This window comes from Ictalurus furcatus, chromosome 28 (assembly GCF_023375685.1).
Source record: "Ictalurus furcatus strain D&B chromosome 28, Billie_1.0, whole genome shotgun sequence".
NCBI classification, from domain to species: domain Eukaryota; kingdom Metazoa; phylum Chordata; class Actinopteri; order Siluriformes; family Ictaluridae; genus Ictalurus; species Ictalurus furcatus.
In genome coordinates this window covers 3,570,162-3,704,304 of record NC_071282.1, presented here as the reverse complement: position 1 = coordinate 3,704,304, position 134,143 = coordinate 3,570,162, and the positions used below count along the sequence as shown (strand labels likewise).

Genomic DNA, 134,143 nt, shown 5'->3' with positions numbered 1-134,143 from the left:
TCTGTATTGATTATTGTATACATGTGATATGTACATTTTAAACGATGTGTACCACGTGGCCATGGACATTTTGCATTTCAAAGGGACCACTTTTGCATTGTTCATTTAAGTTTATGGTATGTGATATATTTTGTAATACTAATGTAAATGTTGGATGAATAAAATACATCATGAATTCCATACACATCAATTTCAATGGATTGTGTTATTTATGATTTAGCATGATATGTAAGCCATGGTTTGTGTGTGTGATAGTCAAATGGCTGTTGTTTATTTGAAATAAACCCAGCCTGCATCATACATTATATGGCCAAAAGTATGTGGACACCTGACCATCACACTCATATGTGTTCTTCCCCAATCTGTTGCCACAAAGCACATAATATTATAGAATGTCTTTGCATGCTGTAACGTTACAATTTCCCTTTAATGGAACCAAGAGGACTTGTTCCAGCATGACAATGCCCCTGTGCACAACACAAGCACTATGAAGACATGATTTGCCAAGTTTGGAGTGGAAGAGTGTCCTGCACAGAGCTCTGATCTCAACCACACTAAACAGCTTTGGGATGAACTGGAACGCCAGGCCTCCTCAGTCAACATCAGTGCCTGACCTCACCAGTGCACAAATCCCCACAGCCACGCCCCAAAATCTAGTGGAAAGCCTTCCAAGAAGAGTGGAAGTTATTATAACAGCAATAGGAATAAATCTGGAATGAGATGTTTAAAAAAAACATATGGCTGTGATGTTCCAGTGCCTACAAAATTTTGGTCATATAGCGAGCGTATTTACAGTACAATTTAGTCAAACTCAGTGTTTTCATGTGTTTGGAAGCTTTACCGCAGTGCAAAGTAGGACAATTTCTGTTAGGTTACTTGCAATGATTTCTTGATAACACTTTGCAACATATGTAATTTTTTTTTGTTGCCATATATAAGTCATAACATTCAGCGGGGTGTTCTGCTACAGGAAAATAATCAATGACGGGGTTACAATGTGGAATTATGGTTACCACCCCAAAGGTAATTATTCTCCAAAAACAGCACATCTGAGAGTGTTTTATTCCTCTTATAGCAGCAATTTGCCAACAATGACATTTTACACATACATTTTATCCATTTATAGTTACATTTAATGTTGTGGAATGTCGGAGAAACCAGTTAGATCCTGTTGTCATTTACATGATATACAAGCTATAATCATTCCCATCTACTAAATACAAAAAAAAAAAAACACAGCTTGCCAAGACTTTTCTGAGGCAAATTAAAAATTACAGCTTTACCTCTGCATATATATATATATATATATATTTTTAATCTGTGTATGTGTAGTGTCTAACTTACATTCCCTGTATAAGTGGTTACTATAGAAACACTTAACATATTAGAACAATCTCATTAATATACATCTGTGATTTGAATTACAGCCAGATCAACTGTCAGAGCTGCTGTTATAGAAAATCAATCAACACTTTCTGACTGCAGAATTCAGCAGTACTGTGGTATCATATATATATATTTTTTAATTATATGTTGCCTGAATACATGTGACGCTCCTAAAAATAGCTAACAATTTAAAGCTGTCATGGAACATAACATGGAATTAGAAAGTTGTGTGAATTGTATAGAGGTTGTTGTGTGAATTGAAAAAGGGTGGAACAAAGAACAGAAGTCTTGAATGCAGATGAGCTCGGGGAACACTTATTATAACCGCGGCTGAGAGAAATTACAGAGACTGCTAATAATTATAGTGCGCTGTACCCAAGTGCATATGGCCTTTCTTTCTGATGGATCAAGATGTTTAAATTACAGAGTGGGCCTTGAAATAAAAATGTCCTCTGACAATTCCCACCCATTGTTAACTTTTTTTTAATTTTTTTTTTTTTATAGATCTGTGATATTGACAGCAAGTTTTCCTCATGTATGATGCATCTGGTGAGAATAACCTTGGGGACTGGGTTTTATCAAAAGACTGTCTTCCATGTATGATTTATTTATTTCCCTGCATCTGTTCTAGATCAACCCTCGTGATATTGTCCGAAGCATCCTGTAGGAGCTCTGCTCAAAAATAAGCACAAAGCCAGAAAAGTTGTTTACGCAGACCTTCATATACAGTGCATGAGGTCAGTACACGACTGGCATTTTCTCCTGTAGTTCCTCAGCAACGCCTCCCACTCAGCCGCAATTAAACTCCCGTATGAAATGCCGATCTTACGCTGAGTCATAGCTGTCAGCGCGATAGACGAGTGGATGTTCATTTCCTGTCCAATCACTGAGATTATCACAGTCTACACTCCCATAAAGTGGAACGGTGAGGGTCTACACTCCCTCTGTAGTGTCTCTACATAGGTATGGCCACTCAAATATCACATTATCACTATCACTATTGATACCACAGCTTTGCAGATGTTGATTCATTTTCTATACTAGCATGTCATTTCTATAATAACAACTTAAACAACAGATTTGAAACCCATTAGATGTTATTTAACAAACAACTACGTAGGCTATTTATGGAAGGAGTCTCAGTCATAGTCAGTGAGTTTGCCAAAACTTTGTAGTTTCTTGGTAATATGACAAAATGTTGTATGTTTTGGTCTTAATAACTTCAAGAGAGCGAGAAGATGCGCTACTGCGGGAATCACTGTATATAGCTGCTAAAACATTTGCCCAACATTTCATGGACATTTCACAACAGCAGTGTAACCATAAAAAGATCAAATGTATGATATTCAAACATGAATTATTTTAAAAGAAATATTGTAATACAGGTAGTTGGTGAATTGCGGTATTATAAGAGGAATAAAACACTTTGGGAGATGCTGTTATTGTAACATAATCAACTTCACACTGTAATATTTTATACCTTACATTTACATTTACATTTATGGCATTTGGTAGACACTCTTATCCCGAGCAACTTACATTTATCTAATTGATACACCTGAGGAGTTGAGGGTTAAGAGCCATGTCCATGAGTCCAACAGTGACCAAGTATTAAACTTTTTTGAATATTGCTCTAAAATGGATTTGTTATTATGGTTGCTATTCAGTAATTTATCAATACAATGAGGAAAAACATCATTTTCACCTGTTATGTTTGTTCTGTAAATAGTATTCTACCCTCTTTTAAAAATCTAGCACATTTCAAGCACTAGTGCAGCTTTTTTGCATGTATTCCATGACATTAATAGTATAACTACTTAGATTTTCTGTACCAGTATATTATCCACACTCTTTATGCACCATTGACTAGGACATTGACTCGATGTTTGTGAACCTCAAGCTTAACAAAGTGCTTCATTCTGTATTCTGCAGTGATGCTCCTCAGAGACAGAATGATCTAATCCTAAAGTCACCCTGCAAAAATCTGTTCAAACACCCTACGAGTTAGTAATGTTTTTTGTTTTGTTTTGTTTTGTTTTGTTTTGGGTTTTTTTTTTGTAGTTTCTAAATGGAATGTCAAAAGCAGATCACAATCTTTTAATGCATCATTGCCCTCTATGGAGTTCCAATCTGTATATGTCTGTTCATTCTGCTTTGACAAAAAAAAAAAAAAAAAAAAAAAAAAAAAAAAAAAAAAAGCTTAATTTTTTTCCTCTGGAGATAGAGCCTGGGCTGCAGGGGAAAGTAATGGTACAACAGAAAGGAAAGGTCATTACTGGTCGTAATAGTTCACAGTCTAAGCCATATATCAAAGCCAAACACCTGGAAACCTTGAGTCTAACATGATTTAGAAAAATGCTGTATTTGAACGTGTTATCTGCATAGATCTTTAAAAAGAGACTCGCCTTTGATAGAGGATACATCACGTCCTTAGTATTATCTCCATTTATAGCTCAACAGGGCTTACACTCACTTTAAGGCTGCTTCAAATTTGAATTAAATTTACATGAACGTCTGAGAAAAGTATAATAGTGACCAAACACAGGTATAACCTTATTATTTTTAACTCAAGTACAACTTTATAAGGTTTTACTCTGGTTTTATTTCATCTCTCAATTATCAATAAATGGTATAACCCAGTGGAAAACACACACATCTTAAACCTATTAAGACGAAAATGCATGTAGTGACATGTAGTGTTCAAAATATCAGGTTTTTCCTAAACAAGATGTTTTACTTTAAAATGCATTTTAAAAAAATATATATATAGTCATGTTGAAATTCACATGAAAACATATTATACTACAGCACTGTTGAATTCTCAAATTTGATTGGTCATAAGATGCCGATTAAGTTTCTATAACAGCAGTTTATTTCTATACTAAAAGCTAATGGAATCAAAGTCTAATTATAAAAGGATTAATGCCGTGTTGTTATTTAACAATGAAAATTGTATGCTGATATGCAGTTTTCTGTAAGGAGACATTTATTTCAAATTTATGGAAAGAGTCTTCATTGTCGATAAGTTTTATGATGTGGGAAAATGTTGCATATTCAGTCCAGATTATGATTAGCTGTCACATTTTACTTTGAGTAAAATTACTTTGAGCAGAATTACTTTGGAGATTTATATATATATATATATATATATATATATATATATATATATATATATATATATATATATATATATATATATATATATATATATATATTACATCAGAAACAAAATAATACCACTGGGGAATATAGTATCCCCCAAAGGTGGAGGTTTTGATTTTCAATCAAAAGGTCATGATATGACATTCTGATCTGGAATATAAATAGGTGCCTAGTGTGAATTCTTACCCATTTACAACTGTCAGTATTAAAGGTTTCATTTTTATATATTTACCAAATATAGGAGATTTTAAGGATTGCATGAATCCTGCATTATTAAGTAGTTGTTAAATATGCTACCCAAGGCATACTAAAGACATCAAAAGCAAGAATGACTGCTTATCATGCATGTCTTTATGAATGCAAAACACCTCAAATTCAGACTTAACAAGGTGGTGAAGGAAAAAACACAGTCTTGTTCCAGATATGGTTCCTTATCTTTATTGTTACCACCCACCTCTGGAAGGAGGGGCTACCATGTGCTGTTATTTTTCTATTATCTGTGTTTAATATCAGTACGTGCCTCACACAGGCATTTTAAATGCAGCTGTGAAGTGGAAGGAAAAGGCAGAGTGTTTGGGAAAGAGAAAGAACCTGATCTCCAATCTCTCCATCGGCCTTGGATCTCATTTATCCTCATCCTGTCCTCCAATCTGACAAAGTTACCAACCATGTGGCTTAACATAGATTGGTTGTAATTAAATTCCCATCTCCAAGAGAGATGCCCAATGCACCAGATTCAGTCAACCAACTCCCATCCCAAGCTTTGTAAATGAAGTTGAATACTCTTTCTATCATCAGCAGGGGATGGACCAACTACTGGGCATGTGCCTAGGAGCCCAGGCCACCCTCAACGAGTACAGATGTGAAGGGAATTAGGCCTTACCTAACATGAAACACTGCACATAAAATCTGGGTTTAGGTGTGAATTTGTAACCACTGAGCAGTCAGTTCTAACATTAAGGTGAAGCTTGTTAAAGAAGTGGACTTTTATGATTTGGTGGATTTGGAGATCGTGAGGTTAAAAGCAAGAACGAAGCCAGTTGCCTAAAGTAAAGCTTTATGCTTAGCACAAGGACTACTCAAGTACACTGCAGGGTTATACATTGGTTCATGTGTAGAGGGGTGAAGAGAGGGGCCAGGCATTTACAGCCGTACACAAACTACCAGAATTGTCTACTGTTTTTTGTATGGCCATATAAACGTTCGACAGCTAACTGACCTTGAGCAACAACAAAAAACAGAGAATATGTCAGAAGGACACAGTCATGTTTCATATAATGGTTTTGTGATTTGAAATAATGCTATTTTCTTATTAAATGACAGTTCTGAAAAACCTGTGATCCAAACTGCCCTGTTAAATGTCATGAATTCAGAGTTCAGTTTTTTCTCCTATTGCCCCGCCCCCTCCCCACCCCACCCCCCATTCATAATGTCAGCTCCTACTTTCACTAAACCCTAATCAGGGCTTGAGAAGCACTTAAATGTAATAAAAGCGCCCCTCTTTAGCCTCAATTAGCGTCTGTGCTCTTTGAAAAGCTCGATAACATATAGCATTATAATTGGATATTGAGTGAATAAAGTATTATAATGGGCAATTGGTATTGAGCAATATGTTTTACCCAGCAGACACAAAAAAAAACATCAGTTTTATTCCGTAGCATTGTGAAGGAGGACAGCAATTCTGATTAAAAGAGTGATGACCTTTTGCCATGTAATTTGGTGTTCCTTTTCTCCTCTTTCCTCGACCCACTGATTAAATAAAGCCTTGACTCTGTATGGGGGGGGGGGGGGGGGTCAAAATTTGACACAACATAGATGAAGTGAACGGACTTGACAAAGTGATCTTGAGTAACAACTGCGAGAAGACACTGGGGTTTTCTTAGAAGCGTAGTCAAAGTTTCAAGGCTGGGGACAGGAAGCAGGTGAACAAAGTTATTATATGCATGTCCATAATTAGAGTTCAGATGACAGGCCATGACAAAGGCTAGAGTTAGAAGACAGTAATCAAAAGACTAGGAACTAAAACGCTAAATTCCAAAACTGACCATAAAATTGTACATATATTAAGCAAGATGTAGCTAATTACAAAAGGCAATGCGCAGTTAGCAAAAACAGGAAGTAAATACCATATAAGGAAACGTAGAAGGAAAGCTGTGAGATGAATTGGCAGGAAACCAAAAGGCTAATAAGCAGTGTGGTACATGGCAGGTGCTCCATCTGTAGTGGATCATTATGATTATGTGGTGAATGACATCAGAGTCATGTAATTTCCTTTGTTTAGACCCAAAGATGTCCTTGCCTAACTTGTAACTGCTCAAGTACAGTGAAATGTGAAAACAGAATATTGCAGACACGTAGGGAGGATGATGTGAAGTAAGGTAAAAATGAATCTAAAGATTTCTAATCTAAAGAATAGAGTTGCGCAGTTTAGTCGATTCTTGGGGTCTCACAATTAGCATCACAATTATTATCAGCTATTAGATGCCACCTCGACAATAAGCTGATTGGAAGCATTGCACAATATAAGTCTTTCCTGAAAGCAATCCAGGAAATTTGGATCCTGAATTTTTTCCAAGAGTGACTGGAACTACAGTTGAATTTATGGGCTGTGGTCCGGTGAGCTGAAAAGACTTTGGCTTTGCACATCATTGGCATGTTTGGTGAAAAAGAAAACTTCAACACCACTTTAAAATATAGGCATCAGGAATACCCCAGGAGCTTTTGGATAAATATGGTTGCCTCTTCCAAGAGGGTAATACCTGACCATAAATAGATTCTGACATCACCGCTTGACCTCACTAATGCTTTTGTGGCTGAATGGGCAAATGCCCACAGCCACACTCCAGAATCTAGTAGAAAGCCTTCCCAGAAGAGTGTAGGTTATTATAACAAAGGAAAGGCTACATCTGGAACGGGATGTTCAAATATAAGTGGTATGGTCAAAAGTCCACAAACGTTTGGCCATATAGTATACCTGGTGTGGAGTATGCAGGTGTTGAGTCTCATATAGAGTGCACGCTACAAGGGTTAACTGTATAAATCTTCTCGCTGACTTCACAGCTCTCACTTCTGACAATGCCTGCATGCTAAAAATGTACTCACAGAAAACGAATAAAGAGCTCGGCTGCCCTTCTGATGAGGCGAGGCGAACAGTGGTGGAAAGATTTCCCTCTTGTCTCTCAGTTCCTGTTTGATTTATTACCCGTGGTTTCCCTGGTTCTTCCCCCTCTCCCGTCCGCCTCTTTCCCCCCTCTCTCCTCCCCCTCCCTCCCAATCTCCCCCCCACTCCCCCATCTCTCCTCCCCCTCACTCCCCCATCTCTCCTCCCCCTCACTCCCCCTCTCTCCTCCCCCTCACTCCCTCCTCTCTCCTCCCTCTCCCTCCCTCATCTCTCCTCCCCCTCACATCTTTACTATATTATCCTATGGCTTAACCATGTTTGTTTGGACCCTATCTGGACATAGGCTTGGAGCTCTACTTTGCCATGAATCTGGAAGGCCTTGACAGAAAGCAGGAAAGGTGGCAAGGATGCTGCAATTAGTCATTGGTCAATCTCTATACCTGCATCCCTTTCTCTAGAACATTCTCTAGAGAAAAAAACAAAATTGACCACAAATTCCCCAAAGCCCAAGTGTATGTTGGTGGATGAGGCAGCTATCTTTTTTCCATCCTAGCACCAGTAAAAAGACATCATGCAGCTGCTGCTTAGTAATAAGCAGATAATTTTTTAAATAATGGATTTAATTTTTACTAATAAGGACCAGTGAGAAAACATTACTTAGCAAGGGGCAATATCTAGAATAGTCACGTTTAGCTAGTTACTATTATAAGATTACAGTAAATCAACTTACTTAATCAATAGACTTATTAAGCCTATCTGAAGCTATTATTTTTTACTAATTTCGAGGGAATAAGGGCCAAAGGGGGATTTTTAATGACCACAGAGAGTCAGGACCTCAGTTTAACATCTCATCTGAAAGACTGTGCTGTTTTTAAAATATAGTTTTCCCCTCACAATACTGGGGCATTAAGGACCACATGGTGAACACCCCCTGCTGGCCTTCCAAATACCACTTCCAGCAGCAACATTAGTGTTCCCCAGGAAGTCTCCCATCCAGGTATTGGCTTTGCTAAACCCTTTTTAGCTTCAGTGGGAAACCAGGCAAGATCTGCAGGGTGATATGGCTCTGGATACAGGCAAAGTTAGTGTACTTGTCTGGTAGTCCTTACTATAGCAAGGCTGCACAAACAAAGTCATTTTGAAGCACTTTTCAGATACTCATAGAAATATCATAGAAAGAGACTTGCAACTTGCTGGACTGTTACAGAAGTTTGATTCGGATGACACTACCACCATTTTGGACACCAAATATTGCTGCTCCTCTTAATTATAAGGTTTCAACCTTATAATTAAATGCCCTGTACCAGCACATTTGTCTTCACATGTTTCTGTACTTCTATAAATCCATATATGTAATATATTGCTAACATTATTACTATGGAAGCAATGGTGATTCCCCTAAGTTTCTATAATTCTCCATAGACCAATTATGAGTAGAATATTCTGCAGCCTAGACGTATTGCTTAATTATAGATTATGTCGGGATTGCTCAATTGTTCATGTCTATAAAAGCCTGTGAAAACAGTACAAGCCTTATTGTCTCAATTTATCATTTTGTCTAGTGCAATAACCATCATAGCATCCACTTTCCCTTGTTCTGTTGGTATACTTTTAAATTCTGAAGCAGACTGCTACAAATTCAATTATACCCATAAGACTGGAACAACTAAAGTTAAGACTTTTACAGCGAATGATGTAGAGCTCATCAAAAGAAGTAACAGCACTGAAACCTGGAATGAAATTATCCCCAAGATGGCACGTGCTAATCTGAGCTAATGTCTCTCTAGTACCGACGTAATATGTTAACATTACATCTACATTTGTGCATAAACATGGCCTTTTGGATATACACAATCTTGAATTTTTAAAATGATACCAAATGAAATTTGGGGTGTTTGCACCCACCCCATCAATTTTAGTGGCATGTACTTATGCCTACATCTCTAAATGTAAAAATAAAATTTAAAAAAAATTGTTGTTTTGTTTATAGTTTATAAAATAGTATTTGCAAATAGTAAAACTGAGTAGAAGCATGATTTGTAACTACTATAAATAAATACTATACAAATCCAGATTTTTTTTTTTTTGTCTGTATCTACAGTACAGTACTGTCCTTTCTGTGAGCTTGAGAATGACTTTTTAATGCAAATATATTTTCAGGCATTTTGAAGACACTATATTTCAGGGAATAAGAGGGATACAGCTGTCATATCACAGCAAACCAGTGACTACATTTCCCATCCTGCACTGCGGCCTACAAACATGGCCGCCATGGACTGCAATTCCCAGAACACTCGCATTCATTCTAATCACGCACACCTGCATTAAATTCACAGCACTCACAACCACAGAATAAAGAGACTGTTTGAACACAACGACTTTGCGAAGTATTGAGTGTTATCACCGTACCAAGTGTTTATATCCTGTTCCTTGTTTTGTTTCATGTTCGTTGATCTTGCGCCTAGTTTATGCCTGTTTGCAGATCACCTGACTCATTGCCTGTTTTTTGACCACGCTGTTGTCTCATGATTTGGATTTGTCTGCCTGCCGCCCTTTATTAAATGGTCTTATCTACACTTGCATCTGTCCTCACCTCCATCATGTTAGTATCGTGATAACAGCTCTGACATTATCTGGTATCTCTGAGAAGTACCTCAGCTCTGACCAAAAATGTTTACAGGAACACAGCTTTGTTGGATCATTGAAATAAATGCTAGCAAGAACATGAAGAAAGCTTCATTTTTATTTATTTATTTTTTTTTTTTTTTATAAGAAATCCGACACCCTGATATAAAACCATCAAATATCAATAGCCTGGAATGTTTAAAGTAATTTGAAGACATTGAAGCGACCATCTTTTTTGGAATTTGCGATGACCCACTAGACAAATGTGACTATATTCATGATATTTTCACTTGCTAAGATGAGATTTTTTTGCAGTGCTTTATTTATTTTTTAAAAATTTCTTCTAACCAACCAAAAAGACTACTTGATTTCTAGTGCCTCAAAAGACTGAGGCTTGTGAATTCACCCAGATAAAGTCAGCATGGAGTGAATGTAACCATCTTTCACATCCTGCATCTTTCCTCTTCAGTGAATGGCCTTTTACTGTACCTTGTCTTTATTTGTGTATTATCTGACAGCTGGGCGCACGGTGGCTTAGTGGTTCGCCTCACACTTCCAGGGTCGGGAGTTTGATTCCCTCCGTGGCCCTGTGTGGCCCCCGTGCTGCGGGGGTTTGCTCCAGTTCCCCAGTCCAAAGACTTGCATGGTAGGCTGATTGGCGAGTCTAAAGTGTCTGTAGTGTATGAATGGGTGTGTGATTGTGCCCTGCAATGGATTGGCAACCTGTCCACCTTGTGCCCTATGCTCCCTGGGACAGGCTCCAGGTTCCCTGTAACCCTAAAAAAGGATTAAGTGGTATAGAAGATGGATGTCTGGCTGCTGTTTTAGCTGAAAAAAAAACAACAGAAAAGCATACTTTAATGTATCTCTTCTATCAGCTCCAAAATGGTCAATTCTACAATTTCTAGAACAGTGATGCCGAGATATAAAATGCAAAAAAAAAAAAAAATTCCAAGAAAGCCAATGGTCAGATTACAACAGTGAGGAACGATCAGGAAGACACAAAGCATGAAAAACAACCCACTTTTATTTCGACTGGATAGAAGCAACAACATAGGCGTTAAAGCTAGTAGAGCATCAATCTTGCTCCTGAGCTGAATCAGCAGCAAGGAGCGCTAATGAAATTTAAAGCTGGTTGAACCAAATTTAAATGGGAGCTAAGAGATCCTTACGCTTTATGCTATCTGTCTAGATTAAACTTTGCCCTGCGTGTCAAGCATGACTTGTCTATATAGCCACTTATTGAGAACTCTGAGCACTTTCAATTTGGAAGTTTGATTGACGACATTTTGGGTCTGTTGCTCATAGGATTGAAACAGAATGTTGCTAAGGACATCTGAAATAGTTACACAGTTAACAACGTGCTAGATCGGTAAACTGTCCCTGTGAGAGTCTCAAAGCAGAAGAACATGCAAGAATGTCCACATGCATCTTTTTCACTGTGATGCGTTATACCACCTCCGATTCACACCGCAATATTGGACTATACAGTTATCATAGTATGACATTTTTATACCACTGTACTCGTCGTTGCATAGAAGTATTCTGACAGTCCGTCACAACGAATGCTGATACATCAAGAAAACCTGCTTGAGTAGCTATTCATTTCAAACCACACTGTAAAACCGGATAAGGTCATTTAACTCAAAAAAATTTGAGGAAACTAATTACCTCAAAATTTTTAAGTTGATAAATCAATTTCTTTAAGCTAAATACACTTAAATATAACAAAAACTCATTTTAAATTACAAAGTTTGAGTTACGTTTTTGTTATATTTAAGAGTATTTGGCTTAAAGAAATTGATTTATCAACTTAAAAATGTTGAGGTAATTAGTTTCCTCAAACTGTTTGAGTTAGATGAACTTATCCGGTTTTACAGTGTACAAAATCTGGGTGAACGGATGAATCTGTCTGTATTTCCGAACAATCAAAAGTCCTTGCAATAATTGTGACCCGTTAATGACCCAACAAAAGCAGATGCTTATACAGTAATTGTTCAGTTTGCAGCATCACATTATTACTGAGGAACATAATATACAATGGAAAGCCATCTGTTTTACTAAAAAAAAAGGTTTCCCCAGTCATTATGTCCGCTAGTGTCATGCCAATTATTGAAATGATTTTTAATTGCCGTTACCTTTCCTTGCATAACATGAATTTTATTCCGTAGTTGTTCCCGAGCATTTCTAACAGACAGGAATAATGTTGTTATTATTTTTAGTGAATATAAAATTATTAGTGCAATACAAAAGCAAGTAGTAAATCCTCATACATTCTTTTCTTCAGTTTCATGTCTGGGGGAACTTTATTCAGAGCCCTATTCCGAGAGGATTCTGAACTATAGGTTGGTGTGTGTCTTGTGACGGAGAGGTTTGGGGATGAGGCAGAAGGATAATGGCTGATGTGGAACACCTGAACCTTGTTTCCCAGTAAATTTGTCACAGCTCTGTATATATTGTACAGTTTCACAATGTAAAATGTGGCATAGGGCATAGCTGTACTTAGCACTAGTTCTACAGGCCCTTGTATATTGTATAACTAGTCTGTTCTCTTGAAGCATTTTTGAGCCCGGCGCTGATTTATTGATACGTAATACAGATGTTTCACGTCTTTGCATAGCTTTTAGCTTGCTGAATTTATTCAGCTGGTCATATATCTTTTTTTGCAGTGCACTACTACCAGCTTTGCATCACTGCAATGTTTGCAAATTAATCAGGTTCATCTAATTCAGGTTTTTTGAGCTCAGGCACCAGAATCAATTATTTAGATATATGCCAAAAGCCTCAGTACTGAAAACATATCATAGACTGACATCAACCAGTCTTCACATCCCTCCAATGTACTTGTTTTGAGTGTTCCTGTAAAGCTTTGGCCTTTTGACTGTGTCATCTTGAATGTTCCCTCAATTATATATTAAGGATCATTCTGCAGACTAACACCTGAGCTCGGATGACAGTCTGAGTAATAAATGATTCAGGTGGCGAAGAGAGTGCAAATAAGAAATTTCAGCCTGACAGCTGTCTCACGCTTCTGAAGCTATGCAGCTGCATCTATGCAGGATGATGCTTGATAGATAATCTAATATCTTCTTATACCACAGCTGACGCATTTTCTATAACAGCAGCTCTGTCAGCAGTCACAACTGTAATTCAAATCACAGGTTAATGTTAATGCACTTGTTCTAACCTGTTTTCATTCCTATAATAAGAACTAATTCACAGATAATTGTATGGTGGACACTTCACATCAAAACCTAATAATAAATGGATTGAAAGCTTAATGTTTTAAGAAAATGTTACAATCGAAACGTATAATCATTAGCACGGGGTCTCAAGCGTCAGTGCATTCATACAGTAAGTTGTTTTTTTGACACAGGAAAGTATTTTAACTTCAAGAGAGAAGAGAAAAAGTGATATGAGGGAATGACGGTTTATAACTGCTATAACGTAAGTTTGCTTTGTGGGAGTTCTACGACATTTAACATTTAAAACATTTTTCTAAATACAATGGATCATTCTTTAATAAACAAAATTGTAATAGTTATAATTAAACACCATGGGTTGTGCTGGTATCAGAAACGAATGAATTTCTGGGTGGTAACTTTCCTATAACAGCACACCACATCATGTTTTATACCTTACTTTATTACATCCATCCATCTTCTATACCGCTTTATCCTTTTCAGGGTCACGGGGAAACCTGGAGCCTATCCCAGGGAGCATGGGGCACAAGGTGGGGTACACCCTGGACAGGGTGCCAATCCATCGCAGGGCACAATCACATACACACTCACACACCCATTCATACACTACAGACACTTTGGACACGCCAATCAGCCTACCATGCATGTCTTTGGACTGGGGGAGGAAACCTGAGTACCCGGAGGAAACCCCCGCAGCACGGGGAGAACATGCAAACTCTTTAAAAGGTAGGCTACCATGTTTGGGGAGGAAACACCAAACTACCCCATCGGGGTTTTACTCCATACTTATTCTACATTACTGTATATCTAATGTAAAATGTTTTAACACTTATTTACACCTCCGTTCTCTTTAGTAACAACGCCAATCCTGTCAGGTAAGGATATGCCCAATCTCTTGAGTTTTAGTAATAAAGTTGAATCTAATCTAATCTAATCTAATCTAATCTATACAGTGCAGCATAAATATATCTTATTATGTAATATGTCATTTATATTTAAGTTTACACACAGGGGTGGCCCTGCTTGCATGTTATTTACTAGATAAAAGTCTACAGTTTTCAAGTTATAAATTCAAGTATATAAGTATATGTATATATATATATTGGGTTTATCACTTTTATAAAGTTATTTTAAAAAAGGAGAGATCATTGTGTTTTCTGTTATATCCTATTCCTTTCTGTCTTTACGTGTCTTGTATGACTGTGAAGTCTGATGCTTGTGCCGGGATCTAATAGGATGTACCTACAAGAAACTACACGCTCAGGTTGGCTAAGCCACATCAATAAATAAATAAATAAATAAATCTGCTGCGCTGATGAAAAAGCTACCTTGAGGGTTCATCCTGCATGGCAGGGGGTGTAGGGCATAAAGCAGCACACAGCCAGCTGTGTACGTGTTAAAAGAGAGCCTTTGAAGATTTTTTTTTTCATATTTATTTGTTGCAGCACAAGAAGCTGTAATCCTTTGTGACTGTAAGCTACTAATCGTTTGTAAATAGGCTAGTTCATACACGATTGGTCAGGATATAGCAGCACATGGCATTTGGCCATGTTTAGGAGTCAGGTATGAGTTTTTGTTTATTGTTGTTGTGTTTATTTATTTATTTATTTATTTATTTTGGCACTAATCCAGCCTGAAGTTGTGTTTGTTTTTTTGTTTTTGTTTTTTTGTCCTTTTTTGTCTACCCAGTCCTGGATAACAATAAGGACCGTATTAGCAATAAATAAAGTAAAAAAATTTATGAACTTTTAAAGTCACTACTAAGAGAGGGAGAGGGGAAAAAAGAAAAAGGGAAGAAAAGGAAGAGAAAGAAAAAGAAGTTAAATAATGGAGGGAGGTGGAATAAATTGTAAATGGCACACTTATATAGTGCTTTACACTGTGTCTCATTCATCCATTCACACACACACACACACCAATGGTAGCAGAGCTGCCATGCAATGCGCTAACTTGCCATCGGGAGCAGCTTGCCCATCAGGAGTGCCTTGCCCAAGGACACTTCGGTATGTGGAGTCACGTGGGCCGGGAATCAAACCGCCAACCCTACGATTAGTGGACAACCCGCTCTACCACCTGAACCACAGCCAGCCCGATGACATATATGGACTATGTAACAAAATCAAAGCCAAAACTCAGTTTGACAGCAAAACAGGAACGAACACATGTGATGAGGTGGGGAAAAACATAAAAATGAGGAGAGAAAAATACTGCAGTGGGGAAGAGAATTCTAGAGAGTGAAAGATACTGAATAGTAAATATTTAAAGATCAGTACTGAAGTGGCTCTTGGAACAGTAGTAAATATAGAGGTACATGTTCCATGCTATATGTAAGCAAAAGATATTGGATTCCTAGCCTAAACTACATTTGCGAAGAGAATATTACACCCAGGAGTAAATGCTATATAGAGGGTAGTTGTAGCTCAGAGGTTAAATTGATAAGAACTTTATAATATACTGTCAAATACTTATATGGAAATGTAACCATAATGCAAGCATGAATAATGCATAAGATGCTGCCATGTGTTTCTCTCAGTACCGTTCGCTCAGGCTGATATGCACTAGCATAAGGGTATGTGAACCACAAAGAGAACTGAGTACTTCTGTAAGAGCTTCTGACCAAGTATTGTAAATGTACCTTCAGTCACGGAAATGACCACATCATCAGTTGAAACTGTCCTTATCAGTTGAAGTGAAATACAAATGAAGTTGTCTGCGATCTATTTTCCTCTTGCAACAATGTGTTTACGTTCAGGAGTGATTCAGCTGCGAAGACACATTTCCACTTAGATAATTTTTTTCTTACATTGCATATATTGGACAAAGACATTGTGTTATCGTAAAAACACTAACCATACGCTAACCATGCCCCCAGAATCTATGCTGGCCAATGGAGTTCAGTTAGACTTAGCATTACCAATGATTGTCATGAAATAAATGACAATAAAAATAAATCAGTAATACATTTCTCCATCTTGTGAAAGTGCTCACAATTTATTCTAGTTGTACGACATTTCTTTCATTAAGTTTATAGAAGTATATCATGTTTTGGTTTATACCATGTTTTGGTATCTGGCTGCACTGGGAACTGACCAGATTCCTCCATGTTTTTCTTTCCAAACAGACTGAGATGGAGGTGGAGTGAAGACGCATGAGTGTGTGCATATAAATAGACTGACAGGAGGCCTATGTTAATAGACAGGAAGTCCAAACCAGACCACCATTTTCCAAACAGACACTTTTTGATGGGAAAAAAATCCATAATACACTTCTGCTTCACTATACAAGTCGCTTAAACTGATATTCATCATGTTCTGCATACTTCCCAAGTTATTTATAACGGAAAACATATTTGACTTTTAGGCGTTTAATACCATTCAGCTGATTTGTGTTTCTTCAATTGTACCTCCTTGTTTCCATTCCTTGCTTATTCCTCTGAGTAGGCATTGAAAAGCTGCCAGGAAAGGACGGGAGGAATTGTATTTACCGAACGAGACGTCCTTGATGACTTTATTATGCACAGGGCATAATAAATCCCATGCAGAAAAATTACATACACAACATGTTGTAATTACACACTGAATAAACTTCTTTTCAAGAATAACACTTCTAAGAGCTAGCTGTATCATCTCAGAATCATTTACTAGATGTTTCTTACTGCATTCTGCTTAATTCGCCTAATGCACCGTACAAGGACATCTAACCTTCAATGGTGTTAATCACGTCAATAGCGAAATGAATGTTTTCCTACAATTCCGTCAAAACCAATGCTTCTCAACGTCTCCCGAGATTCTGATTACATCATCGTGCTGAAGCAGGCAGGAAAATGACTTCTACTACTACTAATAATCTAATGTCATGCTTCAACTCAATTTCCTCCCAACCTGGGCTGTTGCTGAACAAAAAATGCTGACCAGCTCCCTATGGAAATGTCACACTATGACAGAAAAATGCCTTATGATTTCTGATGTAATTGAAAAGCTCTGAAATACTTCACTGTGGAGAGAAAGTTGGTTGGTTATGAGAGGTTTGTGCATGCAAAGAAAGAAAAGTTTGACTTTTTTGTTATCAAAAGTCATCAGAAAAGAACAAGCACTGGCACAGTCCCATTGAATTTGTTCCCTCCATTTGGCTTTGTTGAAACACACTTATCATGAGAGACAGACACGGAAATAAAAAAGAGTATAAGTCAGCTTAAATATTCCTACCAGTCAGATAGATGATCTGCCAGACTGCCAAGGAATTAAATCTACAAAAATCATCGGGCCTCATTTATCAATCGTTTAGTAAAGTCGTGTGTAAAAGCTTTTGTAGGCCAAACCAAACAAAAAATTCCTAGCAGATTTACAAAAGTTTCAGTACGCAGATATTCTTTGTTTTCCAGTGTGTATATTGTTAAATGCTAATCAGCTGTATATAGCCAATCGTTGATTTACAGTTAGCAATTGGCACAAATCTCTCTAAATGGCAACGCTTGAGGTTGAAAATGACAAAATGACATCTAAACGGTGAAAAAGTCCATCAAAATGTGCCGTGTGCTAAATCTCAGCTACTGCAGTGCATCAGCTACCATAGAAATGGTAGCTCATTACATTTGTGTGTGCAGTTGAAATAAATAAACAACTTCAGCTTCATCCGTAATGTAACCCATGCTAATTTACAGTAACTCATAACCAAAAAATATACAATTTGTAGTTGATCAATCAAGGTTCATATTACTGTGTCTACAAAAAGTAGGGCTAGGCACGAGCAAAAACACTGCGCATGTACCTCACAATGAGGTAGTGGCATGAGAATCCTTATATACTGTGGCTGTGCGATTGAGTCCAGGTGTTTGTGATCAGTAATCAGGTGAGTTTGAAAGGGTGTGCTTGGAGTTGGAGGCTGTAGCGGCCATGTTTGAAGGCCATGTGGTGATTCCGGCATTGAAATGACAAAGATCATTTCAATAATTTAATTAGTTTGAGGGCATTGTACAGTAAATTTAATGAGAATAAAGGTTTTAGTAGAGAGATGATTGCCGCCTTTCATGGCATTTACACAAAGAAGATGGTGCTTATCACAGCATGAACCAAGAAGGAGGTGATCTTTAAAGTCACATATTTACTTTTACGATGATTTAATGTGAAGCAGCAGAGGGTATTGCATAACCTAACAAGGGAACAGGGGAATATGATATTTACTGTAGATATTAGGACACACATTCTGGCACCAGTAAAGCTTGAAATGTATTGAAAATACAGTAGTACAACGATGGCCTATGAACATAAGAGCTTGCACAAAACTGATAAGGTAAGGCGAGGCACAAAATGTTGCAAGAGAAGAAGGTCAAAAAACAAGAGAGGACAGAAGAAGGATGAGGATTCCCCCAAAGACTGAGGAACAACACCTCTGGGACTGCTCTTGAACCTTTTTTTTTTTTTTTTTTAAAGCTGAAACCATTTCAGTTCTCTCAACACTTTCACCTAATTGTGGGCTCCTCTTATCCTCTGGACCTGTCTGATTCATCCAGATGCTCTATTTCTGTACTTGACTGCTGTTATGGATGGTCCCTAATGATTTGGATTTCCCAAAGAACAGTTAATGCAAAGTCCCTCCCTTGCTTCAGTGGATAATATCACCGAACTACTGTAGATTTGTAATTAAGAGCTGCTGGCCGTTGTAATTATAAAGAGTCATCCCAGGACTCTTGTTCATAATCTGCTCATACTGAACATGCTTTCAACACACTCAGGACTTTTTGTCTTTACTCTTCTACACCTGTTTAATGATTTATAATTCCACTATCACCCAGGAGTGGACAGAATTCCCTTTTGACTGTAGTTCCTCTGGAGGTTTATTCCTCTTGTGATCTCATGGAGATTTTCCTTGCTACTGTCTGGATCTAAATCTAGATCTGGATTTTAGAGCAATGAAAACACTAACATCTTTTTACTTTGTTTGAGGGAATGGAGGAAAGACAGTGGAAATTCTTCATACTTGCTGTAGTCTTTTTATACCATGTTCTCCTTGTCTGTGGGTGTGTTTTTCCTCTGGGTTCTCTGGTTTCCTTTAGCAACCCCACATATTCCCCAACATTAATACATACAATAGGTGGATTGTCCACTCTAAAATGCCCCAGGTGTGAATGTGTGTGTGTCCATCTAGTATGTAATACCACTTTACACCCAGTGTTCCCATGAGTGTGCTCTGGATCCACCACGACACTGACCAGGATAAAGATGAATGAATGCACGGTTACATGTTAGATTCCATAAACAATAACAATGTTCTGCCTTGGTCTCATTGACTACCTTTGACTATGATTATTCCCACCTTCAGCCCTACAATTAGCCAGTAGTTGTAACTCACAAGCAGACTGATGATTGACAAACCGAGAAAACACTTTGCGCTTGCTTAATTAATCCCATTTATGTGACATCTCATGGACACTGATTGGTTTAAATGTAAAAAAGTATATGTGCCTACAATGATCACGTGACCTCTGCTGTAGATTCCGACCATGTCGGTTATATTTTCTCTTTCATCTTCTAACCCAATTTGTCTGAGAGATTCTAAACCTCAGGGAAACGTTCATTTTCTGTTGCAAAATTACAAATGCCGTCAATTAACCTGGGGTTGAATGGAGGAGTTAAATTAAATTATTAAAAAAAAAATAATTTAACTTTAATGACAAGTTGGAAAGTAGGTGGTGCTTTTCCCCTGTACATCGCAGGAATACACCATCTCCATTCAGCTGTCGTTAACACAATGAGTTTAACTGTGTATACAATGAATTGTGCTAGGGGTGTACAGACCAGTTTGTTCTTAAAGTTGAAAATTGTTAAAGTTTTCCGTCTACTAGGGAAGGCTAATGAAGGCTAAGCTTGAATGCTGGGTCGTGATTCTGTCAGCGTTGATTACTACATTGTGTTTCCGTAGGGGGGGAAATGTGCATTGTTTTTCTCAGCACATTTTCTTCTCATTGTTTATATATTTTTGTATAATTTGTTTATATATTTTATAGAATTGTTGTTTATATAATGTGTTAAATGACAAAATCCTAGTAATTAATTGGGAATAAATCAAAGTAAAATCAATACCCATATTGGTTTGTGATAATATTATGTTTCATTACTTATGAAACATAATAATGGAATTGATTTTCTTTTTTCTTCAATTCAACTTGGATTGATCCGGAGCTTCTAACTCAATATCCTGCAATCCCATGAAAAGGATCAAGTGCATCTGTTTAAAAGACACCAAAAACAAGGAACTATTACAATTTATATATATATATATATATATATATATATATATATATATATATATATATATATATATATATATATATTAATTAGCCAAGTGGTTTTTTTTTCATGTTTATGACCTGTTAATCTAATGAATTATATCACTGATATATATTATTATTATATTATTAACAATTAAGTTAACTCAGACACATCCTTTTCAAGGTTTGCAGGTAGATCCTGCACAGTTCAGTAAGCAATGAGTCTGGGATGTGTGTACAGAGCGAGACAGAACTTTAATATTACCACCAGGAGAGAGCACCACCATCTCCACCATTATCATTAGATCCACACCAATTGGCACTTTATGATCACTAAGCTCTATCACCTGCCACCAAGAGACAGTGGCCAAAAATATTCTCCTAGAAAAAGTGCAGATGACTTTTTTTAAAGAAGTTTTTTTCCCCCATAGTTTGTTGTGCAATGCCAGGAAGAATAGTCTCTTAGTGCCTTGCATTTCCCACTGTGACAGGCTTAGTCACGCCATTGCCCCATATTTCACATTGAATTCACTGGATTACTGCAGAGACAACAAAATTCTACATTTGCCTTTTGGAACCAGGGATATCTCCACCGGTATCTCATCTTCAGCCTTAGATTTCTCAGAACTGATACAGAACAGTGTCCTAATAGAGCTTTAAATTAACCGTTGTCAACCAACAGTCCTTCTTTATCTCTGTAGCAGCTTATTGTGTCTCCTGCAAGATATGTAATCAACTCTACATTGAAGCAACTAATAGAACATTGAAAATTTGCTGTGTGACACAACTCTAAAGTATCAAAGTAAGGATTTTCTAGTACTATTGCCAGTGGATACCATCTGTGGGTATAACAATTAACACTTTGGCCAGTTTATCAGAAATCTACTTTCTTTGGTCTTTTATCAGGTAAATCTACTACATAGGACGACCACTGAGCAGATATAATTTGGGTGGTGGACTATCAGTTCATAATGACAATGACATGGTAGAGGAATGGTCTGGAGTATTTCTGGAACAACTGCAGTGCTGGATGAATCATAAATTCAATAGCTAGCTAAACCGTTTTGGTTGCTCGGAACTCTAAACGACTAGGCTAAAAATGGTTTGCTCCGATAATGTTATAACATATACAGTAAAAGCTAGAAATCAGAAAGAACTACGTCTACTATTCTGAATACTTTCCCATGGTGGCAAACTAACTAACTGTTAGGAAGTGCTGACACTGCAGAATCTTTCCATAAATGTTAAATAAACATTCTTAAAGTGGCTTCACCATATATATATATATATATATATATATATATATATATATATAAGGATATGTTTTTCTTTGTTCAATAATAAAGTTTTTTTATATATATTGACTGTTAGCTTTATATTATTTACATCATTTGCCACACAAGTGCCTGTGAATGAGCTGTTACTATAGAAACAGTAATAAGCACATTAACCTTAACCTATCATTTGAGTCGCAGCCAGAACTACTGCCAGAGCTGCTGTTATAAAATATTCATCAGAATTGAGATTTTATGGCTATATTAGGGCATCTCAAGCTGTTAAATATCTTTCTATTGATTGATAAGGTAGACAAGCGGTGACAAAACGTGTACAGAAATGTGTTACCATCAGTAATTCTCTATCTTCAACAAGCACCTTGAAAAAAAATGTCAAAGAATGCATGTATAAATCGGCTGTACTTGCTCCTTTCTCCTCTCCAGTGTATTTCAGCTGTAGATGCATTTAAAAAAATATGCATAGTACACATAATTTTCAGAGAATCAGGATGTTTCTCACAAAAATAAACATCCTCCATCAGCTGTGCAAGCAAATCCATGGAGCAAATATTGTTTACTGCAGTAACACATGTAGAGGTTGTAAAATTACAGACTCACACACAAAGTTTTTAGAGGAACATAATGTTCTGAAGTGCAATCTGGCTTTCATCAGCTTTCATCTGTATCTGTATTCGTGAAGTCATAGGGTGTGAAACCCATTCAGATGTTTAAAGTATAACATTCATTCTGTGGGGGTCTAAATTTTCTTAAGGTGTGTATTTGGTGTGCTGTTATGGGAAACTAATCAATGATATGGTGATGTGATGCAGCCGACGTGAAGTCTCTTACCATCCAGATGATGATTATTTTCCAATACCTGTTAACACTTGCTTTATAGCAGTTATAAACAATCGTTACCTTGCCATATTTTTATGTCCATATTGAAATGAATAAGACCAAAAAAAAAAAAATGCATCTTGTCATATTACAGAGAAACCGCAAAGCCCACCATTCTGAAGACTTTCCTATGTTGGAAAACTAAGAGGTGACACTGGAGAAAAATGCCTACAGAATACTTCACCGTAGCCACCACTGCACATTTCTTAATCAATTTATGTGGAGCGCCTACCACACAATTCATTGTGAATAAGATCGTATTACAAGTGCATTAATATAAATGTTGTATATGGCATTATTGTCAGATGTGCTATTATAGAAAATTGAAATCCTTTGAATATTTTAAATTAAGATCTTAGTACTGAAAGTTCTATCTATCAGTCATAAACCTGTTTTAATCCCATTCCCATGATGCCCATATTGAGAATTCCACATAATAACACATACATTAAATGGCCCTGATCCTACACGGTTGCACCAGCACACACAAAAAAAAGTAAAGAAGCAATCAAATTTAACCACTATCTACACAACCTTAACCATAATATAGCAAGCTCCAGGAGATTCTTTTTCAGTATATCTACAAAAACACACGGTACACTGTAGAACTGATCAAATATCTTCTTTAAGTAACCTCTTCAAATAGTCCTTCCTCAAACTTTCAAGCTGGACATCAATGTTTCTGACCAACTTCCCGAACTCATGAGTAATAACATCAATGTATATCTAAGAGCATTTCTGATTTCTGATTGTATTATTGTGTTGCAGTTGCAACTGCATTGGTGAATGAGATGGTCTTTGAAAAGGCTACATTTATTCTCTTTGTACTGAACATCATAAAATATGGAGACACCTGAGAAAAAGGATGACATAAAACGTGAGTTCTGTTTTCTCTGTAAAGTAAAAGGACGTAACTTTTTTTTTTTTTATGGTACTATACAATAATTTTTTTTAATCAGTACACATATTTTTTAGAAGAATGTATATGGAATCAAAAGAACTTACTATTTGCTGTTTTGGAAAGTGAAAAAGTGCACTTGAAATCATTGTAGAAATGAAAAAGAGCGGGTCTGTGCTGTATTCAAAATCATTGAAAGCAAAAACAAAGGAAGAAGTGGGGAAACGTCATTACTAAGCCAAATAATCAAAACACGACTCTTGAGATGACAGTCAAATCATAAGGGAAAGGCTGGCAATTATGAGTCGGTGCAAAGTGAAATGAAATATCTTGAATCAAATCATGTGTGTGTGTTGCTCAGAGTGAAAGTTAGGCAGTATTAAGGAAAGGGACACGTTTCCTTTTTAATAAAGAGCCAGCGTTAGCCAGGAGTTGAGAGAGGAGCATTTTGAAGGATGTACTTTCCTCAATATCTGGCTGGACATTATTATCTCTCTCTATATTACTTTCTATCCGGTTCCATGATAAACAGAGATCTATATTATAACAGGAAATTACTTACGCGCTACAGTCAATAAAACGCTTTCATATGCTCTGTTTGCTTGAGTAGTTGCAGATTCCACATGGTTCATTATTCAAATCTAATTTATTATCTTTAAGAAGAGACTAAGAAATAAATACTGAACGGTATCCCAAGGTGTATTAAAAACACACACACACACACACACACACACACACACACACACACACACACACACACACAAAGGACCCAATCTTTTAGAAATGCATGCAATTAGTCTCAGCTGTAATATCATGCACGAGTGCATCCACTTGCCAAGTCTAACAGGCTCATCTTTCACACCATAATGTTCCTAATCAGAGTGCTTTTCTAATTATAGGCATTGAAAAGGAAATTACATGTGTTTATCGTGCATCTGAAAATCGCTTATGAGAGCCAACATCAGCACACTATATATGCACCAGACAATGTATGTCCTAAACCATACATTGAGCAAGCTCTGCCCCTTGTGGACTGTGCATTACAATAAATGAGTTACTCTAATTATAAACCTAATTCTTGTATTTGTACTTAATGTGCTTGTTCTGCTTGGACTCTCTTGCAACAATGGCATTTTCATAATGAACCAAAGCAATGAAAGTGACAGCAAACTTGACAACCATGTACAAAGTATAAAATATACAGTACAGCATAGAATAGCAGAGTAGAGTAAAACGTTAAATATTTTGTAAATGTTTTTGTAAACTTATAAAGAATCTCAGTTTGACCTATAACATTTTTGTCTTATCAATGATGTGCTTGTTACACTGCCTTATGAAAAAAAAATAAAAATAAATAAATAAAAAAGCCTATTTCTACTTGATCCCTTTAAAAAATGTGCTATTACAAACAGCATATTTCAGTGAGGAGGTCATGTCTGGTGAGAACAGAAAACAAAACTATTTCCAACATAAAGAAATCATAAGTATAAGTTTTAAGTTAAACTTGACAGTATGTTCTACTGCTGTGAATGGCTGCTCCAGGACTCCATATTTCCAACAGTGTCAAGAAAAAAAGGGTATTTCTAAGACATATGACTTGATATCATGTAAAAAAGTTAAGCCAAGGAACAAAAGGGTCAAATCAACTCACATACACAGGAACCACTGTATAAAAACATCCTCTTTTATGTGAATTAGGCAACAAGATTCTTCTAACTAAGCCGCAGACATAACATCAAACATAACATCAACTAATAGCCGAAAATAGCACTCAACTAATAGCAGCAGACATAACATCGACACAAGGTGAGCCATAAAAACTTCAACTTGATGCCCATGCAACAAAAATTAAGTTCCAACTATAAAAACACTACTAGGAGCAGATGCAAGAAAACATACACACACACACACACACACACACACACACACACACACACACAAATTGCTCCATAAAAACGCCAACAAAAGTAATTCCCCCAAGCATAAAACAAACAGGTGTGAACACAAATAATGCTATAAAAACCTCATCCATGACAGGAATCATACAACAGTCACCAAGTTAAAAAAAAAAATCTAGCAGCCAACTACTCCATAAAATACAGATTGCTCCATTAAACCTCCAGCTTAGTTACGAATCCAACAGTACTCCCAACTATAAAAACAGCAGACACAACATCAACAATACTCTCGGCCCATAAAGCAGAGGTAAGCTGCACTTTATAGTGCTATCCCCGCATCAGCATGGTGTCCTCTCATGCTCTGTTCAGGGTCTCGGGTCCAGGCCAAAGCCATCGCAGTGGATGTAAGAATGGATTCATTCATCACCCTCCAGTGACTAATGCAGGTGCTGCTGTCTTCTGACTGCCGCCAGACACCCACTGGCTCCTCAAGAGCCAAGCAGGCTTCATAAGCAAGCTAAATGTAGCTACACTGCAGCAGTAATGGCCTCCTTCATTTGAGGACCATTTTTCTTGTAACTTCATCCATTCTTCTCAAGGCACCATGAAGCCTGAAGTGACAATCACAGTGTGTAAAAATGAATATTACATTTATTATGGCGCTCTAGTAATTAACAAAAGATCAAGGTTGTGTAGTCAGTAGCATTGCTGCCTAACAGCCCCAAGCTCAGGTTACTGTCTGTGTGGAGTTTCTATGTATGTTCTCCCCGTATTCATGTGCGTTTCCTCTGAGTTCTGGTGTTTCCTCCAGCCTCCCAAAAACACACCAGTAGGTGGACTGGCTACACTAAATCTCCCCTAGGTTTGAATGAATGTGTTTTTGTATGAATGCATGGTTCCCTGTGATGAACTGGCATCCCATCCAGGGTGTATTTTCACCTCATGATGTTCCTGGGATTGGCTCCGGATCCACATGACCCTGGCCAAGTTGAACGAATCTACATTAGATCATGCCACCCCTTATGAGTTGATTTGTTTGGAATCCATCAGAATCCAAACACATGACCCTCGCTCAAGATCAGCACCCTCGCTTGAGAATGAGATCAGCTTGGTATAAGAAAGAAAAAAAACTTCTGAACTTCAGATCCAGTGGCAAATGTTCCTCAGAGGCCCAACAAGTAAAAAATATTATTAGAATCTCCTACTTCTACCACATTGGGCCAAGCACTGGGTGGCGTGTTGGGCAGCATGTTGGGTGGCATGGTAGCACTGGGTAGCATTGCTGCCTCGCAGATCCTGGGTTTGATCCTGAGCTCAAGTTTCTGTACATGTTCACACGGGTGTCCTCTGGGTTCTCCGGTTTCCTCTTCCTGTTTGAGTGAATTGTCTGTTGTAGGCACATTAAAAGTATAGTTCTTCATAGTTCTTTTCTTCTAGTCTCCACATTCTTGTTGATCAGGTCAGGTCAAGTCACTGTGTATTAAATGAGCCATTTTTCAGTGAGCTCATTACTATTACTATTCAGTGTTAATGGCCAAACCTTCATAACCGATCCAATGACATTTCTAAATGTGTGTGTGCATGTCTGTGAGCATGACTGTGTGTCTATGTGTGTGTGTGTGTGTGTGTGTGTGTGTGTGTGTGTGAGAGAGAGAGAGAGAGAGAGAGAGAGAGAGAGAGAGAGAGAGAGAGAACCTGGAAGAGAGCTAAACAGAGAGTAAACATCACATCTGGCATTTTAGTATATGGGGAATTGTATTTTATTTAACAACTGGATTGTGGGCTCTGGAAGGCAAGAAAATCCTTGTATGACATTCCAAGGTTAAATCTCCTGTCATTTGAAACTGATTATTAAGAAGCACCTGAGATATTGACTCAGTTTTGCGTCATACAATGGTCTCTGTCATTAGGAGATTATGAGCTTGAATAATGATGATGCCCTCACCATCAGTGGCGCTGCTCCCTGGGTGGGAAATCGGACCTTTTTTTTTTTCCGAGTGACACAAGCAAACCACAGGTCTCTCTCAACTCATGTTTCATGTGACATCACACTGTATAATTGCTGCCATTTTGTGGACTGAATGCTTCAATGTTATTGTGTCTGTGCTTCATTAAGCTCTAGTACAGTTATCTACATACAATACATTTCCAACAAACAGCAGTGTACAGTAGCTGATCCTCCCTGACATGCAGTCTCATAGCTAAGTTGGTTAACCTTATGGGAAGTTTATCTTAAAAGTTATTGCACTAATATCACTTACTTGTCCTATAATGACAGGTTTTTTTTTCCTTCTAATGAAAAACACTGGGATTCTTTGACCACTCTCCCCTCCAAAACTCACTCACACCAGACATAAAGAGCTGGTATGCATCTGTACTTGTAAATTTTAAAAGGTATTATACAGATATATGTAAAGAACTTCAGTTAATATTCACATCAAATATCAGAACGGGGGAAAATTAGATCTCAGTGACTTTGACTGTGGCATGCTTGTTGGTTCCAGACAGGCTGGTTTGAGTTTTTGAAAAACTGATGATCTCCTGAGATCAGAATGGTGTGAAAAGCATAAAACTTCCAGTGAGCGGTAGTCCTGTGGGCAGAAATGTCTTGTTGAAGAGAGAGGTCAGAGGAGAAAGACCAGACTGTTTCGAAGCTGACAGGAAAACTACAGTAGCTCATATAATCACTCTTTACAACCATGGTGTGCAGAAAAGATTTTCTATTAGTTTCAGTGGAATCAGCATTTTGGGGGAAAGTACATAAGGATACCAATTTATTCTATGAGCTTTGCTGAATTACTGTTTGTTCTCTTCTGAAGTAAAGTGGTTAATTTGAGCAGTTGTTGCCTCTAGTTGTGTTCTCATTGTGCAGTGAATTCAACAGGAAAGTCATGTGACTGAAAAGCGATGATATACCTGGAGTAAACCCTTTCAGAGTTAAAGGTACCAAACTGCACTTTTACTTGTTGCTACCGCCAAGGGTACACTTTTTCTACCTGTTGTTTGTATCTTTTACCTGAAAAATGTTACTGTAGTGTTGCTGTAAAAACAATTTAAGGTTCAAAGAATTCATACAGTATGGTACATTTATCTCTGAGAGTGTAATGGTCATCCCTTGACATATTTGGCTGCCCTGTTTTGTTGACTGATGAGTCATAGTACGAAAAGACGTGTTAGCTTCATGTTTCACAGAGGAAGCATTTGTTAGCTTTGAACCCAAAGAAATCTGCCATCTGTCCACCATAGTGGACACACAGCCAGCAGTGTGATTAGATGATTCTATATATATTTTATGTGTATTGTCTGAAACAAACAGGACATCAGAGACCAAGCAGAGACAGACTGAAATGGGCAAGACACAATTTCCCCTCTGCTTTATCAAAGCAGATAGAGATATTTCTGGGCTCTTTAGACACTACTGATGGGAATGACTTAAGCAATCAAGATCACATTAAGTATAATAACACAGGGGGGGAAACACATATACAGTCCATTCACCTAAAGCAGCTTGCTAGAAAGTGGAAATGAAAACATTTATAGAAGGACTTGAAGGATTGTTTGTTTCTCATTGTTGAATTGATTGGCAGCAAGGTATTATTATTATTCTATTCAACTGCTGGTAATTAATGATGCGTCTGATTGCAGTAGCCTTGAGACAGAGAGATGTCTGAAATGCAAAGTAGAACTGGATAACGGACACCAATTAGATACTGTTAATCATCACTTACCTCCAGCCCTACATATACATGTTATTCTTTATGCAGAGGCAGACCAATCCAGTCCATTCCAATGGTAATGTAAAAGATTTGATTAAGCCCTACATGAACCCTTTAGAATTTTCTACAAAACATAAAATTCCTCAAAGTAAACAAAGCGAACCCAATTAAATAAAAAAATAAATGAGGCAAAAGTATTATACTTGGTCATTTAATTATTAAGGAAAATGATCCGATATGACATATCTGTGAGTGACAAATGTATGTGAACCTCTAGGATTAGCAGTTAATTTGAAGATGAAATTGAAGTTGAGTCAGGTGTTTTCAATCTATGGGATGACAATCAGGTGTGAGTGAGCATACTGTTTTATTTAAAGAACGGGGATCTTTCAAAGTCTGATCTCCACAACACATGTTTGTGGAAATATATCTTGGCACGAACAAAGGAGATTTCCGAAGACCTCAGAAAAAGAGATGTCGATGCTCATCAGGATGGAAAAGGTTACAAAACCGTCTCTAAAGAGTTTGAACTCCATCAATCCACAGTGAGCGAGATTGTGTGGAAATGGAGGACATTCAAGAACAGTGTTACTCTCCCTAGGAGTGATCGACCAACAAAGATCACTCCAAGAGCAAGAGGTGTAATATTCCATTGGTTAATGTCAATGTTCATGAGTCCACAATCAGAAGAACACTGAACAACAATAATGTGCATGGCAGGGTAGCAAGGAGAAAGCCACTGCTCTCCAAAAGGAACATTGCTGCCCATCTGCAGTTTTCTAAAGATCACGTGGACAAGTCAGGCTATTGGAAAAATGTTTTGTGGACGGATGAGACCAAAAAAGAACTGTTTGGAGAAAGAAAACACTGCATTCCAGCATAAGAACCTTATCTGTGAAACATGCTGGTGGTAATATCATGGTTTGGGCCTGTTTTGCTGCATCTGGGCCAGGAGGACTTCCCATCATTGATGGAACAATGAATTCTGAATTACACCAGCGAACTCTACAGGAAAATATCAGGGCATCTGTATGTGAACTGAATCTCAAGAGAAAGTGGGTCATGCAGCAAGACAACGACCCTAAACACACGTCGTTCTACCAAAGAATGGTTAAGGAAGAATAAAGGTAGTGTTTTAGAATGGCCAAATCAACATCCTGACCTTAATCCAATAGAAATGTTGTGGACCTGAAGCAATCAGTTCATGTGAGGAAACCCACCAACATCCCAGAACTTGAAGCTGTTCTGTACTGAGGAACGGGATAAAATTCCTCCAAGCAGGACTGATCAACAGTTACCGCAAACGTTTATCTGCAGTTATTGCTGCACAAGGAGGTCACACCACATACTGAAAGCAAAGGTTCACATACTTTTACCGCTCAGATATGTAATATTGGATCATTTCCCTCAATAAATAAATGATCAAGTATAATATTTTTGTCTCATTTGTTTAAGTGGGTTCTCTTTATCTACTTTCAGGGCTTGTGTGAAAATCTGATGATGTCATATTTATGCAGAAATATATAAAATTCTAAAGGGTTCACAAACTTCCAAGCACCACTGTCTATGCACATTTTTTGTCTTGTGGAGACTCTTCTTTGCCTTCCAAATATAGTGTTGAAACTCTCCTCGTTTCAGTAAACAACACACAAAGCCCTCTTATAATGGTAGTTTTGATGACAATCAAGTGGCCAGGAGATTCTTCTTTGCTTTGTTTCTCTGCTTTTGAGATGTCTGAACTCCCTCTATCATCTCGTATCTGCACAAGTCAGTGCACTTTATTTACTAACATAGCAAATAAAGATTGATAAATTTAATAAATAAAGAGTGATAAAATCGCTGCTTTAGAGGCTTTATCCCGCTATTGTTCAAATGATATTTTCGCTCAACACATTTCCTCAATAAACAATTGAAACGCATCCGGTGGAACCCTACCGGACTGTTTTCCCCAATTTATATCCATTATTTTTTAACCTAATTTATGTTACCACTGCATCTAACAAGCCATGCAGCCACCACTACTTGGACTGAAGTCCTGGCAGTACCACCCATGCACCTATGAGGCGTGCAGCTATAAGTGTGCATTAGTAATATTGAATGAAACACTTTTAAAAGGTTTAGTTTAAATGCTGTCAGCATTAGATGATAACGGTATGGCACTCTTATCTAATATGAAACTAACCATGGCAATAATAAATCATTATTTGAGAAACCTTCTGATTGTGAGAAACTTAGGCATGATTTAGATAAACTTTTTCTAATTCAGACTTACAAAATGAATTAGAATTTCACGTTCAACCACTGGAAAGGGCCTTTCGCAAATTTAATACCTGCCTCTGGTCGTACACGATCTCTGTTTCCAAAGGGACTTTCAGGCCTTATAATTCACACTGTGCATGCAAGATGAATCAATTTGCATTGACTCCACCCTATATTTTTCAGCTTTAGGTAATAACACCCCAATTTGCATATTCATTAAGCCAAACACACAAAACAACATGTGTAGACCCTGAGAGCAAATCAGCTTGCATGGAAACCTTTAGTAAATCAGGGCCTTAGAGAAGAACAGTGGAAAGAGGAGAAAGGGCAATAGGCATTGTGAATGTAGAGCAGTGCTCCTTATAGGGTTTTATCCTGCAGCGAACCCTGCGTTTCATCTGCAGACACACTCCAGGTCTCTCGCTCGAGAAAAGACCTTGAGATCAGCATGGATCAGAGGGCTCTGTGTGTGTGTGTGTGTGTGTGTGTGTGTGTGTGTGTGTGTGTGTGTGTGTGTGTGTCCTCCTCTGTGTGCTGAGTTGTTGTTTACCTCTACTGCTAGCTGTGCAAGCCCACTGCGATGTGGAGAGAACTGGACTGCAGGAGCCTGGAAAAAGAACCATTAGTAGAGGCAATTAAAAGTGCTCACACACAAACATATCCACAGGTGTGTAGTAAAAAAATAAAAATAAATAAATTTCGAGGCAATATGATCAGACACAAAGGATCACACACTGGAGGAGAAAGTTAAAGGGGAGAAAAGGGGATCTTTTTGATATATTTTCGACCTGAGCAGAATCACAGAAAGTGGTTAAATTTAAAATCTGGCTTGGCTACATAATCCGTAATATTCAAGCTTTTGCTTAAAATTCAGCTGAAGTGTGTACAACAAAAAAAGTCCCCAAAGTCCCCAAAGTCCCCTTGTTCTAATTCAACTGTTAATGTGAGATAATTACATAATTAGTTTTGTCAGATGTGTTTCATTAGGGAAAACACAGATATACTGTATGCAGAAGCTTGTGCGCCCACATCGTTCCAAATGGAAGGAAAATGGTGTCCGAATGTCAAATTCATAACAAGATACAGAAAGTATTCATGAGGTATAAACATTAGTAACCTGTGAAAGTGTACCTTAATGTAAAGTGGACGCCTGCGAATCATTGATACATGGAAGGGAGTTTTGTTCCGTTCTGCGCACGGGCCGCAAATCTAAGATATCATATAGACATGAATAATTAATTGTGGCGAAGGAGATTGGTTTGTTTTTAGGAAGAAAGGATAAATTACCCCCTACCCCCCCGCACCCCCGTTACAGTGCCCCTGGTTATAACTGACTATCAATGATTTATAATGCACTTGTAATTGATTTATTACTCATTAATGTACACCTTTAGAAATGCTTAACAAAGGGAACCTTGATGTAAAGTGTTACAGGATTCTATTTAATTGATGTAAAACAAATAATAATAAAAAAATAATAATTTGTTCTCTAAAGGAGTGCAGCACAAAGAGTGCCATCTCTGTAATTTCCCATGTTTTTCCACTATCACTATTTAGCTGTCAGAAAAGATTTCAGAAACAGATTTTTCTGTTTTCTGTTTTCCCCTAAATTTGATACTTTTTGCACATTGCAGCGTTGTAAAAGTCTAATGCTGGAACGGCATATGGTATCTACACAAAACAAAACTATAAATAATTTTACACTGTCAGATGTTTTTCGCAAAAGTGCCAAGTGGGGAAGAATCAAATCCAAACTTAGTTGCCGTGTCAGAAACAAGGTAGGTTCATGGTTCATGCTGAGAAGGTCCTCAGCTGGACCTCAGGTCTGAATCTCATCTACACCCTGTGCTGTCCATGGCTGAGGAACCTTGAGAATGCATTTGACATTGGTGTGGAAGAATGGCAGGATCGATTGCTCCTTAATGAAAAGCACTGCCTTGAAAGAATGTAGTGTCAGGCTTGAGATGCACCTCATTTTTCCTGTATTGTTGACTTGCTGTAATAGGAAATGGAAGGGAAGAATGGGTTGGGAAAATGGACGGGAATAATGTTGTATTAATAATAATAAGAAGAAGAGAAGAAGAAAAAGAAGGAGAAGAAGATAAAATAGATCTCTCATTAGACTGAGGACAATGTCTTGGTCTAATATAATTTTATTCTCCATTATAAATGTAATTTTACAATGATCACCTCTGAGTATATAACACATTGTATAGCTATATAGAATTATGCACATAAAAATGATTAGATAGTAACCTATTAAACACACAGACTCTATGTAATGTCAAACTTTTTCTTATTAGTGTCTCTGTAGTTAATAAATAATTCATAGTACAGCAGATATTGGTTAAGATGATTTAAAATGAATAACTGGATTAAAAATCTGGGGGTTAGTTATTGTTATCACTTAGTGTGTTAAATAATAACAACATTACTGATGCATTATGTTATTCCACACAAATTGTGTTTTTAAGTACTTTTTTATTCAAACGCCTCTGGTAATGATCACAGAACCACTGCTTTATATCATTCTATATTCTATATGCATATTATCATCATAATAATCTGTACACCAGTTTGATGTGCTCATTTTCCTTTGTTCCCATGGACACTCATTGGCTCTGCAGTCATTCTAAATTAAACTGTCTACAGCACCACAGGGGGAAAAAATGTTGGCATGAATATTATACACTCCACGCTATGTTTCCATTTGCTAAGAAATGTTCAGCGCATGATTCGCTAAAGGAATGTAGCTGTTTCCTGGTGTTTTTATTTAGATTAATCTTTTTTCTGTTTTATACCAGCTCATGTTTATGTCTTATGCACTAATGAGACATATCTCAGGGGTTCGTGAGAGGTGCTTGAAGTTGGCGTTCTGAAATTTAAGTAAGAAAAAAAAAAATGAAATTGCTGAAAAACTTTAAAGTGTTTCTTTTCAAAAGAACACGAATACAACGTATACATCCTTTCACTCAAAATATGACACCCCACTGCAGCCCCTCCCTCTTCTCCTCCTCCCATTATTCACTCACTCATTGTGACAGAGACAGCTCCGGTCCATTTTTCAGACCCCTTTAGGTTTTTTTCTTCTTCTGTTTTTATGCCAGCTCATGTTTCTGTCGTTTGCACTGATGAGACATCAAAAAAAAAAAACCTTTAAGGACTTTTTGTTTGTTTGTTTGTTTGTATGTATGTTTGTTTTTATTTCACAAAAGTATCTAGCGACTAATCTAATCTATCGACTTTTTGGGCAAACCTTGGCAACTTTCAACAGATGTAAACAGATGTAAACAGCTGACACTAGGCAGAATGCATATATGATGCAATGATGTAATGAATATGCTAATTAGCGCAATGATAACTGCCGAAAAAAATGTACTAATAAATACACACTCCTATTCTTTTAACCCCCTGACATCCCTGCTTATTATCCAGCTCTTCATTATTCATCTTTATTCTGAAAAATCAGCTTGTAGTTAAAAAAAACAAGAGTTACAAGAGTGAGGATAATGGCTCCATATCTGAGAGTATCTGAGACTAAGTATATTAAGTAAGAAATAAATCACTTGGGGATGTGTTGTTATTGGAAATAAAAGCGTGGTGCATTGCGGTGTATTTGTTACCATAGTGTGAAGATAATTATTGTCCAATAAAACATCACAAAGTCTTTTATTCCTCTTATTATGCAACAATTTGGCAACAATTACTTGAAGAAACATACATTGTAATTTTGATCTATTTATAGATATGTATAATATTGTGTAACGTCAGTAAAACAAGTTCCTGTTTTCATTTACGTTATAACAGCTATAAACAGCCTTTTTTGTAAATCTCTCTGGAAACTTACTGACTGTTACAAAGCACTGACACTGTAGACTCCTTCCAAAAATTCTAAATAAGTGTCTCCTGACAGAAAACGTCACCATATCAACAATTATTTGGTGTTTGCTTTTTCTTTGTCAAATAACAGCACTTTTTTTTTTTTTTAACCCTATTCATTATTAGTCTTAGATGGAGCTCTTATTATAGAAACAAATATTTACTACAATGAGCACAGTAATGTACAACCCTGATTCCAAAAAAGTCGGGATGCTGAGTAAAACGTAAATAAAAACAGAATGCAATGATGAATCTAATTAGTTGCAAAATGTTCCTCCAGCTGTTTCATTTTAGTTACACTTACTTTTACCCCGTCCCGACTTTTTTGAGACGTGTTGTGGCCATCAAAGTCAAAATTACCTTTTTTTTTTTTTCTTAAAACACTACATTTCCTCAGTTTAAACATTTGATATGTATTCTATGTTGCATTCTGAGTAACATATGGTTTTAAGAGGTTTGCAAATCATTGCATTCTGTTTTTAGTTACATTTTACACAGCATCCCAACTTTTTTGGAATTGGGGTTGGGTGTAACCTTGTGATTTGACTTGCAGCTGGAACTGCTTTCCGAGCCTTGATGTTATAGAAAATGAATCAACACCTCCTGACCAATCACATTTGAGAATTCAGCAGGGCTGTGGTATAAATGTTCTTCAATCAATCAGTCTTTATTAATCGCATATACATTACAGCATAGTGAAATTCTTTTCTTCGCATACCCCAAGGAAGTTGGGGTCAGAGCGCAGAGTCAGCCATGATACAGCGGCCCCTGGAGCAGAGAGGGTTAAGGGCCTTGCTCAAGGGCCCAACAGTGGCAGTTTGGCAGTGCTGGGGCTTGAACCCCCCGACCTTCTGACCCAGAGCCTTAACCGCCAAGCCTCCACTGCCACTTAAATCACCTAACAAGTATTATATATAATTATACAGTGGAAACAATTATTAGATGATATCTAGATGCGGTGTGAGAGAATGGTCAAAGCAAGCACTAGAGGAGAAACCGACAGGTACAAAATCAAAAGCAAGTGCTTGAGAAAAAAAATTCACAAACTGGCGTGAAGGATTATCCCAAATGCATATGAACTTTTTTACCCTCTTGTATTATTACAGGCCATAGTCATGTACAGTGTATACAAGGACCAGTACTGTGGCAAGAAAGTCTTTTTAACTGTTTTTCTATCTCAGCCTGTCAGTTATTGCTCTTTAAAGCAAATCCCTATTAGATGGTTCAATTGCAAAAAATAATCATGAACAAATGTCCTTTCAGAGATACACTTGACATGCAAAATGATGGTTCTCCAGAAATTAAATAGTAATCAACTACTCATTGCATGACTGCTTCATTCTTCTTGAACCTGCTATTAATGTCCCCCAGGTTTTGCAGGAAATGGTGCAGTTTGGTTTATAAAAAATCCCTGCAGCCATTTTTGGTCTACTATTAGTCAGTGCCGGAATGCTGACCTAGGAATATGCTTTGTCAGGCACCAGTGGTGCAGACTTGGCTGAAAGTGAAACCCTGCCAAATTCAGCTGAAGTTGAACTCGATGGAAATGAAGTGAATCCCTGGGCATTTTTAAGTGACCATTATTGGCTTCAAGCGCAAGAAAGGCGAGTTAAATACTGTGTGTACCATTGCATTGCTAGTTAAAAAGAAGTTTTCATAGTTTAGTAAGAGGCTTTGCTTAAATTAGCCAAAAAGACATCGCCTACTGTATGCCTAGTCAGTGTATTACCTGTCGTAGACAGCGCTCAGCACTCTTTCTGTTTGGAGGAGCACAGAGATACAGCTGAGCACAGGGACAACAACACAGTAACAAGTGAGTCTTCTTTTAGAAGGATAAAATATGTTATTTGTTGCTGTCCCCGTGCTCAGCAGTGTATTACAATATTGAGATATCTTGAAATATACAGTGGCTATAAAAAGTCTACACACCCCTGTTAAAATGGCAGGTTTTTGTGATGGAAAAAAATGAAACCAAGATAAATCGTGTCAGAACGTTTTCCACCCTCACTGTAATGTGAAATTACAATGTATTATTATTTATGTGAAAAACAATCGGAAACTTTTTAGGAAAATAGGAAAAATAAAAAAGTTACAGTGGCCAGGTTGCATACGTGTGTACACCCTTTTATAATTGGGGATGTGGCTGTGTTCGGAATGAACCAATCGCATGTTCAAAAGAAAATTTTCATACAGCTGTCATCAATGAAATGAATCTGATTAAGCCCAAATAAAGACCAGTTGTTTCTGTAGGAATTTTGTGACAGCTTCTTGGTTTCATCTGACTTCATCTGAAAGCATGTACAGGGTCTCACTGTCGAAAGGAATCGATCAGGAGAGGGGTATAATGTAAAAAAAAATCCAAAATATTAGATGTACCATGGAACATACTGAAGGCCATCATCAACAAGTGGAGAAAATTAAGCACCACGGTGACATTACCAAGAACAGGACAGCCGTAAAAAATTTTTTTATAAAAGGACAAGACAAAAACTTACCAGGGAGGCTGCCAAGAGACCTACAGTATGACAATATTAAAAGAGCTGCAGCAGTGGTGACACCACTACAACATTTGATGCTTTTAATTATATTCAATAAAATTTTAGCTATTAATAATACACACACCTTTTAATTTAATGTCAGAGTAGTTCATTAAAAAAAATTGTTCACATAATTAGATAGCACTAATTCTAAAATATGTTTTAAGACATGGTCACATTCCGCAGTAGGCTGTTTGTCACTGTAATAACTGTCTGTTTCGCTAAACATTTTTCCACCAAGCCTTACTTTATTTGAAGAATGTCATTTGATGAATGAAGAATATGTGCATATGTTACTTCAAATATTGGAACCTTAGCCATACTGATTCAACACATGATTATTAAGCACCAGTGAGCGCCAAAGTGCGGTTAAAACTTTATCACTCACAGGAGATCACCTTTAGGAGAAATGTCCCACCCCCCAGCTGAACTGGAACTTTGTTTTGATTTTTCAACAGAGGATGACATGTCTTCTTGCCTGAAGTGCTGGTTCACTGCCCCAGTAGTTTCAAATGTGCTGGGTCAAATGCCGAAATGCCGTCTCACCCCCGTTGTTCCAGCGGTCCCGAGCTGCAGGAACATCTGACAAGTACTGATTACTCTCTGCATGTGACAACAATCTCTTGTATTCTTGACATGTCTGGGAAATGTGGTAGGGTGGTTAGATGGAAGCCCTTTCACAAAAAAAAGCATCCAAGCCCAACTAAATCCCCCCTAACCATGTGGTAAAATGTGTTACAGTCTGATGAAACCAATTCCATAAATATAACAATTCCATAATCCACAAGCACAAAAAACACAAACAAAAGAACTTCATACCCATTGTGAAGCATGGTGGTGGCAGCATCACGTTTTGGGCTTCTCTTCTTCAGCAAGAACTGGGGCTTTTATCAAGGTGGAGGGAATCATGAATAGCTACAAATACCAGACGATTTTAGTGCAAATCTTTCCGGTACCTGCTAGTAAACTGAAGATGAAAAGGAATTCAAGTGTTCAGCATGACAATGACCCAAAGCATACATCCAAACCAACAAAGGAATGGCTTGTCCAAAAGAAGATCAGTGTTTTTGAATGGCCTAGCCAGAGCCCAGACTTGAATCCGAATAAAAATTTGTGTGAGATATGAATAGTAAGCACACTATTCAGGTTTTTTTTGTTGTTTGTTTGTTTTTGTTTTTTTTACACAGCTAGAGGTAAGCATCAGGACTGGGATCCTGCTGGATGCAACAAAAAGTTCGGAGTGCGGGAGGTTTTTGCTTTCATGAGGTCAGACTCTATGAAACTTGAAATACAAACAAAGACCATGTTCATTCATTCATTAGTTCATTCAGTATTCATCCTTTCATCCTTACTAACTATAATAACTATAACTATAAATAACTATATGAACTTGAGTGATGTAGATGAGGTTGTGGAACTGACAACGGCAGAATTTTTAAACCATGCTAACATTTTTACCTTTAGTTTTTTTTTTATTCTTTTCTCAGTCTAGCTCAGACACTTTTTTCCCCTCTGCTTCCGTTCAGGGTCACCACAGTCCACATATTTCAATTCTGGCACAAGTTTTAAGCCGGATGCCCTTTGACGCATTAAACAAATACCTGTACAGATACAGATAGTGGAATTCTGCTACACCCCTACTTTGGAAATGGAACCAATGGAAGTGGAATATATGTAATGATATCCATGGTACTCCATATTAAGTGAATATAAAGTGTGCAGTCTTGCTCGTGAATTCTGAATTTTTCAAAGGCAGTTTTCTCTTTTCCCCTGCTTTTTTCTTTGCTCTCTCTCTCTCTCTCAGAAGCTTTTTTTTCAGTTGTTTGTAATTTCCATTTAAAGTAAGTGTCATTCAGGAAATTCATGTGCATCATTGCAATGCAGTCTGTAAGAGTGTAGAACAGTGAGAACAGTGGAGAAAATCCTTCTAAATCAGCTTCATCCTGTTTTGCTCAGTCAAACGCTTGCATCACTATGGAATGTGAATATTGGGGTGGAAAAGTCAAAATTACCATGGCCCAATAGATTATCAATTGGCATGCATTTCTGAAATTAGAGAGTAAATCCATGGAAAATCGAGCAAGTGGATTTCCTGCATCTCCCAGCAATCCCCCAGCCAACATCAATAGTCTCGTCAGTCACCACCTTGCTCCACGCTGGAATGGGGCTATTGCAGTAAATAAATTACTAGCAGCAAGGGCTCATAGATCTTCCATCACCATCCTCTCTTGCTGCCATTTTCACATGGGGCCTCAATTGGAAGAAGCTTAAAAACTCCCTCTAGCCATGACAATCGCTTGAACTGTAAGTTAGAATTGGTTACGCCTTTGGTCTGATGAGTTCCAACACCACCTGATGCCCCCATTGGGTGCTGGGAAAAGACATGAGGGACTTGTGCAAGAGCACAAGATTCAAGTGAGCCAAGCAATCATTGCCTATGTGTTGCTCTTCCACAGACAGAACCAGTGAGATCACAGCTGATTAGCACCAAGCTTGCAAAAGTGCTCATTTTTTTAAAAAATGAAGATAATAAAGCAAAGAAACCAAAAAACACCTCAGCTTTTCGTGTTACAGAGAAGTCAAAAAGCACCTCCATCCTCCAACCTGACGTCTTTCATGTCAGAATGCTAAAAGCTACACCTTGAAATGATAATGTATTAGAATGAGTGCATTAATATAAAGCTGTCATTTGTCTTGCAGCCATAACTATTGGAGCTGCAGAATCTGAATCAAGAATTGAACAGTGCTGTGGTATAGTGGTGTGTTAAAGACCAGATGTCTTGCTCTACTACTCTTATGGTAGTACTAAAAAACTTTAATAAATCACATAAAGGGCTCAGAGGTTATAACCTTGTTCTGCTCTCAGTCACACTCCACTCAACCTTGAAGCCCACAATAAAGGAATTAATAGGGTTATAACCCATGGGATAATCCTTTTCATTAAATTTTAACATCTGCCTCAGAACATGTGTGATGGGACCTCATGAAGTGCACCCCCCCCCCCAAAAAAATTTTAACATCCTCCCCAGAACATGTGATGAGACCTCCTCAAGCACCCCCCCCCAAAAAAAAATTTAACATCTGCCCCAGAACATGTGATGAGAACTCCTCAAGCAACCCCCCACACCCCAAAAATTTAACATCCACCCCCGAACGTGTGTGATGAGGCCTCCTCAAGCACCCCCCGCCCCCAATTTTTTCTTTACATTTGCTCTAGAACATGTGTGATGAGACCTCCTCAAGCACCCCCTCCCCCCAAAAAATTTACATCCGCCCCAGAACATGTGTAATGAGACCTCCTCAAGCATCCCCTCCCCCCCAAAATTTAACATTTGCCCTAGAACATGTGTGAGGAGGCCTCCTCAAGCACCCCCCCTCACCCCTCCCAAATTTGGTATTATCCACTTCGCTCTGTGACTTCTGCCACACGATTGAAATGTGAGCTAATACTAGCGCTTGCAAGTCTAATAAGATGACGGGGAGGGATAGAAAAAGAACCTGTCTAATTTTATTTCTGCTCACAGGCATAATATGTCACACTCGATCAGATTCAATTCAGAGCCACGATCTGAACCAGCTCTCTAGGAGGAAGATGCCCTTTAACGCTGACTACGGATGAGCCTTCTCTTCTCATGTACAAATCTCCTGCCACAATACCAACTTGTCTCATGTTTTAAAAGAATTCATACATTCATACATTCTTTGGCTGTGTGCAGTTGAATTCTCGATTCCGATTGATCAGAATTAGATTATTTTACTAGATTAGTTAAAAAAATAAATAACAGTAGCTGTGACAATAGATCTTAACGAGCGCATTCTAATATGTCAGAAGTAAAATGCATTTATACTGAATATTGTGCAAAATTCTCAGACATTTTTACACGTGAATAAAATCTGTATAAATAGATGTATAAATTGTGGCGGTCAGACGTAAAGCTGGGTCTTTGTAGTCGCGCGTATAGAAACGAATCCAAACATATTCTGGTCATTTTGAGGCCCAGAATTGAAAAAAAAAACAAGCAATAATGACCTACAGTTGTAAAGTCTGGCAACTGTAATTTAATCACGCCCTTAGAACTGAAATAGAACTACATAAGACTTGTTTCAATCACAATGATATCCAAGTCATGAACTCTATACAATAACACATATATTGAATGTAACTCATGCAAGAGTTAGGGCTCCCCCAAATCCTAAACCTTGGTTGAAGGCAATCAGTAAAAAGGTAGTGCTATAGCTAACGCTATTGGATATTGTAGAAATCAGTAATTCGACACACTCCCTCTCTGATTTCATGAATCAAATCTTTCCTCTGCAGGCATTTCAGTGGCACTTTAACACCTGACCTGGGATTAGCACTTTATATCCCTTGTTCATAAACATGGATTTTATAAGAAATTGCGTTATAGGTGTGAATTAAATTGAGATTGCTACGTTAACTCAAATAAGCAACAAAGCAAGTGTGACTGTTGGATTTACTAAATCTGTTTCAACTTTATGCGTCTTGTAAATCTGTCCTAGAGCAGTAAAATAATAATAATAATAATATTGAAATCTTTATTTCATCAGCATATAATTCTGCCACCTGGAATGCAATAAAGGATTTATCTTTTTTTTTTCTCTATTCATGTCGTCTATTGAATTGAAAAGTTGTATATTTAGTCGCTCTACACCTGCTTGGAATTCATGTCTGATTGCACAGTGTGATGTGTCTTGCTTTAAATGCTCTGGGCTTTTCTCATAGACATCTACATGTTTTTATGATGTTTCGAATATTACAGAAAAGTTTCAAATAGACTCGAAAATAAAACAAAGATGATTTAAATCTTTAAACGAAATATGAACTGGCCTAACTATTCTTCCGCCAAACTTGTAGAGGTACTCTAAAATGTTTGTTAATGATATTTTAAAAGCTTCGTTTAGTTGTTATCAAAGCTTTATCGGACAGGAAGAGTGAAGTCACACATACTGAGTCATCATGTTCCTTAAATATCTAATGTTAAATGCTGCCAGTTTTTAGTTCAATTATCTAAGTCAGGGGTTCCCAAACTTTTCCAGGGCAAGGCCCCCCAAATGGCATTAACATTTGACCGAGGCCCCCCTTTTGCAAGATGTTTTTAAAACACATTAAAAATACAGACTTCTGAATATATCCCCCTTTTTTATTTATAATTACCTCTTTCATCTTTACATTACATTACATTAGGAATTGATTGTGTGTGTGTGTGTGTGTGTGTGTGTGTGTGGTATTTATTTTTCACACCAAATTGTTGAGGCCCCCTGGGCGCCCCCTGGCGGCCCTCTCTTTGAAAACCACTGATCTAAGTGATCAAAATTAAGCTGAGAGTGAACGTGTCAGTGTGTGAATGTTCCGGGAATTGCAGTCCATGGCGGCCATGTTTGAAGGCCGCAGTGCAGGATGGGAAATGGTGTTCGTGGCATGACCTACCATCATGTTACTGCGCATGTGAAACCATAAAGCACTCTATTCTGAAGACTCTGCTTTCTTGGCAGCCTTAACAGTTACTTAAAATTACAGCTTTAATAATTAGACTGATACAAAGAGCTGACACTGGAGACTCCTTCCAAAAATGTCATATAAAACCGCCTTACCGAAAACTTCACCATAGCAACAATAATATATGTTTTTAAACCGTTAGTTTGACGTGTCCACCATACACGTCCCTGTGTATGTTGCTGCTATAAAAGTGATGACGTATTAGAATGAGCATGTTAATATAAATATGGTGTGATTAATCAACACTTCCTGACCAATCAGAAAATAGAATTCAGAAGATCTGTGGTATAAAATGAATGATTCTTTTTTTTTTTTTTTTAACTTTTGTCTTTAATTTATTTATTCATTTACATGTGATTCATTTACATGTGATTCATTTACATGTGATTCATTTTCATGAGATTCATATTCATGAGATTCATATTCAAGTGATACATTTTCATGTGATTCATATACGTATGATTCATTTACATGTGATTCATTTTCATGAGATTCATTTTCATGTGATTCATATTCAAGTGATACATTTTCATGTGATGTCATTTGCGTAAGATTCATTTACATGTGATTCATTTACTAATTTGCTTCTCTTTAAATCCAGTTTTAGACTGTGATATTACAAAGGTCTTTCCAGATTATTATTACACTGAATGATTCTTTTGACTAGAATAAGTTACAATACGAGTTAGAGTGAGAAATGTATGTCTGGACCCACTGATGTTTCCTCACAGGTCCTCAATTATTTTAAAATATTCTGTTTTCAAGATCCCAAAATATTTAATTAATGTCTTTTTTTTCTTCTGATATTAAAATAGTCTTTCTTGCTGCTCTTGTGTATAGGCTATATACAGGTATGTGTTATTAAAAAGAATTTACCGGAATCCTGTACGAGAACCAAGAAGAACTTGTATGAGATCTGTAGCAGCAGAAGAGGGCACTGTTACCTCGCACATCATGCTGTAGTTCACCTCCACATCTATAACTGGAGCTTTGAGGCAGCACAAAACTCACTCTTGTACTTTATGAAAATAAATAATAATAAGAGTTTGTTGAATTCTTGACTCTGCACAACAAATCACAAGTTCATATTAATGGTCTTGTTCTAATACGTTATTGCTTCTATAGTAACAACTTATTCACAGGGACTTGTATGGTAGATGCTTTACAGAATCTAAGGCTAATAATAAGTGGTTTATAAAATGTCTAATTTTAACAAAGAAAAATGCAGAATCATTGATATTTTGAGCTCTTCTATAAATAGACCTTTATCTCCAGTGCCACACATTGAGGAAAGAAGACTTTGTGCTTTTTCTTATTAACATGGCAAACTGGATTTTTTTTTAACTCAATAACTTTAAGAGAGAGAGAGAGAGAGAGAGAGAGAGAGAGAGAGAGAGAGAGAGAGAGAGAGAGACAGAGAGCGAGAGAAGATAGGGCTGATGAGGGAACGACTGTTATGGCCATTATAACTTGTCTCATGGACATTGCATACATTAAATGTAGCTATAAATAGGATAAAAAATTATGAATTGTTTAATGAATGAAAATGTGTAATAACTGGCAAATAGTTAAATGCATTCTGCTAAGAGTACCTCAGCTTTGTGTTGGATACACCACCACATCATTGATTATCATTGACGGCATGGCTCGTCATGTTCTATTCCTCGCTTAATCAACCCTGACAGACTTGCTCTTTACTGCTTTTGATTGTGTTAAATGAGTGATTTAGCAGTGTCTGGATGTGTCGTAATCCCATGTCAGTCATGAACGCATCTGTATATGTTGGCAGGTGATTGGGGTGTGATTTTCTACACAAAACTGGAACTATCACTGGAAAGCTGCTTGCTCAACAACCTGAATAACAACCATCTGAACGAGACACTAAACGGACCCTTGGTTTCCTTTTCCCTGAGCTATCTACACTGTCTTGAGCATGTATGGAAAGAAGTGTGGTATGCATATTAGATAGGGCTTCCTGTAAAATGTGTGAGATACTGCAATATGTCACGCTGCCTGGGCTCAATTCATGTTTGCTATCAGGAAGTTGAATAATAAATTAATATCTGAATTAATGTAGTTAACAGCATGAACTGGTTGAATTAGAAACCCATTCAAAAGTATTTTCCAGGTTAAATGGTCTTAACCCATATGCATGTAAATCTTTCGTAAGTGTGTTTATTTCTGGCACGTACTGTAGTCTACAATTAAAACAAGTCATCTTGTATAAAGAGTTGATCCAAGGGTCATATTTATGCAATGTTGCAGACATTTTCCAGCTGTGGAGAGAGAAAAAAAAAGAGAAAACTGAGCATAAGCTTCATAAATTCTGTCAAACACTGAACACTGTGCTATGCCATTATGGTGTAAGGAAAGTAATGAGCTCTTAGAATTTCTTTTCCTAGGGCAACAACTCATTTTTGCATTAGAAATGATTTCTCGGTTTCTTTTTGAAATGTCAGCGTGGGTCAAATACAGACATTTGGGAAGGCATGAAAATTTAAAACCATCTGAAATCCATAGCTACAGTTAGTGAACCGAATAAAAGATGTGAGGACAAAGGGCAACTTTTGTTACTGTACTAAATTCTCAGGTCGAAAAGTTGAGCCTTTTGTGTTGGGATGGTGTTTGGTGCTGCCTCAGGCTCCACTTTTAGAAGTAGAGTTGAGATGCAGCATAATCTGAGAGGCAACAATGCCCTCTCCTGCTGCTACAGACCAATGTGCAAAGTCACAGGTTGGTCTACATTTTCCTTACCTAGAATATATCACCCTTAACCTTTAAAATTTTGGGTGGTTCGAGGGACTTCTTTGTACTTTTGAGACTTGGTACATTATTAAAGATTAAAGTGGCCGTGCCAAATGTAAAGCATGTAGACAGAACAGAGTCAGTTCAAGTTGAAGGATAGATATTCGAAGTCCCATGTGGAGGTAATTGTGCCAAAGGAGAAGTTTAGACATGGTGTTTGTTCATCACACTTCCACCACCATGCTTAACTGTAAGTATGATTGTTCTTTTTGTGGACTTCAGTGTTTGGTTTACGCCAGATGTAACAGGACCCCTGTCTTCCAAACAGTTCCACTTTCGACTCATCAGTCCACAATCGATCAAGGTGTGTTTTGGCAAAATCCAGACGAGCCTTAATGTTCTTCTGGGTTAGCAGTGGTTTTCACCTCTCCACACTTCCATGAATGCCATTTTTACCCAGTGTCTTTCTGATAGTGGAGTCATGAACAGTGACCTTTATTGATGCAAGAGAGGCCTGTAGGTCTTTTGATGTTGTCCTTGGAATTTTGGAAGGTCAGCCACTTCTGGGAACGATCACTACTGTGCCGAGGTCATAAAGGAGCCAGGGTAACATCTAAGCAACTAAAGGCCTCTCTCCCATTGGGTAATCTTAATGTTCATGAGTCCACCATCAGGAGAACACTGAACAACAATGGTGTACATGGCAGGGTTGCAAGGAGAAAGCCACTGCACTCCAAAAAGAACACTGCTGCCCACCTGCACTTTGGTAAAGATCACATAGACAAGCCAGAAGGCTAATAGAAAAATAGTTTTGTGGATAGATGACCAAAATAGAAATTTTGTGGATAGATGACCAAAATAGAATTTTCATTTTAAATCAGAAGCATTATGTTTGGAGAAAGGAAAACACTGCATTCCAGCATAAGAACCTTATCCCATCTGGGAAACATGGTGGTGGTAGGATCATGGTTTGGGCCTGTTTAGTTGCATCTGGGCCAGGACGACTTGACATCATTGATGGAACAATGAATTCTGAATTATACCAATGAATTCTAAATTAAAATATCAGGACACCTGTCTGTGAACTGAATCTGAAGAGGAAGTGGGTCATGCAGCAAGACAACGACCCTTAGCACACAAGTCGTTCTACCAAAGAATGATGAAAGAAGAACAAAGGTAATGTTTTAGAATGGCCAAGTCAACGTCCTGACCTTAATCCAATAGAAATGTTGTGGAAGAACCTGAAGCAAACAGTTCATGTGAGGAAACCCACCAACATCCCAGAGTTGAATCTGTTCTGTACTGAGGAACAAGATAAAATTCCTCCAAGCCGAAGTGCAGGACTGATAAACGGTTACTGGAAATGTTACTGGAAATTTAGCAATTATTGCAGCACAAGTGTGTTACACCACAAACAGAAAGCAAAGTTTCACATACTTTTGTGACTCACAGACGTAATATTCAGATATAATAATATAATCATTTTCCTCAATATATAAAGGACCAAGTATAATATTTTTGTCTCATTTGTTTAATTGTGTTTTCTTTATCTACTTTACCTAATTTTTTTATTTCTATATCTCTCTTTATTTTTACTTTATCTGTTTATTTGTGTTCTCTTTATCTACTTTTAGGACATAATTTATGCAAAAATATATAAAATTCTAAAAGGGTTCGCAAACTTTCAAGCACTACTGTAAGGGCGCAATTAGTTTTTCCCATGGGTGATAGTTGTTGGATACTTGTTTACCGATGAGACATTTGTCATTTTGCCTTTGTTATGGTCTCAAGGCCATAAATATATGCACCTGTATATATATTTTTCACACTCGAACAAAAGCAGTTTGTTTCACAATATACTGCCATTTTGCAGAGTGTCACAGTAGCATTAGGCTCAGTAACTTATTTACCTGCACCAAGTATAACTGGCCAATTCTACCGATTGAGGTAAAGCTTGATTTTTTGTGCCTTGTATGTGTGGTGTAAAATGTTGCGGTGTCTTGTCTTGGTGTTCACTGTTAAAATGAGATCAAAGAACGTTTATGGGAACTGATACACTCAATGCACTACTGATTTCTGCTCAAGAGTGGAAAGAAGGCTGCCTGCACACAATTGTACACCACACACACACACACACACACACACAGAGAGAGAGAGAGAGAGAGAGAGAGAGTGTATGTGTATAATGCAGCTTCCTCTTAAACATGTGACTTGTGGTATATTCCAAACAGTTCAGGAACAAGGTTGATTGAATCCATAACCTGTAATGGATAAGTCATGGAAAGGGATGTTTCAGGCATGAGATTTTAAATAGGCACATAGGTTGTTATCAAAGAACACTTATCTATGTTCAAAAAGTCTTTCATGTTTAATTTACAGTACATATATAACTGTAAGTGCTGTGGTCACAAGGCCGTCTATTTTTTTTTTTCCTCCACTCGAACAAAACAAGTTTGTTTCAGAATATACTGCCATTTTGCAGTGTCACAGTAACATTAGGCTCAGTAACTTGTTTATCTGCACCAAGCATGACCGGCCAACTCTACCCAGTGAGTTAAAGCTTGTTTCTTGTGCCTCTACTTGCAGCAGAGCCTTACGAGCATTAACAATGATGCGTCTGGACTCCACTGTAAATTTGTAGAATTTAGTCGCAGTGCAGGTTGAATTTTTTTTTTTTATTATCATCAAGTCTCCAGAGAAAATGATGGTGCTGTTGAGCTTTCCTTAAAAGATCCAGTTGTCAAATGCGATCTTCTGTGATATGGATTCCGAAGAATTTAAAACTACTCACTCTCTCCACTGTGGTGCCGTGTATGCATAGGGGTGTGTGCATATAGTGAGGTTTCCCAACTCTGTGGAGTTCCAGTGATTAGATTGAGCAGACTGGGGGTGTCATCTTACACTCTGGCATCTGGCGACAAAAAAAATAAATAAAAAAAATCCAGAATCCAACTGCAGAGTATGTTGCTGAGATCCATAGTCTTGAGATATACACACCAGCTTTCACTATATGATTGTATTAAATGCTGAGCTGAAACCTAGAAAGAGCATTCTTAAATAATTCAAGTGCTTAAGTTCATCGCTGTACCTCTGAGCGGAAAGCAGATCGATAAACATCTGAACAAGGCACTAATTGAACGCATGGTTTACTTTCCCACTGCTATCTGCATTTTGTTAAGCATGTCTGGTAAGAAGTGTGGTATGTATATCAGATAAGGCTTCCTGTGGAATGTGTGACATATCACAACATGTCTAGGGTGGTTATTATTATATTACTGGAATTATGCTGACGTGTTCATTTCTGTTAATATTGGTTGGTTTCTATTCATTTTTGCTATCAGGAAATCGAATAATAAAATATTTATTGTGAAAATGTAGGCTCCGTGGATGAACTGAGCAGTATACCATATACGATTGGCATACCAGACCATGATGCATCTGTACTCCACTGTAAATCTCTAGAAGTTGGTTGTGGAGACAGGTTGACTCTTTTTTTTACTCTACTTAGAAAATACAATACAGGTGCTGTTACAGTACATAGGTGCATAGGAATGTATGGTCATAGGGGAGTGTACCATTATCCCTCTCCCTCGGGAGAGTCTTGAGGTTTCACACCAGCTTTGAGCAGATGATTGGATTAAATACTGAGCAGAAGCTCAGAAAGAGCATTCGGACATACAGTGCTGTGAAAAAGTATATGCTCCCATTTTGATGTATACTGTATCTCATACTAAATTGTTTCAGAAATGAAAATGAAATCTAAGATAAAACTAAGACAACCTTGAGTAAACACAAAATACAGTTTTTAAATGATAATGTTATTTAATGAAGCAAAATAAAGTTATCCAATACCAACTGGGCCTGTGTGAAAATGTATTTGCCCCCGTAGTTACGAATTCCCCAAATCTATGAAACTAATGAAATATAATGGCCATTCAAGGCCATAAATATATGCAGCTGTATATATATTTTTCACACTCGAACAAAAGAAGTTTGTTTCACAACAAAAAGAGTGTCACAGTAGCATTAGGCTCAGTAACTTATTTACCTGTACCAAGTATAACTGGCCAATTCTACCGATTGAGTTAAAGCTTGTTTCGTTGTGCCTCGTATGTGTGGTGTAAAGGTTGCAGTGTCTTGGGTGTTCACTGTTAAAATGAGATCAAAGAACAAGTAAGGGAACTGATACACTCAACCAACTCACACATACACACAGAGAGTGTATAATGCAGCTTCCTCTTAAACATGTGACTTGTGGTATATTCCAAACAGTTCAGGAACGAGGTTGATTGAATCCATAACCTGTAATGGATAAGTCATGGAAAGGGATGTTTTAACCATGAGATTTAAAATAGGCACATAGGTTGTTACCAAAGAACACTTATCTATGTTTAAAAAGTCTTTCATGTTTACTTTACAGTACATATATAATTGTAAGTGTAATATCAGTGGGACACAAATGGCATCTCATATTAACCAAAGGAGTTGAAAGAACGGACAACTTAGGAACAAAGACCACAGACAGAGAAAGCGTAATGTGTTGTGAAAATTCTAAACCACAAACTCAAATGATTTATATGTGGAAACCGTCTTCATCGTGTCGAGTATGAACCCAAACATTATTGCGCAATATTTTACAATGTGAAGAACAGAATTATGCCCTGTCCTCATCTCAAAACAACGTCGCTTGGGTCAATACTGCACAATAATGAAATATTCATTATAAATTCTTTCATATAAAACAGATCAATTATATTGAGTATTAACAGCTTTATTTTACATATCTGTCATGATGCAGTTGCTTTATGAGAACAGAATCCGGCTGTATTGAAAAATTACACAGGCACCACCAATCAGCCATATGGACAATGGAAAAAAGGCAGTCTTTGTTAAGCATCTAGGCATTCGTGGAGAAAAGGGGACAATCCGAGACAAAGTGTTTAAAGGAAAGAAATATTGTGACACTAATAGACAGTGATGCATTGCACAGATCCCATTTCTACACATCATTTCCACATCATTTATATTCAGCTGCTCATATGGCTGATTTTGCATATGTTCTGTACCTGCTCAGTGCCTCCAGGATTTTATGATCGCAAAATCAAGGAAACTCTGCAATATTCAAAGCTTGGAGTTTTTTTCAAAATCACTGCAGATGTTCTGCAGATTAGGGCCAAGACATGTTGTGTGACATCATCAAAACGCGCTTTCAGCCAAAGCCCCCTTCGATTCATATGTGTCAAACATGAATACGATTAAAAGGTTAGCAACCTCATTTAGCAACAAACATCACTGCGAAAGAATGTGCAAAACAGTTTCCGGCAATTGCAGTTTCGTCAATTCAAGTATTTTTGCACAAAACACTCTACAAGTTCCATCACAAATGTTGAAAAAAAGCCGCAGCAATTTCAAGCATTTTTGGCTGCAACAATTACGAAAAAACTCATGTAGCTACATTGTACTAGACCATGCTAAGGATTTAGGTATTAAGTACTAGACCATGCTTTGTATATAGGTTCCCTTAAATGAAATTACTTAACACATTAGGTAACAGAGTGATTAGCCTTGGCATGGGAACATGACACTTTCAGATAAGAGCCATAAAACAATCCAGTATTTTTGGTGGCATGTGCAAACATAGAGAGATTTCTTTTATTTCATTTGTATTGGGTAAATGTGATTGGGTGTAATTGGGAGTAACTTGTATTGCAAATGCATAAGTCAATTAAATGTCACTTGTTTATTAGACCAATAGGACTTTCACTTTTAATATTTGTCAGATCATCCTTCCATCCATCCATATTTTGTACCGATTATCCTACACAGGGTTGAGGGGAGTCTGGAACCTATGCCAGGGAATTTGGGGCACAATACAGGTGACACCCTGGATGGAGTACCAACCCATCACATAGCACAAGCACAGACACTATGGACAATTTGGAAACACCAAACAGACTACGACACGTGTCTTTGGAATGTGGGAGAAACCGAAGTACACAGGGGAAATCCCCCGAAGCACCGGGAGAGCATGCAAACTCACTTCATACAGGGTATGAGGTGACAGCATGCTAACCACTAAGCTACCGTGCCCCCTTTGTTAGATCATATATGTTTTGAGTAATAATATATTACAGTTACAATTGCTAACATGCTTTTGTCCAATCTGTAGTCACATTTTCAAAACTCTAAACACAATTAGCACAACATCTGTCTGTTGTGACCATACCATTAACACAATTCATGTTGTTTTCACACAAAATGCAGTCAATTAACACGCATCTAAAATGCTTACATTTTCTTTACATATAAGCTTACCCAATACCAAAATCATGGATCTTTATAGTCTTTTATTTTTTATTTTATTTTTTTTTACAAATGCTTAAACACAGCATGCCAGAAATGAAGACTTAACGTTCCAAACCATGAATACAGTATAAAGCCTCTACTTCTGCAAAAATATTAGCACAAAAGAATTGAAAAAAAAGATTTTAAAAAATTCAACAGTTGATAAGAATTTATTTTTTTTCATTACTAATCATTGAGAAATAGCTGATTCCAAGTCTTTTTTCATTGTTCTCTATTGCTACCCTACAAGTAAACATACCCACATAGTGAAAAGCATGTACAGTGTTTAATTTCTTTCAGAGAATTATGGAGTTGGAGGATAATCAGACACCGCAAGAATCCATTTATGTAGACGAGGCAGGGTTTAACCTGGCAAAAACATGTAGATGAAGACGAAACATAATTGGGAAAATGGCCACCGTTGATGTGCCGGGTCAGAGAAGAGCAAATAGCATGATGTGTGTTGCAATCTCAAGTGCTGGTTTGGATATACCAGGGCTTTTTATAATATTTAATCAAAAATCTGGTACATGAATAAATTTAGCATACACAAACCATAATGCTTTACAAATTTGACAACAGACTACATCTGAGAGATGAGCAACGGCAGCCCTAATCTATTTAGTGCCCTAGGCAAAATTTTCCATTGGTGCCAATTGGTAGAAATTACTGGGCATGCATAAAATTTAGTACATGTTAAATAGCCCTTTTTAGAACCCTTTCTTGATTTAGATATTTTTCTGTGTCGTTCACATATTCTTGGACACATTTTACTTGCACTTACATTCTGAAGCATTTTGTTGCAGAAGGCTTGTTGGATTCATCGACAGTGGTAGGTAGTTTCCAGTAAAACCACAACATCCAATCTCACAATGGCAAACAGTTGAGTAAAGGCGTAAACCCTGCAAAGAAATTTCCTTTCACCTTAGGCAACCTATTTTTTTTATATATTTTTTTTGGCATTTTTGTTATTGCAGTGAACACTACCTTGTATCATCTACAAAAATATATACTCACACACACACACACACACTCACACACACACACACACACACACACACAAATATATATATATATATATATATATATATATATATATATATATATATATATGCACACACACACACACACACACACACGCACGGTTTTTACTAAAACAGTACTACTGTTTAGGATCTGCCTTTCTGTGACCGTCATAAGACTCAATTTCAGATCATTCATATAATATCAGGGTTTTTTGTTTTTTTTAAATATAGACAATATGTTCAGTTATAGCTGAAAGTGGGACACTGAATGCAAGGGTTTAAAAAAACATACCATTACTGTTATGAAACATTAACGTTGAGCAGGGTCTTTGCTATCATGCCTCTTCTGAATAACAAGCACAGCTCTTTTAGTCAAACCCCATAACACTTTCAGAGCTTTCTTTTGTTCCATTGCGCAATACTCGGATTGCGCAATGTATGAAATGAATTGAAAAAAATGAATGATCAAAAAAGTAATCCATCTCTTTCTTGTTTATTTCACATATTGTATTTCACATTTTGCTGATTTTACTGCTATGGATATTGGACATTATAAACAGCACCAATTGAGAGCAAAAACAAAGAAATTAACTAACCAACAAACTTTAAAAAAAAAAATTTAAAATGACAAGACAAAACTAAAAAATAAGAAAATAAAAGCAAAATAATGCAACCATAAAGCAACAACTACACAAGAAAAAATAAAACAAATAATACACAAATAAAACAAGATAAAAAACAAACAGGAAAATACAAAATAAAAATAAACAAAACAAATAAAACAAGATGACTAAACAAAATAAACAAAACAAACAAAACAAAATGAAACAACACATTTGTGAACAAAGCTTTTCTCCCATTATACACTATAATCCAGTCTTGGGGTTTTCAGACTCTCAGTCTCTTCAGAAAGTCTGAAAAACTCACTTTACAACAACGTACTCTAGCGCAGTATAATTATTTGTTTTGTTGACACTGCTCGTATTGCTCTCCCAATTATTTTGTATATTTTATTTTGTATTTTCTATTCCGTTCTTTGTTTTTTAATGTTCTAATTATGCTTATTCATTTCCATTTTACACATACTTGTTTAAATATATATATTGTGTGCCTTATACTGTTGCATGTTAGCAGTTTACCCCAGACTTTCCACAAGCATTGCAGTGTACATAATATAAGCAAACTTGACATTAATGCTTATCGTTCATCCAGAAATCATACAGTTTCACCTAATGCATTAAATATCCTGTGTTTGTGTGTATCATTTTAGTCATTTCTCTAATGTTTCTCAATCGTGTGAAAAAAATCACTGATTTCAAGGAAGCGTTTTTTTTCCCCTGACTCTTCCCTCATTAGGCCACATCCCACTGTGAATATCTATATATGCTGCTAACACCCAGCCCATATTCTTCCTGAAGCCTTACTCACGCAGCCAGTGTACAAGAGTAGAAGATGGAACGAAATATGGCTGGGACTACTGGTGTATCCAGTGCACCCACGTACCTGGGTTGGTCCATTTGTAACACATTATGCTGCTGCTTTCCTATTGGAATCATTGCAATTGTGTTCTCCATCCGGGTAAGTCATTAAACATCATTTCTTCATTACCTGTTTTATTTATCGCTTTAAATAAGAAGGAACAAAGAAGGAACTAAACATAATAACTTTTTACATCATAGACTGACACGGCCAACAATACTGGTGATTCTGCAAGAGCTCATGCGCATTCTAGAATGGCCAAGAACATGAATATCGCTGCGCTCGTCTTTGGAATCTTTTTGCTCATCATTTGCATTGTCTATTATGCGATAATATTTTCAAAAATGAATGCCAACTCGCATTAAGCTGGAGTGTTATTGTTACATATGTCTCATAGTAATTGAATACACTTTCCACTTGGCTCAAATTCTACTGGTGTTTTTTGTTTGTTTGTTTGGTTTTGTTTGTTCATTTTTGATGAGAACCCCTTGTATTAAGTGTAATCCTGGAATCATTTCATGACCAAAGACTCAGTGGGGAAACTATGGAAAATCTGTAGACTGACATGGTATTAACCACTGTTACTATATTGTTTATACATATTTTTTTTATACATATTTTTTTATTCTTTTTATATTAATGCATACAATTTTTTTATATGAATACAGGAGACCTTCCTGTACAGATCCAAATAAAATCCGAATTTACTTCTTCTTTTTTTTTAACAAAAAAAATGGCGCAAATGGACTTTGTAATCACTTTCATATCAGTACATGTGTTTTTGTTTTTTTTTTGAAAAATAAAGCAAAAAGGTCATCAAAACTATGTATCAGTGTTTGTTTGTTTCTTTCTCTCTCTCTCTCAGATATAGTAGCTGGCTACAAAATGCATTGGTAAACTGTGATATCCACCAAACAGAGTGTTACTAAGTACTGACTTGGTATGGTCTCAAATGTTTGTCGCAAAGAAAAAAAAAATTCTATTCTTCACATGTAAAAAGTACATTAGCATTTGCAGAAAATTATATATATTTTTTAAATAGTTTGCTGCAGAGGTTGTATTTACTTCCTTTCACTTCAAAAATCATCAAAACATGTCATTTGGTGCGGGTTTCCCAAACCGTTCAAATAGATCAAATACATGCAAAGCAACATTCTAAAGTGATTCATACACTGTAAAACCGGATTTAACTCAAAACATTTGAGGAAACTAATTACCTCAACATTTTTAAGTTGATAAAGCAATTTCTTTAAGCCAAACACAGTTAAATATAACAAAAATTTAACTCAAACTTTGTAATTTAAAATAAAATGTCTTATATTTAAGTGTGTTTGGCTTAAATAAATTGATTTATCAACTTAAAAATTTTGAGGTAAGTAGTTTCCTCAAATTTTTTGAGTTAAATGAACTTATCCGGTTTTACAGTGTGTAACTAAGTGAATTAAGTGATTATACCTTGCTGTCATAATGGTATTAAGCAGGAGGACATAAGATGATTAAATAATAATATAATAATATTAATAATAATAATAAGAAGAAGAAGAACAAGAAGAAGAACAAGAAGAAGAACAAGAAGAAGAAGAACATTAACATTAGCATTTGTTCATGTTCCACTAGCTTCCTGTAATCGCCCGCATCAAATTAATTAATTAATTAATTAATTAAAAGATCAAATACATGAGCATCGGTCTCGATGCTCATGTAAAAGATCTTATCTGGAACAGCACCCCCCTACGTCAACCCTCTCCTTGAGTTTTGTGTTCCCTCCCACAGCCTGCGATCAGTTAACGACCTTCAAACTGATTGTCCTTCAGTGGTGGAATGAGCTTCCAACCTCAATCCGGACAGCAGAATCCATCACTATCTTCAAAAAACTTATAAAAACTCATCTCTTCCAGGAACACTTAAAGCTACAGTACTGAACTTTTGCCTCTCTATCGCCATGTCTGTTTAAAACATAAAACTGCAAATTACTTGCGGAGTTTGTTTGTTTGGGTTTTTTTTACGTAGGTTGTGCGTCGCCACTGCTCTAATGGGAGCTGTCGCTTGCCCTTTTGGACCTCAGTTCAAAGTTTCTTGGTTTTCACAGCAGCTGATAACCCAAATGAGAACGATGATTGAGTTTAGATCTATCCAGATTAAAAGCAGCCATCTAGATAACAAGTTTAAATTCTAAGCAACTGACAAAGACTGCACCATCCACAGCCCCTACACGCGATAGAGTAGATGGCACTTCTTCTTTCTGTTTACGAACGTGACGTAACCACGCAAAAGGGTGGTGACGCCAAAGACCGCACAAATGACGTCAAACCGATGTTTCCCATGAAATCCGACCCGACAGCTCAGATTATAAACCCATTAGCTGTAATCTTACCGTTGCGAATCAGGGTAAGGTAAGGAGACCGTTTTGAACACTGATTTTTTTTCATGTACTTGCTCAATAATTAATTTTTGTTCATTTTTAACCAAAAAAAAGTTCAATACTGCAGCTTTAAAGAACCCCTAACTTGTCCCCACTCAAAAAAATGTATACCTACGACTGCTCTCTATGCTCTTTGCTCCTCTAGCACTCAATTACAAATCCTTTAAAGTAGCACTGTGGGTTTGATTGGAACCATGTGGGTTTGATTTTTTTTTGTTGAGATTTTGACATCTTTTTAAAGACTTCATCAGCTTGCCAGGCATCAATCAGCTTCATTTTCAGATCCACAGTCAGCTGCTTAGAAGAGCCCATGGTTGCTGAGTATTAATAGCACAAGGTTTGAAGTGTCAGGGAATTTTTGATGCTCTCATGACAATTCCTGATGGCAAGGTTTGACCCGAGTAATGAGTTCTAATGAGTCGATTAAGACCTAACAAGTTAAATGAGTTCTGAGAATTCACAACAGGAAGGAGGTCCTGTTTTTCTGTGTTTTCAGTTCATCAGATAGAAAGCAATGTGCATTAACATTTGTAGAAAAGAGGTTGTATTTACTTCTTCAGTCACAAAATCTGCAATTTGTTCAAGGATATATGGATATGAGTTTTGTTGCTTTGTTGGAAGTAAATTATTTACAACTCTTTTAAAACTTGACCAGCTAAATAAAAACATCAATCTGACAAGGGGCTCCTCTGACTAGACCTATAATATATTACATAGACTTTTACATTGTAGACACTGAGGTGTTGAAATAGGTTGAGGTAGATTAGATAGTAGATCTCCAAGAGGAAGGTATGGTTTAACTGTTGTGATCAGTCCTTAAGCAGCAGTTATTTTAAAAGAGCCACCGGTGTAGGCTATATGCATAAGAAATGCAAGTCTCAGTAATTACTGCTTATTTAATAGTGACCTCCTACTAACCTACTTACTGAGTAATTAGCTAGTCAATTTAGTAGTTTTTACGAGTTATATTTGTTAATGTATAACTACTAATTTCTTCCCTCTTAGTTTCCTATGAGTTACAGAATTGTGTTTTTTTTCAGCAATTGAATTAAGCATCATTCATTCAGCTGTCACAAAATTTATTATCTGTATTTAACATAATATAACTTAATTAAAAGATCATAGGGAGGAAAAGATCTGTTTTAATTAGCAAATTAACAGGAATTATGAGAATGTATCTGATTTTCTGTAGACCAGACAGAATTTTTAAAAACTGTTACCACCTTGACAGAAACTCAGGAATGGAAACTATACTTGGTATAGCTCAGGAAGGAAGGGAAACTAGATCTCACACACACACACACACACACACACACACACACACACACACATACACACACACACACACACACACACACACACACACACACCCCTATACACATATGCAACGGGGCAGTGGTGGCGCAGTGGTTAAAGGCTCTTAACACTCAATTGCTCAGTTGTATGAATGAGATAAATGTAAGTTGCTCTGGATAAGGGTGTCTGCCAAAATGCTGTAAATGTAAATGTAATGATCCAAACAGTAAAAACCCTGATGTATAGTGCTGGCTTATTAACACCTGTGTGAAGTTGGCCCCCCACCCAACGCAAAACGTCCACAAAATAGTCTGCTGGTTTGTGCCGTAAAAATTTTCCTTTATGCTGCTTCGGTTTTGCAGATATTAAAAGAATATTTATAGGTCATTCTGAGGTCACTCAGCAACAATCAGAAATATATACTGGCTTAGAAAACATTGGGCATGATTTCCAGGCTCTTGTGCAGTGCCTGTGCCCTAATACAGGTGGTATTACATGAAAAGTGGCACTGCACAAGAGCCAGAAAATTATTTTGTTTTGAATAACTGGTTTGCATGGATAGAACAACATAATTCTGTTCTACTAAATAAACAACATCACATAGGCGTTAATTATTTATTTAACTTGTTTAATTCTCAACACAAACATAGGCATAGGCAAACTAAATGGTCACTTAGGGCACCACCAACTTGGGGGCGCCGATGATCGCCCCAAGGCAAGTTTTATGAAAAATCCAACTTTTTGTATGATCATGTTATACATTGACAGGTAAATTACCACAGCTTCCGTAAAAAAAAATAATAATAAAAAAAACCTTTAGGCTACTAGCTGAGCTGAGAACGTTGAGCTGGAGAACTGACCATAATTTTGCTCAAGTTTTACTACCTGTACCATTGAGGTGGGAATTGTGGTTCATATCAAGTAGGTCCATCAGCAAGGTTTTTACAAACAGATTATGAAAGTTTACTCAGTCACTTTGACTAGTTTTGAACTCTCATTCATGAAATTATGGGAACGTTAAGAGAACATTAGGGGAACGTTGTGCAAACCTAAAAATATCTTTCTATTTCCATAAAGAAAACTCTCCTGGCTAACAAAAAACAAACCTTAAAAAGGTATGTTCTGGGAACCAAAAATTGTTAGCTGGGTAGAGATTTAGGGGAGGGGGGGGGGTGACCAAGAGAAATCTCACCAAAAAATGGCCCTCTGTGTGTGTGTGTGTGTGTGTGTGTGTGTGGTTAATCAAGGGGAAAATGAGAACAGGTGTAAATGATTAAGACACATGAGGGAAACAACCAATAACAATACATGGAGAGAGTGCATAAACAAAACAAAAAAAACACACACATGTACAAGTAAAAAAAAAGTCCCATCAACCTGTAAGCACGCACTGTCGCGCTACGGGGAGCCTAAGCATGCTGAGTGCTCCGGCATTAGCTCTTTCAGAACCAATAGCGTTGACTGTATCAACCTATAATGAATAAGTTATTATGTTTAGTTCCTTCTTTGTTCCTTTTTATTTGCAAGGGTCCAGGGTTCGAGTCCCGCCGTGGCCCTGTGTGTGTGGAGTTTGCATGTACTCCCCGTGCTGGGGGGGGTTTCCTCTGGGTACTCCGGTTTCCTCCCCAGTCCAAAGACATGCATGGTAGGCTGATTGGCATGTCCAAAGTGTCTGTAGTGTATGAATGGGTGTGTGAGGGTGTATGTGATTGTGCCCTGCGATGGACTGGCACCCTGTCCAGGGTGTACCCCGCCTAGTGCCCGATGCTCCCTGGGATAAACTCTAGGTTCCCCGTGACCCTGAAAAGGAGTAAGCAGTTGAAGATGGATGGATGGACACTCATTTCAAATCTGATGACTGCGACACACTCCACAAAAGTTGGGACAGTTGACGGTTTACCGTTGTGTAACATCAGCTTTTCTTTTAATAACATTTATTAAGCATTTGGACGCGGAGTGAAGACACCAGTTGGTTAAGTTTAGCAAGCGGAATTTTCCCTCATTCATCCATTATGCATTTCTTCAGCTGCGCAACTGTACGGGGTTTTCATTGTCTTATTTTGAGCTTCATAATGCGCCACACATTCTCAATTGGAGACAGAGACAGGTCAGGACTGCAGCAGGCCATGCTAGCACCCACACGCTTTGCTTATGCAGCCATGCACTTGTAATCCGGGCAGAATGTGGTTCGGTGTTGTCCTGCCCGGGATGGCAGCATATGTTGCTCCAAAATGTGTACATATCTTCCTGCATTAATGATGTCCTCACAGATGTGCGAGTTACCCCCATGCCATGGGCACTTACACCCCACCATACCATGACAGACTCTGGCTTTTGGACCTGACGTTGATAACAGCTTGGACGGTCCTTTTCCTCTTTGGCCCGGAGAACAATTTTTTTGTCCAAAAACTATTTGACTTGTAGAACCACAAAGCACGATTCCACTGTGCTACTGTCCATCTCAGATGAGACCGAGCCCAGAGAAGTGGGCGGAGCTTCTGGACAGTGTTAATGTATGGCTTCTGCTTTTCATAGTAAAGCCTTAACACGCATCTGTGGAATGGTGAATGGTGCTGACTGACAAAGGTTTACCCAAGTATTCCCGAGCCCATTTCAGGATATCTGTTACAGACCCATCATGGTTTTGAAAACAGTGATGTCTGAGGGATCGGAGATCACGTGCATTCAGAAGTGGTTTTTAGCCTCACCCTATATGCACTGAAATTTGACCAGATTCCCTGAATCTTTTAATAATATTGTTTACTGTAGAAGGTGAAATTCACAAAATCCTACCGATTTGTCTTTGGGGAATGTTGTTCTCAAAGTGTTGGATTACTCACTGATGCACCTGTTGGCAGATTAGCGAGCCTTGACCCATTCTTGCTCTTGAAGGACCAGGCCTTTTTTGGAGGCTCCTAATATGATTAGATGATTACCTCACCTGCTTCACATCACCTTCTTATTTCAACTTGTTACATCACCATTAGTCCTAAATTGCCCCGTCCCAACTTTTTTGGAATGTTTTGCATGCATCAATTTCAAAATAAACGTTTATCTTCAAAGAACTATGCAGTTGATTAGGTAAAACATCAAATACCTTGTCGTTATCCGTTTTTTGTTTAAATACAAGTCAAAGTACATTTACAAATCATAGGGAGATAGGGTCTGATTTTCTCGATGTTGTACAGAATGAACCTACAGAATTGTAGTTGTTAAAATGCGGTCTGTGAAGGTCAAGCTATCATCAAAAGTCACCCCAAGGTTCCTGGCTGTCCTGGTTTGAGATGTCAGACAGGCAAGCAGAGATTCGTGCAGAGACAGATGGATCATCAGCCTGGAAGGACAAATAGAGCAGGGTATCATCAGCATAGCAATGATATGAGAAGCCATGAGACTCAATCAGACATGTAGTATAAATAGAAAAGAGCAGTGGACCGAGAACTGACCCCTGAGGAACCTCAATTGTGAGCTGCTGAGTTTCAGAAGCTCCTCCCTTCCACAATACCTTGAAAGATCTGCCTGTGAGATATGATTCCACCCGCCGCTGAGCTGTTCCGCTGGAGAGAGGACAGGAGGATCTGATGATTCACAATGTCAAAAGCAGCAGAGAGGTCGAGTAGGATCTCTGACTATTTAAAAAATATTGCTCAGTCCATCTGAAGGAAATTCTTGTTTGTGCAATCTCAAAAGTAAGTGGTTAACTCTACAATTTGTCGGACTTGTCCTTGTTACCACTTGATGGACTGATTGCATTTTGGCATTATCCAAATATGGTCAAGGTATATTGTAAGGGTATCTGAAGCATACAAATCAGTAACAAGGAGGACTAGACTTGTTGGCACCCCTGTCGACTCAGTTGCCATCAAGTTCTACTTGTTTAAATTATGTTGGTAGTAGTTGCTCTTGTGTGTGTTCTGTATATTCTTTTTCTCCGAAACATTACATTTCATAACATACAGCGCAAATGATAAACGAACCTGACTTCAATGTTCCTCATCTTTCCAAAAATCGTACAGTTTCACTTGATGCATCGCATGTCAAATGTGTTTGTGTGTCCCATCTTAGTAATTTATCTAATGTTTCTTAAACATGTTCTTAACTGCGTTTCTGTTTCTTTGAGAGATCAGACATTCATTTGGATATGAAATTGGATAACGTTCTGTTCCCTAGACCTTCCTCCCATCAGGCCACATCCCAGAGTGAATAACTAAAAGTGCTACTAACACCCACCCCACATTCCTTCTGCAGCCTTACTCACACAACCAGTGCACAAGAGTGGAAGATGGAACGAAATATGGCTGGGACTACTGGTGTATCCAATGCACCCACATACCTGGTTTGGTCCATTTTTAACACATTATGCTGCTGCTTTCCTCTTGGAATCATTGCAATTGTGTTCTCCCGCCGGGTAAGTCATTAAACATCATTTCTTCACTATCAGTTTTACTTATGATTGCAAATAAAATAAAAAAGTATGAATAAGAAACATCATAACTTTTTCATTACAGACTCATACGGCTAACACTATTGGTGATTCTACAAGAGCTAAGGCGCATTCCAGTACGGCCAAGAAACTGAATATTGCCGCACTGGTCATTGGAATGGTTTTTTTCATCATTTCCATCGTACTGTGTGTGACAGTGCTTGCAAAACAGACATAAGGCAATGGAGCCAAATCACACCGTGTTATGGTGACATCAGTCTCACAGATATTGAAAACACTGTCCACTTGGCTCAAACCCTACCTTTGTATTTTCTTTTTCTTCTTTTTTTCATTTAATTTTTGATGAAACACTGTTGTATTAAGTGTAATCTTGTAATCATTTCATGGCCAAAGAATCATTATTGCAACTTTGGAAAGTCTGTAAACTCATATCGTGTTAAACACTGTTACTATATACAAAATATTTTATGAATAAAAACAGTAAACGTTATGTATCAGCGTTTTTACTCTTTAGATCTTTGTACGTGTGTGTACGCTTGCACATCTGTGCGTGTGAGTGTCTGCAGTCTGGAGTTTATAATCTTAAGCGTTTCCTTCCTGAGTTAGCCCAGGTCTAGCTTTCTTTCCGGAGTTTCTGCAATTTCAGACCTTTCTGATCATTCCTGGTAATTTGCTCATCAAGACAGATCTGTTCCTCCCTATGATCTTTTAAATTCAGTTAGATTTTGTTCAATACAGATAATATTTTTAGAAACATCTGAAGGAATGATGCATAATTTAAGAGCTGGGGGAAGAAGAAAAAAACCCTGAAAACACCACAGTTCTTTTCTGCAACTCATAGGAAACTAAGTACAAATGCATGAGTAGTTCTTCATGAACAATTATCTAACTTCTAAAAAATTACTCAGATGTGCTAGGTAATAACTCAGTAAGTATGTTAGTAGGAGTTCACTATTAAATAAGCAGTAATTACTAATTTTGTGTTTCTCCTGCAGAACTACTAGCTGCCTGTGGCTCTTTTATAATAACTACTGATTAAGGACTGATCACAACAGCATTAATTTCCAATAGTTAAACCATACCTTCCTCCTAGAGATCTACTATCTAATATACCTCAACCAATTTCAATACCTCAGTGTCTACATTATGTAAATGTCTGTATAATATATTATAGGTCTCCTCAGAGGAGCACAGGGTCAGAGTGATGTTTTTATTTCGTTGGTCAAGTTTTCAAAGAGTTGTAAATAATTTACTTTAAATAACAAAACTCATATCCATATAGCTTTGCCAAACTACTTTTTTTTTTTTTTTTTGATTGAAGACGTAAATACAACCTCTGCCTTAAACTTGTTAAGTATTAATTGATTCAGTAGAATGCAAAAACTCTCAGCAATCATGGGCTCCTCTAAGCAGCTGACTGAGGATCTGAAAATGAAGCTGATTGATGCCTGGAAAGCTGATAAAAATATTTAAAAAGATATCAAACTGGGCTGACAATTTCCAAGAAATGGTAATGAAGAGGAACTGTGGGAATCAAGGCAAAATCTGGAAGACCAAGAACACTCTCAGATCAAATTGCCCATGTGCTGTGCGGAAAGATAAATCCTTTCTGCCATTCCATGTATCAGGCCACATCCCACTGTGAATAAATAGAAATGCTGCAAACCCCCACTCCACATACCTCTTGAAGCCTTACTCAAACACACACACACTCATACACTTACACGCAGAGAAAAACAACTGGAAGATGAAATTGACTGTGCCTACTGGTGTATCCAATGCACCCACATACCTGGCTTGGTCCATCTTTAACACAATATTCTGCTGTACTCCTCTTGGAATCATCGCCATTGTGTTCTCCTGCCGAGTAAGTCAGATAACATAATTTCTTCACTATCAGTTTTATTTATCATTGCAAGTAAATAGGTATGAAGAAGGAAATAAACATGTTTTTGGGTTGTTGTTTTTTTTCTTTAATTTTCTTTATAGACTGACTCGGCTAATCTTATTGGTGATGCTACGAGAGCTAATGCGCATTCCAGTTTGGCCAAGAAACTGAATATCGCCGCACTGGTCATCGGAATAATATTTTTCATCTTTTTCATCATCATTACATCATTGTATCTACAGACCTAACGACACATTACAAGGCAGTGGATCCAAATCTTACTCCCCATTACGGTTATATAAGTGTCATAGTAAATGTAAACACTCTCCGTAATTGACAAGGTGTTTGTTTGATTGTTTGTTTTATTCCATTTCATTCTTGATAAACAAACTTGTACTAAGTTAAATTGCATCATCATTTCATGACCAAAGAATCATTGTGGAAACTATGGAAAGTCTGTAGATTTACACTGTATTAACCACTGTTACTACATTGTTATTTTTTTTATATGAATATATTGTTATTCTTTTTTTTTTATATGAATGCATCCTAATTTGTTATATAATGGATGCATGATATCCAAATAAAATCTGTTAGTCTTTACACCTCTTTTTTCTTCTTGCTTTTTTCCCCCCCTCCATGGACTAAGGAAAAAATGTCTTAAACGGACCTTGTAGTCACTTTTATATTAGTAAAATAAAAAAGAGAAACAATAGGCCTACTTGTTTATTCATTTTATGCATATAAGAGTCAAAACAAAACGAATAAAACAATATCAGTCAAAACATGCCAAATACATCAAAAGAACAGAAGTAAAACAAAACATTTGGAGTTGAGTGTTTGTCTCTTACTCTATAAAACACTCTTGGAGTTTTCAGACTGTCTCAGCATTACTCTCTTTACATCTCACTTTAGCGCAGTGCAAAACTTTATCTTTTTTACACTACTCACATTGGGGTTTTTTTTACATACTTATATTGCATATTTTATTTTGTAAGTTGTCTTCTTATTGCACTTACTTTATTCTATTTTCACCGTATTTGTTTTTCCTCCACTAGAACAAATGGTTGCGTGCTTGTAGGATGGAATTATCATTGTAAACAGCGGAGGCCACAGCAAGGTCAAAAGCGTAAAATATTTTTGTTTTTCTTGAATAGCTCCCTTCCTGTTTCTCACACAGATATGTTACACATTAATGTTCTGGAACTCAAGGACCATTTTCTGGCTCGCAATTGTGTGGAGAAGCTATTTCACAATACAGATGTTTACATATTAGACCACAAGACACCATTATAACTGAATGTACACAAATGAACCCATTCAAAAGTCTACATATGCTTGATTCTTAATACTGTGTGTCGTTTCCTGGATGATCAACGACTGTTTTTATTTTTGTGATATTTTGTGGTAGATTGTTCAAAAAACATTAATTAAGCACGAACATTTTCTGTTTCACAGGGGTATAAATATGAGGTAACACATAGGCCAAATTTCCTTAGTCATTCATAACCCTTTAAACATATTTGTTTCCAAAACTTCAAACACTGACAGAGTTGAAAAAGATGACACATTGTATTATAAATGCTTTTTAAGACATTAGTAGTGTGTTGTCTTAGTCAGTCTAATGATACCAAGTTAGACCAAACAAACACAATGACTACATTTACATGCACATCAAATTCCATTTAAGGTCTATATTCAGCATAGTTGGGTATAACATGTTACAAAGTAACTGTATTCTGTATTCTAATGAGTTTTTCTGATAACGCAGTAATGTAAGGCATTACATTTTAAATAATGTGATTTTTTTCTTTAACCCAGCATAATTCTCCACTTGGAGTTGTTTGTCACTATGTAACTGAACGTCGGTAAAAGAAGACCGCCTGTAATTTTATATCTTCAGTGAACGGAGGCGAGGCCAATCAGACGGGGTTTACAGGAAAATATGTGGAAACACTCCAATCGTGTCTTATTGGCTGACAGTCTCTCAAATCTGACAAACGTTAGCTCACACAGTCAGTGTGAGGAAAAATGGATATAGGCTGATTTATTTATCTTTTTTAATCCAGTAAAGGGGTTGAAACTGAAACAGTTACATCCTCCCATGCTGAGCAGGAAAACAAGTTGTGTAAATGTCCATATGAGTTCCAGTTTACGTGAACATGATATGAGCAGAACAGAAGGAAAGATAATGTACTTTGCATGGCACTGTAGCAGAAAAACCCATAGCTTAGTTATTGTTCCGCTTGGCTAACGGCACCAAACTAGCCTAATTAGAAAAGTTTTATATTTTATCAGTCTGGTAGTCCTACAAACTGTAACCACACCGAGGCAAGTTTGATCATAAATCCAATTCTGATTTTCACTTTGTAGTGTATTTTTGTAAGTTTGATAGGTTTTGAAAGTAACTTGAAAGTAATTAGTAATAGTAATCAGTAATGTAATCAACTTGCAATTTGAAAGTAGTAGTTAGTAATCTGTAGTGGATTTTAGGTTGTATTATGAGATTGGATACTGTTTTGTCATCCAGCTGTTCCACCCCATCAGGCCACATCCCACTGTGAATAATTCATAGTACTGCAAACACCCACACCACATTCCCATTAAAGCCTTACTCACACAGCCAGTGCACACACACAAACACACGCACGCAGATAAAAACGACTGCAAGATGGAAGGAAAAGCAACTGTGCCTACTGGTGTATCCAATGCACCCACATACCTGGCTTGGTCCATCTTTAACACAATATTCTGCTGTACTCCTCTTGGAATCATCGCCATTGTGTTCTCCTGCCGAGTAAGTCAGATAACATAATTTCTTCACTATCAGTTTTATTTATCATTGCAAGTAAATAAGTATGAAGAAGGAAATAAACATGTTTTTGGGTTGTTGCTTTTTTTTCTTTAATTTTCATTATAGACTGACACGGCTAATCTTATTGGTGATGCTACGAGAGCTAATGCGCATTCCAGTTTGGCCAAGAAACTGAATATCGCCGCACTGGTCATCGGAATAATATTTTTCATCTTTTTCATCATCATTACATCATTGTATCTACAGACCTAACGACACATTACAAGGCAGTGGATCCAAATCTTACTCCCCATTACGGTTATATAAGTGTCATAGTAAATGTAAACACTCTCCGTAATTGACAAGGTGTTTGTTTGATTGTTTGTTTTATTCCATTTCATTCTTGATAAACAAACTTGTACTAAGTTAAATTGCATCATCATTTCATGACCAAAGAATCATTGTGGAAACTATGGAAAGTCTGTAGATTTACACTGTATTAACCACTGTTACTACATTGTTATTTTTTTTATATGAATATATTGTTATTCTTTTTTTTTTATATGAATGCATCCTAATTTGTTATATAATGGATGCATGATATCCAAATAAAATCTGTTAGTCTTTACACCTCTTTTTTCTTCTTGCTTTTTTCCCCCCCTCCATGGACTAAGGAAAAAATGTCTTAAACGGACCTTGTAGTCACTTTTATATTAGTAAAATAAAAAAGAGAAACAATAGGCCTACTTGTTTATTCATTTTATGCATATAAGAGTCAAAACAAAACGAATAAAACAATATCAGTCAAAACATGCCAAATACATCAAAAGAACAGAAGTAAAACAAAACATTTGGAGTTGAGTGTTTGTCTCTTACTCTATAAAACACTCTTGGAGTTTTCAGACTGTCTCAGCATTACTCTCTTTACATCTCACTTTAGCGCAGTGCAAAACTTTATCTTTTTTACACTACTCACATTGGGGTTTTTTTTACATACTTATATTGCATATTTTATTTTGTAAGTTGTCTTCTTATTGCACTTACTTTATTCTATTTTCACCGTATTTGTTTTTCCTCCACTAGAACAAATGGTTGCGTGCTTGTAGGATGGAATTATCATTGTAAACAGCGGAGGCCACAGCAAGGTCAAAAGCGTAAAATATTTTTGTTTTTCTTGAATAGCTCCCTTCCTGTTTCTCACACAGATATGTTACACATTAATGTTCTGGAACTCAAGGACCATTTTCTGGCTCGCAATTGTGTGGAGAAGCTATTTCACAATACAGATGTTTACATATTAGACCACAAGACACCATTATAACTGAATGTACACAAATGAACCCATTCAAAAGTCTACATATGCTTGATTCTTAATACTGTGTGTCGTTTCCTGGATGATCAACGACTGTTTTTATTTTTGTGATATTTTGTGGTAGATTGTTCAAAAAACATTAATTAAGCACGAACATTTTCTGTTTCACAGGGGTATAAATATGAGGTAACACATAGGCCAAATTTCCTTAGTCATTCATAACCCTTTAAACATATTTGTTTCCAAAACTTCAAACACTGACAGAGTTGAAAAAGATGACACATTGTATTATAAATGCTTTTTAAGACATTAGTAGTGTGTTGTCTTAGTCAGTCTAATGATACCAAGTTAGACCAAACAAACACAATGACTACATTTACATGCACATCAAATTCCATTTAAGGTCTATATTCAGCATAGTTGGGTATAACATGTTACAAAGTAACTGTATTCTGTATTCTAATGAGTTTTTCTGATAACGCAGTAATGTAAGGCATTACATTTTAAATAATGTGATTTTTTTCTTTAACCCAGCATAATTCTCCACTTGGAGTTGTTTGTCACTATGTAACTGAACGTCGGTAAAAGAAGACCGCCTGTAATTTTATATCTTCAGTGAACGGAGGCGAGGCCAATCAGACGGGGTTTACAGGAAAATATGTGGAAACACTCCAATCGTGTCTTATTGGCTGACAGTCTCTCAAATCTGACAAACGTTAGCTCACACAGTCAGTGTGAGGAAAAATGGATATAGGCTGATTTATTTATCTTTTTTAATCCAGTAAAGGGGTTGAAACTGAAACAGTTACATCCTCCCATGCTGAGCAGGAAAACAAGTTGTGTAAATGTCCATATGAGTTCCAGTTTACGTGAACATGATATGAGCAGAACAGAAGGAAAGATAATGTACTTTGCATGGCACTGTAGCAGAAAAACCCATAGCTTAGTTATTGTTCCGCTTGGCTAACGGCACCAAACTAGCCTAATTAGAAAAGTTTTATATTTTATCAGTCTGGTAGTCCTACAAACTGTAACCACACCGAGGCAAGTTTGATCATAAATCCAATTCTGATTTTCACTTTGTAGTGTATTTTTGTAAGTTTGATAGGTTTTGAAAGTAACTTGAAAGTAATTAGTAATAGTAATCAGTAATGTAATCAACTTGCAATTTGAAAGTAGTAGTTAGTAATCTGTAGTGGATTTTAGGTTGTATTATGAGATTGGATACTGTTTTGTCATCCAGCTGTTCCACCCCATCAGGCCACATCCCACTGTGAATAATTCATAGTACTGCAAACACCCACACCACATTCCCATTAAAGCCTTACTCACACAGCCAGTGCACACACACAAACACACGCACGCAGATAAAAACGACTGCAAGATGGAAGGAAAAGCAACTGTGCCTACTGGTGTATCCAATGCACCCACATACCTGGCTTGGTCCATCTTTAACACAATATTCTGCTGTACTCCTCTTGGAATCATCGCCATTGTGTTCTCCTGCCGAGTAAGTCAGATAACATAATTTCTTCACTATCAGTTTTATTTATCATTGCAAGTAAATAAGTATGAAGAAGGAAATAAACATGTTTTTGGGTTGTTGCTTTTTTTTCTTTAATTTTCATTATAGACTGACACGGCTAATCTTATTGGTGATGCTACGAGAGCTAATGCGCATTCCAGTTTGGCCAAGAAACTGAATATCGCCGCACTGGTCATCGGAATAATATTTTTCATCTTTTTCATCATCATTACATCATTGTATCTACAGACCTAACGACACATTACAAGGCAGTGGATCCAAATCATACTCCCCATTACGGTTATATAAGTGTCATAGTAAATGTAAACAGTCTCCGTAATTAACAAGGTGTTTGTTTGATTGTTTGTTTTATTCCATTTCATTCTTGATAAACAAACTTGTACTAAGTTAAATCGCATAATCATTTCATGACCAAAGAATCATTGTGGAAACTATGGAAAGTCTGTAGATTTGCACTGTATTAACCACTGTTACTATATTGTTATTCTTTTTATATATATATCCTAATTTGTTATATATGAATGCATGAGATCCAAATAAAATCTGTTAGTCTTTACACTTCTTTTTTCTTCTTGCTTTCAACCACTGAAAATCTCTAATTATATTTCTTTATTGGATATCTATAGAATTTCCAGAGGTAAGCACAGTGTTATTATATAACATCATCTATGTCACTACAGCCTATAACCTACAGTGCTGTGAAAAATTATTTGCCCCCATACAGATTTCTTCTGTTTTTTTGTGTATATCTCATACTAAATAGTTTTAGATCTTCAAACGAAATACAACATAAAACAAAGGCAAGCTGAGTAAACACACAATACAGTTTTTATTTATTTAATTAGTTTTACTGAAACACCTACCACCAATGTGAAAAACTAATCGCCCTCTTAAATTTAAAATCTGGTTGCACCTTTAGCAGCAATAACTGCAACCAAACGCCTCAGATAACTGGAGATCAGACTTTTTACTTCTAGGACTAGGATTTATTCCTATGCTTTGGATCATCGTCTTGCTGCATAATCCAGTTGCATTTGAGTTTCAATTTACGGACTGAAGCCCGAACATTCTCCTTTAGGATTTTCGGGTAGAGAACTGTATGTAAACAATATGGCCAAAAGTTTGATCTGACCATCACATCCATATGTCTTTCTTCTCCAAACTGTTACCATAAAGTTGGAAGTGCACAATTGTATATAATGTCTTTTTATGCTGTAGCATTACAATTTCACTGGAACAAAGGAACCCAAACTTGTTCCAGCATGGAAAATACCATAGAAAAAGACATGGTTCACCAAGGCTGGAGTGAAACCACTCGAGTGTCCTGTACAGAGCTTTGACCTCAACCCCAGTGAACATTTGGGATAAACTGACATGCCCCAGGCCTCATCACACAACATCCATGCCTGACCTCACTAATGATCTTGTAGCTGAAGAAGAAACATTCCCCACAGCCACAGTCCAAAGTCTAGAGGAAAGCCTTCCGGGAAGAATGAAAATTATTATAAACAGTAAAGGGGGACTAAATCTGGAATGGGACGTGCAGATGAACCAGTGGCACCTCACATAGCACACATTGGCATTTCTTAAAAGCCCCTTGGTTAAATTCATTAGATTTTAAATTTGTTAGGAATTTGAATGAATTTACTGAAGCTGCTATCTTATGACTTTCAAACATACAGTATGTAAATTATGTAAGGAAAATAATACCACTGGATGGTATGAGAGTTACTGTTAACAACCTGAAGTTGTTAACAGTATTATTTTCCTATAACAAGACATACCGATGGGTTTTATTCTCGTTATACCACAGCAATTTGTCCATTTTAACCAGTTAGATTCTTTCATTCGAACATCTGGGAAACAAGTTAGTTCCTGCTATCACTTGTGTTATAACAGCTATAAACCTGCCATTCCCTCAACAGCCTCTCTTTTCTCTCTCCTGTTAATAAGACAACAACAAACAAAAAAACAGCTTTTTATCTATTTATTACTAGACTTAGATTATGTATTGTATGTATTGTAACGACAATGTATTAGAAGAAGCGCATTGATATGAACCTGTGATATAAACTGATTTTCTATTGTGATGTAATGCCATTGTTGATTGACTCACCACAATGAGCTGTTTTGCAGATGTTGGAGCTTGATACTATAATGAACCGGCATAAAAATGAGTTGATATGAAGCGGATGAGATGGAACAAGTCATTCAGAGCAATAATCACTACCAGACCAGAGAGAAGCTGTTTGTCCTTCTTCCGGTAGTGAGTCACAACGGAATATAAATACTTAGGAAGCATTTCTTAATTTATAATAAGGAAATAATAAGGAAACGTATCTATTTTCCTGCTTCCTATGTGTACTGTAGAGCACTTTCCTGAACATTTCACATTTGTTTTTAATGAAGGACAGATTCATGTATGGTTGCCTTGTAATTCTATTCAAACATAAACAATGTCAGGAGAGTCATATGAACTTCACATGTGAATTTTTGTCATATTTCACATGTGATTTTTATGCATGATTTATTTACACTTGATTTTACCCGTCATATATTTAAAAACCTATGCATGTGATTTTTACCATTTTTGCTCAAAGTGCATCCCACTTTCTCATTCCTATATGAAGTACTATTAGCTTAATGTTCTATATTCAAAAACAAACAAACAAACAAACAAAAACTAACTAACGTTACGTAATTGTCCTTGTGAAATTCTGGAAATTCTGTTTAATGGGAAAATATGGACATTTAAAGGTTCTGGAAAATGTTCCCTATGACTCTTGGCTTTGTTCTGTATACAAGTCTCCCCCTTTGTGTATTGTTCCCTCTGAAAAAAGGGAGGATAGGCACTGCAACAGGCTCCAGTGATGGAATTTCTGCTCAGAAGCTCCTCCCAGATTTGGCAGGTCAGGCAAAGTAAATTTTCTTTTTGCTGTTCAGAGGAGGGGGGAAAAAAATCTGTTGACTTGTTATAAGGACATCCAGATGGAGCCTGTTACAAACAGAAAAGACAATAAAAAAAAAGCACCAGTGTTTATATAAAGAATTCTGAGTACTCGTCTGTGATTTCTGTGAACTACAATGAAGCACGATTCCCAAGCAGCCCTAAGCAGCACCTACGGGCCACCCACGTTCACCCAGACAGCCAATCAGAAGCTTTGTTTTTAAGATACTCCATGTCTTCTTGATTGAGAGAAGAAATGCAGATGTCTGTGAAGCATGAAAGCACATAGTTTGTTTTACCCTTTACTTGGGTGCAAGCTCATTTTTATTTTACACTTGTTGTTATTTTCAAAATCCATGACACAGAGAAATGTTCATACTTGTTTAGGTTCAGAAATCAGTATGTGAATCTAATACGTTGTTATGCTGCATTGCACACTCTTGCTTCATTAAGGGAAATAAAAGGTATATAAATCTCCTTCTCCTAATAATGTTTCCCATGTGTTGCCTTTATAGTGGCCTCCAAACACCTCCTCTCAGTTTGAATATTTCGCTCGTTGTACCCCACCCACATTTCCTGTTCTAACTTTCCACTTTCTTGGCATCCCTTTGCTCATTGTTCCTGTAATCTGATATAACCATGTTCAAAACAGGCTTGGAGTCTGTAAGGACCATAACATCACTTTTCTTTTCTTTTCTTTTTTTTTTTTAAATATGTGTACGCAGATTTTGCCTCATGTGTTTTGTTGTATGATGCTCCCTCAATTTTTTCATGTATTTATAATATAAAGGTAGACTTCTAATTTTTGCTATTCAAAATACATGGGCGAATACAAACGTTTGCACTCTGTAACATGTAATTGTGCAGTGTCTTGCTAAGTGCCATCAGTGCATTTGCAGTACTGAAAGGACTCTGTTTAAAGACATTGTTTTCCAACAGTACATCTTTGTTAGTGACAGAACTTGGCATCCACACACCAGCACACCCAGATCACATCTGTTCCATCTAACCCAAAAGATGGCCTCTCATGCATTGTAATAGGCGGTAGATTTACATGTTTATAAAGGTTCACGTTCAATATGTTAAATAACCACAAATACAATGCCTAGCATAAATATCCACCACTCTTGACCATTCCACATTTTGTAGTGTTACAATTGGGAACTGAAATGGGATTACACAAAAGAGCTTGTCATTTTGATGCAGGGGGGAAAAAAATCTATATAAACTGCAAGACTGTTTACCAATTTAAACATTGTGACTAAAGTTGTGACTACATAAGTTTTCACCCCTGTTTCTGTGAAAGCCTGCTGCAACCACGCACCATAAGCCGTTGAATGAAGCCCATCTGCGTTTAATCAACGTGTAACCTGATCGCAATATAAATACATCCGTTCCTGGAACAACCCCAGGGACAGATGCATATATATTAAGACCTGATTACACTTTGATAAAATGCATGGTAAATGGAGGTTGATAGAAAACACATTTAAACATCATGAAGAACCAAGAAGCTTTCAAAACAAGCCTGGGACAAAGCTCTGAAAAAGAAATCAAGAAAACAGAGAAAAAAAAAACAAGTATCCAAAACTTAACACCACTGAACACCATTCAATCCATTATTAAAATATTGGACAGACTACGGCACAACCACGACCCAGAAACGCAACTAAGAGGCGAAGGATAACTCTAAAGATGGTAGAAGCTATTTACAAGACTGTCATAACCCAGATTCTCCACAAACCTGGACTTTTTTAAGTGGAGTGGCAAGAAGAAAGCTATTATTGAGTGGGGAAAAAGCCACTTAACAAATGCATGGGGGGGAAAAGTTCTTCGGCTGGTCTTCGGCTTTGGTGTAAACTTATCACTGCTTATCATACTATGAATACCATGCATTTGTTGTCAGTACACTGTTTTTGATGGTTCCTCAGTAGTGCAATTTTCAACTTGCACCACAACCATCAAGAACATTATGGAAATGTACAGTATCTCACAAAAGTGAGTACACCCCTCACATTTTTGTAAATATTTGATTATATCTTTTCATGTGAGAACACTGAAGAAATGACACTTTGCTACAATGTAAAGTAGTGAGTGTACAGCTTGTGTAATGTTAACATGTACTGTGACATACTGAAGCAGAGCATGATCAGTATGCAGTATTCCAGCATGATGACCACAAACACACCTCCAAGACGACCACTGCCTTGCTAAAGAAGCTGAGGGTGAAGGTGATGGACTGGCCAAGCATGTCTCCAGACCTAAACCCTATTGAGCATCTGTGGGGCATCCTCAAACGGAAGGTGGAGGAGCACAAGGTCTCTAACATCCACCAGCTCCATGATGTCATCATAGAGGAGTGGAAGAGGACTCCAGTGGCGACCTGTGAAGCTCTGGTGAACTCCATGCCCAAGAGGGTTAAGGCAGTGCTGGAAAATAATGGTGGCCACACAAAATATCGACACTTTGGGCCCAATTTGGACATTTTCACTTAGGGGTGTACTCACTTTGGTTGCCAGCGGTTTAGACATTAATGGCTGTGTGTTGAGTTATTTTGAGGGGACAGCAAATTTACACTGTTACACAAGCTGTACACTCACTACTTTACATTGTAGCAAAGTGTCATTTCTTCAGTGTTGTCACATGAAAATATATAATCAAATATTTACAAAAATGTGAGGGGTGTACTCACTTTTGTGAGATACTGTATGTATCTTCTAACTCTCTGTTTTGGTTTAGATCTACCAGAGTTCCTGCTTGCACTCTGATCCAATTGTACACCCTTATAGACCACTCTAGCATAAGAGCACTTCTCTTAATCTGTTTATTTTCTTTCTGTCCCCTCTGACTTGCACTTCACAAAAACAGTTTAAGGCCAAGTCTCAAGCTGGCTTCAGTTGACAATCTCACATGGATACTGCAGGCTTACTGTACTGTATATGGCTGCGGTATTCAGAAAGACTGTCCTGATGTGTTCAACCTGCTCCTTTCAACACACTTAGTACACTTAGTACCCCAGAACAGAATGGGTTTCCTCTTTGAGTCGGGTTCCCGTTGAGGCCTCAGGGAGTTTTATCTCGCCACTCTCCAGCGACTTGTTCATTAGAGATCTAAATCTACAGCCAGATTTCTGTAAAGCTGTTTTGTACCAATATGTATTTTACACATTTCAGCTGACTGGAAGCCTGTTAAACCTGTTAAGTCTATAAACCTTTTATAAAAACCTAACACTGAATACTGAATGTCTATTAATTCGGACAGGATGAACGTGGTACTCATATTTTGATTACACTTAAGTGCAACAGCTTCCCAGAAAGCATTAGTGTATTATTAAGTATTATCATTAAGTATAATAATTTCGCATAATTGAGAGTCATGATACACCAACGCAAGGTACACAATATGTGTTTACAATTTTGGTGTCTCGTGCCTACAGTGTAATAATTCATTGCCTGAATGTGAATGGAGTACTCAGCAGAGCTGCGGTATGTAAATGCCACTGAATTTTTAAAAAAAGCTCTTTCAGCTGAAGAATTTAAAGAATATATACATACACATAGGCTTTGGTACTGTATTCACTAACATATATAAAGAAATCCACACATTAAAGTACATAAATAAGGTTATGTGTAATAAAATGGAATGACACAAGAAAAAAAAAGTATTGAAGACGCTAACTGAAATGTATTTAATATTTAGTGGAGAAGCCTTTGTTTGTAATGACAGCTTCAAGGTACTTCCTGTATGAAGAAATTAATGGGCCGCAGTATTCAGGTGTGATTTTGGCCCATTATTCTCAACATATTGTCTTTAAATCTTGTTCAATTGGATTTGAGTCAGGTGATTGACTGGGCCATTCTAACACCTTGATTTATTTTCTCTGAAACCAATTGAGAATTTCCTTTGCTGTATGTTTTGGATCGTTGTCCTGCTGGAAGCTCCACCCACGTCTCATCTTCATCATCCTGGTGGATGGCAGCAGATTCTTCTCAAGAATCTCCCGGTAAAAGGCTCCATTCATCGTTCCTTCAATTATATGAAGTCTGCCAGTACCATGTGATGAAAAACAGCCCCACACCATGATGCTTCCACCTCCACACTTCACTGTTGGTATAGTGTTTTAAGGATGATGTGTAGTGCCATTTTTCTCCAAACATGGCGTGTAGTATGACATCCAAAAAGTTACATTTTTCTCTCATCTGACCAGACTACACTCTACCAGTATTTCATAGACTTGTCCAAATGAGTTGTAGCAAACTTTAAACGAGCTTCGACATGCCTTTTCTTTAGTAATGGAGTCTTGTGAGATGAGCGTAAGCAGTGGAGTGCATTGCCTATTGTTTTTCTCTATGACGATGGCACCTGCTGCCTCCAAGTATTTCTGGAGCGCTTTCCGAGTGGTCCTTGGCTCTTGGGCTACTCTTCTGACTATTCTTATGACTCCCTGGTCAGAAATCTTGCGAGGAGCTGCTCTGCGTGGCCGGTTGATGACAGAGTGATGTTGCTTCCACTTGCGGATAATGACCCCAATGGTGCTTACTGGAGGATTCAGAAGTTTTGAAAAATGTCTGTATCTGATTCCATTGATATGTTTTGCAACAATTATATTGTGAAGGTCATGGGAGAGCTCTTTGCTTTTACCCATCATGAGATGTGTTGCGTTGCGTAGCGTGGAGTTCATGCAACGTCTCGTTCCCTTCTCAGGGAATAGGGTTACATGTGTAACCCAGAAGTTTCTTGTGTGACACCTTGGTAACGAAAAGCCTTTTTATAGACCATCAATTTACTAACCCAGCTGATATTAATTTGCACAGACAGAGGGTATAATTACTTACGGATTTCAGCTGGTTCCTTGCCTTACCTTGCCTTGGAGAAGTGTTTATTCTTAGCGTGTTCAATACTTTTTCCCCGTGCCATTCCATTTTATTACACATAACTTTATTTATGGACTTTAACGTTGTGAATTCTTTATATTTGCGGATTTCTTGAGTTAATACTGATGTCTGGTGAAAAGTTCATGTGAATAACCTCATTGTAAATATATTTACTGAAAAAAATGTTGAGGAGTTCAATACTGATTTCCCCCACTGTATATATAAATAAGGACAGTAACGATAATGTTGCGTCTCCTTTCCTTTGGCGTGGGTGAGTAGACGGCACGGTCCAACTTGGTGGGGAGGAAGAGGGTTTTGTTGTTTGTCTCTTCTAATACTTCTAATGTACATCTAATACTTCTTTCTTAAACACATAGACATACCCTTTCAAATATACACTTTCTCATCCACACACACTCTCTCTCACTCATATACACTCCTCTTCTCCTCCTCCTCATTCCCTCCTAAAGCTCTGCTGACCTGCTCCCAAGAGAAACCTTGAACTATGCAGACATGATCATGGGTGAGTTTAATGTCACATGATGATAGTGTGCCATTCAGATGTGGATGCATGTTAAAATATAAAGTTTCAGTCCTGATTCAGGTGTTGTACAGCTGAGTGGTGCAGCCAGATGATGCCCCCTGACTAGCTAACATGCTGCCTTGATTGTTTTATATTCTTTTTCACACTGTTCTTCTGTTTTTGTTTGCCTATTTTACAAATATGACTTGATATCTGTTCAGTGCTACTTCAAATAATTTTTATTTTTTTTTGTCAGTGCAGAACTCGCAGAACACTTTTTGGTGTTTGATGTTGGGTTAGAGACATCCACAAGGGAATAGAAGAGAACCACTAGCCACCGACATGTTCTTCTCCTACAGCTTTAGGTTCCGACAACCTGCAAAAGAAAAACTAAAAATTCTTCTCACCTTTATTCACAAAAATATAATATTGTGTATATAAATACAAGAAATGCTGAATAATAAAAGCACTATGCAGTAAGAATAAAATGTCTGTGTAACTGATGCGTAGTGGCACATACCTTGTCCAGGTTTTCGACACGTCCTTTGCAGCGGTTGTAGTCTGTGATGATCACTGGCTTCTGTTTCTCAGTGTTGCTCACAGCTGGCTCGCGGTGCTTGGTGCGTAGGAGCAGCACATTCTTCCCACGTTTGGGTATATAAGACACCGCTGTGTGCGTCTTAGTGAAGCAGAGAGGTAGGACAGGAGTGCTCTATGCCTTGTCTACAGCAGCTGTGAGGGAAGCTCTGGCTTGTTCATGCGAATTGACCAGACTAGGGCCATGTTCCTCTTCAGAAGCTCCTCTGCCAGTGCATAGGAGGTGAATAAACTGTCGCAGGTCATGGTGTTCCCCTGGAGCCCCTCCATCATTTCCAGAACGACCCGTCTTCCTTGGTTCAACTCCCCAGGATATCCAGGAGACTTCCCATGTAGATTTGCATCTTCTATGCATAGGATGTTGTGACGTCACAGGTGACCCAAAACTTTCTGCCATACTTGGCAGGCTTGCTGGGCATGTACTGGCGAAATCCACACCGGCCTCTGAAAGGGACGAGTTGCCCATCCACAGAGACATCCTGGCCTGGGTTGAATAGGAGAGGAAGGAAATCCATCCACTTCTCCCAGATAGTCTGAAATGTAGCCAGCTTGTCGTGCCTGTGACGTGCAGGTCGTGTCAGCCTGTCATCAACCCTCAGGATGGAGCTTAGGAGCTTGAATTGGTGCAAAATTATTAGCTGAATGGAGTCAATCAACATGTAAATAAAGTGTCACAAGGTCTCAATATAATTAAACTTGTTCCTGGAAGGCTTCTCATGGCAACTGCTTGCACCTGAACTAATATTAGGGGATTAACACTAACATAAGTCAAAATACTTTTTGTTTTTTTTTTGCTTTTGGTTTTTTGTTGTTGTTTTTTAGGTGGAGGTGAGGGGGGCCATAGGGGATTTGGGAATACATAATAAATGTAATGTCATTCATTTGTAATCTATAATTATGCAAACTAGATTTTGTCCCTCACAAAATCTATTTAGTGTAGATTAAGGACACATAATCTAAATTTTGTAATAATTAAACCTAGAACACTTAATAGTAATAGTTGCCTTGTATTAGTTTTCTGGAAACTTTGTGTACTACCTTTAATTTTTACTACATCCACTATTATTACTGAAGTACACTGTGGTTACTTCCTGGATTCTCCTTCACATGTCCATCCATCTTCTATACCGCTAATCCTTTTCAGGGTCACAGGGAACCTGGAGCCTATCCCAGGGAGCTTTGGGCACAAGGCGGGGTACACTCTGGATAGGGTGCCAATCCATCGCATTCATACACTACGGACACGCCAATCAGCCTACCATGCATGTCTTTGGACCGGGGGAGGAACTGGAGTACCCGGAGGAAACCCCCACAGCACAGGGAAAACATGCAAACTCTGCAAACACAGAGTTCGAACCCCCGACACTGGAGGTGTGAGGCAAACGTGCTAACCACTAAGCCACCGTGTGCCCTCCTTCACACGTAATATTTTAATATAACATTTAATTTGAGAAACAAACTCACCCAACGCATATTTTCTTTTTTTTAGTAGACCTAATTCGCATTCTTTTCCAACACTATGGAAAGCAAACTGTCAGAAAGGTACACCCAATTACACCTTTACAAATCATACAACAAATATTTAGATTGCAAGTAAAGTGCTGCAGTGCCTAAAGAATAAAATCACATACTTGACATATTTTTACCTAAAAGAAACGAACAATATTAGCATAGCCGAGTCATAGAAGAGTGGGGTAATAAAGCAAAAATCAAAATCAATGCTACCAGCTTGAGCTGAACAAACATGTTTTAAGCCGGATAATTATACCATCAGTTATCTTCAGTTCAGTCTCTTACCACTATAAGAGTGGTAACACTGTGGTGGTAAAGCTCTTACCACAACACTGCACTGGTGAGTCATCACATGCTATGGAATTTTTCATGACCTTTAGTAGGGGTGCAGTTTTTGGAAATGTGTTTCACTATGAGGATCAAAGTCAGACAAAGCCGCAGTGTGATTTTACATAAAGCAGATTTTTCAAAATGGTTTCTCTGCATGTCTGACAAAGTCTTGATATGGGCATCTTAGAGGCCTGAGGTTATTCATTTAAAGAATTATATACTCCTGGCCTAAAAAAAATAATAATAAATGGTCCAAGCCCAAAATAGCAAAATATTCAGATTTTAATAGTCTTCACAACAAATTATTGTTCAGAAAATGAGCAAGAATTAAACAAACGCACTCTTGAGACCTCCTATTCCACCTAGAAAACCTAAAAACAGGGACATGAACTTATATTGTCTTCTTGTAAGCAAAGGTAAAATCATGATAACGATTAAAGTGTTTCATGTAAAAAAAATATATATATATTAAACTACAAAATTAAAATTAAGTACAAATAAGATCAAATAAAAAAAAGAAAACAATATGCTGCCTGCAAGTTTACATATAATGCTTAAACATATAACGAAATCAGAGGAAAAAGCTATCCCGTACTGTGTTACTAAGTTATTTATTTGTTTAATTCTTGCTAATTTCCTGACCAATGATTTGTTAAGGCCATTAAAAGCTTTTGCCATTTTGGGATTGGCCATTATTTTTTTTTGCTCAGGAGCAGTGGTGTGTAGTAACGCACTACATTTACTTCGTTATATTTGCTTGTGTAACTTTTTGAAAGAAATGACTGGTTTAACTGACTGTACTTATACTCAAGGCCCTGCCCCTTTTGTCCTAAAATGTATGTGTGTCCCTCTGATCATAGTAAAATAAAATTATGATCATATTAATAATTATAATAAATATGTTTCTACCATTGCCATTAACAATAACAAATACAAAATAAAATATTAAAGTAGTCCAAAGGTGCATGATAATGAGATTTTTTGGCAGAAACATTAGGTGGAGGTGGGGGTGGGGAGGGGGAGGTGGAGGTGGGGGGCTGGAGCGGTGAGTGAAACTTCCTTTACATTTCTACACAGCAGTCTCTTAGTCTCAGCAGTCTTCGAAGCCGCAGGCAATATGGAAAATATAAAAAAAAAAATTAAATGTAATGCCCTTTTTGATCCCTCTGCCCCCACCCCAGCAGAGATCTGTGCACACCACTGCTTACTACACACACTTTTCTGTTCCATAGTCTGTTACATTGTTCTCGGTTGTCTTGTTTAAATGCAGATACTGACATGTTTTTGTTAACGTGTGAAGACTGGCAACCGTTGGGACATTTTTTTTTTATTTTGGGGGTGTGTGAGATTTTGTGTTGAAAATGACAGGTGTTATTGTACCCATATCAAGAGTGGGAGATGTTGCAACATCCTGCACCCAACGTTTATCTTATAAACAAAACATACTTTCAAGGAGAGTCATGACTTACAGTTTGGCATGTAGCCTGAAATTCAAGTTTTCCCCCCTTCATTTTAATCAGTGCCAAAGTAACTAGTAGCCTGCTGCTTCAGTAGTCTTCTCATTGGATGCTTTACTCTTGAAGTGAAGACAAAAACAATTACTCAAGTAAAAATATAGTTTTACTTGTACTTGAATAAAAGTTTCTGACTGCTCTATCCACCTCTGTGTAGGAGTATAGCTTGTCCTTTTTTGTTAGCTGGAATGTTCATGCTAACAAGGTTTGGTTCTCCACCCGCAGTTGAGCATACTTTTACATTTTAATTTATTTATTCATTTTCACGTGATTCATTTACCTTTCCTCTTCTCTCCTCCCTTCCCCAAATATTTCATTGAGAAGAAGAAAAAAAAAAAAAAAAAAATTAAAAGTACCAAATGCCCCAGCTCATCATGGCTACTCAATAACTGTCACTGGTTATATAAATATTATAAAACCCAAGAACAGGCACAAAAATTTAAGTGGGAAGTGTCTGTACCACCATAAAGTATACAATAAAGGGATGCCATTTATAAAAAATGAAAAATAAAATTTAAAAAAATAAATTCATCTAAGTTTGGAGTGTATACAATACCCGTCTTTGCATTAGAGTACCAGCAACTATAATATATCTATCGTTCGCATCAGTGATGGTGGATGAAAACTAACCTTTTGTCAATTAAAATAGCAACCCCTCCTACTTTCAAATTAAAGTTCAAGTGGAAGATGTTTCAAATATGTAAAAACCTTAGATCTCTTGACAGGATTACCGCTGAAATTCCAACAAATAAATCGTAAAGGCATGCCTGACCCAGCCAGAGTGGGACCCCCCCCCCCAACACACCCAAAGTCTCCATAAAGAAGTATGAACATGCCTTTAAAATGAAAGCTATGGGAACAGTCAAACCAAAAGTACTTTAAGAAAAGAGAACTTGCACAGATGTTCAAAAAGCTACTCTTTTTGTGATCTACAACAGTGGCTTATTTAAATCCAGGACAGTATGGATAAAGCCACCTTGGTCTTATGGGTACAAAAAAAAAAAAAAAAAAAAAAAACCCACACACAACCAAATTCTTCAGCCTTAAATGAGCAAGCAGTCTCCAACAGTTAAGTCTAGCCATCACAGCCATAAAAGTACATTAACAAGCTTCAGGTCACAAATTTAGTGAGCAGCTTTCTACACCCAGGCAAGTGAGATCATATTAAGACATCAAGCACCACACAAGGAAAACATTTTACATCAGTACTGAACTTGAAGACTGTAGACCATGCTGCCATCTAGTGCAAGCTAGGCTACACTTAGTGAAACAGAGCCAGAATTAAAACCAGACTTTATTTTCTCCAGTTAGCATACAACATAGTTTATTAAAACAATTTAAAACATGCCATTAATGGCAATTAGTATTACATAATCATAAATAATTACTTTGAAGTATTAAACATTTAAATCAGCCATCAAGGCTGCACACCAACTTTAACAGCACAAATTGCCAACTCTTATGAGCGGCTCTTGCTAACCCAATGGTATTTGTCCACCCGTGGACCAGAGAAGGCATAAGATGGTCTGTAGTTTTTGAAGCCATTGTGTGGAGGGTATTGACCACTTGAATGCTGCTGGTAACCTTCACCAGCATAGGGTTTCCTTTTGGGATAAGGAGCCCAGTTCTGCATGGATGGAGCAGGGCCAAATTCACTGAACTGCAAGAATAAGGTGATAATGTACATTGACAACCAAATAAAGATGAATTCAAGACCAAGTATTTGGCCCATTACTTTATTCTGCTACAGACCCAATGGCGACTGCAGGAGTGTTTAATCTTATTCACAGTATGGCTGCAGGCTTTCATTACAACCAAATTGGAGGCACACTTGACAGTTGATTGGATACCAAGATGAACCCATTTTACTTGTTTTATCAGGTTGGTGGGAATGAAAGCCTGCAGCCACACTGTCCCTTTGTGGATAAGGCTGATGATCCCTGGACCAATGAATACTATTAATCTTGAGCCACAGTTTCCCCCCCAACCCTGGTCCTGGAAAACTGTCCTGTACATTTTAGTGAGCAACACACCTGATTCAATTAGCCAGCTAAAATCAACACCCATTCAACTCAAGAAATGTGTTGAAGCACAAAAGTGAACAAGACAAGAGTTTCTCCATGACCAAGGTTGGGAACCTGTCTTATGAGAATACCTGATAAACACTGTTGGGATTGGACACAGTGGGGATACACTTCGGCTCTGGAGCAGACAGTGTGCTACTGCTGCTCATGCTGCTGTTAGCACCTTCTTCATCTGAAGAGGTTCCTGAGTAATAGTCTGAGGAAGCACGCTCCACAGCATTGTTAATCCTGCGCGAGAACTCGCCATCTCCCTTTCGCCCCTCCAACAGGGTCACACAAAATGGTGTGGTTTTCTCACCATACCTGCAAGAGTTACAACTGCCAATTTAATTTATTCAGCCTTACCAATGTAAACAAATGCATGTATTTTTCCAGCAATAAGTGTCAAGATCTTTCACAAAATTGATCAGTTAGAAGCCATATTGTAGGATATGGTACCATTTCATTGCATGTAAAAGCAAGGCTACCAAGTTGTTAAAGTTTACCGGCATGACACTTCTCCAGGGTCTACCCAAATGGTGATCTCTTTAGGCAGACCCAGGTCCTCATAATCAACACCACTCTGTTTGCAAGCACTGTCAATTATAGGGTCCCTCAACTGGGCCTTGTTCATCCTCAGACACCTGAAAAACAGAACCTCAATCAATAAATACATTTTGTCAATGTTTCCACCCCCTCCCTTTTCATGCTTCTATACCACTGCACCTCACCGGAAGGCCTGTCCCTTGCATGGCTTCTCTGGGTACCAGTGGCTTTTGTAGGTCTCAAAAAGGACCGAAGTAAAAGCCACCGCAAACCTCTCCCGGTGAAAGCGCTCCAGCTTGCCGTGTTTCTTTGCCAGTCTTGCTACAAAGAAAACTGTAGCAGCAATCTCTTCCTTCATTTTCTCAAGACACAAGCCTCTTTTGCTTTAAAAAAAATAATAATAATAAAAAGTGTTCTAAAAACCAAGCCTACATCAAAGAAGCACCTAAACTGCTGCTAAAAAGGACAACCGGCAAGCACTCACTGAGAATCTAAATCACAGCAAGATATGCGTGAATTGATGCGTTTTAAAGGTCACATTAATGACCAATTAGATGTCTCAACAGGTGTTTCATATTGGGAAACAGCTTCCGCTTGACTGCACGTGTTTTTGCTGATGTTGACCACTAGATGGTATTACAGTTTTCCCAGAGCTTGTGCAATATAGTATCAGGAACACTAAATTGAACATGAATAACAATCAGTACAAACACTAAAGCACTATAAAAAATATACATATATATGTTTAGCAAAAAGTGCCATCTCTACTAAATGTGTATTGGACATCTAAGCTTTGTCCTACAATATTCTATATTTTTCCACACTTAACCTTTTCTGCAAAACAGGAGAAACTCTTGTAACTGAAATTCGTTAAGATGATTCTGAGAAAATTAAAACAAATATCATAAAGCCCAGGGTGCACGGTAGCTTAGCGGTTAGTATGTTAGCCTCATACCTCCAGGGTTGGGGGTTTGATTCCCACTGTGGCCCTGTGTGTGCGGAGTTGGCATGTTCTCCCTGTGCTGCAGGGGTTTCCTCTGGGTACTCTGGTTTCCTCCCCCAGTCCAAAGACATGCATGGTAGGCTGATTGGCATGTCCAAAGTGTCTGGAGTGTGTGTGTGATTGTGCCCAGCAATGGATTGGCACCCTGTCCAGGGTGTACCTTATTTTAAGTTACTCAAAATAAGTAATCCACTACAGATTACCATTTACTACTATAAAATTCTAATCTGATTACATTACTGATAACTGCATGTAAAAAGTAATCAGATCGTTTGAAAGTTACTTTCAAAGCCTTCAAAACCTACAAAAATACACTACAAAGTGAAACTCATAATTCTTTCAGTAATTTTTCTTTCAGAAAAAAATGGAATTTTCATAAAATTTGCGTCGGGTGTTGTTATTCTTTGTAGGACTACCAGACCGATAATATATAAAACATTTCTAACTAGGCTAGTTTGGTGTCACTAGCCAAGGCACAACTAAGCTATCACTGTATGGGTTTAGCTGCTACAGTGCCATGCAAAGTACATTATCTTTCCTTCTGGTCTGGTCATATCATGTTCACGTAAACTGGAACTCATATAGACATTTACACACCTTGTTTTCCTGCTCAGCATCAGAGGATGTTACTGTTTCAGTTTGAATTTCTTTACTGGTTTAAAAATAAATAAATAAAATAGGCATATATCCATTTTTCCCACACACTGACTGTGTGAGCTAGCGTTTGGCAGAATTGAGAGACTGTCAACCAATAAGACACGAGTGTTTACTCATATTTTCCTGTAAACCCCGCCTGATCGGTCTTACCTCCGTTCACTGAAGATATAAAATTACAACACCGCCGTCTTCTTTTACTGACCTTCAGTTACGTAGTGACAAACCGCTCCAAGTGGAGAATTATTTGGGGCTAAAGAAAAAATCTTCAGGGCTACAGCCCTGAATGCCCAGGCCGGGTTATGCCCCTGGCAGCCGTGCAAAACGTGATTTATTTTAAAAATGCATTTTAGTTAATATTTTTTTCTAAACAATAAATTTGTAATACAAGTAACAATTTTATTGACATCGGTAACTGTAATCAAATTATATAATTTTTTTAATGTAATGCTTTACATTACTGCATTATCAAAAAAAAAGAAATTAGAGTACAGTAATACAGAATACAGTTACTTTGTAACGCGTTATACTCAACTCTGTTTAAGAAGTCGGCTAGTTGGCAGGAATTTGTATTTAGAATGTGGTTTGAGATGGAAATAAAGATGAAAAAAGCATCAATCAAACCTGAATGTAATATAAATTAAAACACAAGTTACACAGGGAGAATACTGGGAGAATGCTGACATATTTTATTTGAATGTAATGCATAATTTCCAGGCCTGCTACTAAGAAAATGTACAGAACACTTTCCACCACTGATTTTTCTTGGCCCCTTTACTGCTTAAATGATGTGCTCACATTCCCAATTTTAAATGAAATAGAGTATTGTAAATACAGTATTGAAGTGTGATCACATCTCAGACTTGACAAATCAGGGTCTGTGTATAAGTCTGGGATGATGTCATTATTATTAACTCTAAAACCTGTTTGCTCCATTATGTTTGGGTGAAATGCTCAGTGTGGTATACCATGACAGTGTTTCACAGAGTAAAAAGAAAAAAGTTTTGTTTTTGTGTTTTTAAACGAACTATCCACACATTATCAAGATTTATATCAAAATTTCGTATTAGCATTTAAAATAATAAACCAATACATCAGTCTATCACAGGGTATCATATACAGCCAGTCCACCTGCTGACATGTTTTTGGGACATGAGAGTAATTTAGATAATATTTATCTACAGGTATATCACTGAGTCATGCAACACACAATCTATATTAGCCATTTGGTTACAATATTCAAGAATCTCAATCCTGAATATAACAGGAAGTTAATGTTTGGGACAATAATACAAAATCAGGTTTCCTGTTCCTCAATCTTTTAATGTACCCTAATCCCAAATTAAAGACACAATTTAAGCATGCAGTTTGGGGGTATATGATGTTAAAGTGTTGTGTAGCATGGTATCAGATGATATGTTGAATGCACTTGATGTTTCGAGAATAAAACAAGGTTTCAAAAGATGTATAAATCATGGTGGCAAATTGACGCAAGTTGGTTTTTCATGTCAGATTAGCTGTTATGTGGACAGAGCAACTGGCAGCGAATAAGATGTTAGATGTTATACTTCTACAGGCAAGCCTGGGCCTGTCTTTGGAGGAGGAATGAAATGTTCAATAAATAGTTTCTGTGGTAACCCGGAGTTGCTATTGTCCACTGTCGACACAGCGCGTGGGTTATAACGCGTACCCTACCAACTGAAAAACAATCCCAACTCAGAGAAACATTAGTGCTTGGGTTGGTCTGTATCTAAGGAGTTGATCAGCGTTTTGTTTTTGTTTCTTGCCTCTAAATTAACAACAGTGGTTCTGCGTTAAACGGTTGTCCATGTAAACGGCAGTTACTTTGATCCTCCAAGCATAGGGCGTCCATGTGTCTCAGGTAAGGTGGTGATTATCTACATCATCGGAGTGAAAAAATTAACCAGTGACTGGAATCAAAACTGCAATCAAAAGGGAAAAGAAATAGGCTGATCAATAGGAAATACAATTATTTACAAACAATCGTATATTATAAAACATATACATAAAATTATTTTAATCTCACGGATACCTAACTCCAGTTACTTTACATATATTTTGATTCTGTAGATACACTATAAGAGGTAAATGCCAGCCTCATGAAGAGTATTTTAGTCATCTTTTAACTCTGATGCAAAAATGTAGTCTTACTTTGGTGGCATGATTGTAGTAATTGCAGCGTATTTCATTAATAAGTATAGAGGTTCTGAAGTATTTTTCTTTAATTGGTTAATTTTGTTAGTATCATAACAATATATTGCCAACACTAACAGTGATATATTGTTTACGCTAAAGTGTCTATAACCACTAGAAATGAATATCCCTTTGCATACAACCTTTTTTAGATACAAACTTTTGACAATATGGATTATGTATATTTACAAATTATATTACAATATTCATCCATCCATTTTCTATACCTTTTCTATACATTTTCTATTCCATCTTCAGGGTCACGGGGAAACCTGGAGCCTATCCCAGGGAGCATGGGGCACAAGGCGGGGTACACCCTGGACAGGGTGCCAATCCATCACAGGGCACAATCACATACACACTCACACACCCATTCATACACTACGGACACTTTGGACATGCCAATCAGCCTACCATGCATGTCTTTGGACTGGGGGAGGAAACTGGAGTACCCGGAGTTAACCCCCGCAGCACGTGGAGAACATGCAAACTCCGCACACACCGGACCACAGTGGGAATCGAACCCCTGACCCTAGAGGTGTGAGACTTATATAGTTTTCATACAATGCAAAGATATCATTAACTACGTGCATAGTGCCATTTGATAAATCACACACTCTTGGGTAAAAGTCAAAATGCAAATATGAATTCATTTTATGGTGCTTAAATGCTATTAAATGAATTTATTCACTTTTTTTCAGGAAAATGTTGTAATACTGTTTAAATGTAATTAGCAGAAATATGTAGAGCATTAAACTATCATTAAATGTAAAAGATAATTGTATAAAAATAACAAAAACCTCATTATTTCTTTTTTTTTTTTTTAAATAACCTAGACCTACTATGCTTACTACATTAGAAGTCCTTGTACTATCGAGACCTTTCTTCTTTTATATACATATATATATATATATATATATATATATATATATATATATATATATATATATATATATATATATATATATATATCTTTGTGTCAATATAAGTAGGCTATATCATTTTGTTAACAGTACACACACAATGTAAACGCCTGGATACTCGCGCGTGCCTTCTTTTCTCCTGCACGCGCTGCAGCTGTGAGGTGACGTCCGGCCGGCGCGCGCTCTTTAGCGCCCTCATTCCCGCGTCCAGAGGCTCGCGCCTCACAAGCCGCTCAGTTTAAACGCACCCCAGCGGCTCCTGTTATAAAGGCTGCGAGTGTGAGACCGAGTCCAGAGCCACAGAGAAACACTTAAACCGAGTTCTTCCTGTGAAGATTTCCTTCGGTAAGTAGGCCTGTCACCGGGACAGACACCAAGCTTAGCTCAACTGGTTTTTTTCCACTGAGTAGAATTTGGGGAATATGTGTAGAATTGCTCATAATTTTGTGTCAACTGACAAAACATTTGTGTATAATGAGCAAAAGGTGGACTAAACGATATCCTTGCTCGAGTACGTCTTTCATACCTTTAGAAGGTCACCTGCGAAACTAAATCTGTACCTGTAATAATGCTTTAAAGTAGGTGTTCCATTAATTATGAAAATGTTCATGAAACCTGACAGGAAAATACCATGCCACTCATCCATTCATCTTCAGTAACCGCGTTATCCTGTTCCAGTGGATTGGATAGACCCTGGATGGGCGTGGACGACCTCATGCACTCACACACACACACACACACTTACACATTCGTTCACACCTAGAGGCAACTTAAGGTAGTCAATTCATCTCCTGGCGTGTTTTTGGGAGGTGGGAGAAAACCAGAGAACCTGGAGGAAACGGCACACGGACAGTAAGCCAAGCTCAGGGTTGAACAGGGACCCTGGATCGATCTAGCTCGGAAAGTATTGACTTTCCCAGGTGAGCGAAACATATTAAAGGTACGAGAAAAGATACACCCCTGAGGTTTCCATGCCAGGAGTAACCAAAGGTACAGCAACTTTCAATTTATAGTTGAATTCAAATTTCAATTTATAGTTTATGGTTTCCAGGGTCATGTGTAGCCCTGAGGAGTCTCTTAGGGCTCTGTAAGAATGTGGAAGAATTTTTAAACACACACACACACACACACACACACACATATATATATATATATATATATATATATATATATATATATATATATATGTATATATAAATAATGAGGGTCCAAAGGTTCTTTAAGAGCCCCGAAAGTTCACACAGTGGATGCCACCCTTTAAATAAACCTTGCTACCCCAACTCTATCAGATCTCAGAGAGTGTATCAGTGCAATGCGATTCATGACTTAAAATTTAAAGTTAAAGTATTAGGATCTACAGAGCCGTCATGAAGTGAGTCTTATTATGTCGCTGAAATTTTTTTTCCCAAGGAACAAATCAAATGCAACTGATCTGTCCACTTCTGACCCAACAGGTGTGACGTCGTGAGGCGCATGGCAACGGCGGGAACAGGCTGCAATATACAGGAGAGAGAAGAGATAGTCACGATCGACGAGTGTAAGGTGGCATTCCTTCAAACTGGATTGTGCAGGAATAAGTAAGTTTTATATTTTAAACAAATCCGTCCCAGGTGAGTGGTGATACATTATATGTAGCCGGTTCATACATGTGCACGTTACTTCATATGTAAGCCTTAGTAAAACAACTTTAATTTTTTAACACTTTGTGCTGACAATTTGAACCACAATGCCTGAAATATCCACACACACACACACAAAAAAAATTCTGTATTCATTGCTTCAAAGCGTGTGGATATATTGTGAGCTCTGATTTTGGGTTGGACAATATATTGTTCAACAGGTATACACACACACGAGTGCTTACAATTTTTTGTGAATGATCTCAAATGATCATTTTTTTTTATGGATTATATTGTTTAAATCAACATGTGCAATATGTATTGCAATTATTTAAACATGTTAATTTTGTTCATACCGTGCAGCTACTTTTCGTTCTTTTCCCCACAGATACTTTTCCGTCTGATTAACATTTAAATGATCGTGATGCATGTAGCTATGTATGCTTGTGTTCGGTCTTAGTACCAGAAAACGAAAGTTTCCCATCAAGGATATGTCCGTCTTCAGAAGTCAAGCGATTTCATATGCGTGTATTGTGGTATCTTTTCTCTGCTTTCATGGTTGTGAACTGTTGCCTGGTTCAACTGTTGGGGTTGGTTTGTAGGCAGTGTTCTTAGCTGATTGTTTTACACATACTACAATCACTAACCATACTGCCAACACAACAGCCTGCAGTCAAGCACATATCACTGTGGATTTTTTTTCCCTCAATGTCTTACAGCAAAACACAGAGTGAAATATTATATGTGGTTATGCAAGGCATCGAAATAAATCTGTGACTTGCCTTCTATCCAAAACTACTGTCAGAGCTGCTGTTACAGCGCGTTACAGAGTGCTGAAACGTGTTTGTGCCGTGGTTGTTCTGGAAGACTCCGTGGGAACACGTGCTGTTTGGTTATTTGGCAGTGTAGTTAGCTGATTACGGTTTGGATCGACAGTAATCACTAACCTCACTACCAGCTGAACAACAGCTCCAAAACAGCACAACTTGGTCCTTATTGTCCTGGGTTTTAAAAATGCTTGCAATGTAATGCATCGTCTTAATAAATAAAAAAGAATAAAATGAATCTGTCTGAGTGTCTGACTTAAACCAATAGGCATTAAGCCTAAGCCTAAGCCTTGGATAATGACTGCATGGTCCAAATCTACAGATCCGTTTTCACAAATGAGTTTAGCTAGCTCTATTATATTAGTCAATTTGAACTAATATTTGATCTATAATTCTTATGCACTTCATTTTTTTTTTTTGATTGCATTATATTTATGTCCTCCGCTGAAGAGCTAAGACTCGAGCACAGTAAAGTACACTTAATGTTGTAAATCTCATTCAAGTCAAAAGAGGTTTGATTGCAATATAATAATAATAATAATAATAATAATAATAATAATAATAATAATTTCACCCATGCAATTTATTTGTTTAATCTGCATTCATATTGTATCATTTATGTCCATTAACCTCATTAATTAAACATTGATGCAGATTTGATCCTAAATTGTGTGCATTTAATCTTACATTAAAATTTGACTTTCTAGATTCTAATCTAGATTTATAAAACTTAAAACTGACAGGAAGAAGAAAAAGAAAATGATGATGATGATGATGGTGGCGGTGGTGTGTGTCGTCCTGTTTTATTAGATACAGATGTAGCAGGAACCTTATAACAATCAACTAGGTTCGCATCAGTATAGTAACAGGTTTAGTCACGGTTCGGAGAACATTCTCTTAACATTAGGGGAACATTCTCCAACCCAACGTGGGTTACTGCACAGTTCTCAAGAGGTTCAAATTATTTTAAGGTTCCTAGAAGGTTAATGACATGTTCTCTGAAAACATAGCGGGTTACCACAAGATTCCAGGCTTATTCAAATTATTTAAACGTTATGGGAACGTTACAGGATCTTTCACCAAACCTTAGCATATTACAGGCAGTTTTCCAAGAGGTACATTTTTTTAAGTTACGGGAACATTAAGGGCACGTTCTTTGTACCATAATGTGCCATAATAAAATATCTGATCTCAGAACGTCAGAAACCAAAAACAAACGTTCCGGGAACGTTCTGGAAACAGTAATGGTTAGCTGGGGGTCCGTGTGCTTTTTCAGTTGCGGATCATTCATCACGAGTGTGGAGGATTTAGGAACATTTTCCGTGCATATGGACGCTTTGTAATTTCATAACAACCGAACATTAACCTTTAGGATGGTCCTTTATCAATTAAACAGGAAATGATGTCGCGCGCCTGAACGCGTCTTTCTCCATGACAGCTGCGACACGCGCCACTGCTTTCACTTCCGGTAAACACATTCAGTCCTTGGCTACAGTATAGAAGGGTTATTATGAGCGAAGTGTCAGATAAAGTAGACGCCGTGGAAACACTTTCAGATGGCGGTGTGTGTTACACGGTGTTTGAAGGCTCGTCGCAAGAGGATGTGGCTTACGCTAAAGTTTTCTGGAGCTCCCTGTGTTTACAGCCTCCCATCGAGTCCAGCTTAGTGGCTCTGGACATCACACAGCGTCTGAAGGTAGCCAAGGCCCCGCAGAGTAAGTGTGTGTCTGCGTGTGTCTGCGTGTGTGTAAGAGAGAGAGAGAGAGAGAGAGAGAGAGAGAGAGAAACAGAGACAGAGACAGAGAGGTGTGTGTGTTTGTGTCTGTAAGAGAGAGCGCGAAAGACAGAGAGAGAGACAGAGAGGTGTGTGTGTGTGTGTAAGAGAGAGAGACAGAGGTGTGTGTGTGTGTGTGTGTGTGTGTAAGAGATAGAGCAAAAGACAGAGAGAGAAACAGAGACAGAGGTGTGTGTGTGTGTGTGTAAGAGAGAGAGCGAAAGAGAGAGAGAGACAGAGAGGTGTGTGTGTGTAAGAGAGAGAGAGACAGAGAGGTGTGTGTGTGAGAGAGAGAAAGAGACAGAGTGGTGTGTGTGTAAGAGAGAGAGAGAAAGACAGAGAGAGAAAGACAGAGACAGAGTGGTGTGTGTGTAAGAGAGAGAGAGCGAAAGACAGAGAGAGAAAGACAGAGACAGAGAGGTGTGTGTGTAAGAGAGAGAGAGAGAAAGACAGAGACAGAGAGGTGTGTGTGTAAGAGAGAGAGAGAGAGAGAGAGGTGTGTGTGTAAGAAAGAGAGAGGTGTGTGTGTAAGAAAGAGAGAGAGAGAGACAGAGAGGTGTGTGTGTAAGAGAGAGAGAGAGAGACAGAGAGGTGTGTGTGTGTGTGTAAGAGACAGAGATAGAGGTGTGTATGTTAGGGAGAGAGAGACAGAGGTGTGTGTGTGTGTGTGTGTGTGTGTGTGTGTGTGTGCGCACGTGTGTGAGTGACATTAGACTGCAATCTGGGTGTGTGGGTGTAGGTGTGAGTGGGTGTGTGTGGGGGGGTGTAGGTGTGGGTGGGTGTGGATGTGTGTGTGGGGGTGTGGGTGTAGGTGTGTGAGAAAAAATAATCAATGACAGGGTGGTGTAATGGCGTGACCACCCTGAGGCTAATTGTTTTCCTATAACAGCACCTCCCTAAGTGTTTTATTTCTCTTACACCACAGCAATCTGCCAACAAAATCACAATTGTTGTTGTGTTTGTTTTTTTTTAAATGAATGACTGCTCATATTTTTTCTCCATTTGTAGTTATGTTAAAGTTAATTCCTGTTATTCCTTACCTTATAATAAGACCAAAAAAAAATGCAGCTTGTCATGTTCACAGAGAAACCACAAATCCCTCTACACTGAAGATTTGTTGATGTAGGAACATCAACCTCTGCAGAGCTACCTCTGACTGTTACAAAGTGCTGATACTGGAGACTCCTTCCATACATGATAAATGAACGTTTCCTCACAAAACAAAACAAAACAAAACAAAACAAAAAAAAACAGTTCAGCAGATCAACAATTAAACACATTTTAAAATCCGTTTGTACGGAGACTCCACCGTACAATGCCTGTGTAAACTGTTACTATAGATAGCAATAATGTTTTCCAATGTGTCATTGTTCAATAAATTAACATTTGATCCGAATTAAAATGTCTAAACATATAGATAGACCATAAATTCCTGACCATGAGCAAATATTCTGGACTTAGGCTGTATACTGTATAAAGAAAATAGTCGTAATCATTTTGTTTCATCTTTCCTCATAGCCAGTAATACTGTTCCCACAGAGCCACCGTGGTCTAGTAAGTACTCTTTAATTCACGTTAATAATTTCACTTCGAATTCCCCCAAACTGACAATATGATCTTACAGCAGAAAATGACGAGATCCTACAGAAGGCTTACCAGCTACAGATGCAGGATGAGAAGCAGAGGTATCTGGAAATGGTGAGGAAACGGTAAACTCATTATACCTTGATGAATTCCTCGTCATGATGGCTTGCACACAATTAAGACTGTAAGGGGAAATATAAGAGTAAATGTTTCACACAGCCCTTGCTGCCTAAGTATTGATAGATTGTGAAGATCATCCGCTCAGGGCAGTTCGATTCCACACTCAAGTGCTCTGGGTTCTCTGACGCTGCTCTTTTCCCGGTCTGGGTGTGATGTGCTGCATTTCCTATTCCAAACCTAACGCTTGTGTTTAAAGCAAGTTGGAAAACCTTGTTCTCGGACTCGAGAAAAATCTCGAAACCTTTTAGGTGCTGGTGCTTTGCATAATTCTCCGAAGGGAGCTCAGACAGTTTGTTGAAGCAGGTGTGTAACCTGTCTCTGAAGCGGAGTAACTTTCCCGGTGTAAATATTTTGACGAAACTTCACTAGCTCTGAATGTAGCCTTGAGTAAACGGGATATAGTGCTGTCTTGTGGGGGAAGTTGGGCTAATGGGATTACTTACAGGGTTTTTTGTACCATCTGCTGGTCTGCCATTTACCTTACTGCTGTAGTGTGTTATATATTCTTCTTAACAGTCCCTGCAGGATCTCACGAATTTGCGATCACAGAAATGAACACAAAGTCAAGTAAACTCAGTGATATTCCGAGGCGCATGCGATTTTTTCGAAGTTACGGCAGATTTGGGCGTCATATGACATCATCAGAATGCGCATTCAGCCAAAGCCCTCTTCAATTCACGGGCATCGAAGATGAGTACAGCTAAAAGGTCTCGTTTACTAACAAACATCACGGCGAAACTATTTAATGCAATTGCAATTTCACCAATTCAAGTAGTTTTCAGCAAAAAATGCACAAAAACTCTGCAAGTCGCAAATTCTGAAAGAAAAGCCGTAGTAAACTCAAGCATTTTTGGCCGCAACAATTACAAAAGGACAACTCTGCAAATTCTCGACGGTGCAAATTCTGATTTAAAAAAGTGCACAATGAAAGGTTGATCAAAATATCTCTGATGGTAAGATTAAATATTGAATTTCATATCTTTAACTGCTAGTTATACAGTAGATATTATATATTGATGTAATTTCTTTCGTTCTCTCTTACTGTGCTGGAGCCAGCCTGCATTGAGCAGATACAGTAATGAGCAATGAATCGAGATCGGATGAGTTTTCGCAGTGTGAGGATCTGGCAGCCAGAATCTGCTGTCTTAAAGCAAAAAAAAGGCTAGGCACACTGCATTAAGGAAATGAAGCTCCCACTTGCATAACGGTGCACTTAAGACATAAAGTGAATCAGGCATATGCTGCGATCACACACCACTGCAAGCTAGATTGGTCCTTGATCGTGGCGGTTGTAATGAAATAGTCAAGAGTTACAAATCCCTGAAAGGAATATGAGATTTGGAGACAAGAGACTGGCACAAGCTACAAATTAAGCAATATCAGCAATTGGCTACACCTACCGTTTTAATATCATGTGCACTATGGACCATCTACAAAATCAATAAACCTGCAGCCCACAAAATTAAGAGCTCGGATGGGATGGTGTTTAAATACCTAGCGGAATTCCTGTGAAGCATTAAATGGTTTATGGTCCCTGATGTGTTGTATGCTTCATATTACATACTCATAAAACTCTCGTGAGTAATTGCCGGTTTTTTAATGTGATAAGTAGCCTGTAGTACTTTTGATTTAGAGCTGGTGTTCTCCACTGCAGCGCACCAGCGAGCCAATCGGAGTAATGTGCTCCCAGAAGCTGCCACCTTTAACCAGCTCTTTGTACTTCTGTCATGATGGATGCATCTGCGGAGCCTCTGGTGCTTGCCGCAGCCCACTGAGCGGGGCTGCTAATCGGATTAGCGGGCCCGTGGTTTGCGGTGTGCAGGCTAGTCGCAGTTCAATTCATCTGAAAGAGCCTAGGAGGATTCAGGGAGCATCGATTCTTTTTTTCCTTGCAGTGGATTCTGCTTAAGTAGAGAGGTGCACATCATTCAGTGTGAGGCATGAGACTGGTTTTAAAATGCAGATTTTAAAAAGAAAGTTGCTTGGATGAGAGCTCTTACTAGCCCAGAGATTCCTAATTTGGAATTCAATTGGGCCAATAGAAGATCATTATGCATGTTATCTCTGACATTTAGCATGTGTATGACCCAAGTTCAGAGAATTCCAGCACGGCTGACGTCCACCGCGTTGGTTGAATTTTCTAAAGGCTTATCTATGGCATTCACAATAGAACAGTTCTATAAGCAAAGAATAAAATATAATTGGGGTGTGCTGTTCTAGGAATTTAATCAGTGACAGGTGGTATCATGCAGCCTGATGTGACTCAGAGTACCTGGTACGACCGCAAAGTCGATTGTTTTTTCTATAACAGCGCATCCTGAGGTGTTTTATTCCAACATATACAACATGTTTTATTTGTATCCATTTATTGTTACTTTTAATGTCATGGAATGTCCAAGTAATAGGTTCGTTACTGTTATCACTTACAGCCTTTCCTTCATTTTCTCATGAACTTAACTTGTTACAGAGAAACCACAAAACCCATCACAGAAAACTTAAGTTACAGAAAGCTTTGTATTCACAATGAAACGTTTTTCTTTGTTAAATAAGAACGTTTCTCATCTGTTTAGCGTCTGCCGAATTAGCTCTTACTATAGAAATGATAATGCATTCGAATAAACACAGTATCACAAACCTGTGATTTGCTTTGCAGCCAAGCTGTTGTAAATAAATGAATACTTTCTGATGGGTCAGAATCAGGAGTTCAACAGCACTGAGGTATAAAAGTGTATAATAGTTAGACTATATACGGTATGCGAAAGTGTTCTAATTTGCTGTCAGTTTCAGTCACGTTCCTAAATTTCAATTTCAACCCGATGGATTCCTTTATCAGCCTTAAGCACTGCCATAAGTTCAAACAAAATCGCATTATCAGTGATGGTTTTCTTCAGTCAAGTTCTTAGTTTAACCTGAAAAGTCAATACATGCAGCCAAGCAAATGACAGAATCTCATGAACTTCCTAAGCTATCATTCTCTAGTGACTCATAGGTATGTTACTCACTCGCCATCTTTTTTTTTTTTTTTTTTCCAGCACAATTATTTCTCTTATTTCTCCACAGGCCTGAGCATTTGACCTGAAGGCTGGAGGATGTATAGACCACCAGATCAGACCATATCATTTTCATACAATTCCTATTTACTAACTGGCTTTTCTTCCCAAGAAAAAGCTTTTTCCAAAGCTGACAACTGGAAAGAAATGGCTGTTTTTATTTTCAAAAACTGCATTTTCCATCATAGACACCCTTTGATGTCATTTTCCTTCCGAATCAAAAGTTTTCACATGAATAACCGCAGTTATTTTGTTCGGAACAATGTCCACAGAAATGCGTATATTTTATGAGAGAAGCCGCTTTTGATTTCACTTTGAGTGCTTTTGCAGTACACGGCATGAGTAATGTTTACAGCTAATGATAATAATCATATTGCATTACATTACTGTAAATGATTAACCTGCTCTCAAATGATGGCTGCTTGATAAATGGCTACCGAGACCATATTCAGAAGGAAATCAATCAAATGATGTTAATTACCAGCCGGCCGTGTAGCCACAAAGCGGGAGTGGTAAATCAGAGTTATGAGACTTGTTTAGTAGTTGCAGTTTCTCTCGCCAGCTGGCTGCTGCGTTCTCAGCCGTGTCCATATGCACATAGATACTACCAGCGGAGACGTAGGTGGTTAGCTATCTAACATCACATCTTGCGTTTTCACACACCTATCTATTGTGTCTTTTTCTCAAAAGGCAAAAAAGCATGATGAGATCATGGCACTCTTAAAGAAGCATAGAGAAGATCGGATTAAGGTAGGCACCAGTATGTCAATCTCCATTATGAACTATATTGTGGTTCATTTCTGTTCAGCTGCCAGTATGTAGGTACAAATCATCAAATAGGCGATTCATCATTACGGCCCTTTGCAGATTTGGGCAGAAGAGGAGTCCCATAGACAGCCAAGTGTTTTATTTCTCTGCTATACATTAGAGTGCTCTGTCTCTCTTATCAGCACTTTTTCCTCAAAGCCTCAGCATTTTAGCGCCTGTCCAACCCCTGCAGAGGAGCAGGAAGAGTGGAATGGTCTGGAAAGCAACTCATTATGGACTTGCATGTCTCTAGGGGAAAAGGATGATGATTATGTGCTTAGCCTTAGCTGTTTTCCCAATCACGATTAGTCATAGCCAGTTCTATCGTACGCTTATTGCTTAAGGCAAATGTGCATTAAAACAACCCTGTGCCCCAAAATCATGATTCGTAAATCGTTTACAATTTGTCAACCTCCCTCTTGGATGTCTGATTCTGATTATATAAATAATATAATCCAATCAAAAATCATTCTTACTTATGTATTACTTTTTAAGTTTGACTCTTATATTGTTTCCATCCAAGTAAGTAATTATAGTAGAACGTTTGTTGTTGCTATTTTTAGGCATTAGTTATCTTAATCGTAACTACGGCTTTATTTCCGTAATCTGCAAATTACAGATTGTCTGATATAGTTAACAACCAAAATTGAAATTAAATAGCCACGATCAGTTTAATACCTTGTCCGATTGCTATGCTGGCTAGGCTACAAATTATCCTACGAATACCACTGCCTTCATAGCACCTCTTTTCTCACATTTGTATAAGATGTTGATCAAATACGTCAGTTAGAACTTCTTGGTAACATCATGATTATAAACTGATAACTGCTTGTTCGCTACAGAAAGAAATGGTATCCCGTCTGCACAAGCCAAGGAGACCTGAGCTGACTGAAAGGTACAAGAGAACATCAAACACCGAATTCATCTGGTGAAAAATCTAAGTTTAAACTGCTTACAATAAGTGGCCTGGTGCATGATAGAGCCCTGCATTGATTGTGTGGATGTAGTACGCAGTAACCCGACACTGACTAGAGGATTTACTGCTGTGGGAGGGGAAGCTGTTTTGCTGATGCTGCTGCTATAAATTACTTCAAATTAAAAAAAAAAAAAAAAGGGCAAACAAATAATACTCCCTTTTAATTCTTGAGAGAGGTATTAGACAGACGTTACTGTTACAGGAAAACAGAATCAGTTTGTGTGGGTGTGTATATGTGCGGGTGTAGTATGCCGGTCAACCTTTTAAAAATTGGTGGTTAATGAGTTATGAGAAAATGATGATGATGGATACAGAGAAAGTACAAAAATGTACCCAATTCCTCACTTTTAACAAAATACTAATAGTTTCTGTGAAGAGATAAGACATTTTAAGCATAGGTTATGCAACGTTTTCTGTTCTTCAAATGGTGAAAGTTTCCTGCTGTAACCCAGCACATTAAGTGCTCCCTAATTAGACCAGGAGTTAGTCAATTAATCCATGAATCAGCTGTGTTAGATTAGGCAAAAAATGTCTGCCTTCTGTTTGTTGTCATTTCAATGATGCTTACAAAATAAAGGTACCATTCTGTAATTTTCCTCTTTTTTTTTTCTCAAGTGGTACCGTTAAGGGTACATCTTGTCTACCTTTGGTTTGCAATTTTCACCTGTAAATGTGAAAATAGTGTTCCTTTAAAAAATAATTTAAGGAACATAATTGGACCTTAAGAACCACCCATGTACCTTTTTAAGCATTACTCTAAAATCTAATTAAAAGAACATGCACTCAGAACAGTTAACAAAGAACAGTTAACAGATGCCTGCTAAAATACAAAATATGGTACTACCCCAGTGACATGGAAAAGTTCAGCTTGGTACCTTTATCTCTGAGAGTGTATCTACATGTTGTAAGCAAGCGTAGATAGCTAAAAAATAATAATAATAAATAAATAAATAAATAAAGGAATTTTTTTTTTTCTATTTCACATCACTTGCTGATTCTGATCTGTTATGCTGTGCCTGCAGGTTTTCTTGCAAGGCTCCTCCTGAGGTTCTGGATCAGGACATAAAGGAAGTCCAAGAACTTGTATAAAGGGTGCCACCAGCCTTTTGAAACCTAATACTATAATTTTGTTTGGAGTATAAGAATATGAATAGTACTTTGCATGAAACTGTCCCTGTATATCTTGTCTGTACACACTTATTGTGGAAAACAAACTTTGTACACATTTCTTTTATTGATTTAAACATATACAGTTGCAAACAAAATGATTTATCCCCCATTGCAAATCAGGTTTATTGTCAAAATTTACAGACTTTCAGCTGTTTGCAATGAACAAATCAATCATTATAAGTTGCATTTTCAGTTGAATTTGTGGAACCCACTTGAATCATTCGTTGTGTTGAACTATTTCAATCGCTTTTGTTTGATTTGTTCATTGCAAACAGCTTAAAGTCTGTAAGTTTTTACAATAAACTTTTTTGCAATGGGGGTTGAATAATTTTGATTGTAACTGTAAGTCTGCATGCACTACATGTGAAAAGTCCACTGTGAAGTTTCTAAAAACTACTTCACTTCACATGTGATGTGCATCTGACTTTTCTCTGAAAGGAATAGATAAGAGGAATGGTGTGTGGTAATGCAAAATGTTATCGTACCAGGTAAAGCCCACGATGATGGGTTCATTTTACATCTCAGTGCCTGGGATTAGCTTGGTGTGTCAGGAAGTTGACTTGGCCCAAATTGGGCTGATAGTCAATTCATCATATTGGGTTGAGACGCTGGCCTGAAATGGAACAGGCAAGATTCATTTTCTGGATATTTGCACTGCACCTTTTGAGAAGCAGCAAATTATGAAGTAAAATAAATCAGCTGTTACTGCAAGAAAAGAAATGTTTTTGTTCACATTAAATAAATTTTTAGTTGAAGAATTCATAATTACACACAAAGCATCCATAATATTAAAAACAACGAAAGGTGACATGAATAACACTGATTATCTCATTACAGTGGCGTCTGTCAAGTTGAAGGGTATATTAGGCAGCAAGTGAACAGTCAGTTCTCAAAGTTGAGGTGTTGGAAGCAGGGAAAATGGGCAAGAGTAAGGATCTGATCGACGTTGCCTAATTGTGATGGCTAGATGACTAGGTCAGAGCATCTCCAAAATGGCAAGTCTTGTGGGGTGTTCCCATTATGCAGTGGTTAGTACCTACCAAAAGTGGTCCAAGTACAACTGGTGAACCAGCGACCGGGTCATGGGTGCCCAAAGTTCATTGATGCGCATGGGGCACAAAGGCTAGCCTGTCTGGTCCGATCCCACTGACAAGCTACTGCAGCACAATTTGCCAGAAAAACTTCATGCTGGCTATGATAGAAAGGTGTCAGAACACACAGAGTATCGCAGCTTGTTGCGTATCGGACTTCATAGCTGCAGACCAGAGTGTGGAGTCCATGCCTCAACGGGTCAGACCTGCAAGAAGGACCTATACAATATTTGACAGGTGGTTTTAATGTTACGGCTGATCGGTGTATATATTTCTTTATTACATAGACATTATGTAGGCAATAACTTTTCAACATGAACTTTGGCTTGATAGCCAGTGTTAGCCTACTGACAAAAAAGTATGCTAGCTAACCTTAGTTGAGTGGAAAATATGGCTGAATTAGACGACTTGTAATAAATAAGCCAAATTAGTATGTTGTAAAAGAAATTTTTAAAGATTATATTAAATTCTAACATCACTGTATTTCCAGTTGACATTAATCTATATCAGTATTAACGTTACTTCTAGCTAGTTTTAAAAAAAAAAAAAAAATGACCTCACATTTTGTGTGTAACATCTCGGATTATCACCTAGCACTGGACTCTAGCAATGTTGTCATTTTTACCCACAAATTGTGTTTAAAAAATAATAATAATAATAAATAAATAAATTGCATGCTGTGTAAATATCTTAACCCGAGCTCGAGCTGGGTATTCAAAGACTCAAATTGGGTTATTTTTAACTCCAACGTTTTAAGAGTGAATTGCGCGTTTAACAATGGACATTGTCCCAATGCCATTCATCGTATATTTATCATTAATAATAATAATTATTAATATTATTATTTATTTCTGGCACAAAATTGCGATTGCAAGAACAGCTAAAAGAGACTCCGCCCACCAACAGCGGGCTAATTTAATTAATCCGAACCTTATTAACGCGCTCGCGTGACCGAAACTCCTCACGCGCGCGCTCCTCCCTGCTTTTCCTGCGTGCACTGTGCGGAGAAAACACAAGGTTCATATACACACACACACACACACACACACACGCTCAATCTGCGGATTGTCCATTTTGTCGAAATGTGTGTTGTTGTTTTTTTTGTTTTGTTTTTTTAATGATTAAAATACGCATTTGATCTGTAGAAGAAACGGTGAAATGGATGTGAGGAGAGTTTTGGCTTTTTCAGCGCTGATGCTCAGTGTGCCGACTTCAGCATCCAAAGTGCTTGGTGGTAAGTGCGCGTTTTCCCAAAAATAAATAAATAAATCTCTCCTAATTCCTGATTTGATGTTCATAGGAAGTTTAGACGATGATGATTTCTATAAGGCATCACGTGATGATCTAATCAGCCACCCAGTATGCAATATCAATAAGATCTCCCTTTTACTGGCTGAATGAATCATGCTGGTGTTATGTTGTAAGCTACATTCAATTCAATTTTATTTTAATCATAGACAAGGCACAAAGCAGCTTCAGAGAAATCCGGACGTAGATTGAGATTGAACGAGCCAGAGGTGATAGTGGAAGGAAAACCTCCCTTCCTCCCTGAGGAAGAACTCTTGAGAGGAACCAAACTCAAAGGGAACCCATCCTCTTACAGTACAAAGTGTGTTGAGATGATGTCCAGTATGAGCGTATTGTGAATAAGAGTCCTATATGAGCACAGGACAGTCTTTAAGTCTACAGTATCCAGGAGCGGTTATCCATTGAAGCAAGGGTGAGACTGTTTCTGTGATGGTCTTGAGGGACACATCCGCAACAGCTGACGGTGGATCACAAGTGCAGAAGCTCCAAACAGAAATAGAGAGAGCATCAGAATGAATGAGGAACCTCAGTAGTAGCCTACAACAAGCCTCGATTTATTTGTTTTTTATATATTTGTGGACATTTCTGAATGCACCGAGTCTGCATTTTCGCAACAGGTTAACACGCTTTACACTAGACGCTATTTCACTTCACGTACCCTATGGGCTTTTTATCATATCCGCGTGATCTTTGTACTCGTTTCCCTTCTACGCTTCTTTTGATCATGATTAAAGCATTTCCTTTTCCTTTACTGCCTGTAAACTCGATGTGTGGTGCGTGCTATAGATGTTTTATGAGATGTCTAGGGCTGCATTGCAACCTGGACTAGTGAAGTAAACATAACATTGAAAAGACAGGTTTACATGCGGTTTAGTGGGGTGGAATGTGGGTTGGGACGCAGCTTCTATTGTCAAAACATTGGAGAATGCTGGTCTAATTAGGAGATGGGTCAGAGGTACCAAAGGGGCCCCTATGTAATGAGAAAAAATGTCAAGCGTGGGATTTTTGGACACTATAGGGATAGGACAGTAGTTTTTGAATGAAAATGTCCAACAATTTGGTGGGCATGATTGTACGCTAGTAATCCGTTATATGAGAAATGGAAATTTCAGGAGTTTAATGCATTAGGTCTAGTGCTTTAGACTTAATACTGATTCTTTATGCAAAACAGTTTTTGTCAGTTCGTGTAAAACTGCACAAGTTTCAAGGACAGTCATTTACATTTAGTTTTGAGTGCATTTTACAGGCACACGAGAAATGCATACAAATTACAAATATGGATAAGCAAGGATGACGTGGTTGGATTTTTACTACATTTCAAGAAAAGGAATGAATGCTAACCCATTTGAACTTGATCTTACCTTTCATAACTTTTTAATAGCTTACTAGAAACTTGAATCCTGAAAATTGTTGCTAATTATGTTTACTGTAATAATGGTACTGAAAAACAAACTATAGGATATGAATCCTTGCATTTGGGTAACATGCCAACAATCCCTTAGTTACACCTTCATGCGCCTAAACTTGTCTCAGTCTTCCCCCAAAGGCCAACACGTATGCAAGCGGGGCACCAACAAGCCCTGCTACAAAATGGGCTACTTCGAGGATAGCTGGCGTAAGGTAAACTTCGAGGAGGCCCAGCGGGCATGCAGGAGTGACGGAGGAGACCTGCTCAGCATCGAATCACCGGCTGAGCAGAGTCTCATTGAGGGCTTTATTCAGGACCTGAAAGCTTCAGATGGTGACTTTTGGATCGGTCTACGCAGAGAGCCAAACTATGAGGAGAGCAGCATTGACTGCGATTCTCGGTACTACTGGCTGGATGGCAGTCGATCAAATTTCAGGTCAGAACACAAGAAATTTCCATTATGTATCGTGTATTCCATCATGTACACTTGTATTACGAAACATAATTCTGCCGAGAACTCTAGCATCAGGTCCTACCATTTTATTTTGGGTTTATTTCTTTATTTTCAGTGTAGATAAAGGTGGAGCACTTTAACACTCAAAGTCCGGTGTCTTAACGGAGATGTTGGCAATTATTCCACGTGTTCTTGCGTGTTCATCAACGGAGACAATCGTTTTCTTTGACTTTTTCTGAATCTGTTTCATAATGTGAATTTCAGAGATTTCGATGAGGTAAATGAAACGTTTTTTTGCCTAGATTTCTCCCTACATTAGTCTTAGCAACCATATATTTTTCAGCGGCTGCTCATACAACATTGTGGTGTAGATAAGCATGCTTTGAGGAGAGCACTAATTGCCCTATTCTGCATACCTTAGCTTAAAGATACCTGTGATTGGCTAGCGTAACTCCAATAAAATAGAAGAAGGGGACAGAAGAAAGTAATCTTTTCTTAAAGACCGTTTCAGACTGCGTGATTATGGCAGGCTGCTGATTATTACTGCACGAGCTTCCGATAAAATCCCGGCCACATTCTGTAAAAGACTGACCGATAACGTATGTTATTTTTTAATACAATGAAGATCCCCTAATGATAGTCCTGCATTTGAAGAAAATGACTACATTTTGCTTGTCAGTGTTCAAACACACAATCGCACAACACTAGATGAGTATTCCACTCGGTTCCCTTATGAGACCGTTTTACTTTTGATGATGACCAGGAATTCAAGAGTAAAGGCTCATACAATATGAGCTATGATAGTATCAGCAATGACGTTCTGGGTACATGTGTAGGAACTGGCACACGGATGAGCCCTCCTGTGGTTACGAGGTGTGTGTGGTGATGTACCACCAACCATCAGCGTCTTCAGATGAGGGAAACAGGTACATGTTCCAGTGGAATGACGACAACTGTGAGACGAAGAACAATTTCATCTGCAAGTATACCAAAGGTGAGATTCTTCAATATTGGTTTGGGAGTTATATCATCCCAGTGTAGTACCTCAGGACTGCTAGCATTTAATGAACGCTAGTAAGGACCTGGTTGGCTTTCTTTTTTCTTAAATAATAGTTTTTCAAGTGAAGGTTGTGTTGCCCCTGAATTAGCGTTATGGACACTATGGATATTTCATCCCTTTGACATCCATTTTGAAACAATGCAGCCTGTTATTTAAAGAGAATAACGGCATGGTCATAAAAGCCTAACTGTAATTGTGAGTTTTGTAAGAATAAAGCTCACAACTTGGGACCCAGTGCAGGAATTATTATTACTGCCCCAAGGTTGATTCGTTTTTGCAATAACAGAATGACCCAAAATCTCTTATTCCTCTTATACAACAATAGTTTGTTAACTATTACAATTTTTAATTCATTAACTAACAAGAAACTGACATGAAACACCTGCAAAACAAGTTATTTCCTGTTTTATAGCTACTATAAACAGTCTTACCAGATTATCCCTCACCAGTCTATCTGTTTTTCTCTCACTATAAGGTAAAAGACAAAAAAAAAAAAAAAAAAAAACCTACCTTGTCACACCTGAAGAATTGGTGACCATTACAAGCTGAAACTGGAGACTCCTTCCATAAATGTTAAATAAATGCCCTTATAGAAAACTTTATTACATCAATGATTACATGTTATAATAATGTCATGTCTTTGTTAAATTATTATCCTTAGGTTATGTCAAACATCCACCATACAAGTCCCTGTGTAAGTTGGTACTATAGAAATGATAACATGCTAGATAATGATAACATGCTACACCCAGGATTTTTTTTTAATCCACCTTCTGACTATTCGGAGTCAAGACATTAACAGCGCTGTGGTATAAATGCACGTAGAGAATATACAAGACCAGACGCTGTTAGAGGAGTGCTCGAAGTGTGTTGCTGTGAGTCTGAGAAGTGCAAATCCATATCAGAGGAAACCAGAACGTGTTACATTCAGACCTGGCATTTATATCTCTGTCATGGCTCCCAACCGCATTACATCAATTTACTGAATTCGCCATAATGACATTATGCCGCCCCCGTGAAGAGCGTATTCGGCAGGCTGAGTGGGTGGAATGGAACAAACGCACACACACACACACACACACACACACACACATATCCTAGCCCCAACTATCATATGTGATATTCATAATAAATATAGCTGAACTCTTCAAGAAATTCTAATGTACTGATAACTGATTCGAAGTGATTTGAGACAGAGCTCCACTCCCACCTATTAATTTGCCAATTCACTATAAGCCAAATGAAACTGTATGTTAATTATAATGAAAAGAATTTAAATGGCATTTTTCCAAGCATGATTTGATTACAAACAGCCTAAGTGGGCAGCCCAATCTGGCGAAACAGACAGTTTTCCCCCATTCTGTGCCAGTTGTGTACGTTTTTATATTTTCTGCATTGTTTTGACCTTTTAGATCCTCATTTCCAAGTCATTTATTTTCTTCTAGTTTCAGACGTCTTTACGACAACGACGACAACAGAAGCAGCCAAGAACCCCTCAGTGACGGGTCACGATGATGATATGAGCGTTGTGGTTGCTAAACCTACAGGTAGACCACCAGAGTAGAATAAAGGTTTCAATAAAGTAATGAATATACAGTAAGTCTCAGATTTGATGGTGGGTTTTAGAGCAGTGCTGCTCCATCTACAGTTATTAACCATTTCTATACCATAGCGCTGTTGTATTCTCAATTATGATTGGTCAGAGGGTGTTTAGTAATTTTCTGTAATAGTAGCTCTCGCTACAGATCTGGCTACAAGGCTAATCACAAGTTTATATTAATGCACTGTTATAATACCTTATAGTTTCTATAGTAACAACGTATTGCCAGCTGTAACGGATGTTTCATGGAATTTCCACAACATTATCTGCAAGTGGTTTATTCCTTGCAGTAAGACTGTATGCTTTGTAAATGACAAGCTAGCAGAAAAGCTATCTTTAAAATAACTGCATTAATTCAACTAATAAAAAGGCTCCGTGGCTGATTTCTAATTACGTTAGTGAATTTTATTTGACTTCTGATTAACTGTGCTAAATGCAAATGAATTAATACATGCAACTGATAAAACCCCCACAATATCAATAACTGTTAATAACCAGAGTGACATTATGCTGAATCTTATGTTATATATTGCTTAACGTTTTCCAGATGATGTAATGAACATCGTTTACATTGTTCTCCCTACAATACCTCTACTGCTGCTCCTGATCGTAGCAAATGGAGTTTTCTGCTTCAAGCTGTTTACAAAAAAGTATGTCATTTACAGAACAATTTAAAGATCACGTTTAAAGATATTTGTTGTAATGTTACAGAAGTATACACTCAGTGGCTCTGTTAGGCGCACTTACTTTTATAAGCAATTCTAATGATGGTAAGAATTGTAGGAAATTTATACTATATGGCCAAAAGGAGGTGGACACCTGACCATCACACCCATGTGGTTCTTCCCCAAACTGTTGCCACAAATTTGGGAGCACACAATTGTCTAGAATGCCTTTGTATGCTGTAGAATTAAGATTTTCCTGGAACTAAGAGGCCCAAAACAAAACAATGCCCCTGTGCGCAAAGCGAGGTTAATAACAACATGGTTTGCCGATGTTTGTGTGGAATCCGAGAGCGCTGCACAGAGCCATGACTTCCCTGGACACCTTTAGGTTGAATTGAAACATCAACTGCACACCAGGCCGTCTTACCCAACATCAGTTACTGACCTCATTAATACTGTTCTGGCTAAATGAGCACAAATCCCAACAGCCACGGTCCAGAATCTAATGGAAGGTCTTACCAGAAGGATGGAGGTTGATTTAACAGTAAAAGGGGACCAACTCCATGTTAATGCCCATGGTTTTGGAATGGGCACATATTGGGTATGATGGTCAGGTGTCCATATACTTTTGGCAATAATAATTATTATATACATTATAATTATTGCTATATAAATAGAATGAGAAATAAATTGATGAGGTTTATTTTGTTACACATTCAGTAAGATACCATTTTCAGTGCCTGCCATTTTAAATGAAGTAAACGTGATATCGTATATATACATAATGTTCTTATTACTAGAGTATGCAGACATTGTGGGTGCTTGTTGGTTTGGTGTGACATCACATTCATTCCCTGTCTTTAGGAGAAGAAACCAAACAGAGACTCCTGCAGATAAGCATGGAACCTGGGCCCCAGGAGAGCGATGCGACAGCCCAAGTCCAGATGTGTACAACGTGATCCGAAGGCAGCACGAGACCGACCTGAATGACACCCGGCCTCACACCAAGAACACCTCGTTCCTGGGCTCCTCCCCAGACACACCGACCGACGAGTATGACAATCTGGGAGGCCAAGACACTGAGAGTGGGTTTGTCACGCTGGCCAGCACGGAGAGTGGCTTCGTCACCAATGAGATCTACGAGTCGTACCAGAACCATTCCAGCACCAGGTACCACAGACAACACAGCTGGCTGGATAACGAGCTCTACAGCTACTGAACTTTGTGTTATCAGAAAATTTGTGATGAAACAAGCCTCAGGTCTTGGATATCCTCAGACATTTCAAACAATTCAGTTGGAAATCAAAGACTGATTACTTTTGTCTGCATAAACGGGCACCGTTCTGACAGACAACAGTGAGATTGTCTTCTTGTAATCAGTTGAGCATAATTTCTGATTTAGTCTCCTATGGTAGGCAACGACCAAAAAAAAAAGGCTCAGAGTCTCAGATAATCCAAGATAATGATCTGCTCCCTGTTTCTGGAAATACAAAAGACATTTCAGAAGATCAAGATACTTGATCAAGTGTGCACCCCTGTATTCGCATGGAATGACTGTTAAAACGTGAAAAATGACATCGATGTGACTTCTTTAAAGATTTGCTTGAGAAATTCTTATTTCCTCTCACTGACTTACAGACTTTTTACAGACTTTTTAAGGCTATGCATTATAAAATATATGTACTGTCTGGTTTTTTTCTCTCTTTTACTGGTTGGGTTCACAGAAGTTGATGTCAACTGAAGGCCCTTTGAATTGTCCATGTCTCCTAGAGAAACTAGCGGCAACTGTTCAATTAAATCAACGTAATGGTATTCATACTTAGTGCATAAAATTGTTCTGTATGTGCTTGTGCCTCATCGTGTTGGGTTTGCATGGCCTGGTTATGCTGCTTTGCATATTCTTAGCATTGGCCTTAAGCATTAAAATATGATCTTATGATGCTGACTTGTCAACCTGAAACTGGAACTAAATAAAAGTCTTGCCTTTTCTGTCAAAACAAGTTTGAGATGTATTTGTAATTATTTGAATGAAAGAGGTTTATAAAGAAGACTTTTAAAACTAGTGTTTTGCTGAGTTGTCCTACAATAGTGCACATTTATAGCGACGTCATTTATATCTAGGTTTATGGCTGCACTTAAACTGCTGTCTACTAAGTGCCCTCGGCATTGTCCATGTCTCCTATTCTTCATTGAAAACAGGCTCCCAAGTGGCGCACCAGAAAAGCAGAGATTGCGAGTTTGAATCACAATGATGCTTAGTCTAGAGAGCAAAATTAGCCAAGCTCTCTGGGTGGGACGGGCATACTCTTTCTACCCTGTCAATCACAAGGGCACTACCCAATCATGGGCATCTGTGAGCTCATGTATGTGGAAGAGGGCAGATGGAGCTTTCATCTGAGTAGAGTGGCGGGATTTGAACTCATGACTTTCTGGTGAAAGGGCCAACATTTTAACCACTGCCCTACTGTTACACTGCCATGTGACACAGCATGAGCAGCAGTTCAAAAAGATATTTTTTGCTGGCTTCGTGTGTCTCGTAGGAAGCACATGGTTAGTTGTGGAATGATGGGTAAAGCTGACTAGTGACCAAGACCAAATTAGGAAGAAATTGGGTTGGGAATACCCGAGAAACCATAAAAAGCGTCATTCATATAAAATTCAGTTAATTTTTCACATGTAGGACTTGCAGATTGATTTCTGAAATGTGATCACATATTATTCACATGATGTGTTTAGGACATAACACGAAATTTTCTCACGTAGTCGCATGCGAAAATGTATGTGGTTGTTCCTTAATGGTGTGGAGATTAAAAATCTAAAATTTCAATCACATACTACACTGATGGCTTTGCAAACGAAGTCGCTGAGATGAGAAATGTGTGAGCTCTCTGGGTTATACCTACGGATGTGCACACTAATTACACTAATATGTGTCAAGCAATACCACCACTGACCAGCAGATGGAGATATATTACACATTACATTCCAATACAATAGCATGAGTTCATACTGAACTTCTAGGTACAATTCTAATGATTATAAATCATAAATTAATACGTACCAATTATAAAGCAATGTTTTTATGTTTTTTTTACTATAGCTGTATTTCAGTAGATACATATAGATGTGCTGAGAATGCTAAATATGGCGGTTAGGTGGAGCAGTTACTGCTCTGTTTAATCATGAATCCTGGGGCTGCAGTGAATGAAAATGGGCAAATGATGATGCTAACTGTTGGCTGTTTCTGTCATTACCTCAGTGTGAGTGAATGAGCTAGTCTCAGTGGCACATCCAGGATTTTATTGCACAGTATGGGGTGGCAAAATGATGGTAAGGGCACTTTAAGGTTGTGTATAGGACAGGATCAATGACATTTTGCAGAATATCCTCATTTTTGATTCATTAAATCTGCATGAAGCCTCAGAGATGAGGTGTGACGTCAGAGTTGAGGTCCAGCCCGCATGTTTCAGGCGTTTAATAATAATAATAATAATAATAATAATAATAATAATAATAATAATAATAATAATAATATAGCCGAGCTGGAAAATATCCCAGGCGAAAAGAAAGGGAGCTTCAGTGCGCGCGCTGCAGGCACTGATTGACGTACGAAGCGGATAAGGTTGCCTTGGTTACGGACTTGTGGACCGTGCAGACCACGCCTACCACAACCCCCCCCCCCCCCCCCCTTAGGTTACAAAAAAAAATCTCTTTCGCACTGACGTCATCGCATGCGGAGCGCCACAGACAGCGTGCTTCGCGCCGAGCGCGTGAGCCAACCGTTTCGCGGGCGAGCGGGACCCGCTAACGGGCAACGGACCGGAAACCATGTGAAGGAACAGAACCGAACCCGGGCGCGGCGCTTAAATTAGCATGCGCGTCTGAAATCCATTTTCTTTTGTTTATTTTGGTTTTAAATCATTAAGCCGGTCACTACCTCCACCTTTCCGTTTTTCGGACGCACAGGTGCGCGGGCTTCCCGTGTCTCTGTTAAAAGCAACGGGCATGGCTGAACCGGAGCGGAAACCCTGCCAACCTTGCCAAAGGGCGCCGGTTCGGGTCGGATTTTACGACATCGAGCGCACTTTGGGGAAAGGGAACTTCGCTGTGGTGAAGCTGGCGAGACACCGGATCACCAAGTCGGAGGTGTGTGAGTGGAACAAAAACTCAAACAAGTAGCAAACTCTGAGAGCAGAGAAATAAATAATAAATAAACCTGACACTGAGCTGTACTTTCTTTTTGTGTGACAGCTGTCCAGGCTTCCTGAGTAGATCTTCTGCGACCAAATAATAATAATAATAATAATAATAATAATAATAATAATAATACAAGTGCACCACAAATTTGCACGATTTATCCTGGTCTATTATTATACTCTTTCAGAAATGTACCAAAGCTACCAAACTGGACTTTTCCTTATCGCTGAGGTGCATCTTTTATACATCTTTATCTGCAGTAGACAGTACATCCTGCAACGTCACATACCTTTACAAAATAAATTAAGGTACATAATTGGGCCAGAGGTGTAGTGCAATGTTACTATCTGTAACTGTATCTGCTCAGCTCTCCAAATATTCACCTGTATTCAGATTTAAACCTGCAGTAGACATGACCTTCTAAAACGGATGGGTTCTTGTTCTTTCTTTCTAAGGTAAAAATGTCAGAACTGTCAGCATGGTGTGTGAATTCGAAACAGTTCCTCAACCTCAGCTACATCACTCCAGTTCAGGGCCATTTTCGTGCCCTAGGAGAGATTCCTCTTGGTCACAACTGTGTGTATATATATATATATATATATATATATATATATATATATATATATATATATATACTGTATAAAAAGTCTAGACACATGCAAAGAAATGCTGTAGGGCAAAGATGAGGTGACTGTCGCACTCGCTTCTTATTTTTGCAGCAAAATTCAGCAGCCATTATTGTGTGCTTCATCTGAAAAGTGTCTCTTGCCACTTAATATGCTGCTTTCTTTACTGACATACAGACATTTTTCTGTAACATTTACTTTTGTTCTGGAAAACTAATGTTTGGAAATCTAACTTTTTTTTTTTTGTATTGACAATGTAGAAGTCATAAAGTAAAAATCTATAACAATGTTTGTATTAAAAAAAAAACAAAAAAAACAAAACGGGTGCCTAAGACTTTTGCACAGTACTGTATATAATGTTGATTATCTTCTTACAATGGCACCTGTCAAGTGGTGGGGTATATTAGGCTGCAAGTGAACAGTCAGTTCTCGAAGTTGAGGTGTTGTAAGCAAGAAAAATGGGCAAGTGTAAGGATCTGAGTGACTTTGACAAGGGCCAAATTGTGATGGTTAGACAACTGGGTCAGAGCATCTCCAAAACAGCAGGGCTTGTGGGGTCCAAGGAAGGACAACCCGGTGATCCAGTGGCAGGGTCATGGGCACCCAAGGCTCACTGATGCGTCTGGGGAGCGAAGGCTAGCCCGTCTGATTCGATCACACAGAAGAGCTATTGTTCATGTTGGCTATGATAGAAAGATGTCAGAACTTAAAGTGCATCGCAGGTTGCTGCATATGTGGCTTCATAGCTGCAGACTGGTCAGAGTGAAAAGAAAAAAAAACCCCGGTAGCCTAATTTAAACCACCAAAGCTGCTACCAGTTGGCAGTTACTAAGTATGAATGACTGAATGAATGAATGCTGTAAAAGTATTGCGTTTATGTTATTGGTCTTTCTTTGTCCCGACCTGCACCTTTTTTTGTTGCATCCCACAGGATTCTCAGCCAAATGTCCTCTGAGCCTGTCTAGCAAAGTTTCTCTAAAGACAAATGTGTGCCTCGTATTTTTATCTATCTGTTTATTCCAAAGAATGTATTGCGTTACATCCTTACATTAAAAGCTAATTAAATCCACACCACATGCAGCATCCCAGTAAAATATACATACTAAAGGTAGAAACAATGCACCCACGATGGTACCACCCACAGCCACGAGGAAAAAGTACAGTTTGGTACCTTTATTTCAGAGAAACTCCTATGTATATATCTAGAGTAGATTAATCATTTGAAGGCTGGAAAAGTATTAGCACTTTTTAGCCTTACAACAGAAGTTTCCCTTTCGCAGAAGGTTCAAAGTAAAACCTCTTTCCAAGGCACTGCCCCATGTGTGTTGCAAACTATGGCTCCTTCAAAACATGATGTGAGAAAACTTGAAAGAAATTTAAAATCTTATCTATTAAAAAAATTTAATGAGTAATCTATTTTAAATCCAGTATTATTAATATTATTATTATTATTTTGCTAGCAAGCTCAGGTACAGTGGGTTTTATTTGGATTTAGGAGGTGGAGGAGCCCTAGTTCATTTATTTGTATGACAACAAGGTGTATGCTAGATTAAGTTACCTCTGTTCATACAGCTGAGAGGGAAGAGAAATTACTTAGGAGGTGTTCATCAGGATCAGATCACCGACATCCATGTGCAAATTGTACGTGCAGTTCTGGGAAATAACGGTTTAAAGTTGAGGAAATCTACACAGTGCATCACTCACGCTATATTTAAAAATGGACGCTGAGGAGTAAAATAGTCCCAAGTGAGATATAAGGTTACATGAGATTGGGCTTTTATCAGGTTTTGGGAAAAGATTGAAATAACAGAACAGCTGTACTGGGAAATGCTGCAATACTGTATTAGTGGTACATTAGAGTTTCTAAAAGCAGTTTTGTGGTCCTGTTCCATGCCCTATGGGAGGTAATGGTGGCACCATTAGGGATACAGTTATTTAATGTTTGCCTTGTGCCCAGCCAATGTTGGTGTAAATTGGATTGGATTTATTTTCCAATCCAATCCTCTGATCCGTTTTATGCCATGACAAATCTTGGATGTGAAAATAAAATACCAGTTGTGTTAATGCATGTTTCCATTGCAGCTCTGTTTCGAGCATCAGAGGGCAGGTTCAGTCCCTTGCAGGAAAAAATCCAAAGGAAACAAAAAAGGTCATATAATGAGTCTTTATTGGTCACATGTACATTACAGCAGAGTGAAATTCTTATCTTCGCATATTCCAGCATGTTAGGAGGTTGGAGTCAGAGCGCAGGGTCAGCCATGATACAGCGCTCCTGGAGCAGAGAGTGTTAAGGGCCTTGCTCAAGGGCCCAACAGTGGCAGCTTGGCAGTACTGGGGCTTGAACCCCCAACCTTCCGATCAGTAACCCATAGACTACCACTGCTGGGGCTTGAACCCCCAACCTTCCGATCAGTAACCCATAGACTGCCACTGCTGGAACCCCCAATTGTCCGATCAGTAACCCAGAGCCTTAACCGTCAAGCCACCACTGCCCTGTATCTGCTAATTGTTCTTTTTTCAGAAAGATATTTTTGAGATATTTTCCTTAAAATCTCTTATGCTGTCAGAATTGATCACTTTGTTGGTATTAGATGAAACAGAGACTGGCTGCAAGGAAAGCAGGAAAAAAAAACCCCTGAACTTCCTGTATACTGAACCGGCTATCACTACATTAGGGACTACTTCTTTGCTTCTGGACATGTTGTGTTTGTCCTCAACAAATACTCTTGGTGTCTTTGTGGTCTTGTATCTTTGGGCCGTGAAGAATGACTTATTAATCTAACAAATAATGTGAGTTATATAATAGACCATGATGGGTCTAAATGAAGAAATAAGACAATCCTTTCCTGACTTGAAACATATTCATGAGACGTGAAGTGTATGCGCAACACCAAAATAGTAATTAACATCTGCATTAAATGCAGGTGGCCATAAAGATCATAGATAAGACCCAGTTGGATGCTGCAAACTTGGAGAAGATCTACAGGGAGGTGGAGATCATGAAGCTACTGGACCATCCGCACATCATCAAGCTTTACCAGGTGGGTCAGGTTGACAGTCATAGTTTTAACCATAATTCATAATCCCATTTGTTTTATGATATGAAGAAATGTGTCCAATTAGGCCACAGCATGGTCTAACAGACCTCCATTATGTTAACAGCCTAACAGTAAATCATGGAACACCACATTAAGGTGATAATTATTTGATGTAAAAAGCCTTCCAAGTACATATATTATTTTTCCAAGGGAGCATAATTGGCCATGCTCCATCTGTGGGAGGGATGAACATACTCTTTCTCCCCTGTCAGAGTGATACTAACCAATCATGGGCATGAAAAAAACTGTTCAATCCGCATTTTTCAGTTTTCATCTCTTCACCAGCAATAAAACATTTACCCATTCTACCACTGCTTTTCAACCCCAGAAAGGTTACTCTCTGACACATCAGCTATGGAAACATTAAGTCTTTACCATTAGTCAGAATCACTTTCCAAGAAACCAAAGGCAATGCAAGTCCAGCTGTTGTGGTGGTTAGCGTTGATCAGTTACATAACACTGATAAGCGCGGGATACTGTGAGTCTCATTGCTGCGGGAATGCTGGCCCTCATTAACACGGTGTTCAGCTACAATTTACTCATTACGCACTTTCGAAACGTTTCATAAAATGCACTACATTCTGTGACATTGCGCTGCAAATTCTGCTGCGGATGAAAGCTGTCTGCTGTCTCTAAGCCTACAAAGAGGCTTATGATGGACTCGTGGTTTTTATAGGTCTTTTGTTCAAATATATTGGAATTTGTGCAGGCCTTAGCCACCAGAAATAATATAATGAGACAGTAAACCCAGAGAACTGACAACGAAAGGCAAAAAACACGAGATGTGTTATGTGTTTGTGTGTGTGTGTGTGGGAGGGAGGGGGGGTGGGGGGGCATTTATTTATTTTGCTGGCATGATTTGGCTCTACTTGTTCCCTTTAGAGGGACGTTCCACTGCAGGTCAATACAAAGTCGCTCTGGCTGATCACCTTTATCCTGTGATGAAACATTTCGATCCTGATGGCCGCCGTCTCTTCCAGAATGGCTGCACCCCATCCACAGGGTATTAGGGTTGGGTGATATGACAGTGTGTGACGTTTTAGATTCATTTTTCCCACTTTCAGTGTTACAGTATTTTTTATTTTATTTTTATAAATAAAATGATCTATAAAATATATAAAAATCTATTTTTAGAAGACATTAAATAGTGTGGTTTTTTTATTATTATTATTGCAACAGTACTGGGAAAGTGTTTGGAAACTATGATATAAATCATGATATACAGTATATCATGTATTGTAGAAATGCCTTTGGGAATATATTGTGATATATTTTTGTCACATCACCCACCCCTAATGCAGTTCTTGGTATGACTTTCACAGTTGCCAGATCTCAACCTAATTGAAAACCTATGGGAGATTTTGGAGCAACGTGTTCGCGCTCTTCAGCATCAAAACACAAACTCAGGGAATATCCTTTCGACGAACCACGTTCACCGCGCCTAGAAACATTGAATTTGTTCTGGTGGCTTTTCCTTTCACTTGTAATGGTTGTAATGGATGTGTCATCTTTATGCTTTTGCCTTTACACTGACATGAAATAATGTCGATTTTTTTCTTCTTCTCTCCAGTAAAGCCAGAACTTTATTAAGACAGGTTGTTTCTTCCCTTCCAACAGGTCATGGAGACCAAGAACATGCTGTACTTGGTCACGGAGTATGCCAAAAATGGTGAAATCTTTGGTGAGCACTTATATTTTTTCCCTTCACAAATCTGCTCAGGAATTCTTTGACAAGCTGATGTGGCATCATTTTGTAGCTGTACCAGACTGTCCATGCAGCCACTTCGCCATCTGCTTGCGCTGGCTGCTGATCCTCCTACAGGTCTTCCGATATTATAAAGGGAACTGAACAGATGCCTTTTGTTTATCTCTGTTAATTAGCCGTGGCACGCGTAATGGAAAAAGGGACGATGCTTTTGGGCTTCGCGCTCTTTGTTTAGCCAGTTATGCTTACCGGCATTTAGTGTCATGATGCCATGACATCTAAAAGCTGAAATGCAACGTGTACTCTCACCCTTTGATATAGCTTATAGAGTACGTAGTCAGCAAAATTCACACATTATGGACCTAGCCAGTTTGAAGGTAAAAGGTTGCTTTCATTTTACAACACGGTCATAGGATTATTGCTGATGTTATCCACCAAATGTTAGATGGTAGAACCAGCCAGTTCAGTCAAAACGAAGAGAAATACACCTAGAGATCGGGTCTCTGTGGTCTTGTACTGGTGCAGATTAGTGCTGCAGGGCTTTAAGTATGCATCATGTTAGAACCGGTGCTAACATCAAAGCAAAGCATGCTTTTGGCACACTTCCCAAACGGCAGCACAATAAGCCTGCCTATAACCGGGCGCCAGAAGGGCAGATCATTATCAAAGCCACGTTTTTGTAATGTTTCAGCAGGTGAGAGTTGAAGGGGATAAAAGAGGTTATCCAGTGAGGCTTTAGCTCACCATTTGCCTTATATACGACACGGTGAGAAGGACAGAAGAGCGAAAGGGAAATTAAATGGCAAGTATAAGGTCAGAGTCCAAAAATAAGCTGGTAGTGGTTTCAGAACTCTTTGATTGGACTAAGCGTGGATTTGGGTTGCCCTGTAATCGACATATCTTTAGCCTCTGGGATTCCTGTATCACATTAAGACGACTAGTTTTGATTTAGCCGATGTCGTCACGCCCCCTCCGGTCTTTCCCTTGCTCGACCTGAAAAGTTTTTAGATGTCCACAAAGTCACTTTCAGCTTCAGGCGTCCCGCTCCATCAATGTCACCTCATTTACTTGTGACAGCTTCTACTGTAGGTCCAGTACATATGTGATGACACTTCGCAAAGCTGCTTGTAATATCAGGGCCTAGACGCCTTCATAATCCAGACCAGCTGCTCTGTAATCGGGCAGTAACGAACCACGTTTTCTCATCAGTTACTTATACAATACAGGCGTCTATCAGCTGATCAAACCCAACCATTCACGTGCACTTCACGTGTCGTTATGGTGCACATGCAGCTGAAACACATGTCTGCGACCGCCGGCTTCACGCTGACTAATGGAAAGCTGCTTTTTCATTAAGACAATGCTGCCACACTGCTCCCAGCACCACGGATTTCATAGAATTTCTCATGAACAAACAGAGTAAATCAAACATGACTGATGACAGCTCAGCTTGATCGTTCACACGACAATTTCTTTCAACACTGGCCTAAAATTGGGACATATTTTGCAATTGTTCGGAGGGGTGAATCATCCTTAAAAACCTAATTAGCTTTATTAAGTGTGTGTCATAAATCAATATGTACTAAACTCTAAACTAACTTAGTTATGCCTAGTTTAGTTCATCTTTCCTGTAAACCAATAAGGAAGTTCGTATGAACTTTGTCGACCTCCAATGTCTATGTGACAAGATGGCTATGTAGCAAGCACATTATAAAATTCCCCAAAGATTAAATGTTTAGTTAAATCATCAGTGTTGTTGTAGGTATTTTGACCAATACCAATAATAAGCCTCATTTATGAATCTATTCATAAATAAAATAAATGAATGTATACGGAACTGAAGGATTGGAATGGCTGGGCTGCTTCACCGGAAAATGTAGGACATGATGTGCTTAGGAAGTGCTCCTCAACAGTTTTTCAGTTCTTTGTAATCTCTGATTTATTTTTTTTTATGGAGTTTTATGGGTGTAAAATCAGATATTCTGCAAATGCATCATACATCAATGCAAACTGCTTCCCTTTTTGACATTCTGGCTAAAAAAAAAAACTAAAAAAAACCACAACTGAATGCAACACTAACTGGAATACCATGACACTGTTTCCAGACTACCTGGCTAGCCATGGGCGGTTGAGTGAGGCAGAAGCACGGAGAAAGTTCTGGCAGATCCTGTCAGCTGTTGAGTACTGTCACAAGCGCAGCATCGTCCACCGAGACCTGAAGGCTGAGAACCTGCTGCTCGACGCAAACATGAACATCAAGATTGCAGGCAAGTGGACTCTGGAACACTTGGCAAAATGCTTCATTCAGTGATTACAGACAGAATAAACTGATATTTTTGGGCAATAAATAAAAGAAACGTACTGATATAATATGGTTTCATACCATTTTTTTTTATCCATTGCCAAATACAGCTCCCCTAGAGCGGCTGGATGTGGCTTAATAAAAGTGTTATTTTTGGATGTTTTACCCAGTCGTGTGTGGTGTAGTCTGCTTGCTGCAGTATCTGTTAAAACCAAAACCCAGCCTTCAGCTTCCTTCAGGCATTCCACAGTTCAAACCAGATAACACACATAAGCACACACCAAGTGCAGTCAGTCTCTCAGCCACTCTGGGACAACATATTTACCCAGTGACGTCAAGTGGAAGCGAGGCCAGTAGCACAGAGGAATGAACTAATATGCTCTGACATCAAACACACGCACACGTACACCCGAGGCTGTAAAACTGACAGAGACTGGTGAATCACTAGGCATCTCACGATTTATGTAAAGATAGCACGACTGGAGGAAATGAATTATTACAGTTATTTCCAAGCAGCATGGTTAATGGATTCGGCTAAACACTTTGGGACAGAACACTGCGCCAATCTGAGATTGTTTTTTTTGAACATCACTTGCTAGCTAGCATTGTTAGAGGCTTTCATCTACTTCTGTATGAAATTCATTATATGTAAAGGCTTGTGTATGAAATAGTGACGAGATTACAGGTTAAAATGGGCCTTACACATTACAGAGACTGCACATTGGCAGATATATGTTCCAGCAAGTGGTTATGAAATTCTTCTGGCACAGACCCCATGCATCTGGTAAATTTCCATACTTCCACTATCCCCAACCTCCCCGACAGATATCGCCTCATCCTAACCATACAAAGTACACACACAGCACATATACAGTACAAATCACATAAAACCTCTCGGTAAGCACTGCCACTATTATCTTGCTCATTTCATAATATAACTGACTGAAAGTTCCTTTACTTTATAACCTAGATTTAATCTTGAGATATTGGGGTGGAAACTGAAAGTGCATTATAAGCTATTCCTGTAGCTTCTTGCATAAACAGCTATTTCTACTTTCATTGTCGTCAATACCGGAGAAGAGATATATAGTAAGGTCATGATGGTTTCATCTACCCCACCGCAGTTTCATCAGAATGTTATTATTTTATCGTCTTCTATAGCCAGTCATTCCACTGGTGGTTTATTCACACTGTATTCTCTCACTCTACCATTGAACCTTAAGTGCAGATAAAACGTGTTGACTCAGGGTGCAGTGACCTTTGCTGTCTTATTCCAAGTAGTAATATCCCTCCCACTGATTTTCACTTGGCCGCCCTTTATATCCACTCTCCCACGTGTTCACCTGTTTCATAACAGAGCCAGGCTGTGAATTGTCTTCAGGAATTCAACATAATCGCATATATATACCGTTTCACGATTCATTCATTCATCTTCAGTAAACGCTTGACTCTATCGCTTGACTTCCTATCGCAGGAACAATAGACATGAGGCAGGAATACACCCTGGATGGCATGCAAGTCCTTTTTTTTTTGGTTTAAATCCAGGCCTCATCACCCTGGCCTATTTCTTTCTACTCATTATTTACATTTACATTTATGGCATTTGGCATACGCCCTTATCCAGAGCGACTTACATTTATCCCATTTATACAATTGAAGATTAAGGGCCTTGCCCAAGAGCCCAACCGTGGTAGCTTGGCAGTGCTGAGGCTTGAACTCCTGACCTTCTGATCAGTAACCCAAAGCCTTTAAAAACTGATCCAGCACTGCCCATTTTTGACACAATCCACAACAGGTCTGTAACGCCATCTACCAAGGATTGAAATGTTTGACTTCAAATCATACACAGCTGTCAGTCGTAAGGAATATTTTTTTTTTTTTTTAATTATTATTCCTTACGACTGACAGCTGTGAAAAAAAAACAAAAAACCAAAGGGATTACACAAAGGCCAGCTATCTTACTAAGGCTCATCTTGCATTTTTCTTTGTTCTTCACTTTCTGTCAGAGTTACAGAGTTAGCAAGGCTAGCAAGCTGAACGTTTGAGTTACTGAACAGAAATTACAACAGAAAATAAGATCATTGTTTTGCCTTCTTCACCCTCACTTGCAGACTTTGGTTTTGGGAACTTCTTCCAGCCAGGGCAGCCGCTAGCCACATGGTGCGGCAGCCCACCTTACGCGGCTCCCGAGGTGTTTGAAGGGCAGAAATATGAAGGGCCACAGCTGGACATCTGGGTAAGAGAGACTACACCACACACTCTCCTGATCCATTCAGAATTGATCATTTTTGGAAGTTGTGAAATTCCAGTATGCCAATGCATGGGCCACACTACAAAATCCTACTTTATGTTGAAAATGAGAGACCCCAGGTACAGGTGGGTGCATGAGTATTTGGACAGTGACCCAATTTTCATCATTTTGCCTTTGTACAACACCACAATGGATTTGAAATGAAGCAGTCAAGATGTGATGTTTTAATTCAAGGGGTTTTTTTGGGTTTTTTTTTTTTACAAAATAGCGCATTAACCATTTAGGAAGTAGACATTTATTACATAGACCCTCCATTTTCATAGGTTCAAAAGTTATTGGACAAATGACTAATCAGCTTTAAGACTAACTTTACGAGTGGCCAAATCAACAATCTTGTACATTCTTAAAAATAATGAATACATCGGTGAGCTCAGCAACACCAAAAGGCCCGAAAGAGCACAGAAAACAACTAAAGTGAGGATTGCAGGATTCTTTACTTGGTGAAGAAAACCCCCTTCACAACATCTAGCCATGCCAAGAACACTTAAGGAGATCGGTATATCAGTGTCAAAGTCTACAATCATGAGATGCCTTTATGAATGGAAATACAGAGGGTTTACCTCAAGATGCACACCACTGGTAACACCTAAGAACAGAAAGGCCAGATTAAACTTTACCTGGAACCACATTCTTTGGACAGATGAAACCAAGATTATCTGTCAAACATAAAGGTTGTGTTATGGAATGGGCATCTATGGCTGCCAATGGAGCTGGGTCACTGGTGTTTATTAATGATGTGATTGTTGATAGAAGAAGCAGGATGAACTCTGAAGTGTACAGAGCTATACTTTCTGTTCAGATGAAGTCAAATGCTGGAAAACTGGGACTTAACAGTACAGGTGGATAATGACCCAAAACATACTACGAAAGCAACCCAAGAGCTTCTTAAGGCAAAGAAATGGAATGTTCTTAAATGTCAGGTAGCAGTATATAATATCTTGGGTTCTTCATAACTAGCTAACTACACATCGTATATTTATCAAAAATGTACAGAGTGTTTTGCCCATTGTAAAAGACCATCTGCGACTTGTCACAGTATCTACTTGCAAACAATATGTAAACTCTGCTATCAGCAGAATTCCGATCATCGAATCCGGAGGCCACGTGCAGTGAAAAGGTGGAATTATGAGTAATACTGTACAAGTGTTGCTTTAGATTTGTGTGTGTGTGTGTTATACAGAGTATGGGGGTGGTCTTATATGTGCTGGTTTGTGGCACCTTACCATTTGATGGTCCCAGCCTGCCGGTTTTGCGACAGAGGGTTCTTGAAGGCCGTTTCCGCATCCCTTACTTCATGACCGAGGGTAAGGGAGTTACTATAATGCATACAAACTAGGACGATATTTAGTGCTCAGGACTACTACACTATGTTAACAGTCTGAAAGTTAGAATGAATGCGTCCAGCAATCCTAAGGACCGTCATTGGTGAACCCTGACTAACGGTCTGTCCCCAGACTGCGAACACCTGATCCGGAGGATGCTGGTCCTTGACCCGGCCAAGAGGTTGGCACTAAGCCAAATTCGTCAGCACCGCTGGATGGTGCAGGAGGTACCATCACCAAAGCCTCAGCTCAACCGGCAGGGCGTAGGAGAGCATAGCGAGCAGGTCCTTCGTCTCATGCACAATCTTGGCATCGACCAGCACAAGACCATAGAGGTGAGGATGACTTTTAGCTATCCAGAGCATCTCAGAATGAATTGTTTGTAATTGATAGAGTGTCGTTATGATTTTCAGTTAGACACTCTTAAGAAATGATTATTATTTTGTGACTTCATGGATGTTTGGCCTCTCATGTCCATATGTTAGCTTATGTTACATAGTATTTTGAAAAGGAAATAGAGCTAAATACCAAAATAACACTCTCAAGCAGTGCAGTGACTAAGCATTAGCCTTAGAGGTCACAAGTTCAAATCTCAAACATGCCACAGATGGGGAGTCCAAGAGAATATAATGTGCACTATTTAATGGGTTTGAAGGATGGCCTACCGATTACAAAGGTGCTAGCCAACTGCAGGCATCTCTTAGCTCTTATATATGGAAAGGAGCAGATAATGTTCTCCTCTAAACGTGTTCATCATCCCTATGATGGTACATGTACATGTTAGTAGAATTAGCTAGTGGACAGAAGTTGACAAATTGGTAATAAATACTGAAGTAAATACTGTTGTAAAACCAAATTTTCTTTGAGCAAACTTTCTTCTGTGCAGTCTCTCCAGAACAAAAGCTACAATCATTTTGCTGCTATCTACTACCTGCTGGTGGAGCGACTCAAAGCCCACAGAAGCAGTTTTCCTGTGGAACAGAGGCTCAACGGTGCCCAGCGCCGGCCAAGCACTGTGGCTGAGCAGACTGTCCTCAAGGTATTTCAATGTTATAAGAGTGTAAATAAGTCATGCAAAGCAAACTGCATTCCCGTTCTTGCACTACACGCCAGTGGTATCTATCGTAAGAACCCGTTGTTCAACTGCCGTCATTTGCGTATGCGCATATTTGATTAAGAACGCGATGAAAAGGATGTCTAAAATAGTTATATCATTAACGTCTATGCTATAAAAATGAAGACTGTCCTTCTCCCACAGGCTTCCGTTCCAGCTCTGCAAGCCACACGCCACCTGCGCTCACCCATTCTCCTGCAGACCTCCACTGAGACTTTCAGCTTCACACAAAGCACTGCTTCTCCAGAGCAGGCCCTAATGGAGGAGGAGGAGGTGGCCACTCCCAAGGTCAGTGAGAACTTTCTGGAAGTGCAGACGTCTACAGCAATGAGCAATGCAGCACCAGCAGAAGAATTGCACAACGTTATATTGGCGCACGAGTTAGGTTTTTTAATAGCTTTGTTACTCATTTGGGCACCGCTGGATGACGCCAGCAAGGGCTGTCTTGTGTTCATAAAGTTCCGCTGCCACTGAACCACCCTCAAATCTTCCTCATGACTCATCATCAGTCGAGCCATGCGCAGACGTCCTAAAATAACAGCAGCGTAGTGACGGAAGCTAATGAAAAGCCCTTGCCTTCCCTCCCTCGCTCTGTTTCTACCTTGCATTATATTCCACTGCGGCCAGCAAAGTATTTAATTCTGGATTGAGAGATGAATCCAGACATAAAAGCTTCTTCTGCAGGGTAAAGGACGCTGATGAGGCACACAGGGCATATGTTTGAGCAGAGCAATTGAGAGCAGGAAATAACAGTGCTAGACAACAGTAGGATCTGAACTGAGTGGCCCTCTTGTTTGAGCTAGTCACTTAATTGCCACTGCTGTGCCAGGCCAGCTACACTGAGCGTCAGCCGGCTGCTTAGACTAGCACTATGCAGCCCACTGGCTATATCAAGGAACTTTTTCTCTCCATCTCCCTAGCCGTCCGTTAGGAGGTGCGACTACACTCCACCTTTTCAGCTAAATCTGGCGGTCGCCATAGCTACCGAGTATTGCAATCCTGGCACCAGGGTTTAGCCTTTTCATGGTTTTTATAAGCATCAGACAGTTTTCCCTCAAAGTAGTACACTCCTCTTCACCTTCGTTTCAAGCCAACATTACTAATAATTCATAAAATCTAGTTGGAGCCAGCCTCATGCAAAAGAAACCATGCAATCTGCATTTTGTTTATTGTTAGCCATACTAGTGTATGTATATATATAGATATAGATATAGATATAGATATAGATAGATATAGATATATAGATAGATATATAGATGTACACAAATGAAAAGTGGTGTTTGTAAAACCCAGGCTGATAAAAACACACACACACACACCCCAGAAAGCTCAGATACCTTCATTTCTTTTTTTTTTTTTACTCCATTTGATTCTATTGTAACTGTAACTCTTCATTTGTTTGTGTGTGTGTGTGTGTGTGTGTGTCTGTCTGTCTGTCTGTCTGTCTCCCCTCCCCAGGTGGATGGCTGTATGCTGGAGCCTCTGCCCCCTGTTGTGTTACGTAATGCCAGTGGCTTATTTCCGGGCACCGTCACAGAGTCATCCATAGATGAAGGAATCGAGGCTGAGGACGAACAGAGCATCCACTTAAGCCAGCACAGACAAACACAGTCAGACGGCACCAGCCAACTGGGCACAGTGTCTGCCTCAGGTGTGTGTACACACATTTCACAAAGCAATAAATGGATAAACAGACAGACAGACAGATAGATAGAATGGCCAGATGATGGTTAGGTGGATGAATAGGTAGGTAGTACAATAGACAGGTGAATAGATAAAAGGCTGTATGGGTGGATGTATAAGTAAATGGACAGGTACATGCTAAAGGTACAGGGATGGATGGATGGACAGATAGTAGAAAGATGGATAGATGGCTGGATGGTTCCATGAGTATGATGGATAAATGATGGCTAGATAAATTAACAGGAGATTGATTAAATAGACAATGGTTAGTAGAAAGACATACATACATGGATGGACGGATGGCTACTTAATGAATCATTGGATGCACAATAGATGGATGAATTGATAGACAAGACAGCAGACAGATGAAAAGATAATTAGATGGATGGAACGATGGTTAGGTAAATGGATAGCAAGATGGAAGAGATGGACTGATAGGTAGAATGATGGACAGATGGATGAATGGAGAAGTACCCCTACGGATGAATGACTAAGATAGTTACACATGGGTGGTTGTAAAGGTAGCACAATAGAAATAGCTATTTCTGTGGGACAACTGGTAAGAAGGTTGCTTGGATCACTAGGTGGACAGAAGCACACGAACAGGAATGGATCATGATGGACATAGTATTATGGAAGGATAGTCAGAAAAATAAGATGAATTGATGCTGGAATGGTATGGTAATAAAAACTAAAAATAATAGTATATAATTTCAATAGGGAAGCTCCTCTCCATGGCTTTGAACCCGTCTCTGGGCAGCATGGACTCAGAGTACGATTTGGGCTCCACACACAGTGACCTCAGCCTGGCCGACGACCCTCCGCCCCATGGAGGTACGCCAACAGTGATGCCTGCTAGTCAAGCAGACCCTACCTTCCCCTGCTTGAAAGCTTCTAATCCCAGCCCCCAAGGCCTGAGCTCAGAGGAGCGTAAGGCTCATAATCATTCATCGGTCAGCTTTCGTGAAGGACGACGAGCATCAGACACTTCTCTCACACAAGGTGCCAACTTTCTTCTTTTCAATCGTGTTGGCTTTTTACTTTTTTCTTCTGTTACTTTCTCACTTAACGTTGCTGTTAAAACCCATTTGTGTCAGTCTGCCCACATTTATATTTTCAGCCTATTGTCAGATTGTATGAAGAACCCAGTTGTGCCTCCAAAAAAAAACCCTTGATGAATTAATCGTCACGGTATGAATCAGTCAAGTTGAACTGACAGGAATCACCTGCCATTTAGGTCCTATAACCTGCAGTTATACACCTTGTTCTCCTTGTTTTTTAGGTCTGTAAGCTGTTGATTAGTTCATTAGACATGCCATTTTATGCAGTGTTCTTTGTTTGATTCCAGGCCAGATGGCTGTTGATTAGTTCCTGTGACTCTTATTTTTGTTTTCTAGGTCTGGTAGTGTTCCGGCAGCACCTCCAAAATCTCGCCAGGACCAAAGGAATTCTGGAGTTGAACAAAGCACAAGTGGTGCTGGGATCTCGAGATGGAGACACCAGCTTCCAGCCTAAAAACCTGGAGCTTCAACAGCAGGTTAAAACAAGTAGTATAATCCTGTTATACTGTAAATGGTATCAGAAGTTCCTGTCTACCATTTTATCGTTATGAATCTCATAGTTATGGATGAACTACAACCTTTTGGCTGTTCTTTATCCAATGGATTGTTTTTTTGTTTTTTTTTATTTGGTCTGCAGGGAGAAGCACATCAATGTCGTAGTGGAAAGGACACAGCAATGTTCTCGACTAAAATGCACCCCTATCTGCTGTCTAGACGGCAGTCACTGGAAACCCATTGTCTTGCTCAGAGGCTGCAGGTATTGTCACTCAGAATTGAACTGGCCTTCTGTGCAGGATAAAATAATCAGTTTGCCTTGGTACGCATTGTCATTTTTAACAGTCATCGTGGCTCTTGTGGATTCTAAAATACGTTTTTCAAAACTCACCTGAATACAGACCATAAGATGAAATGAAGTGCTCTAGTTGGACTGATTAATTGGAGAACAGGTTGCAGTGATGACGTGTGTGTTTTACCAGAGGGCTAGTCTGCTGGCCAGTGGTGCTGGCAGTGGGCAAATATTCTGTAAGGATCCTATGCCTCGTACACTGGAGCAGCAACTACAGGAATACAGGTAAGGAGTGCAAGAACATTTTGTGGGTTTTTTTCCCTTTAATGTACAATCTCCAGTGCAGAATAACTTACTAAAAATTGAAAAAAAGTGTTAAATTGTGGAATTCGGGTACACTCACCCCAAAAAAATACTGCCATCTTTAGACTCCAACAGAAGAGACTCCATCTACAGAAGCAGTCTCATCTGCAGGCCTACTTCCACCAGACTCAACTGGCAGAGGACCGGTACACACCCGTGCAGGATCACGCCGATACCTCCCTCGCCAACCCAACTCTCTCTCGTACAGCTCAGACCCTCAGCCCACTCCTGGAGCCTAGCACCCCCTGTCCAGAGATGCACTATGTGCCCTCAGACTGTGAGACGATGGAGGCTCAACAAGGTGTTCTGGTGAAGTGAAACTATTCCCTTTCCAGCCAGACACACTGGGATGGATCTCAGACAAAAAAAAAAAACTAACTAATGGAAGAACACCACCAAGCTCTCATGGACAAGCAAAATGGCGCGTTGGTGTTGAATCTTAACGAGACACATACACCCCATTGTGATCAAAATCCCAGAGTATGGACTATGAAGGACTTGTTTTGTCAACTGTCAAGAGTAGTAATTCTTTGCAAAATTAGCTAGACAAGCACAATATAAACATGTTCTAGCAAAGGTTCAGATTTGTGTCAGTATAAAAGCAATATGTTCTCCCTGAGAAGACAATGTTAAGGTTATTTAATTTATTACATTTTAAAATTGATCAGTTTTCCAATGCTGTTCGGAAAAGGGGGGGGGGGCTCATCCTGACATGCAGAAAATCAGTTCTACGGCTCTATTATTTGGTTCTACTTAAAAGCGTGTTATACTTCACCTTGCTTCAACTGCTTCCGACAGCCAACTGAAACAAACCTCGGACAGCCGAGAGCTTGTAGTCTTTCAGAACAGTGGGAGGATCCTAGCTATCCATCAATCAAGGATGAGGGTAGTAAACAGCAAAGTATGATATGTGCAAGTTCACATTTTATTCTTGCCCCATCATTCGTTGCGCTCTATCCGAAGTGCCTTTCCACGGCTTGGAAGGCATCAGAAGCCTGTTCGGATGAAAGTATAAGTGGGCCTTTAGGCACTTTTAAATGTGACAGAAGGAAACGTCTGTCATATCAAGCGATGTTAAATCCACTAGCCACTCCAAATGACTACTGAACCAAACACTGATGTTGGTCGGCTTATTTCATTTAAGTGCATCACATGTGGCATTAAAAAATGTAATGCACTTTCAAGTATATTCGGTACATTTACCCTGTTCCTACACTCATTGGATCTTCTATTAGATACACCTTTGAGTAGTTACACACGTATTGACTGTAGGTCATCTGATGCGGTGTAGACTTGTGTCAGTCTGTCTAATCTGTCAACCATCATAAGAGCACAAATGACTGGTGGTTTATCGTCCTCATCATAGCAGTGACATCGACACTGGTACAGGAGTAGCCGACACAGCAGCATTGCTGGGGTTTCCCCCAAACTGATGCACTGGATAGAAGGCGGCTGATAGATTATGTATAGCACCAGAGTCAATAACTGTATACCAACAAAGCACCTACAAGGCCAAGGAGTCTAAAAGGAAGCCATTTCAGATTCCACCCGAGTTGTAGCGATTTTGTCAGGACGTAAAGTATTTCATTATTATAGCCATGGGCCTTTTTTCAGTGAAATGTTCTTTTGAGGAATGTTCAAGGATTTCTTTTCTTCTTCTTTTTTTTTCAGATCTGAAGTCTACTCTGTACGACGATCGATGAAGTACGATACACAGGCTGAATCCTTAACGGATTCCTATTGTATCCCTAAATTCCTGCCCCGGTTATATTTAAACCGCATAACGTATGAAAGAATGGCTTCTATAGCTTAGCTAGTGAGCTATACGTGGAATATAGGGCCTTTTATGGTTACTGTACAAGAATATTTACCATCCCGACGTATAATAGCAATACAGAACGTTTCGGTAATAGTCCTGACACCTGAAAATAGGTGTTTGTAGTGAATGTGTTTACTTTTTTGCCAGTTCACAAAAACAAAGATCTCACCAAGACTTGGTAGAATTTGTAGTCAATCTTTTGTTCACTTTGTTGGAATTAAAAACATGAAAGACACTTAAAAGGAACTGTTAAGTCTTTTGTTCTCCCACCTATCCATTCAAATATTCAATATTTATCATGCTTATCATGATAAATGATGCGTTCAGTGGTCCGACTTACACAACAGCTTGTGTATGAAATCTTAATCCAAACCTCGACAAGCAACCTGGCCAGTCCACAGAGGAGAACTCATTGGATTTTCCTCCTTAAGCTCTGACTGACCCCCAAACCTGATTATAGCAGCAAACTCCCGTACAATATCATGACAGAGGGCACCCTGCTCCTTTAAACAACCCGTGGGTCCTAATTGCACTGCAGGGGAGTTGTATTTCTTTCATTGTTATTAATTTAAATACTGGTCAAACTGTTTAAAAAAAAAAAAAAAAATCAAATCAGAGGGGGTCATTTCAAAGAGGCAAACTCAAATGATTGTAAATGTTAAGACAATAACTGATGAGACATCCAGAGTAAACGGTAATTCTCAGGTAAATCCAGAGTGAAAAAGCATATACTAGACACCTCAAACATCTAGTGATGGGTACAACTTCTGTCCTTTCTTTCTAAAGTTTTTGAATGTGCTGGATGCAATCAGATGTCTCACTTTCTCATCCAGAACAACCTCGAGGATCATAATCAGTCTGGCTTCAAGGTGGTGCACCCCATGGTCGTGGCTCTTATTGAGAAGCTTCACGTTGCTAGGTCAGCCAAACGATCATCAGTTCTAATCCTTCGTGACCTCTCAGCTTCCTTCTGCTTGGTCAATCACAAGACTCTCCTGTACTTGCTCACAAGATTTAGAATTAGAGACCCAGCTTTGCATCCTACTTGGAGGGGATTCGCATTTACTTCATACAGATTCTCCATTGGTGTCTCACAAGGCTTGGTGCTTGGTCCTTTTCTGTTGTTCCTCTATACCGTCTACCTCAGTGAGGTAATAGTCTCACATGGTTAGCACTGCTATGCCGATGACACTCAACACGACACATTTCCTTCCTCAGACACTGATGTTTCAGCTTGTATTTCAGCATGTTTGGCAGGCATCTAGTCACAGATGGCAGCCCCAGAAGACTGAGCTGCTGTATATACCTGGAGATGCATCCCCATTTCAAGTTCTTGTGATCTCGCTGGAGAACTCTTGGATCACACCATCTGGCCATGCGTGCAACTTTGGTGTAGTTCTGGACAACCAACTATTTTCTCATCATATTGCTAATCTGACTTGCTCATGTTATTTTCCCCATTACATCATTACGAGGATCTGGTTGTTTCTCTTTTTACAGAGGCCACTCAGGTGCTTGTTCGGTCCCTTGCCATGTCAACACTGGG

The 134,143-nt window shown here is 38.4% G+C and overlaps 4 protein-coding genes and 4 long non-coding RNA genes across 15 annotated transcripts; 7 read left to right on the top strand and 1 right to left on the bottom strand.

Moving 5' to 3' along the window:
• Positions 1-55,098: 55,098 nt before the first annotated feature.
• Positions 55,099-56,059, top strand: LOC128603640 (uncharacterized). Its single transcript, XR_008385041.1, has 2 exons — positions 55,099-55,333; positions 55,435-56,059. It is a non-coding gene; the product is annotated as an uncharacterized LOC128603640 (long non-coding RNA).
• Positions 56,060-64,555: 8,496 nt separating this feature from the next.
• On the top strand, positions 64,556-65,889 carry LOC128603755 (uncharacterized). The gene is made up of 2 exons (XR_008385061.1): positions 64,556-65,263; positions 65,386-65,889. It is a non-coding gene; the product is annotated as an uncharacterized LOC128603755 (long non-coding RNA).
• A 1,087-nt stretch (positions 65,890-66,976) lies between these two features.
• On the top strand, positions 66,977-68,708 carry LOC128603754 (uncharacterized). Its single transcript, XR_008385060.1, has 2 exons — positions 66,977-68,081; positions 68,205-68,708. It is a non-coding gene; the product is annotated as an uncharacterized LOC128603754 (long non-coding RNA).
• A 1,087-nt stretch (positions 68,709-69,795) lies between these two features.
• LOC128603753 (uncharacterized) lies at positions 69,796-71,492 on the top strand. Its single transcript, XR_008385059.1, has 2 exons — positions 69,796-70,900; positions 71,024-71,492. It is a non-coding gene; the product is annotated as an uncharacterized LOC128603753 (long non-coding RNA).
• A 13,200-nt stretch (positions 71,493-84,692) lies between these two features.
• On the bottom strand, positions 84,693-86,460 carry btg4 (B-cell translocation gene 4). The gene is made up of 4 exons (XM_053618671.1): positions 86,028-86,460; positions 85,803-85,940; positions 85,389-85,620; positions 84,693-84,893 (listed from the first exon to the last, which is right to left on the bottom strand). Exons 1-4 carry the CDS (start codon positions 86,198-86,200, stop codon positions 84,693-84,695), a joined length of 744 nt encoding a protein of 247 aa, XP_053474646.1. The 5' UTR covers positions 86,201-86,460.
• A 7,886-nt stretch (positions 86,461-94,346) lies between these two features.
• Positions 94,347-105,773, top strand: hoatz (HOATZ cilia and flagella associated protein). 6 transcript variants are annotated; one of them, XM_053618441.1, is made up of 7 exons: positions 94,347-94,797; positions 96,375-96,410; positions 96,484-96,554; positions 100,361-100,420; positions 101,320-101,372; positions 104,860-104,948; positions 105,172-105,773. In XM_053618441.1, exons 1-7 carry the CDS (start codon positions 94,593-94,595, stop codon positions 105,207-105,209), a joined length of 552 nt encoding a protein of 183 aa, XP_053474416.1. In that variant the 5' UTR covers positions 94,347-94,592; the 3' UTR covers positions 105,210-105,773. The 6 variants fall into 6 exon arrangements, with proteins under 6 accessions (XP_053474416.1, XP_053474420.1, XP_053474415.1 ...); XM_053618440.1 differs by having other exon boundaries at positions 94,355-94,797; positions 96,481-96,554; XM_053618444.1 differs by lacking the exon at positions 105,172-105,773 and adding an exon at positions 102,476-102,545 and having other exon boundaries at positions 94,364-94,797; positions 96,481-96,554; positions 104,860-104,922.
• On the top strand, positions 105,500-112,203 carry layna (layilin a). Of its 2 annotated transcripts, XM_053618438.1 has the most exons (7): positions 105,500-105,639; positions 106,569-106,866; positions 107,721-107,878; positions 108,606-108,638; positions 109,390-109,491; positions 110,092-110,194; positions 111,074-112,203. In XM_053618438.1, exons 1-7 carry the CDS (start codon positions 105,612-105,614, stop codon positions 111,426-111,428), a joined length of 1,077 nt encoding a protein of 358 aa, XP_053474413.1. In that variant the 5' UTR covers positions 105,500-105,611; the 3' UTR covers positions 111,429-112,203. The 2 variants fall into 2 exon arrangements, with proteins under 2 accessions (XP_053474413.1, XP_053474414.1); XM_053618439.1 differs by lacking the exon at positions 108,606-108,638.
• A 1,754-nt stretch (positions 112,204-113,957) lies between these two features.
• sik2a (salt-inducible kinase 2a) lies at positions 113,958-132,839 on the top strand. 2 transcript variants are annotated; one of them, XM_053617984.1, is made up of 15 exons: positions 113,958-114,355; positions 117,957-118,073; positions 119,748-119,811; positions 121,941-122,102; positions 124,249-124,373; positions 125,629-125,752; positions 125,903-126,105; positions 126,657-126,809; positions 127,029-127,172; positions 128,343-128,535; positions 129,288-129,569; positions 129,965-130,104; positions 130,266-130,385; positions 130,606-130,700; positions 130,844-132,839. In XM_053617984.1, the coding sequence occupies exons 1-15, from the start codon at positions 114,215-114,217 to the stop codon at positions 131,094-131,096; spliced, it is 2,316 nt and encodes a 771-aa protein (XP_053473959.1). In that variant the 5' UTR covers positions 113,958-114,214; the 3' UTR covers positions 131,097-132,839. The 2 variants fall into 2 exon arrangements, with proteins under 2 accessions (XP_053473959.1, XP_053473960.1); XM_053617985.1 differs by lacking the exon at positions 130,844-132,839 and having other exon boundaries at positions 130,525-130,657.
• The last annotated feature ends 1,304 nt before the right edge of the window (positions 132,840-134,143 follow it).

Coding starts and splice junctions, on each gene's coding strand:
- btg4 (XM_053618671.1), bottom strand. CDS start 86,200: ATGAAGGAAGAGATTGCTGCTACAGTTTTCTTTGTAGCAAGACTGGCA. Junction 85,941..86,027: donor TGCAAGGGACAGGCCTTCCG/GTGAGGTGCAGT, acceptor TCTGTTTTTCAG/GTGTCTGAGGATGAACAAGG. Junction 85,621..85,802: donor CCTGGAGAAGTGTCATGCCG/GTAAACTTTAAC, acceptor TAACTCTTGCAG/GTATGGTGAGAAAACCACAC.
- hoatz (XM_053618440.1), top strand. CDS start 94,593: ATGAGCGAAGTGTCAGATAAAGTAGACGCCGTGGAAACACTTTCAGAT. Junction 94,798..96,374: donor GGTAGCCAAGGCCCCGCAGA/GTAAGTGTGTGT, acceptor CTTTCCTCATAG/CCAGTAATACTGTTCCCACA. Junction 101,373..104,859: donor AGACCTGAGCTGACTGAAAG/GTACAAGAGAAC, acceptor TTTGATCTGTAG/AAGAAACGGTGAAATGGATG.
- layna (XM_053618438.1), top strand. CDS start 105,612: ATGCACCGAGTCTGCATTTTCGCAACAG. Junction 105,640..106,568: donor AGTCTGCATTTTCGCAACAG/GTTAACACGCTT, acceptor CTTCCCCCAAAG/GCCAACACGTATGCAAGCGG. Junction 110,195..111,073: donor TTCAAGCTGTTTACAAAAAA/GTATGTCATTTA, acceptor CCCTGTCTTTAG/GAGAAGAAACCAAACAGAGA.
- sik2a (XM_053617984.1), top strand. CDS start 114,215: ATGGCTGAACCGGAGCGGAAACCCTGCCAACCTTGCCAAAGGGCGCCG. Junction 126,810..127,028: donor CTGAGCAGACTGTCCTCAAG/GTATTTCAATGT, acceptor CTTCTCCCACAG/GCTTCCGTTCCAGCTCTGCA. Junction 130,386..130,605: donor GTCTTGCTCAGAGGCTGCAG/GTATTGTCACTC, acceptor GTGTTTTACCAG/AGGGCTAGTCTGCTGGCCAG.